Here is a 144,179-nt window from a genome sequence, read left to right on the forward strand (position 1 = left end):
GTTCCAAAAAACTGGATTGCAAAGACATAGGAAATATCCACAGATGAAAGCTAAAAAATCTAAGTGCCCCCCCAAAAGAAAACAAACAAAAATACAAAAAAACAATTTGCAGTCCAATTATTATTATAATTATTATACATGACTGAATTTCCATATCCAAATATTTTAACTGTGCAAGGATTTATGTCTATAATATTTCAAATTATAAATATTGACACAATTAAAAAAGGAAAAAAGCTTGTTATGAAAGAAGTTGATGCTCAGCTTTTCCTTCTAGTCTATTTCATGCACATATTGTTTCCACTTGCACGTTTGGTGTAGTGGTTAGACAATCCACTGAAATGCAGTGGAAATGTTGTTTTTGGGAAAAAGTTAATTGTCATGACAAATTGTGACTTTGAAATTAATTGCAATTCCTCTGATCACTCTTCATGACATTCTGGAGTATATGCAAATTGGCATCATAAAAACTGAGGCAGCAGACTTTGTGAAAATTAATATTTGTGTCATTCTCAAAACTTTTGCCAAAAACTGCATTTTATAACTGTTGAAATGTTAATTTGAAGTTCAAAGTTTGCTGCTCACAGTTAAAATTAGAGATGGGCGGGCTCGGTTCCCCGAGAACCGAACCCACCCGAACTTTGGGTATCCGAGTACCGAGCTGAGTAGGTTCTGTACTCTCCCGCCCGCTCGGAATCCAAATCGAGGCCGAACATCATTGTGACGTCGTCGGATTTCGGGGCTCGTTTCTCGCGATACATGAAGATTATAAGTACACGCCTCCACAGCACTCCATCGCCATTTGACAGAGGGAGAGAGCAGGGTGTAGTCACAGGCTGATTAGAGCAGGGACAGAGAATACAATATTCTGATTCCAATTGTGCTAACAAAAATCGCTAGAGAAGAGAGGAGGATAGAGGGTTTTGTTTTTTATTTCAATATTTGGCACTCAAAGTGCTTTTTGGGTGTCCCCCATTATTTTGCCTAAATATTTCTGGCTGTCAAAATTACTATCTGTCAGCAGTATCTACCAAATAATTTTTAGCACTACAAGTGCTTTGGGCTCAGAATGGATTCAAAGCAGTCCACATATGAGCAGAATGAGCAACCAGGTTCTGTCACCAGTCCTGATGGTAGTATTCCCAGTACGTCATCTGAGCAAGGCGATGTCAAACTACACAGTGTTTCGAAATCAGTCCAAAAAAAACACACCCAAACATTTTTTACTGTGTTGAATCGAAAAAGAGGTGTAACTGAGGAAAAGTTGAGTGCCGATAAAAAAAAATTGCCAACATGCCATTCTACACACGCAGTGGCAAAGAGAGAATGAGGCCTTCACCTTTCTCTATTAGTGGCGGATCCAAAAAAGTTACCGAGCCTACAATTGGTGCACAACTACTGTTACGCATCAAAGCCGAGCTGCAAGATAACAGTAAGGCATTAGAGGATAATGTTTGCTCTGATTCACAAATGACACCAATCCCTGTGGAGAGTCCATCCACCAGTGGTATGTCTAATCGTGAGCATTCTGATAATGTACCCATAAAGAAGGGCCCTTTCAGCAGTTCTGCTGATGTGTGCCTGAACAGCCCGAGTGTAGTCGGTGATACACCAATTGAGGATGCCACTTTTGAATTAGAATAGGATGAGAGGGAGATTTGTGTAGGCGACGAGGGCACTAATGATGATGTTGATGATTATGATGCAGACCGATACCAAATTGCCTTTCTCAATTTCTATTTATATTCTAGACTCTATAACGGCTGAATAGTTTACTATTTTACTCCTAGTGGAGAGGGGGTATGATGCAGACAGATACCAAACTACCGTGGTCCATTTATCTTTACTTTCTAATTCCACAGTCTATGCAGGCTGCTTTTTTTCTATTCAACTACAAGTGGAGGGCAGGGGGGCATAGATAGCCACCAAACTACCGTGGTCCATTTATTTTTACTTTCTAATTCAACAGTCTATGCAGGCTGCTTTTTTTCTATTCAACTACAAGTGGAGGGCGGGGGGGCATAGATAGCCACCAAACTACCGTGGTCCATTTATTTTTACTTTCTAATTCCACAGTCTATGCAGGCTGCTTTTTTTCTATTGAACTACAAGTGGAAGGCGGGGGGGCATAGATAGCCACCAAACTACCGTGGTACATTTATTTTTACTTTCTAATTCCACAGTCTATGCAGGCTGCTTTTTTTCTATTCAACTACAAGTGGAGGGCGGGGGGGCATAGATAGCCACCAAACTACTGTGGTCCATTTATTTTTACTTTCTAATTCCATGGTCTGTGCAGGCTGCTTTTTTTCTATTGAACTACAAGTGGAGGGTGGGGGGGCATAGATAGCCACCAAACTACTGTGGTCCATTTATTTTTACTTTCTAATTCCACAGTCTATGCAGGCTGCTTTTTTTCTATTCAACTACAAGTGGAGGGTGTATTATACACCCAAAGACGATGTCTGCATTGCCAATAGGCAAAGATGAAGAGGAAGACAACCAGGTTTGTGTGGAGAATTAAGGACGGCCTTCCAGGGATTAAACTGTTTTCTTCCTAATTTATTAGCTTTAGAATTACCTTACTTATCCAAGAAGCAGGTGGAGCACTAAATTAGGTTATTTTTATGCACAAAAACATTGATTTTTAAACAAAATTGCAAAACCAAACAAAACCAAAACCAAAACATGCAAGGGCGGTTTTGCAAAACTAAAACCAAAACCAAAACACGAAGGTAATCCAGACCCAAAACTAAAACCAAAACCAAAACACGGGGGTCAGTGACCATCTCTAGTTAAAATAAACTAAATTTTCAGTTTAACTAAAGTTCAATTTATATTGTGAGTTTTTAACTTGGACAAAATGGTTGGAGAAACTCTTTAAAACAATTACGAGAATCTCTAGTAACCCTATAAAAATTTTGCAGTGGAATTCTGTGTGGCATGGCACATGGTCAATTGACTGGTGCATTATTTCTAGATCTTGCAAAAAAATTTGACACTGTGAATAACACTAACCGGTTATGGAATCCTTGGTTCTCTGTTGTTGGAAAATATATACTAAAATGGTTTCACTCCTAATTATCAGAAAGATCCCAGTTTGTATCATTGTCTGGTTTTAGCTATAATCACCTAGATGTTACTTGTGGGGTCCCTTAAGCTCTGTTCTGGGGCTATTACTGTTTTCCGTATTTATTAATGACTTATCAAGTGTGTGGCTTAGTGGTTAGTACGTTTGCCTTACAGCACTGGGGTCGTGAGTTTGATTCCTGATCAAGGACCTTATCTGTGTGGAGTTTGCATGGGTTTCCTCCGGGTGCTCCAGTTTCCTTCCACACTCCAAAAACATACTTGTAGGTTAATTGGCTGCTGACAAAATTAACACTAGTGTGTTTGTGAGTTAGGAAATTTAGACTGTAAGCTACAGTGGGGCAGGGACTGATGTGAATGACAAATTCTCTATACAGAGTTGCGGAATTGGTGGTGTTATATTGATAACGATGATGAACAGTCTGTAACTCAACTTCTATCCATATGAATGGAAATTATACTATGGGGTATGCACACAGCTCAAATTTCTCTGGCCTTAAACATGTTGTGCAATCTGAAGTCGCTCAGATGTAACATTGGATAATTCAAAACAAACCTTTTGAACACAGATAAAACAGTATCCATTTTATTTTGAACAATGGCTAAACTTGCAAAGTATACAACACACAATCTACATTAGAGCAAACTCTAACACGTACGTGATATCAGTATCGAAACATAAATAGTTGGGTGTATTATTTGTTCCTAACCTTTTATTTGGTTTGTATATTGTCAGCCTGACATCCAAAACGTATTCCAAACTGCTGTCTAAGGTCAATATCTAAAAAAAAAAAGTGTATTGCACATATGGTCCGGAGGTAGACTTCACTTGCTATAGAGTAGATGCAATACTTGCTGATGACAGTGACTTGTTGTAACCAGTCAGATATGCTGCTGATGTGGAGACAAGCTTATGTCAATATGTGTACAGCTCTACATATGGGTGGAAATATGCTATTTTGTCATTCATTTTTGCTATAATTTTACAACCAACTCTGCATCAGTCCCTTTAAGTGTATTTTAACGCAACTGCTTTCTCATCAGCAGCACCTTGATGTTGACAGGAAAGTAACATCTATAGAAAAGAAAATATGAAGAAATAAAAAATGGTGTAGCCAAGCACCAATGCTCATAGCATGGCCTAGTTACAGCTAATTTGTGGGTACCATAGCCAGATTAAGGGGGGGGCACAGGGGGCATATACCACCCGCCACTGCGCGCATAACCTCTACTGCTGATATTTTTTTTATGGCGGCGGGGGGTTGCGGGCGGGTTCGTGGCTCCCTTCGTTGGTGGGGGAGCAGGGTAGTAAAAAAAAAAAAAAAGATATACTACTCACCTGATCGCTGCGCCGGCGTCCCTCCTCCTCCCTCTCTGCACTGTCAACACTGAATGACAGGTGTGACGTCATCAAGTCACGCCTGTCATTCAGTGAGGAGCAGCACGGAGAGGTCCAAGAAAGAAACATGAAGACAGAAGAGAAGAGAAGAAAGAAGCTAATAGAAAGGTAAGTAAAAAAAAAAAAAAAAAGGGAATAACGCAGAAAGGTACACTATGAGGAAAAAGGAAAGAAGAGAGGCACAGTAAGGAAAAAGGGGGGAAAGAGAAGCACAAAAAAAAAAAGGTTGAAGAGAGGCACAGTAAGGAAAAAGGGGGAGAAGAGAGGCACAGTAAGAAAAAAGGGGGAGAAGAGAGGCACAGTAAAGAAAAAGGGGGGGAGAGAAGCACAAAAAAATGGTTGGAGAGAGGCACAGTAAGGAAGAAGGGGGGAAGAGAAGTACAAAAAAATGGAGAGGCACAGTAAGGAAAAAGGGGGAGAAGAGAGGCATAGTAAGAAAAAAGGGGGAGAAGAGAGGCACAGTAAGGAAAAGGGGGGAAGAGAAGTACAAAAAAATGGAGAGGCACAGTAAGGAAAAAGGGGGAGAAGAGAGGCATAGTAAGAAAAAAGGGGGCGAAGAAAGGCACAGTAAAAAAAAAAGGGGGAGAAGAGAGGCACAGTAAGAAAAAAGGGGGGAGAGAGGCACAGTAAGAAAAAAGGGGGGAGAGAGGCACAGTAAGAAAAGGGGAGGGAAGAGAAGCACACAAAAAAAATGGTTGGAGAGAAGCACAGTAAGGAAAAAGGGGGAGAAGAGAGGCACAGTAAGAAAAAAGGGGGAGAAGAGAGGCACAGTAAGAAAAAAGGGGGGGAGAAAGGCACAGTAAGGAAAAAAGGGTGAGAGACACACTATGAGGAAAAGGGGGGGAGGCACAATGGTGGGGACTATTAATTTAATATGTGGTGGTTTGGGAGCTACTGAATGTGGGGGGTGAGTTTGGGGAGAATGAGGTCCCTTTATTAAATGTGCCTATGAATTATTTAATGGCAGTGACGGTTGCGGGAAATAGGTATATTTCTGAAATGTAAATACTATTAATTTATTGCTGGGGCTCTTTGTAGGGAGGGAAATAGGTTTATTTATTAAATGTGAATACTATTATTTTAATGTTGGGGCTGGAGGAAGGTCTAATTATTAATCATGAGTGGTAGTGATTTAACGCCGGGGGTGGCTGTAATTTTTTAAATGTATCCATTTTTTTTCAATATAGGGCCCCTAATATTCCAGGATCCAGACAAGCCGCAACTAAAGAAACCTGCAGCACAGGTGGTGAAAGTGAGATGAACAGGTAGTAGAGAGCAGCAGAGTCTGTGAAATGTTGTGATTCTAGTGGGACAATTCCAATTTTTGATGACTGTTCAATGGTGTACACAACAATGCAGGTTTTTTGTCTGTAGGAGGGTGGCCTGGCCACGCCCAGTGATGCATTATCAATGGTATTTTTAATTTGCGGTATCATTGCTAGTTTTAATGTGTGGTGTCAATACCCATTTTAATGTGGTGTTTTGATGATTGTTTTAATGTACAGTATTTTAGTTTGTGGAAGCAATGATTTTTCTTATGCAGACAACCTAAGCGAGCCCTCTGGGAGAGCTGTAAGTGTCATACTGTGGGCTGTAGGTGATGTAATGCAGGATGTGTCACTATGCCCTTAAATTTAAATCTTAGGGGCCCCCCGAAGCCTTAATCCAGCTCTGGTGGGTACAAACAACATGAGGTCACCAACCACAAGCTGCAACCAGCGGAACAAAGCGGAATTCTGAGCTTGAAAGTTGAGTCCCAAAGTACATAATATTTGTGTATGTATATGTATATATATATATATATATATATATATATATATATATATATATATATATATACTGATATAAAGTACTTTAGTGGAGGGGTGTGGCCTAACTGCCATTTTGGAAGGACGTGCAGGCTTGGAGCTCTGTGTCCCGGGACCCTGAATATCACCTTTTGGGGCCTGTTATCTACCTATTTCTGTTCAGAGGGCTGCCTAAGTGCCGTGGGCACGGCTGAAACCTACAAGTGCCGCATTTGAAGCAGATCCGGTGGCTCCTTGCACAGGGAAGTGCTGCAGCCCGGCTTGTGTGTATGGTGTCACCCATCCTACCTTTCTGAGGATAGCTGCATGGTTCTTTGGCCTCCTGCCCTGCTCTTGGTGCCTCCCCGCCGGATGTGGGTATTTGCTGGAGCTTGAACCGAGTGAGAAGACCGAAAATTAGCCACTTCCGGTCCGCGGAGGTGCACTTCCGGTCCGCGGCTGGGCACTTCCGGTCCACGGAAAACGGAGGCCAGATCCCCGGCCTAAAGTTGGAGACTCCTCGGGCACCACCAGTGTGGGAGAGGACCTCCTCAAACACCCATTGCAGGCGAAAACCGGAGGTCTTGGACACCCGTACATCCGGTTCGCCACAGGGACGCTGTCTGTGGGCTCACATCATTGAAGTCTCGGTGTCTTCCTCATTAAGGCCCTCGGCACCTCTCCACACCTTGCCTCACTCGCAGTGCCTAAAGTAAGTGAGATCAAAGTATATAACTCCATTGCCCCAACCTGGAGTGGCAATCTGATTGGCCCGATTAGATTGTAGTATTGTGGAATAATACTGCCCTCTTGTGGTGGCTAAAAAAATAAATAAAAAAAAAATACTACATCTACTGTTTATTGCTGTTGCAACTATTTTTATCTAGCTAATGTCTATTTGAAGGAGCAGCGTCAAATCACGGTCTCTTTACACGCTGACACCCATCTGCTGGCCCTTATCCGGTCGCTGAATATGTGATCTTCTCCAATCAGGCTGGACCGGGACTGACCCCTATAATACTGACCAATGTAAAAGCGTGTCCCTTTTTCGCCTCCTTTCCTCATCCCAGCCTTCCTCTGCCCCCTTCATCCTTCTCAACTGGCCGACGGCTCCCAGCTTTTCCGTCATGTCCAACAAACCAAAGAAAGTGACCTCTGGGTCCTCTGCTAACTTTTTTGGTTCAAAGAATAAACCGTCTTCCCCGCCTTCGACTCGTACAGAAGCGCCTGGCTCCCAGCCGCCTGCTGAAGTTGAGCTGGACCCACAGATCCTAGCCATAATGACCAGTCTACTAGAAGGAGTCAAGCAAACATTCCACCAAGAACTCTCCAAAGTTGTTAATGACTATAAAACCGAACTAACCTCAGTGGGCAACAGATCTGACGCGCTGGAATCAAAAACAGATGACCTCTGCCGCTCACAAACTACGATGGACAACGAACTTACCCGTCTTCGTGACGAAGTTGAGACTCTGAAGGAACAGCAGGAGGACTCTGAGAACCGATCTCGTCGTAACAATATCCGTATCCGAAATGTCGCTGAAGAAATCTCTCCGGCGGATTTTCAAGCTTTTCTTAAAGACCTTTTTCAACATATCCTTCCGGAGCTTTCTGACACTGACTGTTTGATGGATCGTGCTCATAGGGCTCTTCGGGCCCGTCCTGCCAATGGCCTGCCTCCTCGAGACATTATTGTGCGCCTGCACTATTTCCGCACAAGGGACCGAATTCTCTTTGCGACTAGAGATCAATCTGCTCTCTCTTTCCAGAACATGGACATCCAGCTATTTCAGGATCTTGCTCCCTCCACAATTCAGAAACGGAAAAACTTGCAGCCTGTTACTAGGATTCTGCGGCAACATAATTTCCGGTATCGCTGGTGCTTCCCGTTTCAACTTCAGGTGTTTGCAGCCAACTCATCTTATTATATTAAAACGGTGGACCAAGGACAGGAACTATTGGCGAAATTGGACATCCTTCCCGTAACGATTGCTTCGCAGACCGGCTCTCTGAAGGCCCAACGATCAGCGCCTCCACAACCAGATTGGACCCGTTCCTCCCGCCGCAAAGTCCGAGATGCTACGCCGCCATGACGTGTCTTTTATTGTTACTGATCATTTCCTTTGCTAACGTTTCATCCCCACAGGTGGACTTCCTATACGGGTTGGAGCTCTGAGCTCCTTGTCTTCATCTATAGATATATAAGTTTTTCTATGTTGCCAGTTTGTTAGTATATTTATAGTGGTATTTGTTTGACATGGCGTTAAATTTGAAGTATCCTGTTGCTGCTATAATCTCTTGTGTTTTACTTTTGGTAAGGTGATCCCTGCTCCCTTTACTCCCCCTCCCTCCCTTATACTCTCCCCCCTCCCCCCCTCCCCTAAAGTTGAAGAATCTTAAAGTTCTAATACTAATATGTTGTTAATGCACACTTTTTTGCGGTTAGTTAATACTATTGCAGGGGAAAAGGAGAGAGGGAAGGAAGTTTTCTTTTTTCCCTTTTTTCTTTTTCTCTTCTTTTTGTTTGTCTTTTCTTAAGATTTTTTCATGGGTCTACGGTCCTGGTCTCATTCCACTTTATACACAGGACCACCCCCCCACGCACCCTTTGATATTGTTATTTGTATTTACTCTCACTATGTTTTTGAACCCCTTCTGGGTTCCTTTCACACAGAGTTTACGCCCAATTGGGCTCCTTCTTCCTCTTCTCTTTTCTTTCTTTTCTCTCTACTCTCCTTTTTCACCTTTTCCTTTGCCTTCTCTCTGTTCTCAAGGACGGTTTAATAACTTATTCCATTCTTCCCCATCACTAGTCAAGCTGCCGGGATTTATCACTTCTTCATTGCCATGGCCTTAAAAGTTTTTTCGATCAACGTCAACGGCCTCAACTCCCCTCGTAAACGTACGATGCTACTGGGAGCCTGTAGGAGAGAAAAAGCGGATATTGTCTTTCTACAGGAGACACACTTCACTGGAGTCCACTCTCAGCTGCAGGGTAAGCAGTTTTCTCAGACTTTCTTTGCCTCGGCGGACTGCAAGAAGCGGGGAGTGGCTATTTTGATCCACAGTAAGATTCCCTTCCTGCACTCCAACACTTATGCAGACCCGGAGGGTCGCTTCATACTAGTGGGGGGTACTCTTCGATCTATCCCTGTTACCCTGGTTTCGGTCTATGCCCCTAACCAGAAACAGAAGCCTTTTTTTACCAGACTCTTTAAATGCATTGAGCGGCTGGCGCGGGGTCATGTGATAGTGGGTGGCGATTTTAATGTGACTCTTGATCCTGTCCTGGACAGGTCCTCCCCTTCTTCTTCCCGGCGAGGCTCTTTCATTTCAGCAGAATCTACTTCACTTGCCACACTGCTCTCTCATCATCGCATGTATGACTCCTGGCGACTCTGTAATTCAGACGCTAGGGATTACACCCATTACTCTGCCCCCCACCAATTGTACTCCCGCATAGACATGATACATGTATCCCATGCACTCACTCCCTACGTGACTCAGGCGGGCATCACCCCACTCTCATGGACTGACCACTCAGGGGTGTTCATTATTCTAGACCTCCTCAAAACATCACCACCCCAGGGAAAGTGGCGCCTAGATGACACTCTCCTGCTCAGTCAGACGACCCTCTTAGACCTCAATAACTCAATCGCCAATTATTTCCAAGATAACTCTGCTATAGATGTCCCCCCAGGCATTATTTGGGAAGCACACAAAGCCACTATACGTGGTCATTTGATTAGCCTGTCTGCGGCTTCTAGGAAAAAAGCTGCAGAAGAGATATCTTGTTTAGAGCGCAGATTGGCCTCTCTTCTTTCCCAACACCAGTCTCTTCATGACCCTGCTCTGCTCACCCAGATCACCTCGTTGAAAGGTCAACTTAACACTCTTCTCTCCCGTAGGGCTGCTATTACTATGCAGAAATTACAGCAACGGTACTACGATAAATCTGACAAAGCAGATTCTGTGTTAGCCAGAAAGCTTCGTAAGAAGATGGCTCTAGGTCACATCGATAAAATTTACAACTCACAAGCGAGCAGAGTTACATATAACCCTAAGGAGATAGTCCAGACGTTTCAGGAATTTTATTCCTCCCTCTATAACTTAGCCCCACCACCCCCCCTTCTAAGAGCTCATACGGTGCCGTCTCTAGACGAATATCTAGCCGCCACCCCCCTCCCTAGGCTCACTCCACCTCACATAAAGTCCCTGAATGAAGACATTACCCTCACCGAGGTTTTGGTGGCTATTAAATCCCTGAAACCCTCTTCAGCTCCAGGCCCTGACGGTTTCACCCCACAATATTATAAGAATTTTGCTGCAGCTCTAGGCCCCCATCTGACATCTTTTTTTAACGAGATCTTGGATGGTGCCACGTTTGATGCAGCCACAACCAGAGCTAACATCATTGTCATTCCAAAGCCAGGGAAGGACCCAACTCTCTGCTCTAGCTATAGACCAATATCCCTCCTCAATGTGGACCTTAAAATTTATGCAAAAATTTTGGCCTCTAGATTGAATCCCCTCCTCCCTTCCCTCATCCATCCCGACCAGGTGGGATTTATCCCAGGGCGTCAAGCCCCGGACAACACTAGGAGAACAATCGACCTGATCCATACAATTCACAGGGGTAAGCTCCCCTCCCTCCTTATGTCATTAGATGCTGAGAAGGCGTTCGACCGCATCTCCTGGTCGTTTATGGTTGGGGTGCTGGGAACGATGGGTTTCTCTGGCAAATTTATGACTGCCATCTCAGCCTTGTACCGCTCCCCATCGGCCACAGTCTCTGCAAATGGTCTGACCTCGGTCCCCTTCACTATTTCCAATGGCACACGGCAGGGCTGCCCCCTCTCACCGCTTATTTTTGCGCTTATCATAGAGCCATTAGCAGCTAGAATCCGGGCTAACCAGCAGATACTAGGCATCCCGGTGGGTAGCTCTTTTCATAAGATAGCATTATATGCGGATGACGTCCTGTTAACTATTGCTCACCCAAATCTTTCCGTTCCTCCTCTTGTAGACGAATTAAATCTCTACGGCCACTTCTCAGGATATAAAGTTAACACTGACAAGACAGAAGTCTTAGACTTTTATGTTTCCTCAGCAGACAAGGTATCTTTAGAAAGTTCCTTCCCATTTAACTGGCGGCTTCAAAAACTCAAGTACCTTGGGGTATACTTGACTAAGCAACTTCACCAGCTTTTTCAGGCCAACTTCCCTCGCATCCTTGCTCAAATTAAGTCGGATCTTGTTTCGTGGTCGCAATTATACATCTCCTGGATAGGTCGTATTAATGCGGTCAAGATGAACATACTCCCTAGACTCCTCTACCTTTTTCAAACCCTCCCCATCCGGGTCCCCCCCTACGTTTTCAAGTTTCTCCATTTCCATGTATCTAAATTCATCTGGGCAGGTAAGCGCCCCCGAGTCCGTTTCAAGCTTTTACAGAGAGCCCCGCGGGGAGGGGGACTGGGAATCCCAGATTTTCGATGCTATTACCTCTCCGCTCAGCTTGCTCAATGCGTTCTGTGGTGTAGTTTAACTCCCTCCAGGGTCTGGGTCGAGATCGAGGCTGAGAGTCTGGGTATGCTTTCCCTATCTACTCTCCTATGGCTCCCACGGGCTCGTCGACCAAAACGTGTCTCCCTTTATCCGGTCATTACACATTCCCTGGCGGTCTGGGACTCATGCTCTCAGAAATCTGGCCTCTCCCCCCATCCCTCTCCCCTAATTCCTTTGTTTAACTCCTCAGACTTCGCTCCAGGCCTTACTCCTAAAGCATTCTCCTTGTGGACCTCACAAGGGGTCCGTTTCTTAACGATCTCACCTCTACGGCTGGGTCCCCCTCATTTTCTGACATCCAATCGCAATTAAATATTCCTACTAAATTATTCTACCAATTCCTCCAGCTCCGCCATTTTCACCATACTGCCAAAACTCGCCTCTCCTCCCGTCCCCTTACCACATTTGAACATCTTTGTCTCCGTCAGTCCTCCACGAAAGGCCTTATTTCAACATTATATTATGAACTCGTCCCACCTTCCTCAGACCTTAGAGTTTCACATGAACTGGCCTGGGAACGTGACCTTAGTGAAGTTCTTTTGAGCGAGGAATGGTCGGAGATATATGAGAATGCTGCCTCCAGCTCAATCTGCGTTAAAATAAAAGAGAATCTCTATAAGGTATTGTACCGATGGTACTACGTTCCCTCCCGGATCCATAAAATTCTTCCAGACTCTTCTGATCGCTGTTGGCGCGGGTGCTCCCATGAGGGTAACTTTATTCATATATGGTGGACTTGTCCTAAACTCTCAAACTTCTGGGCCGAGATTAAACACCTGATCCAATCGATTCTCCAGATAGCGATACCATTAGAGCCTAAATTTTTTCTTTTGCCCTTGGGAGCACCAGCGGCGACTCCACATGAGAATAAGTTAGCTAGGCATATCTTATCGGCAGCTACCTGCCAAATAGCAGCAGACTGGAGGCAGCAATCTCCACCTTCGCTTCAGGCCGTTATTAACAGAGTTTGGCAGGTTCAGCGCCTGGAATACATGACCAGCATTATCAATAGGACATCAAGATCGTTCACTAAGGTATGGAGCCCATGGCTCTCGTTTTTTCAGGCTTACTCCCCTTTCACTTGACTTTACACCTACATATATCCGTCCTCTTTTTGAGAACCCCTTTCTTCCTTTACTTTTCTGCTCTGTTCTAGTCTCTCTTCTCCTCTCTCCCTGCGTTATGCCCTCCTCTTTCGCGGCATTTCGCTCTCTCCCTTACATCTTTTAAAAAGAAAATTTTGGTCATTCTTTATACACGTAATTTGCCTCCTTGCACTGATTTTTTACGATATTCTGTTGATTTTATATCATGTTTTATGTGATGTGTTTTTTTTTTCTTGCTGACACTGCATATCGGTTTTGTTTGTTATTTGACCTTCCAAAAATAAAAATTTAAAAAAAAAAAAAAAAAAAAGTACTTTAGTGGAGTGAAGTGTCCCTAACTGGATAAGGGCAGATGCAATTTACAAAAATCTGAAAAACTTATGTGTTTGGGCAGAGTTCAGGTGCTCAAAATAAACATACTTCCTAGGATAGTTTTCTTATGTAAATCTTTCCTGTCCATTTATCTCTGGCATACTTCAAAGAGCTGAGTTTATTAGCATTATTATGTTTATTATAAACAGGGGGCAACAAACTGTCCAGATTGGGACATTAACTTTTAGCTGCTTCTAAATGCAGAGAATAAATTAAGTACACCTAACTTAAATGTGTACTGTTTGGCATGCCTCACAAGGACAAGGACTGGGACCAGTCTATACTGTAGTGTCTATACTTAATCATTTTACCTTTATCAGACCTTCTGTGACTTACAAACTCAGCACTCCCTCCTCAGATTATTGGCGACTCTAACTTTGGGCCACTTTAAAGGCATGGCATTCAACAAAGGGGCCTGTAATATTCCCTTATTGTTAAAATCGATTACTGGAATGGATTACCAGCATTTTTGTTAACTGAAATTCAGACGAGTAATTGCTGATGCTATAGATTAAAAAAGCAGGGTCTTCTTACCTTACACAGTAATGTTTTATTATTGTGTTTGTTCCCAATTGTAAAGCGCTATATAATTTGTTGATGCTATATAATTAACTGATGATGAAGGTATGTCATCCTGTGGATGATTGGAGATTTGACCAACTAAGATATTTTGGGGAAACTCTCAAACCTTTCTCATACCATTTTAGTGAACTGATCCCATTGGAAAGTATAGCTTCACGGCAGGTCCAAACCCACACAAGACTTCAGATTTATATTGAATGGAAATGGATGGAGATTTTCATCATCATTATCATCAACATTTATTTATATAACGTCAGCAAATTCCATAGCGCTTTACAATTGGGAACAAACATTAATAAAACAATACTGGGCAATACATACAGACAGAGAGGTAAGAGGGCCTTGCTTGCAAGCTTACAGTCTATGGGACAATGGGTGTCTGAAACACAAGGACTTTGTTTCTTGTCCCACGTTTATTGCCTACAGATTTTGGGCACAACAATAGGAACCAGGTTCACTCTGAGCTTTGCAAAAATCTATATGGGCCAACTTGAAGAGCAGCTCATTTGGGATGGTGATTTTTGGGTGAGCCTGGTCCTCTATGGGTGATATATAGAGGAATTATTGTTCATTTGGAACGGTGATATACACTCAATTAACAACTTTATTCATCATTTAAATCACAATTATTCTAAACTCACCTTCACCAGGACTTTTCTCTCTTCTTGAATCAACGTTGTGAATATCATCCTCAGTTGATGAGGTTATACACACTATACTAAAAGTACCAACTTCTTACATTATCGATGTAACCATCACACAAGCTAGCTTAAAAATATCATAAATGGACAACTTAGAAGTCTTTGAAGAAACCGTTAAACAAAAGATACATTTAATAAGAAACAGATCTACTAGTGATAAAAAAAAAGCAGGTACATTTTATTTCCCATGATCTAGATAAGAAATCATTATTGGGCAATATGCCTAAGGGCCTCAATAAGAATTCTAATACAGAAACATTTATGTTGTTAGTCTCTAGGTATATCAGCTCCTCTCATTTAGTGAGTCATAATGTTAATAAAAATGATCACATCTTTAATCTAATTCCAATATGAAGATCTACTTGAGAAATTCCTCTCCATTATTTAAAAAATTTACAAAATCCCCTTTTTTTTAAAAACAAGTTATCTAATCATTTCAGGAGGTAGATTCTAAGACCACTTGGCTGCCTAAAAGTAGAGGGCTGCTATAAATGCAATGTATTTAAAGCAGCCTGTCAATGCATTATATATTCTTTTGTGCAACATAGGTTGACACATTTTGAGTCCAGCATTAATAAACTTCAAAATAAAGAATTTTACCTGTAACACAAAGTATGTGTATCACGCGCCGGGTGTTCGGGCAACACACCCGACACCCGTCAGACTTACCTGTCATCGGCGCTCCGCTTCCCGCTGGGCGCCGCCATCTTGGAGCATGCGCAGACCCAGCGGCTGCATTAATTCTTCTGCCTTCAGTTGATTGGCCCTTCTCCTTGGCGGCAAGTTTAAAAGGCACCTCCTCTCTATCTTCAGTGCCTGTTCTTTGAGTCACCTCCTGGTGATAGAAGTGGCTTCCTGTTGTCTTCCAGCAGTTACCTTCCATTCTGGACTGCAGAGCTGACGCTTACTCTCCGGTACTTTTCATCTGTCACACAGTGACCTACAGAGCTGACGCTCATCTCCGGAAATCTCCTCTACATTGTCTGCAGAGCTAACGCTCACTCTCCTGTACCTTTCATCTGTCACACAGTGACCCGCAGAGCTGACGCTCATCTCCGGAAACCTCCTCTACATTATCTGCAGAGCTGACGCTCACTCTTCTGAACTTTCCACCACATAGTGGCCTGCAGAGCTAACGCTCACCTTCCTGTATCCATTTCATCTGCCACATAGTGGCCTGCAGAGCTGACACTCATCCCCTGAAATCAACTCTACGTTTGTCTGCAGAGCTGTCGCTCATTCTCCTGAACTTTACACCACATAGTGGTCTACAGAGCTGATGCTCACTCTCCTGTATCCACTTCATCTGCCACATAGTGGCCGGCAGAGTTATACCGATCTCCGACATCTTCACTGCCATAACTTATAGCATTGACCGCTCTTCCTACGGTATTATTGCCTGTAGTTTTCCCAGGGACTTCCGTACAGTGCCCTAGTAAGGACCGCGACCTGCGAGGTAGATGCAGCTAAGCCCATACCGCTTTGCGGCGGTTCCTGGTGAACACCGTCTCCTCGTTAGACTCCGCGCCCTGTTGGAGTAGTGCCAAACTGTTCGAAGCTCTAGGTTTCGCTACATCAACCGAGTCTCCTCGTAAGAACCGTGACAATGTGATATATCGGTTACAATGTACATATGGTCATCAATATTTTGGAAGCACTACTCTTCTCTCACAATTTGTTTTTTAGAACATACATGCAAAATTATAAAAACAAACAAAAATCATAGCATTTTTCCCCTTTTTTATATTTTAAGATACATTGCAGTAATCAACTCAATATTAATTTAACCGGTATTGAGGTTATTCCACCTACTCCTAGAGAAAGGGATTGATTCCCTGCATGAGGGAGACTTTCAGGATGCAAAGTCTCAGTATTCTGTACCTGGTGGGCCCAGGGGCGGGCTGGGCCGGACAGCAAGATTATATTTTGGGCCGCCTGGTGGTCCAATGGTAATGTGATGGAGACAGCCTTTGCAGTCTGTGCAAGGGCTGTCACATCGCATAGTACTCACTGCAGCCGCATCATTAATTCATAGAATATTGTACTACAAGCTGTAGTGCAATAATCTGTGAATGGATGAATGCCCCGCAGTGAGTACTATACGATGTGACAGCCCTTGCACAGACCGCAAAGGCTGTCTCCATCGCATCTCAGTAGCGGCTAAATCCCCTTCAGCTTCACATCACCGGATCATTTGCCCGCAGTGGTCACATGGTACACCGTGTAGGCGGGCTGATGGAGTTTTGTGGTAGTCAGTGTAGGAGCTGCAGTATTTCTTTCTGTTCCTGAAAGAATTACTGATGCTATATAAAAATGGTCGACAGGTTCCTGTACAACAGTTTATGTTTTTATGCAGATTCCCTCACCCTTCTTTTACTATGTGTACAATCATATTATTTTGTTATAGTTTCCAGTTATCTTTTTCTATTATCTCCTCCTTGCAATTATGTTTCCAAATTTGGTATTTTTTTTATACTTGCACCACATTTTATAGATAGATTACAGATAGATAGATAGATAGATAAATAGATAGATAGATCTGAGATATTTAATGATCTGCAGGAGGTAGAATTACAAATAACTTAACTATGTCATCAGGTATATATTAATTAATTATATTAATCCAGTTTTTTTCGTGGAGGAATCTTAGTACATTATCTAAATGACTTTTCCTACAGTGGTATAACCAACAGATTCACAAGCTCTGAGCTGAATGGATATTGTAAAAATGAAGTTTCTTAAAACATTCTAATAAATCTTTCTTTATATATAATAAACCTTTCTTCATATATATATATAGCTTAAATTCTAGGTTGATTTATTGACAGTTTCATTCATACTTAGTGACTGCGTATAAGCAAATCAAAATATAGTGGTTTGTCTTATAGTATTTTTCATCAGCGTGTGTGTGTATGTGTGTATATATATATATATATATATATATATATATATATTTATATATATATATTGTTATGTGCGTATTGTCGCTAACCAATAACGATTGTCGAACCTCGAGTTGTGTTTCCAAAGCACAGAGATTTATTCGCAATAAGTAGAATAATATGCTCAAGCGAAGTAATAGTAAATACAGCCGTTACTTAGGCGCTCTGGATCCAGTGCAGTCATTCAATCCTGAAGTCTGGGGACAAGATGTCTGCACTCTGGATCACAAGCTGCTGCTTATATACACAATCACATACAGTAATACAATGAAGATGGAATAGCTTGCATCTATTGGTCCAGGTCTCAGGAAGGTCCAAGGGGTTGTCATCATTGGCCACTTCATACAAAGGAATCCAAAGGAGGGGGTCATCTCAGCAGGGGGGTATGCTCTGCTCTTCCCGCCAAGATTCCTTAGTCTTAAGTAGTTCATAATTCCCTATCATTCATAACTTGTGTATGCACTCTGCGATTCCCTCGCAGAGTGAACCAAACAGTAGGATATGTAACGAGGTTCATTATGATACCACTCATGATGTTATTCCTTCAACCCGTTCCGTGTATTTCATTAATATGCATGTAACTCTGATATAACATATAAATACTACTATATTTCGACATAACTGACTATGTGTTGCAACTACCATTAATGTGTACTATTTTATAAGTATGTGTGTTTGTGCGAATGTATGGTAAAAGACCAATTACTGTTGCTGCCACGTGTAGTGGATGCGTACGCCCTTTCACGCCGTAGCGTGCCCTTGCACGTCGTAGCGTACCATACGCATCTTTTCAGACAAAGACAACCAAGTTTGCTAGACTTTAATTGAAATGACTTTATCCAATTTGCTGATTTCGACAGTTCCACCCTTTGATAGTGTAATAAACTATCACCCAATCACCGTTTCAAGTTCAGGATTATACAATACTTCTTCACAGACCATGATCTCGGTATCTGGTACCACCCTTTCAGTCTCTTTCTCAGTGTTACTCCTATGAGACCATTTTCCACACTTCAACACAGTAGGAACACATTTGACAACTAAACCAATTGCTAAGATGACACCCAGTATAAGGAGAAGGAGCTTACCTACACTCGCAATCATTTCCTGTACCCACTCCCCCAGACCGGAGAACCATTTTGCTGGGTTCAACCATGAGAACCAACCCACCACCTTTTCCCCGACCTCATATAACGAAGAATTATGGCTCTTTCGAAATTCCCATTTCAGCTGCAAAATTTCATCCATCTTCCGGTCTATAACCTCTTTAGGGTCATCCGTATTATTAGTCATGTACGTGCAACATTTGACACCGAACTGGGTGGCCAGTGTCACACAGTACCCACCAGTAATAGAGGTGAGATAATTTAGTACCAGTCTATGTTGCACCAACTCCTTCTTGTACGCTTGTAGCTCCCTTCCAGTATACCTGAAAGTGTCATCATACATCTCGGTGATATTATCTATTAATTTGGCTAGGTCTTGGATATATTTAAAGTTTAATGTTCCCCGAGCGGTCCTGGTGAGTTCTAGAGCAACCATAACTTGAAAACCAGCAGTTTCACTAATCAATTTTGTAGCTATGGGTTCCTCACCAGGAATCATATTTCTCTTGCCACAGTGTTCATACTGTGTGTGTATGTATGGTGGTGAGATAGTCTTGTGAATACCAACCATTTCTTCATGAGTAATAGTCATGATTTCAGGAACCAGTTTAGCTAGGAAACACAAGCCCTTGGAACTCGGAGTCACCCAGGAATAAGCTTTCCTCCCACAAACAACATACACATCATCAGGGAGAACATAAGGAGCAGTATGCCCATGAATTATATCACACAGAGTTTTGATAAAACTACCCATGCCCAGTGTCTCCATTTGTTCTAGACACGTGTCGGCATTAATGACATTTTTACATTTATCTGTAGAGACTTTTCCAATGGATACCTTCTTATGTTTGGTTATACGCCCTAATTTGTGACCTCCATCAACATTCCTGCTTAGTAGTGACCTTGTGAGTCTCCCTCTAAAATGAGTGTGGCGAGCCATTGTCTGATCTGATAGGTCAGCCTCCCAATTCTCCAGGCATTTTGCATGAGATATTTTTAGGCACAGCAAAGATCTGCCTATGGAGTATTGTCGAAGCGTCAGACTAGGGGACCTAGTGTTATTGTACAGACAAAGACAACCAAGTTTGCTAGACTTTAATTGAAATGACTTTATCCAATTTGCTGACTTCGACAATATATATATAAACAAAAACAGACATAGATCCTCTGCACTCACCATGTACACACTGGGGTGCAAGAGGGGGTTGCCCACATTTTATAGACAAGAAAACAGGGATACTCTGCACTCTCCAAACCCATAATTAATGCTATACCAAGTACTGTTCTATATTAAAAACAGGGAACTATATATAAGCAGGTAAGCCTTAAGCCCAGATAAAATAGCATAGCATTTGATCATGTTAGGACTGGCCAGAATGGGAAGACTTTGGCGTCAGTTGGTAAGCTTAACATATATTGCAATATGTGGAACTAACATTCCCTGTTTTTAATATAGAACAGTACTTGGTATAGCATTAATTATGTGTTTGGAGAGTGCAGAGTATCCCTGTTTTCATATATATATATATATATATATATAATCTTAAATATACCAATCAGACTCTGTCAATCCATCCTTCTGCTGTTTATGCAGAGAAAGGAATTACGTTCTACTTACTCAGACAGAATACACTCCAACCTGAGGTCCTCCGTGGCTTCGCATCTTGGGGGACTCAGATAATTAACCTATTTGGAGATACATGGAACCAGAATTGTTCTATTAAGGGTGGTGAAGTCTAACTACTGGTTTTCTTTGTGGTTTCAGAGCTAATTAATCAGAGCACTGTTCCACAGTAATATACCACACCTATATGTTATTGAGGATTAATTAGACTATTCTCCTAAGGTTCTTTATTATTTTGGGATTTTGTATTCCTGATGTATTATTATTTATTTAACCACCCACTTAATAGCTAGAGAATATATGATCTATCCCTGTTTGATTGTTTATTTTAGATATTAAATCATATGTAATATGTTTTATTCAAAATGCTTACAAGGGTTCTGCAATATACTGTATTCAGATTGATGTATTTATTACCACTCTCTATCCTTTCATTTCAGCTTCACTTATTCCTCTTAGACCGCACATTCTCTTTTGTACATCTACACAATGGCATTTTTTTTTTTTTAAATAAAACGGTTTCAGAAATAAGTAATTGAACCCAGGAGCGTAATACTAAATTGCTTACCAGATAATAAAAACTCCAGCCAGTCTGCATAAAATGTTCACAGGTAAACCTAATAGATTAATGTGCTATTTGCACATCATCACACATTTAGTGGTCATATTTCTTCAACTATATTGATGAAGCTGAGGATTTGATCAGGTTTCCTTGATTCTCCATGGCAGCACTCACCAATGGGTTAATCCCTTCTTCTCCATAGTCAGGACAGAAAAAGAAGATTTGCACCAGGATTGTATCTCCCCTCTTCCACGCCCTTTTTTTTTTCTCAAAGCTACAAAATATAACATGTTAATACAACGAAATGGATCTGCACACACCAATGGGTGAAATCCAAGCAGTTACTTAGCTCAGTGTGGGTGCCACCTACATTTTTGTAACTAAAGAGTACATTGTAAGAAAATGCCTTTTTTATTTTTTGACCAAAAATGTGGTTTTTTTTCTTGTTATCTCCGCACTAAGGACATTTCTGCCAAACATCACATCAGCTCAATATGAATGTGGTAATGGTTTGTAAAAGTATGCACGGATGACCAAACTGCTGCTGCTCTGTCCTTCAAAAGATGTGGTCATCACTCTTGTGAAGTGTGCTTTAATGCCTTCTGGTACAGGGAGAGTTAATTTTATAAGCCTCTTGTATGCAGGATTGAATCCATCTAGCAATAGTCGCCTTAGTGACTGACTGACCTTTACATCTACCTTCTAATGATTAAAACAAAGTAAAAGAAATCAAGCGGTAAAATAATGTATGAAAATATCTTATCAATAGTGCCTATACAATCTGCTATCAAATAAACAGGAGACGGAATCCTGTGTAAATCATATAAAGAAAATAATTGAAAAAATGACAGCACTGATATGCAACAAATTTTAATTAATTTAAAACACATTAAAAGTAATAATAACCCAGACCCTAATACATACTGACACCCTATAATGGATCAGTTAGTAGTCACAATGACAATAACAATTACCACTAGATATCCACTATCTGGAAACATTCAATATAATTATTAAAAAATTAACAATCATAAGGTGCACCCAAGAAAATAATTCAATATGAATAATATCCTTAGAAATCAAAAATACTGATAATGGGTTCCTTAACCAGAGAGAATATAATATAATTTCGCCTGATGAAACCTCCAATGACAAAATATGGCATGGAGAAACGCGTGAGAGGTTGTGAGATGTTGATATCCTAACAGACAGACACGTGGGCATGCTGATTTTGCTTTAATTACCTGTCTATCGGAGATACTTTTCATCCACATGACTATAGTCATCTGGTGGTTTTTACTTAAGTTTTAAACTGGCTTTCCAAATAACAATCTAAGGTTACGTTTTCCAATATTACTGAAAGGGAGACCAACTGTGGATTTATACTAGTGGTGTGTGCCTGTTCATACAGGTGAATGACCCCCTAAGGCAAAGTATATGTGATTGTTTTCACTTAAATCAAGATTGCGAAGCCTCTGAATATTTCTGGAGTTGTGTCCTTTCTTTCCTTACTGACTAATCAAGTTCCATAACATTTATTACTAAAATACATGTGTCACAAACAACACTCACCTGAGCCTGCGTGACGTGTGTTACAAAGGGTTAACCAAAAACAACCACCTGGTCTGTCTAAAATGATTAAATCCTTCCCTATCTATGCCACACACTAGCTTTGCCGTACCAACTATGCAACCACCAAGGTTTTTTTTTATGAAGAGCTGACAGTCTTATTTAGGAAGCCTTAGGTTCTCCCTTAGAATTAATCTAGCACAATTTACTTTAATCAGAGTTAACATAAACCACAATGTTCTCTTTTCAATTATGTAGCGTTTTGACCAAACTGTTGCGTGAATTTGTAAGAACACAGAGATTTGCACTTATTAAGTGTAATTTAATATGGAAACTACATCCACAATGCTTAAGTTAAAACAGTTAATAAAATGACATACAAATATAATGCAATTGTTTCTTATAAAATAAAAAGGATAAAACACAGAATTGATAACTGACATATAATCAAGTTTCTGGTGCTGGGAGAAGCAGGAAAATGGGACACTTTTCAATATCAGATTGACTCCCAAAAGTGAACAATTTCTTAGAGTCACAGTGCAGTTTTAAAACCAAGCTGCAGGGTCCACAGCCCCCCTTTCCTGTGATGTCATAACTTAGGTCTGCGTGAATGCAAATTAGGGTTTTATCCCTATGGACACAGCTCCTAAGTCAAGTTTTAAATACCATGTCCCGACTTATTACCAGTATGGCGTACAAACATGATTTTTCCTCCACACCCCAGGTCATAAGTTCCCCTTCATCTGCATACAACACATGCCCCTGGTAAGTATGATATTGGAGAAAATGATATGATATTTTCCTGTGACCCTATTCAGCTTGAATTTGTCATTCACATATAACCCTGTCTCTGCAGTCGGCATGTCTGAGGCTTCCCAGAGAGGTGTTAGATTTCACTGTCCTGAAAGAGATATTTTCAAAGGATTTTACTTTTGAGATCTGCCATAAATGATGCAAGGTGCTACAATAGATCGGGGCTCTTATCTACCAGCACCCTCGGGGTAGTTTAACATAAACAAACACATTGATTTACACAGCTCCTCTAAGCCATGTCACGCTATTTCTGGGAATTAATTCACAAACACATATTTGCAGATTTATATGAATAAAAATTAGCTTGCACACGACATGTTATACACATTTTTAGCTATAAAAGGAATATATGAAAATATTTATTATATATAAAAAATATGCTCTGTAATGCTTTTGATGTAGACATTTTTCTTGTTTTTGACCATGAGGAAATAAGCTCGTCAGAGAAGCCTTTTTATCTCAATAATTTTCGTTAAGCAGCCTTCAACCTCAGGAATTCCGGATCTGAATGGAATATCTGGCATTGTTTTAATAAATCTGATCGTTTTGTTAAATACCATGGTTTTTCCACTGTCAGATATAGAACTTGTGTGAACCATGCTCTGCATGGCCAGAAAGTAAGGGTTACTATTGCCTTCACCTTGCCATTTTTTATGTTTGTCAAGGCTTCAAGAATCCTAGATATCTGTAGGAAAATGTAAACCAGTCTGAATTTCCACACTGTTGACAAGGCATCCGCTGCTTCTGCTTTGTGGTCTGTATACCAGGAGAAGAACCTTTTTACATTGATGTTTTGATTTGTTGCCATTAGATTTATTTCTATCTATCTCTACTATGCTATGGTATACATAGTTGTTTAACTCCCAGTCCCCTGGATGTAGGATATGGTGGCTGAGGAAGTCTGCTGTAGTATTATTCCTGCTATGTTTACTGCTTCCAGACTTTCTAGATTGTTTTTTGCCCATGTAAGTATTATTATTATTATTATTAATTTTTATTTATAGGGCGCCACTAGGTATCCGTAGCACCGTACAGGGAGAGACAGAAACACAATACAGGGTGAGACAGCACGGTCAGGGCTGGATTAAGGGAATGGAGGCCATTGGCTAAGGGGGCCTCCATTCCCCCGTGAGGCCCCCAATGTCAGCCACCCCCCGCCCCCCCTAAGCACTTACCTGTCAGTGCAGTCCTCCTTCCGCGGCGCGCTGTAATCTGCTTACTGAGGAGATCTCGCGAGACCTCCTCAGTAAGCAGATTACTGAGCAGCGCCGGGAACGGATGACTGCACTGACAGTGCTCAGCAGCATTGATCGGGCTGGGGGCGCCCCCGCTCCCGGACCGATCACTAATGCTGCTGAGGACTTTGAAGGGCCCCCTGGATGCCCGAGGCCGCTGGGCATTAGCCCAGTTAGACCTCGGGTTAATCCTGCCCTGAGCACAGTACAGTTAACAAAAAGCAAAGTAACTCGGAAGCTCAACGTACAGCTAGATGAGAGGTGAGAGCCCCCAGCGGGGTAGAGAGAGGGGTAGAAGGGCAGGAGGACCTCACAGAAGAGACAAGGAGCTGGAGAGCAGAGTTAAGGTGGTGGAGAACAGGAGGAGAGGAGGCCCTGCTCGAAGGAGCGTACAATTTAAGGGAAGGGTAGGATGGACAGAGACGCAATGGTAGGAGAAGGAAAGGGGGAGAACCAAGGCAGAGACGGAGAGGGGGAGAGGGAGGTAGGTGGGGGACAGGAAGGGGAGGGGGTAGGGGGAGACTGGAAGGAAGTCAATTAAGTGGGGGACTGGAAGGCTTTAAGGAAGAGGTGGGATTTTAAGGCCCGTTTGAAGCTGGACAAGTTGGGGGATGTTCTGATGGAGCGGGGAACCTGGTTCCAGTGGAGGGGGGCAGCGCGGGAGAAGTCTTGGATGGGAGCTTGGGAGGAGGTAACCAGGGGGAAATGAGGCGGCGATCATTAGCCGAACGCAGAGGGCGGGATGGAGCGTAAATGGAGATTAGGTTGGAGATGTAGGGAGCAGTGGAGTTGGAGAGGGCCTTGAAAGTAAGAGTAAGGAGCTTGAACATGATTCTGTAAGGAAATGGGGAGCCAGTGGAGGGATTGGTAGAGTGGGGAGACAGAAGAGGAGCGGCGAGAAAGGAAAATGAGCCGAGCGGCAGCATTGAGTACAGAGCGAAGGGGAGCGAGATGAAAGCAGGGGAGGCCAGTAAGGAGGAGGTTACAGTAGTCTAAGCGGGAGATAATAAGAGAGTGGACAAGAGCTTTAGAGGCATCTTGGGAGAGGAAGGGCCGAATGCGTGCGATGTTGCGCAGCTGGAAGGGGCAGGATTTAGCGAGAGAGAGAATATGAGGGACAAAGGAGACGGAGGAGTCAAGGGTTACACCGAGACAGCGAAGTTGAGGAACATGGGAAATAGAGGAGTTGAGAATGGTGATAGAAAGGTCGGAAGGGGAGGGGGAATGAGGGGGGGAAAGACAATAAGTTCGGTTTTAGCGAGATTAAGTTTGAGGAATCTAGAGGACATCCAGGAGGAGATGGCGGAGAGGCAGGTGGACACCCTGGAGAGGAGGGAGGGAGAGAGATTGGGAGAGGAAAGGTAGAGTTGGGTGTCATCCGCATAAAGGTTGTACTTAAGACCAAAGGAGCTGATGAGTTCACCCAGGGAAGAGGAGTAAAGAGAGAACAATAGGGGTACGAGAACAGAGCCTTGGGGGACCCCTACTGGAAGGGAGGAGGGGGGGAGAGAGATCCAGAGGTGGAGACAGAGAAGGAACAGTCAGTAAGGTAAGAGTTGAACCAGGACAGGAGGGAGTCGGAGAGGCCAAAGGATTGAAGGGTGTGGAGCAGGAGCAGGTGGTCAACGGTGTCGAAGGCCGCTGAGAGATCCAAGAGAATGAGAAGGGAGAAGTGGCCCCTAGATTTAGCAGAGAAGAGATCATTGGTGACCATGGCCAGGGCAGTTTCAGTGGAGTGGAGGGGGCGGAAGCCAGATTGGAGAGGATCAAGGATGGAGTGATCAGAGAGGTAGGTGGAGAGGCGGCTGCAGACGAGCCTCTCAAGTATTTTGGAGGCAAAGGGGAGAAGAGAGATGGGCGATAGTTGGAGAGAGAGGTGGGGTCAAGATTAGGTTTCTTAAGAATGGGGGATACAAGAGCATGTTTGAAGGAGGAGGGGGAAGATGCCGGTGGAGAGGGAGAGGTTGAAGAGGTGGGCAAGGTGAGAGCAGGTGGCGGGGGAAAGGGAGCGAAGGAGGTGGGAGGGGATAGGGGACAGGAAGACGGAGGGGAGCATGAAATGAGAGTGGACTTCTTCGTCCGTAGTGGGGCGGAAGGAGAAGAGGGAGTGGTGGCTGGAGGGAGAGGGAGGGTGGGGGAGGCGGGCGGCAAAGGGGAGGAGGAGATTTCGAGTCGAATGGCCTCGATTTTAGAGGAGAAGAAGGAGGCAAAGTCAGCGGCGGTCAAGTAGGAGGGGCGGGGGGGACAGGAGAGTGTTGAAGGTGGCGAAGAGGCGGTGGGGGTTGGAGGACTGCGAGTAAGTAGGGGTCTTACTCCCAGTCCTTAAGAAGTAAGTAGGGGTCTTACTTCTTGCATCATTGCTCGACTCCTTGTACGGCCTTGGAGGTTGATGTATTAATCCACCAACTGGTTGTCTGATCTTATCACATTTTTTCCTATAATGACATCTCTGTAATGTATACAGACCTTTCTTTCTACTCTCATTTCTCCGATATTTGATGACAGATTGGCTAGTCCATCTTGCCACCTTCCTTGTGTTGTCTTGTGCCCACATAGAGCACCCCTTCAATGTTGGTTGGCCTCTGTAGTAAATATAACTTGTTCGGTCACTATGAACGACTTGCCTCTTCTCATTATTTTGCATTACCCAGTATTGTTTTATTACGGTTTGTTCCCAATTGTAAAGCGCTACGTAATCTGCTGGCGCAATATAAATGATGATGATGACCACCATAGTAAATCTTAACTGACTTCTAGGGATAAATGTATCAAGCTGAGAGTTTGTCACGTTAGAAAAGCGGAGATGTTGCTTATAGCAACCAATCAGATTCTAATTTATTTAGTACATTCTATAAAATGAAAGCTACAATCTGATTGGTTGGCAACATCTCCACTTTTTAAACCCGCCAGAAACATGCAGCTTGAAATATTTACTCCCTAGTGTTAACCCTTATTAATTGGTTTGGATTTACTCTTTTCCACGTTGTTAAGAAAATTTGCTGTAAATACCTCATGTGAAGTCTGGACCACAGAACTGCTTCTATTAATAATGCCATGAATCCCAACACTCTTTGGCAGTCTTCTGTCCTTGTCATGGAGTTGTTCTTATTTGCTGTACTTCCTGCTTTAACTTTAGCTCTCTTTCTTGAGTAAGAATAGTCTTTTCTATGGTTGTGTCCAGCCCCATTCCTAAAAAATTACTCAGATGGAATGTATTGACTTTATGACTTGTGTATTAACCATCTATGGTCTTTCAGTGTTTGTAGTAATTTTGCTGTAACTCATACATTCCTGTTTGGATGTTGCTGATATATGAATGTCATCTAGGTAAGGCTAGAGAAATATGCGTTCCCCTCTTAGTTTTGCCATGACTTGTCCTTGGGGATGTTGCTAGACAGCATTGCAGAATTTTTTATGCCCTTTGCTTATTTTTATGTGAAGAAAAACATATTTCAGGTCTACCGCTGTCAAGCATTTTTCTACTTCCAGACGCAGTGCTGGCTTTTAACTTTAGCCGAGTTTGCTCAGGGTCTTGCTAGGGCTTCTCCCTCATTGGAACATCTACTTAGCTCCCCACATAGAAAAACATGCAAACATCCGGTTCCTGAAATAATACAGCTTCTGGCTTCAGGGTAGTAGTTCCGGTTTTCATCTCTTCATAGAGGCTCGCAGTTCTACTCAAAACTCTCTGGTTTGAAAACCAGACGGATCTTTTTGTCCAAACTTGAATCTTTGGACTCTCAACAGGTTCAGGTTCTGAGACTCAGAAATAGAGTCCAAGAACCTGAACCCTAGATATAAAGGATACGTCCGTCCATGTTCAAATATTGGAAGGGCATCAGTGTCTACTCTGGTTTGCAGTGCATGAAGTACACTACTAGTTTTGGACTTTCCACTTTAGCCTACCTACAGCTCAAAGGGTTTTCACCAAAGTTATGGCCATTATGGTAAGTCTCCTCACATGGGGTAACTGTCATGTTATATTTGGACGACTCCACATTTGACCAAATCCAAGTCCTGGAGAATCATGGCTGGGTTTCAGTCTTCCCAAGTCTTCCTTGATTCCAGTTCAGTAGATGAAGTTTTTTGGCCTCAACTTCAACACAGTGTAACGATACTGGTGGTATTACCTGGAGCCCAATAGCCGCGTAGATATCCAGAGAGTAGTCAGACGTTTTGCCGGGTCGGTACACAAGAGGGTAGTCAGACGTTTGCCGGGTTGGTACACAAGAGGGTAGTCACAGATGCAAGGTAGAGGAGCAGGTAGCAGGAGCTGAGCAAGCAGAATACTCAATCATATGTCTGAACCTGGAAGTGCCATTTATAAGCCCAAACAGGAAACAGGATCCAAGATGCTTTCTATTGGATTCCAAACTGGCCATCTTGGATAAGGGCAAATCTAAGGTTGCAAATACAGAGACCTCTAGTGGTCGGAGGTGCAAATGTCAAAGTATTTCCTTACACGCAGTGTCTCAGGAGTTCCTCCCAGAGATCAAAATCCTTTTAATTCTGAACAAGACGAAGGCCTTATTGATCTCTTGTGCCTGAAATTGCTGGGGACCATAGGAATTGCATTCAAGGCAGTGCCTTCCGCACAGTTTAAGTTCAAGCCACTTCAGCGGGAGTTTGAGGAAATGGTCCAGGGTCCAGATCCACCATATAGATAAGACAGGCAACTGACTCTGTCCATAACCACACATCAGACCCTCAAGTGGTGGCCGTCCTACACAAATCTTGTGAGAGGTCAGTCCTTCCAGAACTAGGTGTAGACCTTGGTCAGCATGGACGCCAGTCTGTCCAGGTGGAGTGTGGTGATAGGCCCCCTTCAGTTACAGGGACTCTGGTCTCAAGAATCCTTCTTGCTCATTATTGTCCTGGAGATAAGAGCAGTACTACAGGGTTATGGGGTCCTGGCCAGAAATCCCCTGAAAATCCAATCTCACAATGCAACTGCAGTAGCTTACCTAAACCATCAAGGGGGTACCGGAATGCGCAGTGCCATGGCCATGCAAGAGACAGCACGGATAATGTCCTGTGTGGAACGTCATTTTATGGTTATATCAGCCACATTCATGCCAGGGGTGGAGAACTGGGAGTCAGATTACCTCAGTGGTCATTGGATCCTTCCAATAGAGTGGTTCCTTCACATAGAGGGTTTTTGCACTACTGCTACAGCATTGGGATCTGCCAGAGATCTCATGGCCTCAAGTATGAAATTCAGAGTCCCTCAATTCTGTGCAAAGTCCAGAGACTCCATGTCGAATAAACGGATGCCATGACGATACCATGAAATCTTTGTTTGGTGTACCTATTTCCATCAATTCCCAAGCTCCAGAGTGTTCAAGAAACTGAAAAGAAAGTGAGCGACCTCCATTGTTGTGGCTCCACATTGGGCATGCAGAACATGGTACACCAACATCCTAGGAATGACTGTAGGTCTGCCTTAGCGGTTGCCTCATCATCCAGATGGACTCAGAGTTCTCTTCAGTACCATCATAAGTCTTCTGGCTTTGATGACATGGCTGAGTGTGATAATTCGGGGCCAGAAGTTTTTTCGCACAAGGCTGTGCAGACCATGATTAAGACGAAAAATCCCTCATCTTCTGCAAATTACTACTAGGCATGAAAGGCTTAATTCAGTGGTGTGAGGGTCTCAGCTTTAACACTTCCAGGTTTAGTTTTTCCTGCTTGTTATCCTTGCTATGGGAGGGTTTTCACAAGCATCTCCATCTCTCTTCATTCCAGCGCAAGTTGGCATTGATGAAAGACATACAGATGTTGCTACAGGGGGTTCTACATGTGCAGCCTGACTTTGTACATCCAGTGGATCCTTAGAATCTTAATTTGGTCCTCAGTGCTCTTACTCGGGAGTCCTTTGAATCAATTGATCGCTACTATGTTACCAAAAGGTGATATTTTTGCTTGCTATTTCTTCGACTCGCCATGTGTCTGAGTTGGTCCGTGGGCTGTGCTGTAATCCTTTTATAGTTTTCAACTCTGACACAGCAGTGCTTTGCACCAAACTCTCCTTTGTACTGAAGATGGTCCCGCTTTCACTTGAGCCAGGAGAAGCAACTTTTGGATGTGGTCCGGGCCCTCAGATATTATGTAGACAATTTCATTATGTATGAGTTATAAATGTTTCATTTCTATATAATGTGCACAAATATGGTGTCCCGGCTTCTAAACAATCGAAGGATAACATCTACCATTCACTTGTCTTACGTTGAGGCGGCTAGACCTGCGTCGTTTGGCTTAAAGGTTCATTCTACTAGGGTTGTTGATGCTTTCTGGGCGGTATATTTTGGTGCTTCGCCTAAACATTTGTGCAGTGCCACTACATGGTTGTCTATCCACACCTTTCCCAAACTCTACAGGTTACAGAGCTTTGAATCTCAGGATGATAGCTTTGGGCACAAAATTTTACGTGCAGCTGCTTTGGTATGTCCCCATGGTTGCAGCATCCCCCACTGGCAGGAAAGAAAATGAGGATTTTTTTTTACTCACCGTAAACTCCATTCGTCTGAGTCCACTGTGGAACACTGTTCTCCCCTCCACTTGCTCTGGCTTTGTGTTTGCGGTTGATGTTTTAGGTATCTGGTTACACTTATTTAGGCCCTCTCTTCTGGGCTTAGTTATACAAAAAACTTGAAGGTTTCAAAAGGGAGGGACATAATAGGGGAGGAGCTTTGTGTGTGGGTGTACACAGAGCCGTAACTAGGGTGGTGCGGGCGGTGCCGTCGCCGCGGGCGCAAACCCAAGAGGGCGCAGCAGCCGTCCGCTACCATCCCCTCCCCGCCGGCATAGTAAAAAAAAAAATTACAGCAGTGTTAATAAAGATTTAAAAAAAATAAAAAAAGTCACCTGACCTCCCGGCGCCTCCCGGCAGTCTCCTCGCTCCCACTGTATGTCGGGCGTGACGTCATCACGCCCGACGTAATTTTCAGTGAGGATTCAGCGAGGAGCACTGCTGGGGCAAATAGGAGCAGCAGCAGCGCAATACAGGAGAAAGAAGAACAGAAGAGATAAAGGCGATGGAAAGGTAAGTGAAAATGTATTTATATTATGTGTGTGGACAGTCTATGTATTTGTAGTGTGTGTGGGCAAGCTATGTATTTGTAGTGTGTGGTTAAGCATTGTAAAGTACAAAAAAGAGCTTGTACTTTTGGGTGGAATGGTTTATGGTTCTCTCCTGTTCACTTTAGGAGTGTCTACTGTGTGCTGTTTCACAGATCCTGAAAAAAGTCACAATGCCCCATTGTAAGCTGCTGCTAGCAGCAAAAGGGGCACCATGGTCCTGCTATCCCTCTAATGGCTTCAGTTTCTTCATCTATGCTAGCCATCCTGCTAGATTTAAATCCTGGGCGTAACAAGCTGCATTTGATTTTGAGTGCCGACTGTGCTGAAAGGATGCTTTATATTTTGCTGCTATGTTCTGTAGTGGGATTGAAAAGTGAGGGAGGGTCTGCCTCTGGGTGTTGCTTTGGCTACTGCTCTCTGCATTAAGGTGTGTTCTGTTTTTGGGTGCAATATTTATATTTGGGAAGGGTTCTGCTTCAGGGTGCAAAGCTGTATAATTCGGGGTGATTTATAAAATGTATCTAATAATTTGTAATTATTTGAGTATTAAGTGCATAAAATATTACAATACCTATCACTATATATTTTTTGCATACATATCAGAATTCTTTCAGTACATTTCTAGCCACACCCACACATTAGGTTGGCCACACCCACTTGTCATATGCCACTCCCACTTAGATGGGGGGCGCCGGTGCCCTGTCTCGCCCAGGGCACTAAAATGTCTAGTTACGGCACTGGGTGTACATATATACACATACATACACACAAACACAGATCAGCCACAATATTATCACCTGCCTAATATTGTGTAGGCTCAGGCACGTTGAGGCATGTACTCAACAAGACCTCTGAAGTTGTAGCAGCAGATCCTTTAAGTACGTTAAGTTGCAAGGTGGGGTCTTGATGGTTCGTTTTTGGTTTTCCAGCACATCTCACAGATATTTAATCTGAGATCTCAACTGTCATGTTCCTCAAACCATTCTAGAACAAGTTTTGCAGTGTGGCAGGACGCATTATCCTTGTTAGGTAGCTGGCACGTGTCAAAGTAACATCCACTTAAGTGCCAGACCCAAGGCTTCCCAGCAGAACATTGCCCAGATCATCACTCTGCCTCCGCCAGCTTGCCTTTTCTTCCCATTGCGCATCCTGGAGCCATCTCTTCCCCAAGTATGCAATGCACACGCACCCGGCATTCCACATGATGTAAAAGAGAGGGATTCATCAGTGCAGGCTACCTTCTTCTATTTGCCCCATGGCCCAGATCGGACACTCACATGCCCATTGCAGGTGCTTTCGGCGGTGGTCAGCATGGGCACTCAGCTTGCTGCATAGTTGCAGACCAGTCAGAGATGCAGTGTGTGTTATGACACATATCATACCCAGCATTCATTTTTTAAGCAATTTGTAATACAGGAGCTCTTCTATGGGATTGGACCAGATGGGCTTGCCTTTGCTCTCCCCTGTCCATGAATGAGCCTTGGGCATCCATGAACCTGTCACTATTTCACCAGTTGTCCTTCCTTGGATCGCTTTTGGTAGGAACTAACCACTGCCTATCGGGAAAACCACAAGACAGACTGTTTCGGAGATGCTCTGACAAATTGTCTAGCCATCACAATTTGGCCCTTGTCAAAATCGCACAAATCCTTACGCTTGCCAATTTTTCCCACTTCCAGCTTCAAAAACTTACCGTTCACTTGTTGCCTAATATATCACACCCCATGAACGGTACCATTCTAATGAAATAATAAAGGTTTTTCACATCACTTGTCAGTAGTTTTAATATCATGGCTGATCAGTGTATAATGAGACAAATAAGTAGATTTTTTACTCACCATAAAATCAATTTCTCTGACTCCATTGGGGGACACTGCAAGACACTGAGTTATAGTAGTGGATGTTGGAGTTTAGGCACTTATCAACTTCTTTGATCTTCACTCTCCTCCCCTACTATGCCCCTCCTCTCCTATAGGTACCTCAGTTTTGACTAACCAAGCGTATGAGGAAAGGAAGAGACCCATAGGGTCCAAAATTATAACAATTAATTTTACACAACAGAACTATATACAGAGCAAGGGAGGGTGCGCAGTGTCCCCCAATGGAGTCAGAGAAATTGATTTTACAGTGAGTAAAAATCTACTTTTCTCTTTTCTACCACTGGGGGACACTGCGACACATTGGAGATATACCAAAGCTTCCTCTAAGGGAAGGATTGCTCTGGAAAGGCTGTGCATAGTATCCTGCGGCCAAAGCTTGCATCAGTCGATGCAAAGCCCTGTAATCTATAGAACTTTGCAAAGGTGTGGACGGATGACCATGTCGCTGCCTTGCACAACTGCTTTTCTGACGCCCCGTAACGTGCTGCCCAACAAGCGCCGACAGCCCTGGAAGAAGGCGCACTTCAATTCACCGGGACAGGCTGCGAGGCCCATACATAAACCCACCGAATGGTGGAGGTAATCCAGCGGGCAAGCGACTGTTTGGAAGCTGGCCACCCCTGCCTCATAAAGGACAAAGAGATCTGTTTTTTTGAACGGAGGACGTGCGATCAACGTAACACTGTAAGGCCCGGACTACATCTAGCAAATGAAAAAATTCCACTGGAGAGAACTGGGCGGATGGGGCGAAAGGCAGGTACCACAATCTCTTGATTTAAGTGAAACCTGGATACTACCTTTGAAGAGAAGGAAGGCTTGGTACGAAGTACTGCTCTGTCTCCATGGAAGATCAGAAATGGAGGGTCACAGCAAAGTGCTCCCAATTCCAAAACCCTATGAGCTGAAGCGATAGCTAACAGGAACGCTGTCTTCCAAGTAAGATGTCGTAAGTCCACTGAATCCAAAGGTTCAAACGGAGGCCTGGTAAGAACATTGAGCGCCAAATTGAGGTCCCAAGGCTCCACCGGATGACAGAAGAGAGGTTGCACATGGAGAACCCCCTGAAGGAAAGTTTGAACATCTCTACACGCCACCAGCTTTTGCTGAAAATAAACGGAAAGCACATTAACCTGGACCTTAAGGGACCATAGACGTAGCCCTTTAACTAGGCCGGCCTGCAGGAATGCTAACAGGTGGTGAAGTCTAAATCTAGATGTGTGGAATCTGTTGGACTCATACCACCCTATGTCTGCCCTCCAAATTTTATGATATAGTCACGAGCCGCGGCGGTACTCACAGCCGCCGCGGCTCGCTTCTGGCTCCCCTTGGCGTCCCGTCTGTCACCTTGATGACCGGGATGTCATTTCCGCTTCCTGCCCGTGTAGCGCTGCGTCCCGGCAGTGCTGCAAGCCGGGCGCATGCGCGCAAATAGGCAGCATGTGGGCTAATTAACTAAGGGGGCTTGGTCCATTGATTGGTGCCTCCTGTGGGTATTTGCAGAGCTAGGCTCTGATTGGTGGCTACAGTATTTAAGGCAGTGAGGTCTGCAGCCTCTTGCCTGTATCTTAGACCTCTGACCTTGGCTTGCCTATTGGATTCGCTGTCTGCTGCCGGCCCTCGCCCCTAGCCTGGACTTCACTCCGCTTTCCTGGGTTCTCCCCAGCCGCTACGCACTTCACGACCCTCTGTTAGTCTGCGGCCAAGTCTGTCCCCACCAGTAGGGGCTCCAGTGAACACCAGATTGGCAGAGCAGACTCCGGGTTGTGTTCTATCGGCTGGAGGGGTTCCTAACAGATATATAGCTGAGGATGATGTCTTTCTTGCCCTGATGAGGGTTCCAATAACCTGCCGCGAGAAACCCCTTGCCCTAAGGATTAGGGTCTCAAGAGCCATGCCGTCAAACCTAGACGATCTAAAGAGTGGCAGAGAAGCGGACCCTAAACTATCAGATCTGGTCGCATTGGTAGACCTAGGGGGGACGACTGCTGCCAGCCCCAGTTCGCCTGGGTGAAACGTCGTGATCCAAATCCAACTCCCCTTCCTCTGCCGAGGAGTGGTCTGAATCCTGATCTAGGTCTTGTACCGCATCAGAGATACTCCTCTTGCCCCTGTGAGTTATAGTCAGTAATCTATCTATCTGCTTTGTGAGCAGATTCGGCCTGTGAAGATGTGCCTGCAACAGCCTGACTGTATGAAAGGGTGTTTGAAACAGAATGTTCACATACCTCTGTGGACCTTAACATCACCTTAGTGAGTTCAGCCATTGCTGTTGTCAGGGATCTTGCCCAGAATGGTTCCTCCATAGCTGTAGATGCCCGAGTTGGGTTGTGTCGCTCCTGGGCACCAGCGTCAAAAGAAGCATCCTGGGTCTCTTTCCTACCATTGGGGGATACTGCGAGAAATTGGGGGTATAGTAGTGGGTCTTGGAGTTTAGGCACTTAACTTCTTTGATCTTCACTCTCCTCCCCTACTATCCCCCTCCTCTCCTGTAGGTACCTCAGGGGTTTTTTCTAAGTGCCTAGGAGATAGGTCACTTCGGTATAGGCTCCTGCCTATACTTCGCTTAGTTTTAGCATAATTTATGTTTTTATTTCTTGTTTAGGTCCAGCGCAGAACTCAAACTAAAGACCCAGGGGAGTGTATAGGATGCCAGCTCTGTACACTCTGGGTCCCAGCGCAGGTAAGCAGCAGCCAGGGCTCACTTGCCTAGCACGTCTGCCGGCAATCCTCTAGAAACGAGCTCAGGGGGGCCAATTCTATCAGAAGAGTCTGCCAGAGGCAGATATTGTTGGTGGGGCAGAGATTTACAGATATGATAGCCCACACATTTAGAACGGTTGGGAACGGCTGCGGCCATACCTCTGAGCACGGACGGGAGTGAAGCTCCTCCACATCCGTTATAAGCACTGGCAGGTCCTCCCTCTTGTGTCCCCTAGACAATGAGCAGCAGGGGGACGGAGCAGCATTCGCGCTGCCTAGTAGGAGAAACGGCTGGCAGCACAGCACACACGACCTGGGCAAAAGAAACAGTGTTGCAGTAATAAGCAGACAGCTATATTGCTACAGGAACTAATCGCCAGAGGCAGCCAGATTAAGGGAGGAGTTGAAGGAGGGACTTCCTCTCTACCTCCTATGCATTTCCTGGCGGACGGTGGCCATATTGGACATGGAGATCCTCCAGGGGAACGAGTGCACGCTGCTCCCCGACTCTGCCTCTCCTGGTAATTTTTTTTTAGAAATGGCAGCTTGGTGGTTGAGTGGTCAGCACTTCTGCCTCACAGCACTGGGGTCATGAGTTCAATTCCCAAACATGGCCTTATATGTGTGGAGTTTGTATGTTCTCATGTTTGTGTGGGTTTCCTCCAGGTGCGCCGATTTCCTCCCACACTCCAAACACATACTGGTAGGTTAATTGGTGTGTGTGTGTTTGTGTGTGTGTTAGGGGATTGTTAGGGGATTGTTAGATTGTAAGCTCCAATGGGGTAGGGACTGATGTGGATCGAGCTCTCTGTACAGTGCTGTGGAATTTGTGACGCTATATAAATAGATAAAATTTATATTTTACACATGCATATACACACACACACACACACACACACACACAAATACGCTTCACAGACTTCTATGAAAATCAAACATTGATTAACTGGCAAAATGGGATTGTCTATGTTTTCACGTGATCATGTGGCCTTTTTCTTAGCAAGAAAATATGATTGGAAGAGATTGGATTGCCATTTACCATATATCATCCTGGCAACAGAAAATGGATAATACCGTGTGAAATACATTAAAAATGGCCAAACAAGCTTTACTCTAGACTACGTTTCCATATTTATACTTTAATAATGGTTTTGTGTATCAAATACACCTTTAAAAATAATGTACACTTCTATCAGAAAATAAAGGTCTGAGCACCATTTGGTCATCCTTTTAGATCTCCCGTTCATTCCTTCTGAAGTGGGTGGGGACAGAACAATCTGTAGCCAATCAGATCAGCAGTGTGTTTCAGGAAGTTATTGTGCGGATCTTGTGATGGGCAGTGACCTGTCTACTTGAGTGATTATATGCGCAAGGACAGGGCTTCATGTGAAGAGGCAAGCAGGAAGCCACAGAAAGAATAAGGTTATGGAAGAAGCAGTGTCCCCAATAGCAAAATTGTGTAGGGCTCATGTCAGTTTCCTAGAGGTTTGTACACCACAAATATCCTGTATCAGAGTCCACTCATCCAACTTCTTGTATTGAGCATCTGTTAGTACTAGAATTTTGGGGGGGTGTGGGCAACGAAGACTTTTACCAGTATCCCATTGAAATCTTACTGTAAAATAAACTTTCAAAATACAGTGGGTAGAGGGAAAACATGCTAACTTGTGAAAACCAATTTGCATCTGAAACCTACAAATTCCACAATGAATAAAATAAACACATCTGTATAGAATGAATCATTCATTCTTGTTGACTTGGTGCATCCGGGGACATTAAGGGGGGTATTCAATTGTTTGTCCGGACCGCCAAAAAACTCACGCTCTAAAACTATTACCGTTAATATGGTAATTACTCGCTGAATTTTAGCTCGCAGCTCCCTGAGCTGCGAGCTGAAATTCAGCGAGTAAATTACCGTATGAACGTTTTTTACGCGCAATATTACCGTATTAACGGTAATAGTTTTATAGCGCGAGTTTTTCGGCGGTCCGGACGAACAATTGAATACCCCCCTAAAAATGGTTTAACTTCTTTGCAGCCTATATAATATGAACACTTATGAATGCTGACACTTGATAAGGCAGGTCTTATGTGGGGCCAAAAAATTAATATCTTCAATACCCATTGTGAATTATGTATTATTGTTATTTTCCCTTACTAATCAGGTATGACAATGTATATTGTATGTAACCTTAACATGTGCTTTGCAATTGTGTTCCCTCACACACCAAGTCTTAACTAGTAAGTAATGACTCTGGTTTTATTTTCCATTTTATTTTAAGAAAAACTTATTTGTGCAAATTTATTTTATGTCTTGTTATTAACTTTTTTTGTAATTAAGCCTCGGAAACATTTTTCAGATTAAATAAATTTAATCTAGCGTGTTCTCTGTGAACTTATGAAGTCCAGGGAGGCTCATGCTACATGTGTATATGATTTAAGTGTGAAACATTAATAAGTGGTTTTGGTGAACGTAAGGCCACCATAATAAATCCTTTGTGGTGTCAGAAAAGGTGTATTCAGTGCTAAGTGACTAAAGTGATGCCAGTCACAACCAGATGTTCAGATTGCTGTATCTGGGACAGGCTGGGCGATCATGATACTCATCTTTTCATCTTTTTAGACCAGGTTTTACTACAAGTGTCTGTCAAAACAAAGCAGTGATTTAAACTTCAATCCGCAGGTTCCCCCTCCCCCAAACATGACATATGCTTCAGGAGTTACTACTGGGGAGATAGTAAATATTGCATAATTCGGAAGATGACTAACATTGTTTCATAGGACCAGATGTGTTTACCCACTTATACATCAGAATATAAATAAATATACATATATCCATTTCCTTCCATTTCAATAACATTTAACCCTAACAATTTAGCACTTTAATATATTTGAATGTAATAATACACATACAAGTTTCATAGTTAACCCAGTGCTCATTTTAATATAAAATAAACCAGCGTACATCTTCACAGTAAATATAGGCTATATACAGATGCATGTAGAAAGCTCCATTCTAAGCTGGCTACATACAGAACTATGGTTGCCTGAACCATTTTTATTATTTTCAGTGCATTTCATAACGAAAACGCATATAATTTTACCTTTAGTAATAGGAATAAATACAATAGAACATGAATATTCTTCAAAACAGTTAAAAAAATACCTAAATCAGTCCTGAAATTGGTTTGTGCTAACAAAAAAAAATATATATATTTTAAAAATAAAAATACTAAAAACACAAAAGGAAAGGAAAATAAAAAGGCAAAATATACCATATTGTCAGTCGTAGAAAGAATAAAAAGAAATGAAGGAAAAAGAAAAAAGTAGGGAGTGTGCCTGCCACAGGCAGGGAATGAGAAGCAGCACACAGCCGCACAAAGTGGGGTCAGCTGAGATGCTCAATATTTAGCCCTTCACGGTAACCTTGTTTTCCGCTGCAGCAAACATGGAGTAGAACCGAGTGTTCTCATTGGACAGCAAGGCAGATGGGGTATCAAACTCCATTACCTGTAACAATCCGTTTCATAACATGAGAAACAAACAATAGACATTCATATTTCAATGTAAAACTACTTACATTAACTAAAAGACAAAACAAAAAAAAAAAAAAAAAAAAAAAAGGTCCATAACAGCAGTGGTCTTTTGAAATTGTGCCTTTTTTATTATAGTATGAATTGTTTAGAACCAGGAAAGTGTAGTTTGCTTTACTTCATTTGTAATTCACGGTGTACCATCTTACGAATTTGTAATAAGAATGGGGATGTCTGCATCAACAGACAAATAACTGCACTACAGTCTGATTTATTATAGGATGACTACACAAATTAACATAGGTTTAGAGTCTCTTCACTCACCTGCCCCTGCGTTAGCACCATAATACGGTCAGATCCAAGCACAGTGTGGAGTCTGTGAGCTATGGTTAACATTGTGCAATCTGCAAAAGCCTCTCTAACAGTTTCCTGGATCAAAAGGTCAGTCTCTGGGTCCATGGCTGCTGTGGCTTCGTCAAGAATTAGAATCTGTGATACAGCAAGACAAATAGGTAAAATAGATGCAATTCCTAGACAAGACACAGCCACAGATAAAATATTCTTTAGTGAAACACATACAAGCGAGAAAGCAACCAAGGGAAGAAAAATATAAAGCAACTTAGAGAACCATGCATATTTTTAGTGAAAGAATCCCAACAATTGAGTGAAAACCATGTACGGACCAAGCCAAATATAGCCAGTTAAAAATGGAGATTAGTGATCCATTTCTAAACTTGTGAGAACCCAATTCATGCTCATTGCCTAAGTGGAGCAAACAGCAACAGAAAATGAAGGTGGATATGCCAAAAGAGGCACCCCTTCAATCCACCCGACCTGAACAAGCCCAAAATGTATATGTGGATCTACCCTATGTATGGAAGAAACATGACAACCCAGAACTGAAAATTCCCTTTCAAATCAAACTAATACCCCAACAATGAGTTACAGAACACTGAGTTTATAAACAGCATTAGTTACAAGAAAATATACAATTTTGCCTCATCAGTAGACCCAGATCTATTGGTTAAAATCCCAAAACTATCATGCGGGGAGTTGATGCAGATGGCCACGTAAAAGACTTCCAAAAACAGTTCAGGTCTTTCCACATAGGACAAGTATTGCTTTGTGTTACTGGCTCACCTTACAGCGACGTAATAAAGCACGTGCTATGCACATTAACTGACGTTCTCCTACAGAAAAGTTCTCCCCGTTCTCCATAACTTCGGTTTCTAGTTTGAATGGTAGCTGGGCGATCTGAAATTGAACAGTAGTAAAATTATGTGATCGACAAGTAGGACAACTGCACTTGAAAAGCAGTTGCCAATAGATCACTAAAAGCTTATTGTCAATAGGAAACTTACACATTCCTTCATGTGTGTCCTCTCCAGGGAATCCCAGATTTGTTCCTCCGTGTACTGGTTAAAGGGATCCAAGTTTGAGCTAGAGATTTAAAAAATGCAAATATATCAGAATGTTGGTGGAAATTTACCTCTTGCACAAGGGCAATTTTTTTTTTTTTAAAGAAATTGAATAATAAAAAAAAAAAAAAAAAAGGCTTGCCTGCCATAGGCATTTAAGGTCTTTTTCGAATTCATGTTAAGCTCATGTAAACGGATGTGAAAATGAAAACTCTTGTCCCAATGAAGACTGTACATGTTTTAGTACAGTGACCACTTATTCTACCCACAAAGTAAATATGGATACATTTCTCAGGGTAGAGTCACGTATGCAGCTTAGCTTTAACACTGACACCTTAGAGATGCCAGCTAAAATAGGATATGGGACATCCTGATGGAGGAAAACAAAAATGAAGTTGGGTTCAAAAATGGCCAGAAGTAAAGCTATGTATTAATCATCACCCTATGGCTGGGTTTTCCAATGACTGGACGTGTGCGTATGCCATTCCTATAGAAGATAACTGAATTAAACTGTATGCTCTGTTTGTGTGCAAGGAGACTAGCATGAGTAACCATCATGTCCACCCCAATATGCCTCTGTGTCCGACTGGAATCACATTAGTTCACCATCTATTTTTACCCGGGACTCAGAAAATCCTCTTCATGTGTAGATTAATACTCAAACAGGAGACTATTAAAGATGCAAAATGAAAACAGGGCAGTTCCATACAGACACAGAAATGTTTACATACAGAATTGCCAACATTAAAATAAATCATGGATAATTTGCATTTTTTCATATTCAAATTTGAAGAGATCTATTTGGCACATTTAGAAACACTTGTCAAACTGTCCAAATTACTGTACTTACCGGACAGTCCCACTGAACAAGACCGGTTCCTGAGGCATGATTGACAACTTGCTGCGCAGATCTGCCAGGCCAATGTCATTGATTTTTACACCATCTATTTTTATACAGCCTCCAGAAAGCTCTACCAGTCGGAAGAGAGCCATACCGAGAGAGCTCTTGCCTGCCGGAGCACATAAGAGAAACTTTACCAAAAACATTCACTTACAAAAGGAATAACTACACAATAAGTTCTGCTGACAAAACAACATTATTCACCAATTTCATTCCCCTCACCTGATCCAGTCCTTCCCACAATTCCAATCTTCTCCTTTGGTTTGATTGTAAATGAAACTCTCTTCAATACTAAGGGCAGGTTTTCTCTATACCTCATTTCTGCATTTTCAAAAGTGATCTCTCCCTCATGGGGCCAATCAACTGGGGGGGCCTTGTTTTTAATGCGGGCAGGAGCCTCAAGAGGTAGAGTCTGAAATAAAAAACACAAGTATTGTACATTAATGTTGAATTATTGTAAACGATAACTACAGATAAAGTGGAAATAAATGTAAGCAACCAAAAACATACAAAACGTAAACAAATACCTTGATCAGAGTAGAAGATAACCAACCATTAAAGTGCAAATTAATACTAAATAGTAATTGCCTCAAGATTTAATTCTCCAGTGAATAGTGTGCAATATTAAAACACACTATATACACTGAGCTACTGGACATACACACCGCGATATTGTGGTCAATTTCAGACAAATGGCCAGATCAGCCTGATGCCGAACAACAAACCTGAAGTTTATATTGATCATGTCTAACGAGCCCCATTGACACCAGAAGAAACCCATCTACTCTGTCTAGGTCTCTTCCAATTTGGACACCTATTTTTGTCATCAATAGAACATCAATTAGGTCACCTGGAGCTTGCTCCAAATGGCAGGTTTGGTCAGTGTCTTGGAAGTATAACACTAGCAGAATCTTCAATTGCTTAAAAAAAAAAAAAAGGAGGATTTATGTACTTACATTAAATCCGTTTCTCTGATTCCGTCTGGGGGACACTGCTTACCATGGGTTGTGGAGGGAGCTTGGGGAGTTGGCACCTAACTAGTTAAGTTTTAGTACTGCCGACAGACCCCTCCCCTCTACAATCCCCCTGGACTCTTCAGTTTATTAAAAAGCCCTAGGAGTAAGGCCAGTCAAACAAGAGCACACAGAAGAACAGAGGGATCGCAGTGTCCCCCAGACGGAATCTGAGAAACGGATTTAACGTAAGTACATAAATCATCTTTTCTCTTTCATCCAGTCTGGGGGACACTGCTTACCATGGGGACGTTCTAAAGCAGCCCCTTAAGGGTGGGACTACTCTGAAAATCCCGCTCGCAAAGCATTACGAGCGAAATCTGCATCCGTAGATGCAAATACATTAAATTGGTAAAACTTTGTAAACGTGTGGACAGAGGACCAGGTGGCTGCTCTGCAAAGCTGGTCCGCAGAAGCCCCATTTCTCGCTGCCCACGACGCCCCTACCGATCTGGTGGAATGGGCCGAAAGTCTCTCTGGCACAGGACGGTTAGCCTTTATGTAAGCATGTCTAATGGTTGCCGTAATCCATCTAGCGATGGACTGTTTTGAGGCTGGCCAGCCTCTCTTATTAGCATCATAGAGAACAAACAAACAATCTGTACGTCTAATTTGAGAAGTTTTTTTTACATAGATGCGCAGAGCCCTAACCACATCTAACTTTTCCATAGTCTGGTGATCAGATTGGGAAGAGGATGAAAAAGCCGGAACTACAATTTCTTGGTTAAGGTGAAAAGCCGAAACTACCTTCGGAACGAAGGAAGGAAGGGTTCTTAAGACCGCTCTGTCCTCGTGGAAAACCAAATATGGTTCCCGACAGGACAAGGCTCCTAATTCCGAAACTCTTCGAGCAGAAGCGATAGCTAAAAGAAAGAGGACCTTCCAGGTCAACCACTTTAATTCTGACACACGCAAGGGCTCAAAAGGAGGCGCTTTAAGCATTTCAAGTACCAGGTTGAGATCCCATGGTGCTGTCGGCGGAACATTGGAAGGTTGAATATGCAGTACTCCCTGGAGAAAAGTCCTGATATCCGGTAAATCGGCTAATTTCATATGGAAAAAAACCGAAAGTGCCGATACCTGGACCTTTAGGGAACCTAACCTGAGACCTGCCTCCAGGCCATCCTGAAGGAAAGCTAACAAGCGAGTGAGGCGAAAGGAGGATGAGTGGCAAGTCCTACCTTCGCACCATCTAATGTAAGCTCTCCAAATCCTGTGATAGATGCGAGCTGAAACTGGTTTTCTAGCTCGCATGAGGGTGTTTACCACGTTTGGGGAGACACCTCTAGCCCTCCAGAGGCTGGCTTCAACAGCCATGCCGTTAAACTGAGCTGAGGTAAATTCTGGTGTAGGAATGGACCCTGAAGGAGAAGGTCGTCTCGAGATGGTAGACGAAACCCTGGTCCTTCTGCCATGGAGATTATGTCCGCGTACCAGACTCGGCGCGGCCATGAGGGAGCTACCAGAATTACTAGCAGACCCCCCTGCCTGACCAGTCTGAGAACGTGAGGAAGCATGGAGATAGGAGGAAATAGGTATCCCATCCTGAACTCCCATGGCATGGTCATGACGTCTACTGCCACGGCTAAGGGGTCTCTTGACCTTGCGCAAAACCTGGAAACCTTCCTGTTGTGTCTGGAGGCCATGAGATCTATGTCCGGAAGGCCCCACCTCTGAACCAGGGACTGAAACACTTCCGGATGCAGAGACCACTCCCCCGGCATCATCTGGTTGCGACTGAGATAGTCTGCTTCCCAATTGCGTATTCCTGGGATGAATACAGCCGATATTGCCGGAACATGAAGTTCTGCCCAAGACAAAATCTGGGCTGCAATTTTCATTGCCGCTGCACTCTTGGTTCCTCCCTGTCTGTTGACATATGCCACAGCCGTGGCATTGTCGGACTGAATTCTGACAGGGTGGCCCTGGAGGAGGGATTGTCCTCCTTTGAGGGCTAAGAAAATAGCCTTCAGTTCCAACACATTTATGGATAGGGATGATTCCTGAACCGACAAAAGGCCCTGAAGCCGGAGGTGAAGGATTACCGCCACCCAACCTTTCAGGCTGGCGTCTGTCGTTGCTAAGACCCACGCCCCCGGAGAGAAGGATCTGCCCACTGTCAAGTGATCCTGAATCAGCCACCACTGGAGAGATTCTCTGGACCTCGGGGATAGAGATCTTCTGTAGGTCCAGGCGTAGATGGGATCCTGACCACTTTGTTAACAGATCTCACTGAAAACAGCGAGAGTGGGCTCGAGCAAAGGGAATGGTCTCGAAGGAGGCCACCATCTTTCCCAGCAACCGCATGCACAAGTGGATTGAGGGTCTGGGAGAGGACAAGACCTGGGAAGTTATACTCTGAATTGAGGTGGCCTTTTCGACAGGCAGGAACACCTTTTGCTGGCTGGTGTCCATGTTGAGGCCCAAGAAGACCATGCGCTGACACGGAACCATCTGTGATTTCTTCAAGTTGATGAGCCATCCGTGGCTCCTGAGAACCGGCAAGGCAACGGATAAGTGATAATGCAAACAACTCTCTGAGAAGGATTTGAAGAGCAGGTCGTCCAGATAAGGCACGACCTGGATGCCCAGAAGGTGAAGACGAGCTGCCATAACCGACATGACTTTTGTGAAAACCCTCGGCGCTGTGGAGAGGCCGAAGGGGAGGGCCCAAAACTGATAATGGGAGGGTCCTACAGTGAATATGAGGAGGGACTGATGGCCCTTCCAAATGGGAATGTGGAGGTATGCATCTTTTATGTCTATGGAAGCCATAAATTGATCTTTCTCCAAACCGTTTATGACCGACCTCAGAGATACCATCCGAAAACTGTCGACTCTTAGGTGCACATTGAGGCTCCAAGTTTAAAATGGGTCGGAGGGAGCCGTCCGGCTTCTTCACAAGGAACAGGTTTGAATAAAAACCCTGTTCCTTTTGGAATTCTGGAACCCTGCAGATAGCTTTCTGAGAGAGAAGAGAGGCGACACAATCCTGTATTGCCTGTCTTCTGAATGGATCTCAGGGTAGGGAGGGGGGTTACGAAGAACCGATGGGGTCTGGGACCCAGCAGGTCTATCCTGCATCCCCTTGATATGATGCCCCGAATCCAGGAGTCCTGGGAGGACTCTGTCCACTGTTGAAGAAAAAGAGACAGACGACCTCCCACTGGGGTTTCCCCCCGGGGAAACGAGTGGTCGTCAGGACGCAGGCTTCTCCTGAGTCTTGGAGGCCTGGCTGAAAAAGAGGATCTTCCTCTAGAGGAGGAGCCTCGGGCATTGGGCTGTTTACCCCTAAAAGACTGTCCCCTGGACAAGGAGAATCCTCGAAAGGGCTGACGGAAGGAGCTGAACCTGGGTTTCCTGCTTCTACCTGGGAAAACCGGCAAGGAAGTACTCTTGCCCCCAGTTGCCTGGGATATCAAGGTATCTAATTCCGGACCGAACAAACCTGCTGCTGAAAAAGGAATGATTTCAACAGCCTTTTTTGATTCCGCATCTCCTTCCCAGGATTTCAGCCATAGAGTTCTTCTAGCTGAAATGGATGCAGCCTGTATAGAGGAGGAGACAGCTGCTGAATTTTGTGCCGCCTCATAAATGTACCCCGGTGCCTCTTTTTAAATGTAAGGCCAGGGGGAGTAATTCAGAACCCTGTAAGGCCTCTGCCAGCTGGTCTGCCCATACTTCCATGGCTCTAGCAACCCAAGCTGAAGCGAATGTGGGTCTAAAGGACGAACCTGCAGCCGCAAAAATAGATTTCAGTTGGGATTCAACCTTCCGGTCACTGGCATCCGGAATGGACGCTGAACCAGGAGCTGGAAGTAAGGTGTGTTTATCCAAACGGGCTATGGGAACATCTACTTTTGGGATACTTTCCCAACGAATTACCTCCTCCTCCTGTAAGGGGTACAAGGAGGCAAATCTTCTGGGAACTGAGAACCTCTTCTCAGGTAGTTTCCATGCTCCTTCTGCAATGTCTACGAGTTCCCTAGACGGGGGAAAACGGCAAGCCTTTCTTTTGGCCTTTTTAAAAAGAATTCTGTCTCTAGGCGTAGGATCCTCCGGTTCTGGGAGGTCCAACTCCTGTCTAACTGCAAAAACCAAATCATTAACAAATTGGCTTTTAGAACTATGCTCCTGTTCCGAAGACTGAACTTGGTCAGAATTGGAATAAACTGCCCCCTCATCCTCAGAAGATTCCTCAGAATCTGAAAGGACCATGATAGGGTTATCCGATCTAGGTCTCTTTCTTTTAGCGGACGGGATGTTTGGGGACTCAAGCAACAAGTTAAGCTTATTTAAACCTTTAAGGAAAGCTGTAGACCATGCCGCTTCTGTGGGGATAGGGGTTTGGTCAGAAAAGGAAGAGGAAGGTCCTGGTAAAGACATTCCAATGGACCCTGTGGTAACAGGGAGGCCCAGCTGAGTGCTATTATTAGTAGCCACCGAAGTAGCCATATTAGATAACAATTGGTTAGATTGTAATACCATCTGAGCTAAGGAGGAAACCGACTGTGTCAGGGAGGCCAGCCAGGCCGGCTCCTCCGTCAGAGGGGCTGTGGACTGATGAGTCTGCACAGTGGAAGCCCCTGCATCACAGGCAGAACAGAGCGCCAATTTAGGGTCCCCCTACCCACACGGTAATTTAACTTGACATTTTGAACAAGTGAAATATTTTGCAATAGGGCCCTTTCCCTTACCTGTCATTCTTATAAAGGAAGGCACACCAATCACACAGATTAAAGGGTTAATCTAGTAAGCTAAAAACAGAGAGAATAGAGAGAGATATGTATGCAGGAAAACAGATTATATAACAAGAAACAACTAATCTATATAATAAAAGTTGTACTTGTAATAATTAAACACCAAATGTTTGTAGGCAAGTAGGAGACTATAATGTAAACCTTACAAGCCTACTTTTTTTTCACAGAAATAAACAATATGTGTGTTTAAAGGCAATACTTAGCCCAGGGCCATAAAGGAGAGAAGTCCACGGCAGTTTGTCCAGTGTCTGCTCCCTCAGCTCTGCTCTCTCTTCCCGGGCTTCCTTTGGCGCCAGAAGACTGGGATATACCATCTCTCTGTGGAAGGAGGGGGGAACTCTACGTATTAGCTCCCCCCCTTCAATAGCTCCAAAAACGTTTTTTTTTTAAAAAAAAAAAAGAAAAAAATGGAGTGTGGCAGATAGTGGAGACCTCTATACAGAGGTCTCCGCAGCGACATACCCGGCGCCCTCCTCCTATGCATGAGGGGGGAACCGTGGTATAGCCCCCTTCCTCCTCTCTCCGTAGCGCTGCTGGCCCGAAAATCCAAGATGGCCACCGCTACTGGTAATGCCGATAACCGGCACTCTCTGCCTGTAATGGCAGCGCCGGTTATCGGGGAGGCTGGAGGAGTGCAGCGGTCCATGAGACCGCTTGTCACTCCTCAGTTTAGGCACCCTTTTTTAAGTTTCCCTGTCAGTGAGAGCCTCTGGCTCCCATCTGACAGGAGAATGCCTGCGCTGCTGGCTGTGAGTGTGTTCTCTATTATAGAACACACTCCAGCACTGCCACCTGTAATAGTGAATAAAAAAGAAATAAAATCTTTTAAAATTATACTAGAATAAAAAACACTGCCCAACTCCAGGGCACCTGAAAAAAACTGAAGAGTCCAGGGGGATTGTAGAGGGGAGGGGTCTGTCGGTAGTACTAAAACTTAACTAGTTAGGTGCCAACTCCCCAAGCTCCCTCCACAACCCATGGTAAGCAGTGTCCCCCAGACTGGATGAAAGAGAAAATACATTAACAGTCCTTCTGGTTTCCTGTTCATTAAAAGTTTGGACAATTGCTTCCCATTTGGAGTGACCTACTCTGTAGATTATGTTACCTCATTACATTATATAGAAGCTGATATTTATAGCATAAACCACATAGCTAATAGCAGCATAAGGAAGAACTTACAAGTTACAAAGAAAAACGGGCAATAGTCAGCTCTCCTGCTGGTTCAGCCATGTAAAGCCGGCACTCATGAATTATGCAAGCTCTCTCGCTGAATTGCATGGTGCATACCTTCAGCTCTTACTATGTAGACATGCATTTGTAATATTTTAGTGCAGCCATGCAACATGCAGTTTTGTATGACTGACCTGCCAATCCTAGATGAGACAGTGATGAACTAGTCAGTCACATTGTAGCCATATGAACTTTTTTTTAATAAGAAGTCCGTAAAGCAATAGAAAACGCATCACATAAAATGAGTGAAGCAATGCTTCCTTGGTGTTCCGAGGGCAAGGGTACGAAAAAAAACCAGAACAAACTCCTGACTGGTGTGAAAACCAGAGACCACCTTTGGTTGCAAAGATTGAACCATATAAAAATAGCCCATTCTCCTAGTGCTTAGGAATTCACTTCACTGTGTTACGGTAATGAGAACTCTGCCTTTGGCAACTCCTAGCCTCCAAAGAGTGCAACCACCACCCAGGCCTCCATGCCAGGGACCAGACAGGAGAATGCACTAAGCAGTAGGTCAAGTGGACTCCCCTGCAGCAAAGGCCAGGGACAGGGAAGGGGAGTGGGCGGATTAAAGGTTGGAATGTGGTGCTTAAGCTGGGGTTAGAATGTATGACGGGAAGATGTTACATACTGCAAAGTATACAACTACAATTAAAATAATTTTAGACAACATATATAACAATTCTTTTATTGAAACTATAAGAAAGGTTACAGAGATAGCATTAGATGGGAAATGATATTAACAGAAGTGACTGCACTTGTAATGGAGTTTGGTGTATGCAACATAATTGTTGAAATCAGTTTTAAGTCATCATCACAACTAAATGTAGACAAAATTAAGAGTACTGAAGTTGCTCAAGTTTCCATGGATCCCTTTGCAGTTATAAAGTAAAAATGGGTTTGGCAAATATGTACATTAGATGATAATACCTTACTGTTCATGCAACAAGTTACATTGAGCTATAGTTGAACAATGATTCTTACCTTGATGTAATGGCTGATACGCTCTACTGATGTGAAACGAGCTTCTGTCTCTGATGCGAGCCTTACCGTGAACTGGAACAAGCCTGTCAACTGGAAGAACAGAATTTATTTTTAGTAACACTCAAAGTATAAAAATCGACATGGATGTTGCCATCACCGGACTCATCACATTAACCATATAGTAGCAGTTAAAGTATTAAACAGGGAAGTATTAAAATAAGTATTTCCACTCATTGTCATGTTTATTATTACTCAGTTATAAAGTGGTAACATTCTGCAGCATATTACAGATGCTGGTACCTAAAACAATGTTTTTTGTTTATCATGACAAACTGACAGTTGTTATCTAATTCTGCACTGTATAGCATCTCAAAAAACTCAGTTCCATCGTGTTTGCTCAGGTGCGGATACCTGAGCTACCAGTGTGAAACGATATGGGTCTCTTAGCAACAGTAAAAAATGTTAAATCTTGAAATTATTTCTGTTTAAAGATGGCGAAGCACTAAAGACATATCCATGTGTCATTGATACCACGGATGCCTTTTATTATTATCCAAATGTATTTTATAACAGCTCCTATTTTAGGCAGCAGTCTAACTGAAATAATGTTACTTTCTCCAAACACTTAGCAGTAACACCAGCTGGAACTGCACCATCTCAGGCAAAAAGAAAATGGCTCATGTGGCCCATAGTAACTACGGCACAAATGACATTTATTGGCCCTTGTTACAATGTATACATATGTCAAACACACTTACTACCAATTTAAAAACAAGACTAACACAGCATAGGCTATCATATTAGCAGCAGCCTGCACATTCTTAAACTACAATTAAGATGGTAATAAAACACAGATGAGTCATCACTGCCACATGCAAGGGAGAGTCTTCACAGTAAAACCCAAGCACTCCTTACAAGGAAAAACAACCTCACACCATCAGTCTGAAAAATTTCAGACCTCTCAGAGTAAAAGAAAAAACTGATCTGTGAAAATTTGTTTAAATCCACTCAATTAGCAGCCGGCTGTAAAAAAAAGCTTTACCCTTACCATGTATACAGTGACTCATTAAGTATTGGTCATTGCTTACAGTTATCCTATCGATCTGATGATTACAGTGTAACCAGTATTGGCCACAGTGCCTTTACTCACCTGCACTGCATAAGACATTGCAAGCCCAGCATATGCTGGAGAGATGTTTCCATGCATCAGGATAATCATAAGGCCTGTGGTAGTAATCAGGGAAACACTGATGATGTCCAGACGTATGGCCAGCCAACGCATGGCACAGTTGAACAGATAAAATGGGGCCTGATTATTATCCAACAGCTCTTGATACCTGAAAGAAAGGGAGAGAGAAGAAAAATAAAAATAAATAAAAAGACACAGAAAAGAACAAAAGTCAGATGCAGCAAGAAGTGACCTCGCAATCAATATCCACACAGTATAAAACAGTCAGCACCAAGTGAAAAATGTCAAAACACAGCCAAATGCTGGGTGCGTGCTGACCTGTGCAGAAACTCGTGCCCTTTGCCGTACGCATGGATAGTGGAAAGTCCTTGAATACTTGATGTTACGTGTGACAAAAAAGGACTTTGTGTGATGTTATCCAACCGCTTCAACTCACGGATGAAAACCCTGCAAAAGATAAAAGATCCAATTGCAACCTCCATCATTAACAATAAAGAGAAAATAAAATTAAAATGCTAAATTTGCTGACTCCTGACCCCAGATGAGGGCTCAATACCCAATACTTGCACTTTGTTTTTGCATTTGTGTTTTCTGATTGGCACTGCCTAGCCATTGACTACTAGGTCCCATAGTACACAAATATAGGCTCAGGGCAATCTGCAGATGTGTGTGTGTGTGTGTGTGTGTGTGTGTGTGTGTGTGTGTTTTTCTACTGTTGCTGTATGGGTTCCAATGATTCTAGATCCAACAAAAGCTAACAGAGAAAAAAAAAAAGTGAAAAAAATTATGCACTAGAACTTTTACTCATAAACCCTTTCAGTATGTTGTGGGGGAAATAATGTAAAACTACAATGCACACCACAGTTTGGGGTCCTATATGCCAATCCTTATATAAAAGCGCACAATAATTAGTTTCCCTACTGTCAGGAGAGTTAGTGGATTTTATTTTCAGGTAAATATATAGTGTTGCTCTAAATATCTTAAACTAACTGGAAAGAATCATAAAAAAGAGGATTTATATACTTACGTTAAATAAGTTTCTCCGATTCCGTCTAGGGGACACTGCTTACCATGGGTTGTGGAGAAGAGCACGGGAGTTGACCCCTAGTTAGTTAATCTTTAGCACTGCTGACAGACCCCTCCCCTCTACAATCCCCCCGCCTCTTCCTCCTCAGTAAATTCAAAAAGCCCCAAAAGGAGAAAGGTCAATCAACCAAGAGCATACAGAGGAAAGGCAGAAGGGAGGGATCGCAGTGTCCCCCAGACGGAATCTGAGAAACGGATTTAACGCAAGTACATAAATCCTCTTTTCTCTTTCATGCAGTTTGGGGGACACTGCTTACCATGGGGACGTTCTAAAGCAGCCCCTAAGGGTGGGACCACTCTGAAAACCCCGCTCGTAGAGCAGTACGAGCAAAATTTGCATCCGCGGATGCAAATACATTAAATTGCTAGAATTTGGTAAATGTGTGGACAGGAGACCAGGTGGCTGCCCTGTAAAGCTGGTCAGCAGAAGCCCCATTTCTTGCTGCCCACGACGCCCCTTCCGATCTGATGGAATGGGCCGTAAGTCTCTCCGGCAAAGGAAGGTTAGCCTTTATGTAAGCTTTCTTAATAATTGCCGTAATCCATCTCGCAATGGACTGTTTAGAGGCTGGCCAGCCTCTTTTGTTAGAATCATAGAGAACAGAGAATCGGTTCGTCTAATTTGAGAAGTTCTTTTGACATAAATACGGAGAGCCCTAACCACATCTAACTTTTCCATAGACTGCAAATCAGAATGAGAAGTAGATGAAAAAACCGGAACTACAATTTCCTGGTTCAGATGGAAGGATGACACCACTTTTGGAACAAAAGAGGGGAGTGTTCTCAAAACAGCTCTGTCCTCGTGAAAAACCAGATATGGTTCCCGGCAAGACAGAGCTCCCAATTCAGACACCCTACGTGCCGATGCAATTGCCAAAAGAAAAACAATCTTCCAGGTCAAACACCTAAAATCTGCCTCAAGTAAAGGCTCAAAAGGAGGCCCTTTAAGCATGTCCAGTACCAGGTTAAGATCCCATGGTGCTGTAGGCGGAACATAAGGAGGTTGAATATGTAAGACTCCCTGAAGAAAAGTCTTGATATCTGGCAAATCCGCTAATTTCAGGTGAAAAAAGACTGAAAGTGCCAATACCTGAACTTTTAGGGAACCTAAACGAAGCCCTGCTTCCAGCCCATCCTGAAGAAAAGCCAATAAGCGAGGAAGATGAAAGGAAGACGTGTGACATGCCCTATTTTTGCACCATCTGATATAGGCTCGCCAAATCCGGTGATAGATGCGAGCTGAAACTGGCTTTCGAGCTCGCATCATAGTGTTCACTACACTGGAGGAAAAACCCCTAGTCCTCCAGAGGCTGGCTTCAACAGCCATGCCGTTAAACTGAGCCGAGGTCAATTCTGGTGACGAAAGGGACCTTGAAGAAGAAGGTCGTCTGGAGACGGAAGACGAAATCACTGTCCTTTCGCCATTGGAGATTATGTCCGCGTACCACACTGGACGCGGCCATGAGGGAGCTATTAGAATTACCGGCAGACCGCCTTGCCTTACTCGTCTGAGCACGCGAGGAAGCATCGGAATCGGAGAAAACAGGTATCCCAACCTGAATTCCCATGACATCGTCATTACGTCCACTGCTACCGCTAAGGGGTCTCTTGCCCTTGCGCAAAATCTGTGAACTTTCTTGTTGTGTCTGGAGGCCATAAGATCTATATCAGGAAGACCCCATCTCTGAACTAGAGACTGATATACTTCCGGATGGAGGGACCACTCCCCCGGCATCATTTGATTTCGACTTAGGTAGTCGGCCTCCCAATTCTTTATTCCTGGAATGAACACTGTTGAGATTGCTGGAACATACTGTTCTGCCCAAGCAAAAATCCGAGCTGCAATTTTAATTGCGGCTGCACTCCTGGTTCCTCCCTGCCTGTTGACATATGCCTTTTCTGACATTATAAAAAGGAAAAGCACACCAAACACACTTAGATAAGAGATATTTTGTGAGAGAGAGTAGACAACAAGTAACAGACTAATGTGTAATAAAAGCTGTACTTGTATGTGTGTAACAGATTAAAAGGTATATGTGCAAGTAAGAATATTTTTACAATCCTACTAGCCTCCCTCCTGTAACCACATAAACAGTTTGTAAATGGTTAAAGAAAGGTTTTGGTACTTAGCCAAAAGGGCCACTCAGGGGAGAAGTCCAACAGCCGTGTCCTGGAACCTGCTCCCTTGGAGATAAGTTCCATCCCGGGCTTCTGTTTGGCGCCAGAGGACCGGACTGTACCATCTGTGCTGAAGAGCAGGGGAGCTCTAGTGATAGTTCCCCCTCTGCAGCTTTCTGTCTCTCTCTTTTTTTTTTTTTAAAAGAACTTATCGATGTATCTGGCAGAGTTATGGAGGCCTCTTGAAGAGGTCTCCTGCAGCGTTAATACCCCGATGCCCCCTCCTATTCACCTGAGGGGGGGATCTTGGTATGGCCCCCGACTCTCCTTCTTTCCGGTACCTCCGCGGTCCGCTGATGTAATCATGGCCGCCGACGAGGTAATACAATAAGCGGCGCTCTATGCCTAATGGCAGTGCCGGTTATCTTTGGAGCCTGCAAGAGTGACAGCGGTACTTGAGACCGCTTGTCACTCTGTACTGTGACCGCTAATGCTCTGCCATTGAGAGCAGTCTGCTCTCTCCGACAGAGTCCGGTCACCACTGCCCAGCTTCTGTGAGTGTGTTCTCTATATATAGAACACACTCCCAACTCTGCCCTAGACTAACTGTACTGTAAAAAATTAAAAGAGAAATTAAAGTTATATAAAAATAAATTAAATAAATTACTAGCTACTTCTAATAAGCCCAACTCCTTTGGGCACCTAGATAAAAACTAAGGAGGAAGAGGCGGGGGGATTGTAGAGGGGAGGGGTCTGTCAGCAGTGCTAAAGATTAACTAGCTAGGTGCCAACTCTTGTGCTCCCCTCCACAACCCATGGTAAGCAGTGTCCCTCAGACTGAATGAAAGAGAAAAATGCAATAGATACATTTTAGTCTGGGCATAAACCAAATGCAGCTGATAAAACTAAACTAGTTATGTTACGCAATAATAATTAATTTAGTTGCACAAACAAATGCATCTTGAATGGATGAAAAAAGTACCCTTGTATACAGGGCAGTATATAAACTCTGACACATCTACAGAATGCTACTTGCCTGGAAACCACATGTAATATGGTGAAGAGGACGACAAGTGGTCCAACAGCTACCAAGAACCAAGGGAAGACACCAGCAATAACCCCCAGACAGAAGAAGACTAGTATAACATTCTGAACAAACATTTCAGCTTGGAAAGGAAGTCGGATGTCAACTAGAAACAAGAACAAACAATTTACACATTTCAGAGATTTGGGATCAGGTCATCAAGTTACAGCATTACAGTTTATAAAGGAGGCACTAGATGGAAATTCCAGGAATGATTATTCAATGTACTGGGAAATGTTTTACCAGTAGAAAAACAACTCAAAGAACTCCTCACCCATCAGAAGCAACACATACAGCAATGCAATGTAGTAAGACCCCAACAGTTTCAACCCTGTCTTATGAGAAGCTTATAAATCATTCTAAACTATCTAGCACAGACTTTCAATACAGCCCAAAGATGTGAACAGGTTCAAATATAATTTCTTGCTCCATTTCCATATACATGCTTTTCATTCAAGCACTTACACTTGAAGCACATTGTGAAATGTGCATTAGAAATGACAAACTGTTTGGCAGCAGCTGTGCATTCCTCCTCGCCTGCACCCATGTCCAGACATGTACTTTTTTGCCCACTCATCGCAATATAGTCAAATAGTCCATAGTAGCCCGCTCATTATGTTTCTATGTGATGTGTCTTAATGATCTTTGCTCATTTTGCTTGCAGCTCACTGGGATGCAAGCAAAAATGAGCGATTTTATAATGAATCTGCACAGAAGCAAAACACGCAAGTCTACTTCAGAACATTGCGGTTAATTGAATTTCTGCCAAAATGTGAGAAATAAACGAGAGAAACATGTGCATTTTGGTGTATACATTAGAACGCAAGATTACAAATGTGAGCAAATCCTCAAGTCTATTTATTTCTACACTATAGAGGTTTACATTTCCTTGGGGAAAAAAAGTTAAATCAACAGCAGTCAAGTTGTCATTTAAAGGAACTAACCTACTCCCCCCCCCCCCTTTGCAGTAACTTGGCAGAATGTGCTTATCTATCAGGGAAGGAATAAAAAAAGGAAACTCACCTTCATCCATGTCTTTAGAGAACCTATTCAGAATACGCCCCGTGGGGGTGGTGTCGAAGAATTTCATGGGGCTCCGGAGGATGCGCCTGAAAAGTTCATCGTGGAGCTTAGAAGAAGCTCGTAGGACTCCCTGGAAGGCAGTAGCGGAATGGAGAATGACATTTGGCAGCTAAGCATAGCAATTCTAGCCAAAGCAAAAATATACGAACACTACTCATTACCTTAACAAAGACAACACCGCGCACTGCTTTCAGGATGAGCATAACCACCATAGACAGTGCATAGATACCAGTGTAGTACCGCACATTGGGATTGTCCTTCATGCTGTTGCTGACCACAGTTTCATTGAGCAATAGCACAGATGTGTTCTATAGGAAGATAAACTGGCATTCAGAAACACTTTCTACAGCACAGTCCTATTCAAGCAGTCATATGGCAACATGTTAATAAGTTAGTGAATATGTAGAAACTTGATGTTATTCTGTTAAGTGGAATATCTCAATTAAGACACATCTATCAATTTCCAATCTATCCTTCTGAAAAGTATTTAAAATAAATAACTTCGCCTGCAATACAGATTGTGGACACTTGTACAATAAGCATGAATCTTATGTGCAGGGACCCCGACAGAGTTAATACAGCATTTACAAGCCCCTCTGTACATTACAACACAAATGATCTATTTTCTTTTAGGAGCACTTACCCCACTGCCTTGTTTAATCCAATAGCCGAGCCACCAATTGCTGAATGTTGTGCTTCCAACATTAAGCACAAACAGGGCCATGATTATAAAAAAGGCAAAAGGACCTCCAGCTGCCTGGATGTAAACACCATAAACTGACCAAGGCACAGATCCTTTGCCCTTCTCCTCCATCTGCATAAGTTGGCCTGTGGATGGCATAAAAGAAAAAAAAAAAAAAAATTAAAACAAAACATCCTATACGCAAGTTACACAATAATACCACGGTATTATAAATATCCTCAAAGGTTAGTTATTCTGTCTACAAACAAGTACTTGACCTAGTGATACATTATCAGTTTATGTTCCTTTAAATGTTTTTCCACTTCCTTAAAACAGCAATTTTGGATGTACACTACCTATCTATTGCTACTGGCTCTCCATTTTCTAACCTATCATTTTCACCATCACATACCATTTAGGTCTCAATGCATTGGTATGAAATCTGTGCTAAAGTATGTAGTACTGAAAAGAACATGCTTCACTTTTTTGCTTACTATCCTCAAAGTAAATTAACGGTCAATTGTGAAGATTGGTGGGGACTGAAGGCATCCATTACCATTTTTATTTATACTGTGTTTAACATTTGAAGGGGTGGACTGAAAGACAAACCAGAGCTATGCTGCCTTGTGCTAAGAGGAATAGTGGCCATGGGGAAAAAATTATATCAAGTGGCTCTCCTATGTTGTAAGGCTGTAAGTTCTGGTGGATGTAAGTGACTGGGAGTGTCGTCACGGTCATCATAAAAGTTTCATGCCACTAACAGAGCTCTGCAAATATAGAACAAGGTGAGGCAGTGTGCCTTTCTATTATATCTATGAAGACATAGAAGATGATTAAGCGGTGTGTCCACGGAAACAGAAAGCTGTGTGTCCTCCTAGGTGAGCTGTAATAAAGTTCCATTGTCCAACAATATTCTTTTTGAGGACACTGTAGAATGGTGAACCATCCAGCAGTGCACGATTCAAATTGGGCCAGTTCCTTGCACTGTGTGGAACTGGAGGGTAATCCATCATACAACACAATTAGGGGCAGCGGAGGCTGTCCTCTAAGTTGTAACGAGTTAGCGCTTGAACTGTCCCTCTGGGTGCAGTTATAAAGCGTACAGTCACAAGTTAAAGTAGAAACTAAAATAAAAGTAAAGGAACGGTAACAAGTATAGTGCAAGACACTGTACACAATTCCTGTGCAGAGAAGGGTCTGTTTTACCCACAGTGCCTTTCCTTCTAGGAGAGGAACATAGCACAACTGCTGACATTGCACAAAGTATAAACAATCAAGCTAAGCCATGAAAATCTGATTAGTTCTGTATTTGTACTGTACATTCTAATCTTACACAGCTGCCAGGACATGGTGGTTTGGGGAACAACAAAACATGTATAGTCTATAAGCACACACTAACAACGATCTCTCTACGGTAATTTTGGGAGGGAGCAGCCCAGGTCTCCTTTTTTTAAGATTACAAAACACTTGAATCAGAAGACCATGTTTCCAATGCCTGTGTGCTAAATGAAGAAGAATGACGATTCATTTAAAAGAAAAGTTTCCTGTTAAAGATACAGGTAAAGTACTAAGCAGTCAAACTATAGAAGAGTGAACTGAAAACAACTGCACTAGGTTACAGCCACAAGTGGTTGCTAGAGAATTATATGAAGAGAAAGATAGTTGTACCTTCTTCCTTTTTTGCAACCTTTTCTTTCTTCACAGACCCTGACTTGGTGCATTTGTCTAAAGGTTTCTTCAATGAACTGCTCACATTCTTTTTTAAACTCACCTGTAAAAATAAAAACAAACTGTAAAAAGTACCAAATATTGTTATAATATAAAATATATGGTTTTCAACAAAACACAGTCAGATTATTTTGCAAAGGTGGCATTATTCCTCAACATATTTATCGTCATGGATTAATCATAAAGAAAAGCTGAATAGTTAAACCGGTTACAAATAATGCTTTTGTCATAGATAAATCTAATCACAAGGTGACAGTAGTACCAAATGAGAAAAAACTACTAGGTGTGTGTTGTCCCAGGGTTCCACTGACAGAACAATAGAACTAGCAATATACACAAGGTAAAATGAACAGAAAGTACTTAACTTACCTCAATATGAGGTGCGTCTCCCAGCTGAAAGTTGTTAAAAATCGTAGCATATTCTCTATTAAGTTTCATGAGTTCCTCATGCGTTCCTCTCTCTGTGATGCAACCTTCTTTCATGTAAATCACGTCATCACAGTCCACAAGATACTGGAGGTAAAAAGTATTAGAGAGGGCACAGAATGACAGGGGGTGTGTCAAATTTATCATGTGTCTAGACTATCTCACCCTGGTACCATTCTTAGCAACTCATGTGGCTCTGCCCATTACCTGAAGCTGGTGGGTGATAAACACAATAGTTTTAGACTTCAGGTGCTTTTTGATGGCACTGTTGAAGATGTGGTTGCCAACATGGGCATCTAAGGCACTGAGAGGATCATCCAGTATGTAAATGCTCCGGTCACTGTATAGAGCCCTCGCCAGACTGATTCTTTGTCTCTGACCACCACTCAAATTTGCTCCACGCTCTCCTATCTACAAAACAAAAAAAAAAACAAATGTACTGCCAATTATTACCTTTATAAAGTTATACAAATATCTAACAGAAATGTACTCTAAAAGGCTAAACTATAATATACATAGGCTGCTATAGCAGATCAAAAAAAACCTATAGGTCATAAGTAGTCGTATACAGATTCGAAAAACAAAACTATCATAAGACAGACATAGCAAGTGATGGCAAATAAATCTGAAAATAAAGTAGTAAGGAGATGGGGGCCGCAGATGAAGGCTCGGAGGGCCACATGCAGCCCTGTGTCTGCCTGCTGCCCATCACTTGTTTAGAGCGTACCTCAGTCAAGTCACTGTTGGGCAGTATGGCTAAATCTGGTCTCAGACAGCAAACACTTAGCACATTGTTGTACCTGGAACAAGAAATGCAAAATAAAATAACCTTTAAAAAATGCAACCAATTCAAATGATTTTGGCAGTATATGAAATGTGTTGTCAGCATTTAGAGTACTATTACATGACTAAATTCAACACATAGCTATTAATTGTAATTATTATTTTTAAACACTATAAAAGTTCTATTGACACTGCTTAATGATGATGGGTACTATAGAACTGTGTGAGCTGCTCCTCTCCTGTGTCTTCAGAAGTGCCTAAGGAAGGTGCAAAATCACAGCACTTGAAAAAACTAGGAGTGTATTTTTCTCCAATATTCTTTTGAGAGAGGTATGGTTGCAATGCTTTGAAATTTTCATATATTCTGAAGTTGTAGTATTAACAACTTAGATAAACAAACTGCAGCTTTTGCTTGCTATTCCAATTGTGTGGTCATACCTCTCTTCCTCATATTCCTGCCCAAACAGGATGTTGTCCCGGAGGGTTGAATTCAATATCCATGCTTGCTGAGCAACATAGGCAAATGAACCACTGATAGCAATACTGCCTTCAAGAAGAGTCATCTGCAAAGAAAAAGCAATATAACACCGGTGTACGAGGAAAACAATCAGTTGAAAAAAGTTGGACATAGTTTTGTTGACACACTAAATACATGCATTTGCATCAGAAACATGACATTTTTAAGCTGTCCACATTTTGTCAGAAAGTGACCATTTTACTAAGACCAGTAAATTCAAGCAATATGTCGAAGAAAATACAATTTAAATTTTTTGGGGCAGATTCTAAACATTGACCTGCCTGCATACTAACATCGGATATAAGACCTGTGGCTTTCAGAACCCAATAGCAACTGGATCAAATATCTTCATTGGCAGGAGAGAGATCTTATCTGCACCTTCCACTACAGGTACAATAGGTCTATTGCTGCGGGTCAGCTACTGGTCAACTACTTTATTTATTTAATTTTTTGAGTGTTGTTCACAGGCAAACACCACATTAATTTAGCCTAAGAAACTCACACTCTCTCTCTCTGTATCCAAACACAATTACCTGTCCCAGTATAGCAGAAACCAAAGAGGTTTTTCCACTTCCCACACTGCCACATATTCCTATTAGCTTCCCCTAGAAACAAACAATAAAAGAAAAAAAGTTAAAGAAAAAAAAAAAGGTGCAATTAAACATATTACTCACAATGCAACAAAGTGTGTGTGTGTGTGTGTGTGTGTGTGTGTATAAACACACACACACATATATATATATATATATATATATATATATATATATATATATATATATATATATATATATATATATATACACACACACATACACACACACACACACAATAGATTAACATTTCTACAAATAAAATATGGAAGTTAGCATGTGGGGACCATTTACAATTTATAATGGTATATGCTAAACTCCTTCACTGTGTCTAAGCTTGACAAGCAGTAGTACTTGTTAAGATATAATAAAGTAGCCTGCTCCTATGAGAAATAACCTTAATTGTATAGCATAAATAAATAGAACCTGACACGTCTGTGTTAACAAAGGCCGTATAATATAGTGCCTAATCAGCAGTTGGCTATGCCACATCTGCTCAGTTGAGAGCACAGAAAACGAGCATTCAATGTGCAAATGCTGGGACAGTCACATTTAGGCATTAGATGAGGCAGCAGCCATATATGATGTATTCTTTGAACCCTCACACAGTGCAGTAGGCACTATGTAAAACTTAACAGAAATGTAACCAGTTCTGTTAATAGTGAGATCTTATATACTACAATTAAGAAAACGGCTAAAGAATACATAGTATAGTTTACCAACCTTCTCTATCTCCAAATCAATGTTGTATAAGGTCCTCTGTAGCCTCAAATTTGATAGCTGGATATCTTTGCCCTCTTCATCAGGGCTAGCTTGTTCATCACTGTCTACTAGTAGATGCCCTTTTTGTTCTGCCAAAACGGCTTGTGGCCCCTCTTTCTGCAAGTTTGCCTTCTCTTTCTTGCCTTTAGCCCCCTTTTCTTTTTTCAGTTTGGGGGTAGCCTTTGGAGAACACTGGGTGCTGGCATGGGAAGTGTCCCATGCCAAAGTTGCATTTTGCAGCTGTATGGTGATGTTTGGGCAGGATGGCTTTTTCTTTATCATGTGAACCTCTTCCATTAGAAATAAACTCTGATAGGAGGTTGTGAGAGAGGTGCAAAGATGAGACAGCAGGTCAGGTCTAGGTCACGCAGGAAGCAAAAACATCAGGCTATACAGTGGAAGGAAGCTGCTGCGGAGCAAAAGGTAGCTCATTAGAGTCAACTAAACTCAGCCTTTCTGAGGGCTGGGAGCATTTGTAGAATAAATCTTCCCTCCCAAACAGATAACCTGGCCCATCCCAATTACATAGTAACAGTCATCGCATTTATAGTCTGGAGCTTTGCCGCCAATGTTAGAAACAAATGCTACCAGAACATTTTACTATACAACCAATGACATCTTTTATCTGGTAACCTTATGCTGCTCTGTGCACACTCATTGGGCATCATCTTATAAGACAGTACATTTTCCCAGTACTAAACAGCAGTACAATTCTAAACATACATCCACCTTAAAACCAGGTGTGCAATTAGATTATTTACCATTCTTCTCTTCCTTGTAATAAGATCACTGGTAACCCCTCTCTCTTAATTGTAAGACTAAGACAATTTACAAACTCAAAAAACATCTTTACATTCAAGCAACAAAACCATCACAAATCTCAACTAGCCTCCGCCTCAAACTTCACGTAACCTGTGCACCTAAACCTAGAAGACTTGACACTTGCAGACCTGGGAGATATGACCAGCAGAGACCAATCTGGCTTCAAATTTGCTAGAGCTGAAACAAATATCACTTGCTGTTAGTATTTTTTATTTGTATTTTCTCCTCCAGAGCTGGTATGCTCCAGTGGGCCTACATTACCTTCACAGCAGCCCATAGGTCCCTCTGCCTGCTCCAATGTTACTTTAACTGGCATGACATAACGCTAGGTACATACACCTAAAGACTGTTTGAGTACAAAAAAAACGAGTGTAAAAAGAAAAAAACAACTGCAGATGGGTTACTGAAGCCCGGGTGCATTATTTGGAGATAGGTGGCTCCAGGATTATGCAGCCATAAAATGTGCAATCTTAAAAATCAATTGTTATAGAAAGCATAGTATACTTTATTGCATGGACAGAAGGGACTGTTATTGGTGGAAGCCATGCAGATTAACCCACACATTAATCTTAAAACTCAGTTTGTAAATTATGATACAAATGCCCCAATAGTGAATACTTTCCATGAAGATAACAAGTCATGCAGACAACTCAAAGCAGAAAATCTGACCCATGAAATGCAGCTTACCTTAAACCGCTCCATAGATACAGAAGCCTCTGAAAGAGACTTGACTGAGAAGGGCGTCACCTTTAGTGCAAAGGTCATGGAGTTAAAGACCGTGACAACTGTGAAAGCCTAAACAGAAACACAGAAACAATTAGTTTTTAATTAGGCTTGATGGACAATAGTTTCACCATAAGATACCAAGATCGTTCTCAAATGAAAGGTGACGGAAATGTAAAACAATCTAAATGTTTTATTTTCCTTACAAATAATTGAGCCCGTTTACTCATGTAGGTGTTTTTGGTTTTCCAATGAAGCTCCATGTTTCCAGATTTAAGACGACAAACATCTGATGAAATAAGCAGTCGCTTGGTTTGGAGCTGGCCTGTCAGTTTGAGTGCACATATACGGGTATTCTAAACAGATTGAACATTTTGCTACTGTGCACTAGCAATTATGCAGTGACTGCAAAGAGTCCAGTTACACAACAGGAACCCGTGACTTGTTCACGACCAACAATATTATACTACCGCCTAATGTTCATTGCTTAAATGCTGGCTTAAATTGTTTTTAATTCGACCCTTATTAAATTGTTGTGGAAACTATATCTAGAGCTGCCAGGAAGAAACCTTTCCTAAACTTTTTTTTTTTTATATTCTTCATGTAACTGAACTTGCATTATTACCACACTGACTTAATTTAAAAATATTTTCTGTCGGTAGGTATATATTTATTGCAACCCTGGTCAGATCACTGTACATTCTGATGAGACTGCGTACCATCCGGAACATGTTATGTGGACCCAAGTGTGCAATACCCATACTACACCCAGAGTATGGAGGATACTAATTCCCTTGCAACATAAGCAATTAAGCCAAATGGAAGGTAGGACAATCTTAGGTTACACGAAGACCAGAGACCACCATGAGGATGGGGGTGTGGGGGGGGAAAGACCTGTAAAGCATGATTGTAGGCAACTATGAATCCTAGTCAGTAATAGGCATGAGAGCATGGATCATAGCTACCGAATTATTGACATGCTCAGATCTCTGGAAGATATTAAAGACCTTGATGTGAGATCTGCTTAAATTAACTAACTTTTACAAAACTCAAGTAACTAGCTCCTGAACACCGCATATGGCTGCAAAGATAATTATAAATAGGTAACAGTCTTAGACCAGAAGTGTGACTAGAAAGCACAGTCAGCTGTGGTAAAATAAAATACAGGACATAGTAAAAGCTTACTTATGGAAGACATGCTTGGGAGCAAAATGAAAGGAGGTGGTGGAAAAAAGCATGCAGAAGTGAAGAGAAAAATGGTGATGTAGTGGGACGGCCTGGATATAGAAGCAAGCAATTATCCCCAGCACGTAAAATTTAACAGCCCAGATACAAGGGAACTATAACGCTGGAAAAAAAAAACCCCCTTCCTCTCCTACACAGAGTGCATCCATAGGTTGACGATCCTGTAACACAGTCTACAATGAAGTTCAAATGGCAAAGCTAGATTATAAACTGTCCAGACCACTGTCTGGCAGCTGCCAGGAGAGGCAGAGACACAATATTTGGACTAACAACTACGAATGGCAGCAGCTAGGCCTATAAATTTAGTACCAAGTGCACTTAGACTGGCAAGTCCCAACATAGAGAAGAGTCATACAGGGTTAGGTGGAGCATCAACTTAGTTTGGGTTTTTGGGATATCTCGCTTTCCATTTTTTTTAAATTTTAATTTTTTTTTTTTTTTATTTTTTTTTTTAAATATGATCAGCCGGTATAGGTGGAACCCCATTATGAAACAGTTTTCACTATCACATTCATTGTCTAATCTAACCCACACTTTCCATGCAAGATGAAAAAATGTGTCCAACAGCCAAGCTCATTACTTATATGAAGAGTCTGGTGTTTAAGGGGGAATTCAATTAACCTAGTTGTTTGTGAGAACACAGCCCGCGCACTATTACCGTTACTACAGTAATTTCAACGCCAATTTTTGCTCGTGGCTCACAGACCACTTTACAATTACCGTACTAACAGTAATGCCGCGTTCTGCCGAACAACGCGGTCAATTGAATTCCCTCCAAGAATAATGTACTAAACATCAGAATGAAGGAGGGTTAACAAAAACAAAAAACTATTTTACTTTCACTAACAAAACAATTGAACTAAAATCAATGACAATAATCTTTCCTTTGAGAGTTAAAGAGCTATTTATTTTTTTAAAAGATTTCTTTAGACTAATAAGTTAGATCATAAGCATAAATCACTGATCTTATTTTGAAAACAAGTAGATTTCAGCAAGTCTTGCAGTCAGAACTTATTTGTTTCCAGACTACAAGTGTTGCTTAGCTTCTAACGTTACCTGGGCAGCAGTGAGGTCATATCCAAGCATCATATGCACAGAAAAAGTCAGCACACTGGCAATAACAACGACAATGGGAGCCACTCCAACAGTGATGCTCTGGAAATAACCAGCTCTCTCAAGTATTTTTCGCTCGGTTTCTCGAATTTCTAGAACAAAACAAATGTATTATCTATACAACACATGCAATATCATAAAAAAACTTATTGTAGCAGAAACAAACACCTCTCTGAAGTTGGTGTTCATTTTGTCACTAGGCAACATACATAAAATAATACACAATAGGGGGATTTTGCATTTACCATTATATCCTATCTTGGAATGGTAACTATTAATTTATATGGCGCTACAAAGTGTCCGTAGTGCCGTACAGAGACAAACAATTGTACAGCACAAGGTGAAACAGCACGGTACAGTTAACGATAAGCACTATAACTCAGGAAGCTAAAAGCACAGCTAAAGAGACAGGCTGAAAGGTTGAGGGTGAGGGATATTTAGCACAAGCTGGAAACCTGTACCCAAGAGGGTGGGCGTGGCCGACAGGTTAAGAGCCACTGAAAGGTGCAGAAAACAAAAAAAAAAAAGAGAGGAGACAGAGGGCAGAAGGTCCAAGAACGAGGTTTGCAGAGTAGCTGGAGATCAAAGTTATAAATGGTGGAAACAGGAGGAGAGAGGGCCCTGTTTAAAGGAGCTTACAATCTAAAGGGAGGTACAAACAAACTGAAGACGCAAGGGAGGTACAGAGAGAGTGACACGGGACGAGAAAGGAAGGGGGGGGGGGGGGGGGGGAGAGAAGGGATGAGAGGGAGAGGTAGCCAACAAGGTGTGTATTAAGCGGATGACCAAAGAGTTTTTAAGAAAAGGTGGGTTTTTAAATGCCATATTGAAACTGCACAGATTGGGGGATGTTCTGAAGGTGCAAGGGAGAGCGTTCCAATGGGGGGGCAGCATGGGAGAAGTCTTGAACGCGTGCGTGAGAGGAGAAAACAGAGGGGAAGGGAGACGACGATCATTGGTCGATCGCAGTGGGTGAGATGGAGTGTGAATAGAGAGGAGGTTGGAAATGTAGGGAGCAGTTGGATTGGCGAGGGCCTTATATGTGAGGATGAGGAGCTTGAAAACATTCTGTAGGGGAAGGGGAGCCAGTACAGGGCTTGGTAGATGGGGGGAGGGGGGGGAGGGGAGACAGAAGTGGAGAGGCAAGAAAGGAAGATAAGTCTAGCAGATGTGTTAAATACAGATCGTAGAAGAGCGAGATAATGGGGGAGGCCAATAAGGAGAAGGTTACAGTAGTCCAAACAGGAGATTATCAGAGAGTGGCTGAGAGAATGGAGGAGGAAATTTTAAGTCAGTGGCCATGAGGGAAGATGGGAGGGGAGACAGGAGTGTGTTGAAGGTGGCAAAGAGGTGGCATGGGTTAGAGGACTGTGAGACTAGGGATTTAAAGAAAGATTATTTAGCAGGTGAGAGGGCGGAACTGAATGATGAGAGAATAAACTTAAAGTGGAGGAAATCAGCCAGGGAACGAGATTTTCTCCAGTGGCGTTCAGAGGGACGAGAACATTTTTGAGGAAGCGGGTAAATTTGGAGTGCCATGGTTGGCGTTTGGAGCAGCGAAGGTGGACAGAATGGGCAGGGGCAACCACATCAAGAGCAGAGGTGAGGATGTGGTTGTAGAAGGACTGAACATTCCCTCTGATGAAGTTACAATCTGTAATGAAACGCATTAGGGGTACTATGACCTTGTCAAGTTGTTTCATTTTATATCTCATCTGCTAAATTGACTACTCGGACATTTCCGAACACCACCAACTCTAGATCCGTGAAATGATATATGAGCCGCTTTATTTGATTCAGCTCACGGTCTGAGCTGCGAGGATTTCGGACATACACGGCACATCTTTCCTCATTTTTATCTGATTGCTTACCACTCACCAGACCCGGAGCTTTGCAGAGCTGCACATTGGATCGGTCCTACACGCGGGTGTCAGCCGCAGAAACCGCCGGCTCTACAGACTCAATTCATCCAGTCATATACAGATAAGTCTGTCTCTGCTCTTTTGTGGAATACTCGGATATTGTTGTAGCTGCATCTATCAGCCATTAAGCACTGTGTTTCCATAATGGCTAATAACGAGATAGGAGTATATCTCTTTACACAACCGTAATAGACTACAGTGCATGAAATTGGTTTGTTTCTTTCTCTAATTCAACACTGTCAGAAACAGCGAATATATGCTACATCGTTGCGAATGCGAGAGCTGTGTAATACAGACTATTACAGTGGATTATATCAACATACACGTTGTTTGCTCACATGTATATGTACCGATAAACTAATTTGCATATTCATTATATATCATTTATCCGCGGACTGCAGAACCATAACAGCTTACTCAGATATCTGGATGTTATTGATTATCTGATCACTACTATCATTATCACGGATGATTGCGTTATTATATTTATCCCCCTCTCATATGACCATTTGTATGCTCACATGTACTTCGTTAATATAGTTACTATCGAGACAGTTGTCCCATTTAATCACGATACAGTAGCGTTACTTATTAACTGCATATGAGCTCTATGTATTATTCACATCACAGTGCACTGTGATATATCCATTGTGGGGTATGAGATGTTTATTATATATGTCATTTAACATTAGAGGTTTTTCACTTCATGATATTTTAGATATGATAAATTTTATTTTTAATTATTATTCGTGACCCAGACCACATTTTTCTATTGAGACAGTTAGGTCTATAGCGCTGCATTTTTTGTTTTGTACATTTCTTTGGTTGTAGAGGGAGGCCGTCTGATGGGGGCAGGCCTGGGTGGATAGGGAAAAGGGAAAGTCTCGAGAGAAGAGGACAATACCAGGATCAAGGGCATCGAGATTGCGTCTAGACTTGGTCGATTTGGGGCGAGGGGAGGGGTGCAGGAGTCGAGGAGTGTGAGAATGAGAGAAGATGGGGATCAGATAGTGGGAAGAGAGAGATGAAGAAGCCAGAGACCACATAGGTGGGAGAAGACAAGGTCAAGGGAGTGACCAAGGCTGTGGGTAGGGTAAGAAGTCCATTGAGAGAGGCCAAGGGAGGAAGAACGGCCGAGCAGCTTAACTATTCATATTGAGGCAGCAGGATTTGGTGAGGTTTTAGAGTTTAAATGGAGTTAAACATGAATGTAAGAAACCCTTTTTTTTTCCAGCGCACACACACATTAGCGTGCGGTTCAAATAGTTTCCGGTCATAAAATTGTTCCCTTAATGTAACCACAGAAGGGCAATTTCCCCAATAAAACAAGCACCACTTACTCTGCACACTTTGAGAGAAAGCTTTTACCCAGGCATACATCTTAATAAACTTGATGTAATTTAGAACTTCGTTCATCTTCTGAACACGTTCATCTGTGACTGATACACACTTCCTTCGGAAATATGCAGTCAGCCTGGACACAAACATCTGTTTAAAAAAACAAACAAAAAACCAACCATCAGAAATCATTTAACCAACAGAATCAATAGAAAATCCGGTTCCATGATCAAGTCATAGTTTTAAACAAAAGTATATTTATTCCAACATATAGGTGTGATTAGACATCAAACATGACCTGGTCCACACTTCCTTGCTTTCAACAATCACAAACAGTAAGGCATAGGTAGTAATTTTTTTTTAAATAAGAGTACAAAAAACACCACAACTTGGCACTTTGCCATTTTGTATAGCAACTTAACATGTAGATACTACTTCCTTCAGTGTGCTTTGAGTATGTCTGTAAATATTCTCTTCCCTATCGTGCTGAACATGCAATAGAGTCATCCTGTAACAGATTCCATAAACCATAGTCAGAGCTTTAATTAACGTAAGTTTACTATGGTGTATGCTTACAGCAGAAAGTACATTTAATCAGATGTGATACTGCTATGCAAAAACGACTCACCATAGCTGGATAAAATAGGATAAATACCGCAGAGCCAAGAAAACCAGTGGGACCCAATATATAGACATTGTAAACCATTCCAAGCACAGCAACAATGGGTCCCCCAGCCAGTAGACTACCAACAGCTGCAGCTTCAAACATCCGCAGGCCATCACTGGAGCAAACATTTATCAGCTGCAAATTAGAGAAGGATACTTAGTAAGCCACAGCTGTAATGCACCATGAAGTGTATACAAGAATAAATTAAGACACCACATTTACAGCTTTAGCTCTTACACAAAATACTTAAGCACTTAATCAGCAATAAATCATGTGTATGTTAACGCTAATGAAACTGCAGATGGAAACCAGATGAATCTTTGTTTCTAGTACAGAACCAATCAGTCCTCAAACAAGAATTACTAGGTATTTATTCCTAAAGGACCACAGTACATATTTGGTGGTGCTGAGGACAAGAGAGTGAACGAGATATTTTAAGCCTAGAATATAGGGAAGAATACGTATAGTGTTTGAATTCTGTGAGCCAAGATTGGGTTGCCAAGAACTCACAGCAACAGCTGGGGGGCCAGTGGTGGCACCGTTTAAAATTAGACTTTGCTGCTGATACCACACCTTATTTTTCCACCAAATCCTTAAGAAAATAGGTAAACTATGTTATGAAAGTTAATTACACAGTAAGTATGATAAAAGTGTCTATTAAAGGCTAAAATAAGGGTGTAGAATAAAAACAGAAAGACCACATTGTATGCCTATACCAACAAATTGATGCACATGTAAATAATAGAACCAAAACTGTACATTTTTAAATACATTTAAATCAGATTAAAAAAAACAAAAAACAAAGATTTATTGGTTTTACTAAAAGTGGCTCAGCATCAAGCAGTCTTCTAAAACAGCACGGTGGCTAAGTGGTTTGTATGTTCTCCCTGTGTTTGCGTGGGTTTCCTCCGGGTGCTCCGGTTTCCTCCCACACTCCAAAAAACATACTAGTAGGTTAATTGGCTGCTATCAAAATTGACCCTAGTCTCTGTCTCTCTGTGTGTATGTTAGGGAATTTAGACGGCAAGCTCCAATGGGGCAGGGACTGATGTGAATGAGTTCTCTTTACAGAGCTGCGGAATCAGTGGCACTATATAAATAAATGGTGATGATGATGAACATTGCCCATTAAGTATTTCATTGTGCTAATGGCACACCTCTCCCATGGACTTCTCCTTGATGTTCTTCAGCTTAAGGATTTTCTTGAAGGCCATAGTCAGTATCGCCCCTCGAAGCCGTGAACCTGTCCGATAATTCAAAGCCCAAGTAAACGCCAGGGACCAGGACCGCACGATCTCGGTCATCAGTAGCCCGAACACTAAAAGTATACTGTAGACGAGGTCCGTTTCAGTCTGCTGAGTATATTCCAAGAGGCTCTTCACTACAAAAGCCTACAGGGAGAAAGGCAAGGAGGCGTGAGGATTCTTTCCATATTTATTCAACACCTTTGACAAGCTTTATGTTAAGTTAGAAAGAACTTTTAGGTTGTTTGCCCATGACACAAAGGGAAATCAGAGTTGTTGGAAACAAGTGTGCAACATTCTGACTTTTGTTGTGTGTCAAAAGGAGGTGACAGGAGAAGGCAACACAAATCTGCTCAAGGTAAAAGCAGAGGGATTAGTTACTAAGACTCCTTCATGAAAGGAATGGCAGAGATGTGAATTTCAGGGCTCACAGCATTCCAACTTAACATAAATTTGCTTTATCAGTTACCCGAACAATGTAAAAATAAACTAGTTTTACACAGAAATAAGGCATTAAAAAATAAAAATAAATAAATAAAATCTTAATGCAAATACTTAATACATTTGTTTTCAACGTGCGCATTGGATAAGAAGGAACAATTGTACCTACAGTTGTACGGGGAAGAGAAGCACATTTTGGCAATAAATTCCTGAAAATAAATATCAGCAACTTATTACAGTGGAAAATATAACAAAAAAAAGACATTCAAAAAAGAAAACAAACAAACAAAAGGATAAGAGAAAAGAAAAAAAAAAAAAAAGAAAAGAAAAATGCAAGTTAAAACAATACAATTTTGTACTCTTAACACTTTAAGCTTACCCAGGTAACCTGTATTTTCTTCCATTATACCAAAGGTCTCACTGGTTCATATTCCAGCCGGCGCTTTCAAAATGCTCTTCCCTATTTCTGTAAGTTTCTTTACCTCTAAATAAATCCATTAATTTACACTATTTCAAAGCTACAGCATAACAGGCGAGTGTATAACTATGATTATGTATAAAAAACTATGAACTTAGGAAAAAAACAAAATTTTATTAAGGGAGTGGGGTGTATGTCACCACAAAGATTAACAATTGGATAAGCACTTCTATAACAACAGATTTTCATTGACAAACAATTCAAAAATAACAACTCGATAAGCAGATTATATACATCTCATGGCAGCATTGCTTATTATCATGATCATTCTACCAATCCATTGAAATCATTTCAAGAAATTATCATAAAATAAAAAAAAAAACTTAATGACCAGAAACCCCTATTTAAGACGATTTTTTTGTGTTGTGTTGCTGCCAATCTTTTATCCATCACCAAGGAGAAAAGACAAAGACTTTATCGAGATGGTTTACGAAGAATCAACAAAATATTAAAATGATAAACAGCCGAGTGCAATCTTTGAGTCTCTTCCAGTCCTTGAACATCAGTCTGTAGAGATGAGCCAAGCAATCAGTTGGCATGCAGTTGGCACAGATTAGGAGAAGCTTTGGGAGCGTATGCATCAGTAGGTACGGAAGAGGAATCTGAGGTTACGCATTACCCAGCCTGCCTTTCCTGTTATTACAGGATGAGTCCGATGAGTCCATGTCCTTAGATGTTTCCCAAATCACCCGGTGTTGGGATAACTTTTTCTGCTCATGATTATTTAAGGGAAAGGCAGCACTTGGAAACGCGGAGAATTTGCACACAAGGTTGCCCATTTGGAAAGGCAACACTGGGGAACCTGATTGTGTGGAATTTTGGCATTGGCAGATGAAGCAATCTACTAATAAGACACTGTTTATGTATAAAAGGAAAATAAAAACAAAATCACATAAAACAAACATAAAGTGGATATTGAAGACCTGCTTCTACAGAGCCTTGCACAGGGGCTGCGAGAGGTGTCTGCACTTGCTGGGCCTGGCACAGACTTGAGATAAAGCAACAGTTCCCTTAACCAATGACAACAAGGGCTAATAGAAGTGCTCAGCATTCACTCATTTTTTCTTTACCAGGTGAACAGAAACAAAATGTAAAATGGGAAGCAAATAATAAAAAGCACAGTTAAGAGTTAATGGGAAAATCTCTGCAGATTAATGTTACCATAGGCACAAGCTTCTTGTGGTTGTAAGCATTCCCGTGGAATAAATATGACCTTACCTTCAATCTTGTAATGCGCGGGTTTCTGCCCAGCTTGCCTGGCTCAATCTGGCCGCAGAACTGCCACCCTGGAAATTCTAAAGAATAGCTTCTGTCATTGGTTCCACTACATAGGTTACGTTAGTAATGACCCTTCTCCCACCCACCAAGAGTCCAGAGTCTCACTTGGAAAAGGAGAGGCTGGATCAACAATAAACATGGAAAAACCAAACCCATTTACCATTTTGGTATAACCCCATATTCTTCAAGCTCTTGTTAATCATAATACACTATGCTAAAGTAGGATCATGGAGATACAAAAAGTTTTATCCTTTCCAGAACGTTTACACTACTATATTTTACGGTACCTATCAAATATCCTTAATTTCAATTAACATGCCCTTTAAGATGACTGTATTAGGACTGAAAAGAGGACACTGGGAAGAGAGCTCACATGTGCCTAAATATTTCTTGGCTCAACAAGGACAAAGTACCCTTTGAACTAAGAACCAACAATTCTAAGAAAAAAAAACACTCCTGTAATGTGAAGATGTCAAACAATTAATTTTAAATTCCAGAATTAAAGACATTTTATAGAATAGAACATCAACACCATTCCACGAAGGAGCGAATAAGTCCTCTCAAAAACAATTTAGGAATTCTCAAGTGGGAAAAAAGTTTGCCAAGACACGAAATAAAAACATAATCAAGTACATTTCTAAAGGTGTGTGCTGTAAAAAATGTCCCATTTAGGTTTTTACTTTTCCATCCATCCACCTTAAGACAGAAACAGTATTGGTGATGGCAATGGGAGCCTGCCGTAGAAGCAGCGCTTCAAGTTCCAAAAATTAAATTACATGATTGGTTCTTTTTTTAAAAAAGGAACACGTTCATGAAATGTATGCCAGTGTATCGGCCTTCCACTCCTGTAGCTTCATATGATCACCTTTCACTTTAATGGCATATAAAAAACAATAAGCAGAAAAATAGTGTTCGTCATTACACATCAATCTACAGATGTATCCACTGAATGTGCTGTCCTGGACAAATCAAGGCACAGAACAGAACCAAACACAAGAAATGCAATAGAACTACCAAATGCATAACAGTAACCCAAACAAATTTCATCTAATGTTTCAATATATAGGTAATGCAGTTTTAAGGCTCCTAAAAACAAATAAAAAAATTGTATAGTGGTTTACTGTAGGCATATATTCCCAATTGGTTAGTCTGAAAAGCAGCATTATGTTTATCGCAAGAGAAATAATCTGCATGGTGTGTACATACATTTTATTAGTAGTCCACACACTGACAAAGTCAAGTCAAAAACACCAAATAAATGGTCCCAAAGCCAGCAGATATGATACATACAATATTTAGTCACATGTGAACTTGAGTTAAATCTCAAAGAAATAACGCCATCTTAGCTACTATATATCTGTTCTCACTCTTCTGGATTCCTAAAAACTAGCACTGCTAGAGAATTTGGACATTTGTGTAACTATTCTGGGAGCATCAGCTACCTGTGTAGTGTAACAATGACAGAAGCTCTTCTTAATGAAGTTTGTTTGGTTAAAGTCTTGAGTATTCCATGATCAGAATTACACCTAAACCATTGGATGGTTCACCAAACAGGTGTACCCTTATGACTCCTTGAGAATTATAAAAGGAGTACACGAAAATAGCAAGAGCCACTGAGTATAAGGAGAACCTATCAAATAAATTACACTAGAACAAATTTTACTTTATTTTAATTTAAACAGTGCCCCGTGTGTACTCACCCAATCATTGCACCTTCATCTTTAAACGGCACACTGAAAATTAGTACTAAAAGCAGTGAAATTGTTCTACACTTCAACACAAACTAACAGAAAATAACATTTCAGTAAATAGAATAATGCAGCTAACTAAGGTGGCGAGAGATTAATATGAATACATGCATATGGACTAATAATCATCATTATTGTACTAATGTGGTAGATTACTCTAATCTTCACTTATCTGTTTGATTAAATAGTCAGCTAGGAACACAAACGTATCCAAGACTAAGATGCCTATAATTGACACACGTTCACTTCCTGTAAATCTAATGGAAGTAACAAAGCAGCACACTAAATGCTTCTGGTGGTACGTTAATGAAAACAATATAAATGAAGTAAAGACAGTTCATTTGCAGCTTCCACCATGAGCTGCATTGTGGGATTTTCCTGCCTCTACAATAGAATTCAGCTACCACTAGTTACCTATGTTAAGATACCCTGTCTTTAAGGGAGATCCAATTCTCTCAACCCTAACCTATCCTATAAATAAGCCTTTTTGAGACAGTCCTTCTGGTGTAATCCTATATTCAATAGGCTAGAAGGACAAGCAGCCAGACAAATAGTAATATTAAGAAAGCGTTTAAAAGATAAAAGCTATGACTAACAAATTAAACCTTTCTTTAAAAATAAAAAAAGTGACATTGTACAGACCTAGAGCTTAAAATTTTTATTTATTTTTTCAAAACCCTTGACAAAGTAGTCTCTGGAAAAAAAACACCCAAAAAACCCCAAAAAGCAAACAAAATGTAAAAACAAAAACAAAAAACAAAACAAAAAAAATGCTATGGATTGTTTTACCTCTCGGCACATGGAACAGGGTGGAAAGTACTTACTGGACCAATGAAGCCAGCCAGTTGGGTGAGCATCAGGCACATGATGGAGATTATTAGCCTGGTGCGACAGAATCTCCACACAACACTGTGAAGAGAGGACTCTTCTGCTCCTCGCTCAACCACCTCCTCAAACCACAGTTTCTCCAACCTGTACAGAGCACGTTTATATTCTGTTCAGTTGGGTACAAACAGCAAGGACATTTTGCGGCATAGCAAATACCAAAGATCAGTATTTGTCCTTTTACTGTACTTGTGATATAGGGATGTTCATCTTCCACACTGCCCATAGTGGGGGAAAAAAGCTGGTAAAATCTAAGAATTATATTAAACCACAGTGATAAATTTTTGTTGTGTGTCATACACTATAGCCTGCATCTGCAAAACGGCCACATTTTAAATGAATGAGAACACCTAGCTGTCACGCAGTAAGGGTTACTTATCATCTCACCTTATCGCTGTGGCTTAAAGCAAACTGTATCTTCTACCGTTTCTTCACTTTGGGCAGTGTGTTTTGTTACCGTTAGCAGCATACTGTATGCATACTGTGTGCAGTAATTACTTTGTGATAACTACAATAATAAAGGAATTGGGATGTGACCAATGAATGATGATTTCTACATTAAGCTATTAGTTATTTTGCATTTGAACAAGAGAATCTAATAACATGTTAAACAGTAAAAAAAATGCATTCATCTATATAAAATAACTCCACTGCTCCATACAGCCATACAGGGTGTAATGTATGACACTTTAGAATCCTATTGCCGTGGCTTTAACCAAGCTGGTCATTTATTCTTTCACTATAAACAGCGTGTCTTGCACTGTGAAGCAATTGTTAAAACGTCTCGGTCATTCATTAACAATAAATAATAATCTCGAAGCACTGCTGTTCTACAGTCCATAGAAGCTTGTTTCCGATATTCAGAAACTCACTGAATTGTGGACAGCATGTGTTACTAAATACAAATGTGTGTGTGTGGGTGAAATAATTACTGGTTAATTGGTGTCAGTGCCCGCTTGTTTCTCATTGTGCACTTTTTTAGCCGACTTCACATAGACTTTTGGGACTAATTTCTTAAAGGAATTTGGAGCAAGAAAATATTACACTTTTAATTAGATAGGAGGTTCATTTTGTTCATTCATCTCAATTCTATCCAATACTCTGAGCACAGCAGTGCAGTCTCAGACCTTCAACGTGCACAATTGATAGTAAAATAAAGTATTGTTGTGAAAGAACTAAGACTTAATAGCAGCATTTCTATTTTTTTTTTTTTTTTTAAACAAACTAGACAACACAGATTTTGTTCATAGAAGACACAAAGAATGCATAGCCTCATCCTTTATTACATGAACCATATACTGAGCGCATGAACTCACTATAACATTCTTTATAACTGTTGTCTGCTTGATGGATGTTTGATCATTATAGGTGGGCTGTTTAATACTGTGTTTTTTCCCTACTATTATTGATGAACTATTTATTACCTAATACTAATATCACTGGACATTACAGATATATTATTATGCTGTTATTTGTATACTTATCAATTAATTTCTTTATAGCCACTTAAATATTTATGATTCATAGGGCGATAGATATAGATAGAGATATATATATATATATTTTTATTTTTTTTTATCGATCATTGATAGGGAAGTTATACAGTTAATAGTGTTTATGTGCCTGTGTGAAGGACAGTAAATGGTATAGGAAAATGATTAACATACCGTCTGCTGTTGACATCAGAACATTCATGTCGGGACAGAGGCCAGATATCTTCAAGAAAAAGTTCTCCTTTTTTGTAGGCCAGACGTGCCAGAGGTGTGAGCCAGGAGAAAGTCATAAAAGAGAACAGCCCAGCATTATCTACTGGGTGCTGGTGTCTGTAAAAGACCAGGATAGAAAATTAGACAATAGGATAGCATGAAAGATATCTGAGAAGTGCAAATAAAAGACATCTAGGGGCAAATGTATCAAGCGGAGAGTTTTCCGGCGGGTTTGAAAAGTGGAGATGTTTCCTTTAGCAACTAATCAGATTCTAGCTTTCATTTTGTAGAATGTACTAAATAAACGATAGCTAGAATCTGATTGGCTTTTCAAACCCGCCAGAAAACTCTCAGCTTGATACATTAACCCCCTAGTGTGGATGTCACAAATAATCTCTGGCAGTTACAACATTTGTATTAACTAATGAAGGATGGCCTATACCTACACGAAGGTTATAAAAGACCAATAAAACAGAGGCTTCATGAATTTTAAGAGTCTCTACGAATACTGAAACAATTAGAGGAAGTGCACATGGAAGGAAGAAAGAATAAAGGATTTGCTGCTAAGGGGAAACATAACTTACTTGGAAGTAATCCGAAAAGGCTTTAGCAGGTGAAGCCCATAGTGGTATTTGGAATCGGGGTGGTTCTCACTCAGGATCTGCAAGTGCGAGTGCATGGAGATGTCCAAGGGAAGACCTTCTGCTCGTGCAGCAGCCTCCAAAGCATCCTGGCAGTCCACATGCTTTAAAATGTAATAGTAAAGCATTAAAAACACAATTAAAACCAGCAGATCTAACAAGTTATCTTAGTAGCCCACACATAACAAAGCTTCATTTTATTTAAAAAAACCAAAATAGTGCCTCTGTGAATGATGAAATAAGAACAAGGTAATTGCATGTTACATAACTCTATTCTCAGGCCTCTAACACAGAGTTAATGTTACACATTTAATGTACATTCTCAAATGGACCTATAAACTTTCTGACAAGTGGTCACTTTGTATTAGAATCAAGGTTGTCCACAGGGGTGACGTGTTTCTCTTGGTTTGCACTTTTCAAACAGGTATTTTTCAACGCGTGTGTGTACAAGCCCTTAGCACCTGGAGAAGAATATTGAATAGATGTTTAGGAAAAAAAAAATCTTGTTATTACACTACACTCATGCAGAAGAATGGTAATCCCTGCAATGGCCAGGAAAGTTAGCAATAAAAGAAGCCAGGTTGCTTTCAAAACACATTTGCAAGCAATAATTGCAACATCATTATTATTATAGTAAACACCTCAGAATATTAGAACATGACAATAGGGATATTCAGAATTTGTACAATTTGTAGAATTTGTAAGTTTAGCTATAGGAAAAGGAAAGGGCAACAAACGAATACAAAGAAAAAGAAGTAGAGTTGATAATGAACAGGCTATGCCTCTACAATGACTTTAGTAATATGAACAGTTAGGAAGGGGTCCTGTTGCCTATAACACCCCATCTAACTTGACACATTGCATCCTGATAGCAGCAGCTATAACAGGACCACACAGCACAGTGAAGTGACTGGCTCTGCGAGTTAAGTTGACTGAAGTGGGCTGCAATCAGTGGGAAAGAGATGGCAGGTATTAAATTTCATCTCCATCAGAGGACGAAGGCACAGGGTGACAGAGCAGAGCCAATGAAACCACTGCACTTAATCCCTCACACCACGGATGGCAGGAAGCACACAGTGCATATTGGGCAAGGCAAATCATACATGCTGGGTATTGGGGAAAGAGACTCCTACCAATTATCGCATGGAACAGGTTTCTCCCAGCTGCTTGGCTTTTAACATAAATATGAAGGAGAGATTCAAGTCCTGCTGCATTGTCAGTTGGAAATTGGACATTGTAATGACTTCTAGGTTTGTAATGAGCCGAAGTGTATATTGAATTTTTCACCGATTTGCTTCAAGATCGTTGATCCAGTTTACTCAGTGCATCTTTATGTTTATTTGCGTTAAGTGCACAACTTTGCTATCATCAACATTTATATATCTCCGTAGCGCTTTACAATTGCTATAGCGAGATCAAGGAATTATCTAAAACTATAAAGCCATCTAGAGATTAGGATCACATTGTGACATCTAAGCCACCAAGGTACCTCACACAAAAAAAATAATCCACTAATTTAAGAAAAAAAACCCTGTGTATAACAAAACCACTTGACATGCATAAATAGAGCACTAAGCATATATCACAACAGAGAACAGTCTGTACCGGATGTCATATCCCTAAGATAAACAAAAACTAAATAGAAAAGGAGATGGGATGATGGACATTACCAAATGTAGTATTTAAAGGCTCTTTAATGGTACTTTACGGTGATCATATACTGCACAGAATAATGCTTCCATTGCAAAGCTAAAGCCACCTAATTACTGTAAAATCTGATCCCGGATTCTGAAAAGTAAAAATAGACAAGGATCCTTTCATCTCCAGTACATTCAGTATTAAAAGAAACTCAAACACCGCCAAACTACCAATACTGTAGACGTTAGATTGTTTATCAACCTTGTAGTTTGGGGGGGGGGGGGGGGGGATGTCAAAAAGGGTATTTAAAGAAAACACAGAGTATTTTGGGTGCAAAGCCTAAAACAAGCTAAAACTGCAGACCAGCTGTAAGTTCAACAAAATAGAATCAAGACAAATATAGCAGTAGGTCTTCCTATTATTGCACCACATTTCCAGATGAATAGAGAGGAATAGTACATTTCTGGGAGCACACTTCTATGTTCTGATTGTACACGTATAGCAAGCAACACAGAACCAAACAAAGCTTCAGGCTCAAAATAACCAAACCTCATGATAAAAGCCATTGTACAAAATAGTCTGCTCCTTGACATTACCAATTACTCATCTTAAAATTATCTGCATTCAATTAGCTTTCAAGAACCATATTGGTCACCTTCAATTCTGCAAGTAGGGCTGATAGGCACCCACAGCACAAGTGGATATGTTCTATGAATTGCTAAGAAACAAGAAATTAAAATTATACAGCAAATTTTTAACATATAGGCAGGGGCCATTTTATTAAAAGAGAAAAAAAAAAAAAAAAAGAAGAAGAAGGCGGGGAACGGATGATTGACCACATCCGACCACGTATACAGCCATGTGACCACGCTAAAGATGCCAAGTGTGTATAGTAACATAGTTGATGAGGTTGAAAAAAAAAAAAAAAAAGACACCAGTCCATCAAGTTCAACCTATTTTGGATCTCCTGCGATCCTGCACTTATATTTGAAATTGATCCAGAGTAAGCAACCGCCAATCTGTTTCAATTGTGAAAATCCCCCCAGACTCAATATTTCAGTCCTATTTTTACCCTATATCCACTACTATCCTTCATTTTAATTAAGGGACGTATCCCTGGATACATTTTTCCGCAAAAAATTTGTCTAACCCTTTCTTAAACATATCTATTGAATCTGCCATCACGACCTTCCCTGGCAATGAATTCCATATCTTGACCAGCTTAATAAGCGGATTCAGAACAGATCTGTACTCAACTGCAGTAAAACTATGAACACAGGCTACCATTCTTTAAACAGGGTGTACTGTACCATCAGAGCAGGGCCATCTTTTCCATTGGGCACGATGGGCAGCTGGCCAGAGGCCCCACGGGCAAGGGGGCCCCATATGCACGGCTCTTAATGAGAATAAATAATCATGCAAAAGAAAAAACCTGCAAAAAAACCTTCAAGGGTCCCTGAGCAGGTACATCTATCTACCTGTATCTCTATATATCTATATCTATATACATCTATATATCTATATATCTATATCTAGGGGTCCCGGTGCACTGTTTTGCCCGGGGGCCCATAATGTTGTTAAAATGGCCCTGCATCAAAGAATTTTAATCCAAAATATGCTGAGTAAGTTGGCCAAAATAGATCGAGCTGGCTGAAAAATCCCTGAGGGAGGGGCAACTGGCCACAGCCTGTATGCATGTTCATCGCTCTAAGTGGTATGCTGGGCTTCACTTTAGTCCTGGCATGTAGACCAAGCACCTAACAAGTAGGTCATATAGCAATGTGCGCAGATCACTTTTATTTCACATTGCAAAAGAAACAGGCCCACAGCATGAGACAATAAATACACAGCTTCCTATCAATGCCCATGACAATGTTGGTACAGCCCCTCCAGCCACATTTCAGTGTTCATATTAACCCTTTATTTGGCAAGCATTGAAATTATACACCATATTGCATTTATACATCATCTAGCGAACAATATTGGAAATTCTGAAACAACTGACTACTGTACAGACATTTAGATGTTGCTTGAGAGCACTGCTGCCAAGGAAAGGATACAAGTGTAATGCAAAATGTTGCTTAAGAGCAACATTGCAAATAAAGGGTTAACCACTTTGTTTTCAGATGAAGACATGATGACTCCTGTATCATGTTTCTGGAGAACCTAGAAACATCTTTGGTTGGAAGCGGAACCTTGTCTAACTGCAGTTTCACTTCTGTTCCGGTCACATAGTACATTAAGGGCTGAATGTGCCCATCACACGTAGATAAGCCCCGTATTGTTTTTTTTTTCAATTTGAAAGAGTTATGAAGGTAATAATGTAGCTTCAGTGTTCTCCACCCAGCTGTTTGTACTTGCCACCCGGCTCTTGGAGAAAAACAGATTCCTATGATAATAGAATAAAATATTGTTTCTCCTATTAGAACACGCACTATGATGCACTACAGCCAACAGTGTGCGTTACACCAGTGTGGGCAATAACGTTCAACCTTTTTCATTATTATTGCAAAGTATTATAACTGTACGTTTCATGTCATTCCCCCTGAACCCTCCCGCTCCTTCTCCTCCTTTGAAGCCCACTCCATCCGCCTCTTCTACCCCATCCACCTCCGCGTCACTGTCATCTACCGCCCCCCTGGCCCCACCTCCCTCTTCCTCGACAACTTTGCTGCCTGGCTTCCTCACCACCTCTCCTCCGACCTCCCCTCGATCATTCTCGGTGACTTTAACTTCCCCATCGACAACCCCACCGACCCTGCTTCCAGCAAACTGCTCACCCTCTCTTCCTCCCTTGGTCTCACCCAATGGACCTCCTCCTCTACCCACTGCCTTGGTCACTCCCTTGATCTTGTCTTCTCCTACCTATGTAGTCTCTCTGACTTCTCCATCTCTCCCTTTCCTCTTTCCGACCACCATCTCCTCTCCTTCTCTCTCTCCTCTTCTCTTCTCCTGCTCCCCTCCTCCTGCCCCTGCCCAAACCTACTCTGTCCATACGCAACCTCGACGCTCTTGACCCTGCCTCTCTGTCCTCCTCTCTCGATACCCTCCTTTCACCCCTTTCCTCCCTGACCTGCCCCAACCAGGCGGTCTCCCTCTACAATCACACCCTCACCTCCGCTCTGGATGCAGTCGCCCCTGCCCACTCCGTCCACCCCCGCTGCTCCAAACCTCAACCCTGGCACTCCAAATTTACCCGCTTCCTCCAAAAATGCTCACGTACCGCCGAACGTCACTGGAGAAAATCCCGCTCCCTGGCGGACTTCCTCCACTTTAAATTCATTCTTTCATCCTACAGCTCTGCCCTCTCACTCGCCAAACAATCTTTCTTTAAATCCCTCATCTCCTCCCAGTCCACTAACCCCCGCCGCCTCTTCGCCACCTTCAGCACTCTCCTGGCCCCCTCCCCTCCCCCCCCTCCTCCCTGACTGCCTCCGACTTCGTCTCATTCTTCTCCTCTAAAATCGAGGCCATCCGACTCGAAATCTCCTCCTCCACTCTCCCTTCCACCCCTCCCACTCTTCCATCCTCCCCCCCCCCCACTACCTGTCCCCTGGATCCTATCCCCTCCCACCTTCTTCGCTCCCTTTCCCCCCACCACCTGCTCCCACCTCGCTCACCTATTTAATCTCTCCCTCTCCACTGGCATCTTCTCCTCCTCCTTCAAACATGCTCTCGTATCCCCCATTCTTAAGAAACCTAATCTCGATCCCACTTCTCTCTCGAACTATCGCCCCATATCTCTTCTCCCTTTTGCCTCCAAAATTCTCGAAAGGCTTGTCTGCAGCCGTCTCACCTCCTACCTTTCTGAACACTCCCTCCTTGATCCTCTCCAGTCTGGCTTCCGCCCCCTTCACTCCACTGAAACTGCCCTGGCTAAAGTCACCAACGACCTCCTCTCTGCTAAAGCCAGCGGCCACTTCTCCCTTCTCATCCTCCTTGACCTCTCTGCAGCCTTCGACACTTTTGACCACCCCCTCCTCCTCCACACCCTCCAGTCTCTCGGCTTCTCCGGCCCAGTCCTGTCCTGGTTCACCTCTTACCTTGCTGACCGATCCTTCTCTGTCACCACCTCTGGGTCTCTCTCCCCCCCGTCCACCCTTCCTGTCGGGGTCCCTCAGGACTCTGTTCTCGGACCATTACTCTTCTCTCTATACACCTCTTCCCTGGGTCAACTCATCAGCTCCTTAGTTAGCAGTAAACATCCAGACAGAAAGTGTTCTCCTGGTATCAACCAAACCCAAATTTGCCCTTCTGACTGCCAGATGGTATAGAACCAGAAAATCTATGGAATGCGGTGGTACTCGTTATCACGCCACTGTCAACTCCCGACAAGGTTTTAAACACGACAGGGGAATAACGATGCCTATATAGGGTTGACAGTGGCGTTTTTATGTACCCCACCCATGAAATGAGTTTCTACTGCTCAAGAGTCCAATGACAGCGCTCTTTACCCCACTTTTAGAAAAACTTTGTATTGTGCATTGTAGTCTGAGGCTTGTGTACGGCTGCTAAACCACGGAAACTCAATTCATAATGCTACAAGGTACACATGAATTCCAAAAACTGTTTTTCACGGCATGGTCTGAGATATGCAGCATGAACGTGCAGTGAACAAATCTACAGCAACTGCGTATTGCTATCATGTCATAGACCATTATCTTTCCAGCACCTTTTTGAATAAATCCCAAGAATAATTCAGGCTTCTCTGAGGGAAAGAGGGGGGGGGTCCTACCCTTACTAGAAAGGTGTCCCTAATAAAGTGGCCACTGAATATGTGTGTATAAAATATATATGTTCCCCCTCACATTGTGAACGTTGAAATGTTGCAACTCTAGACATTAATCGGCATTCAGGCTTAAAAATTTCAGCTTCCCTTTCATGCTATGGGGAGCAGTTTTGCAACATCATATGATGTAGCTAGTCATACGATTTGTGCTGTAATCATAAAATCGTCTTTCAGCAACAAATCTGCAAGTCTGCAAGACTAAAACTCATTTAAATATGCAGAAGTTACTACATTTTCCTTAAAGGACCAGTGAACCCCAAAATTAATGTGGTTTATTTTATGAGGGTAAGACCACAACAAATCAGATTGCAAACAGAACAAAATCCCTTGTGGACAAAACAGTGCCTTAACATTGGACTTCTACTTCTGTCACCCATGTTTCTCCTCCCCCCTCCCCCCAAGAAGGATTAGAGGGAATCCACTTCAGGCTAGAATATTGTGACTTAACAAAACTAGCTCTTTCTTCAAATCACTACTGAATTCATGTGTAGATTTCCCTACTTTCCACCAAAGTGGAGCCTAGCAGAAAGAGTTAGATAGAAAAAACAATAGGGTCCCCAAACAGCATAATAGCGATGTGAGGATCCTGTCAAATAGATGCAAGAAAATTGGGACAATATAAAAGAAGAAAAAACAAAAACACAGATCATACAAACTGTTCTTATATTGGGTCAAGTGTTTTCATCCCTTATTTTGATATTATCCATTAGGCTGAGCCAGCCACAGGCTGAGGTTTGGTTGTTCTCTGTGACAAAATTACAAGATCTGTAGCCAATATAGCCACACAAGTAAAAGTGACTCAGCCATTTGGTGGACTGACAAAACAACCAGACTGCAAGAGGCACAATGACTGTAACATGGACCTTCAGTGAGCCACAATTACAGAGGGGCCTTCAGTGTGGAGATCTAAAAAGAGCATCATCCACCGACCACCATAATTCTCCTATTATTGAAACCAATGAGAAGGACAATGTGACCCCTTCCAAACACTGCTACACATACAAAGACTATATATGTCTGAATGCAATATTTTTCAATATATTTATATAACAGTATTATGCATGTCCATTTTTGCTCTTTAAAAAAATTTAATCCAGTTAAAACAGTGCCCTACCCACAAAACCAGCTCAAGCAGTTTGCCTGTTTTCAGGTGTTATATCTGGCTCAAAGATTCTGCTGAAGTGCAGGCGAGACACAAGTTCGTTTGAAATGTTTTTGACCTATTCTTTATTAACGTCGGGCTGGTTAAACATATCTAGTGTGTTTGGGATTGTTGCCCATTGGCAGTTATCAGTCCAATTTGATAAGATTTTCATCAATCAGAATTGGATGACAAAATAACCCTGAATAATTCTTTATAATGAAAATGTCAATGAAATGACTAGCAAAGAAGAAACACAAAAGCTAGCCTCCCTGACAAACAAGATCTTATAAAAAATATATTTAATCTTTATAAGCCAGTTTTAGCATGTATAAACTTATTAGTAGCAATTCTGCGTAAAATCCTTGATGCAAAGGACTGTAGGCCAAAATGAAGCAGAACTGGTTGGTCAGTAGTCTTACACAGGACTTCTGCAGTCATCTGAGTTCTGCTAAATGAACATTTTCAACGAGGAAGCGACACATGGTAAAGCCTGCAAATAAAACCGCACTTTGCTGCCAGGTTTTTTTTTCTGTCTGGAACAAAGGCAATAAGCCAATGAGAAAGCTGTTGTCACGGGAAATTCAGAGATCTGTGGCCATTTACTGAACAAACAGATCAAGGCAGACAGCCAATGAACTAAGCAGCTGAAACTGTGAGAGCGAGAATTAGAGTGCCCGACACTGTAAACAGCCGCAGCCTGTGACACATCATACAAGATCCCCAAGGGATGGAAGAATAAGAAATTGAGTAGGCGTCCATCAAAATGCTGAGTCACCATGACTAAAGCAACAGCTGACATAATGCAAATGTAAGATCTGAAGTGGTGCCTAAATATTAACCTTATCCTTGCCCTTTCCCCACTGCTTGCGATCTGTTAAAAAAACAGACATTAAATTTAGCAATGTTTTTATTTAGTTCCAGACTTACGACCTGCATCTGCACAATAGACACAAGAGGACACAGTACTGGAAGCAGAAAAAAAAAAATTAGGTTCCACCCATTAAAACTAGTAAAAAATGACCCCATACATTTGGTAGTAGATACACATTTCAAAATCGTAGCTATCCAGAGGCTTCAGTTAGCTCAGCTCTGACTTAAAAAGCCAGACTGCGACGATTATGTCATCAAACAGAAGAGTTGCAGAGGGTGCAGGCGGAGGTATACGACAAAGGGAAATAAAATACAAATAAACTGACAATAGAGGGAACATATACTTTACAGTAATACATCAAATTAAAGTAACCAGTATTTATTGCATAAATATCTTACCATATGGAAAGTTATTTTCTAGAGCTGGAAGAAAGCGATTTAAACACAGAAATAGAAAGAAACCACAAAAACCCCCACAAGCTCAGACCCCTACACACAGCTGTGTGTCCAAGCAGGGAGAGGGGGAGGTTTCCAGGGAATTACTCAGTCTGCCAGTGTAATTAATCAGTTCCAGCATTATTTCTGCAAACATTACAGAAAGGAAACAGAGGGGGGAAAAAAAAAAAACTTGCTACACACACGAGATCTGTTACGCGGAATGATTGTGTTTTCTGGATTAAGAGTTTTCCCATAAGCACTGTGTGTAAAATATACTACTATCTAAAATGTAGAAATACCCATTAAATTATTTAGCAAGATCTTCATAGTGAGTATCAAGATGGTAAATGGCAAGGAAGACAACACCTGGGGCTAAGTTTACTGAAGAGTGTTACAAAGAACCACTTTACAAATCACCATCGCGATTTTTTAACATAATCAAAATACAAATAGCCAGATTCACTAAGCTGCTGTCTGACAAACCACCAGAAAGAAAAAAAAAAAAAAGCTGTATGAGCTTATATTGCCATTCAGACCATAAGAGGAGGCTCCAATTTTAAAATTATGGTGGTAATCATTTTTAGATTAAGGGGCAAAATGTATAATTAACTTATGGGGTCAAATTTTATTTTTCATTATATTAAGATGATTGTATCATATTATGGGGGAAATATGAATATGTAACATTATCTGGACAATACTATTTGATAGCAAATGGGGGATATAATTATTTATGATGCACAACGCTGCATTACATAGTGTCCCCATTATATCGTAAGACAACAATAATGTAATTCAATGACACATTCTCTTTTGAATGGCAAGATAGCGTAAACAAGAGGAGATTCTGGCAGTTTTAATGACCTTTTGACTAAACTGCTCACAGTTTAGCCATTTTCAATCTGCCACACACACCGCCAAGCATTTTACAATGCAGCCTCAAAACGTCCTATAGTAAAACTAAACCGCCGACAATCTGTAGCAAACTAAAACCACAACCAAACACAATTTTTTAGTAAATCTACTCCCTGGTCTGCATGTAGGCCATCATGACCAAACAAATATTTACAGTTTTTCAGAACGGTCTGGAGAACGGTTTTAAGGATCTCAGAGACAACAATATAAAATGTATTACGCGACTAATAAAACCGAAGGTCAGTGAAAGAAAACGTATTGTATAAGTTACAAACAACCACCACCTGCAGGCAGTACATTAAGGAATAAGCCTGTAGAAACAGTACACATAGGAACATTTTGAAAACTTGAGCAACTTTAACTTTTACAATACAGAAATACTTTAGTTTTGTTATTACCCAACACATCAACAAAACCACAACATCAATGTGTGAAAAATATGGGTGAGAAGTCACAGCATCTCCAACTTCAGACAAAAACGCAAACTCTAGTGAACCCAAGTCTGCAGACAAAGCACACAAGATATGCATTATCTTATTGTGTGTCTGTTTGGTTAAGTAGAACTTCGGCGACTTATTTGTTTAAGACTACCACCCAAAAGTGAATTTTCATGTTTGGTTGGATTACCCAATAAATGACAGCATGGTCCTTATTCAGTGCAATAGTCAGTAAGAAGTCCAGCAGCACAGCAACAGGTGTGTACCCCACTATCATGTCTATTTCTGACCCCACTATTTGAATACAGGGGGGAAAAAGTGATATAATGCAAGGACTGTCAAATATATTCTTTAAGCACAATCATCAGACTCTGTTTTGAAAATATGCATTGTGTGTAAAAGTACAGCCACTGTCACATAATTAACTTTTATTAGCCTAGCGCCAGTTTTCTTTGGTTTTTGTATTTAAAGGTGTAACGATTACAAACCAAGTTAAACGGTATTTCACAATTAAGGAAATATCCAAACATGAACTGTTGGGGTACTTGAAGAACAAAGTTACAGAACAGTTATTACATATAGCTTTAATCCCAATAAACTAATTTACCATCACCACATAGTAGTGTATTGCTGACAGACAGTGCATTAACCTGTACCAGAAGTTAGGCAATTAGTAAGCAGTACACACACAGTGGCAGGGTACTGCTGGTGTTCATAGCTGCCATCCTCTAATGCAGGGGTGTCCAACCTTTTAGCCTCCCTGGGCCGCATTGGAAGACGACGAGTTGGTTTGGGCCGCACATAAGATACACTAACAATAACGATAGCTGATCATCCAAAAAACCATAGAAAACATAGTTAACATATATTTATATATGAGAAAAAAAGTGATATATATATATATATATATATATATATATATATATATATATATATATATATATCACTTTTTTTTCAAATCCCCCTATACTTACCTTTCAATCGCTCTGTTCAAAAAATCCTCTCTAGTTATTATACTATAATCACTTTTTGTATTGTTTCGATGCAATATCAATAAAGTGCAATTAAGCCAGGCATTGTATATCAGGGTGCCCTGACCAGGCCTGCGGTACCTGACATATACATCAATGTGACCCCAAATTGTGACCTGTTTTGCTAATTACACCACTATGTTAGTTAAGGGATAACAACTTATAATGGGCCAAAGAAAATAATATATAATGCCCCATTAGTATTACAAGTAGAAGTATGTAGCAGGGAGATAAGGTCCATGATGCTCCAGGACCAGGTGACTTTTATTCACTGGTCAGCGTCCCTTGAAATAATAAAAAAAATCCCCCTTAACTTACCTTTTAATCGGCTTGTTCTCTTGTCCTCTTCTCTTCTTTTCTTTTCTCCAATTCTCTGCTGCTGAATGTTCTTCTCGCGCGGGTGACTCCTCTGTGCTGCGCTCCGCAATGGATGTTGGGGGCATGATGACATCACGCCCGACATTCACTGCGAGCACCGCACGGAGGAGGAGACAAGGGAGGGAGCCGGAGTACCAGCTGACGTGACCGCAAGGTAAGTATTTTCTTTTCTATTTTTTTGCAGGATTTTTTTTTTCCATTAACAGTGCTGCCCCCTTGCCACAACCAAAACTCCTTCTGGGCCACATTTACAGGCGTGCTGGGCCGCATGCGGCCCGCGGGTTGGACAACCCTGCTCTAATGTATCCCCAAACACAGAGGGGAAACCCAATGCTAACACTGGCAGCAGTTACATATGTAATCTCTCTACAAGGTTGGCAAAAAGGGGAGAATGCATTTACATTTAAAAACATAGTTAGCAAGGACTATTTTTTTCCTTTTTTTTTTAAATTATTCAAATATATCAAGAACACCTCACTATCAGTTAGAGAGACCTGATGGATGGATGCTTATTTCAGGTATAAACAAGTTTAGGAAATATAACTCTGTTATGGACTGTTTATCACAATCCAATACAGTTTTTCTATGGCAAGAAACACATGGACCAATCCTGTTGTGCAGCAGGAGTGGCAAGTGATGGTCATCTGCTAACAATACATATGGAAACACTCAAAAGAGATCTAAATATAGATCTTTTGTGAATACTCACTGCATTTGCAAATAATATTTTGTGAAATTAAAGGATGTACTTAAACACACACTGGGATGTTTCATGAGAATTAGACCTTTCTTTTTTCAACAATACAAACATTCTCTAATGTTCTGTGTTCACAGCATATTCAAACCATTGAACCAACTGCAAAGACTGACACAATATACTATTGTGACAGTAGAACAAAGATCTCAGTGTAAAAGGATACCTGTGAGGGTTTATTGTGCAATAATGCTGAAACTTTACCACCTATTGGCTCATATTAACCATGTAAAAGAAAGAAATGCTGCCAAATGAATGGAAGATGGTTTGTTTTTAAATGAGAATCCTGTGCTTAACTTTTTTTTTTTTTTTTTTTAAATGTATCCCTAAACTTTACCAACACCCTTTTCTCTGCGACGTATTGGTCTACTCACAAGCTGGCTAAAATTTCAAGCCATTACCCTTTCTAATCCAGTACACAAACATCATCACCATAGATTACTGGCAGAGGTCCCAATTAAGATGCAGTAAATCAAATAGTGGAGGACCAAATGGTGCAGCCCCCATGAAAATACTAGTCTAGTTATAGACTGTGTGGTGGTTTGAACATGAAAATCCCTTTAATCAAGATAAGTCATTCAGAATCTGGCAGTGCCACTTACACAAAGAAAATTGCACATACAACAGGTGTCGGACGTAAGGGTTCATGCAGAAGATAACTGCACAGTGTACAGACTATATAGCCTGTATGTATTCCTGTGTGTTTGCCGCTAGCCAGAATTAGCTCATCATGAAAAGACACCAAATATTGAGCCCTGAAGTCTTAAACACTAAACATGCGAATCTAAGACTTCACATGCTATTTTCATTATCTTACTATAGATGGAGTCACCTGAGCCATACAGTTTTCTATAGTGGTACTGAGTAATACTGTGTAGTAAATACTCAGCCTAATGAAGTCACCACTTATATGCATTTCCAACAATAGTATCAAATGAAGAGAAAAATCACAGCAAACCCAAACAATATTGCTAGAATTAAACTGATACTGGTGAGATTGAGACTATTTCAAGTGGTTGCAATTCTGTATATTAGATTGTAAAAATATACTTTAAAACTCACAATCAATGCCACATACATAACTATACTTGTTTGTCCTAAATACTGAACAGTCACTGCTATTGTCCAACACACACTTAAAAAACCCAAAACCAAACTTGTTACAATATTGCATTACATGTTTTTTTTTAGTTTGTAGGAATGTTTAAAAGGAAATGCCTATATAAAACATAAGCAACTGTAAAGCAGCACGGTTGGCTAAGTGGTTAGTACTTCTGCCTCAGAGTGCTGGGATCATGAGATCAATTCCCAACCATGGTTTTATCGGTGTGGAGTTTATATGTTCTCCCTGTGTTTGCGTGGGTTTCCTCTGGGTGCTCCGATTTCCTCCTAACACTCCAAAAACATACTAGTAGGTTAATTGGCTGCTATCAAATTGATCCTAGTCTCTCTCTCTGTCTGTCTGTCTGTCTGTGTGTGTGTGTATGTATGTCAGGAAATTTAGACTGTAAGCTCCAATGGGGCAGGGACTGATGTGAGCGAGTTCTCTGTACAGCACTGCAAAATTAGTGGCACTATATAAATAAGTGGTGGTGGTTAGGCAGCCTGTAATTATCCTGATAGCAGCATTTAACACTATTCCCCCACCCAGACTCCCTTCCCACCATGACCTCTCTATCGTTGTTAACAACTCCACTATCTCCTCTGTCACCCAACTCCGCTGCCTGGGAGTCACTCTTGACTACTCTCTCTCTCTTTTGCCCCCCACATTCAATCCCTTGCCCAAGCCTGTCGCTTCCAACTCCGTAACATTGCCCGCATCCGTCCCTTCCTCTCTCAAGATGCCACCAAAACTATCATCCATGCTCTCATCATCTCCCGCCTCGACTACTGCAACCTCCTCCTCCCCGGCTCCCACCTCGCCCCCCTCCGCTCCATACTCAATGCGGCTGCGAGACTCATCTTCCTCTCACGCCGCTCCTCCTCTGCCTCCCCTCTCTGTCTTGCCTTACACTGGCTCCCCTTCCCCTACAGAATCCTTTTCAAACTCCTTACCACCACTTACAAGGCTCTCTCCCACTCTACTGCCCCTTATATCTCTAACCTCCTCTCCATTCACACTCCCGCCCGCTCCCTGCGCTCGGCCAATGATCGCCGCCTCTCCTCCACTCTGATCACCTCTTCCCACTCTAGGATCCAAGACTTCTCCCGCGCTGCCCCCCTTTACTGGAACGACCTCCCTCGCTCCATCCGTCTCTCACCCAATCTGTGCTCCTTCAAGCGGGCACTTAAAACTCACCTGTTCCTTAAGGCCTACCAACCATCCACTTAACCTCTCATCTCTTCTGTTTCTCCCCTGGCCCCTTTTTTCTGTCTCCTTTGCTTCACTGGCTCCCTTCTGTGCCTGATTTGTTTACCCTCCCTTAGGATGTAAGCTCGTATGAGCAGGGCCCCTCTTCCCTCCTGTCTCCTAACCTGTTCTTCCGCTCCGTCTCTACTGTATATGCCTGCCCGGAATCCCTGAAGTACTGGTACTTTTTGTTTATTGTTCTGTACTGTTTTACCCTGTATAGTCCACTGTCCGTACCGTGTACGGCGCTGCGGAAACCTTGTGGCGCCTTACAAATAAAAGATAATACCGGTAATAATATTCACCATTTGGGAAATCAATGGTTAAACACTGCATGTTTAGCAACTCCTCTGTCTTAAGAAAAATGTTGATATGTATCTTCCATTTAGATCCATTGATCACTAATTCAAACAGGACATTATTTTAAGGCATTTACCTGCATTCTCAAAGCATATTAAAATGCTGACAATCCAAAAAATAATGTTGCATGATTGAGCATGTACACACGTACTGACAAGTATTCGCTATGCATAAATTCCAATTTTGTCAGCAGTGTTCAGAAGTGTTAAATGGAGCCTAAGCAGAACTAAACTTTATGCATTCATATACCCTTATTTCATAAGCCTAATTTATATATAGGACTATTAATCTGATTTTTAGTTATATAATGCTTCTGCCAACTAAATACACTACAAATGTAATTATTTAACATTCTAACTTAAATTTAGTATGTTGACCCTATGTTTAAGGCTTACAGTATTTCAAAAGAAAAACTAGTCAACATTATCAACCCTTCAAAGATATATATTCCTAAATTCCTTAAAGAAAGCTAACCTGTGATTTTGTCTTCTGATATTTAAAGTCCTCTTGCTCCTTTTTCTCATCTTGGCTGCTTTGCTCCAGAACAGTTCTGTACCCCAGGCTGGGTATGACATATTCGACTCCTAAGTCTAGATCTTTCATCTTCTCTTAGCATTGAGTGCCTCTAATGATGCAGCGTTCACAAAAACTATAGAACAAAACATAAAAAGGAAGGAAAAACCTAACTCAATGTATGAACTTAGTGTAATTTGTATGAACAGCATAATAACAAACATACATAATATACCTTAAATACAAACTGCTAGATTACATTTTATTCCCCCCTGGTTTTAAATTGTCTAATGTATTACATTAGAATACATTAGATGTTATAATACATTATAATGTTGTATAGCAACAACATTACCAGAACTGGAGGGGAAAAAAAAACCTGTCTAAGAAAACACCAAAAGCGTACATGCCTAGACTAGCCTACACAATGAGTCGCTTGAATCCCCTGACTCATTCTTCTAAGGAGAAGATTAATTTGATTTATGTCTGCATTTGCTTTTTGAGAAATGACGACATCACTGCTTAGTTGAACAGAAATTGGCAACCCAGATAGATGTTTAAAAGGAGTTAAAAAAAAAAAAGTACAGAATAAAATCATGTCTACATAACCAGAAAACACTCTTTAGTTTGAATATTTAACCTAAATTCAGACAGGGAATGAGCATATATTATTTTGCATTTCTAACAAGGATTTCATTACCATTTAGCTTTTAACATGCAGGATATAAAATAGTATGATATGGAATAATATATGGAGTTGTTCCCCTGTGTAACATCATATTTTATAATGCAACATCATCAGTGTCTCAGTGAAATACTAAACACTTTTATAGATGCTGTATACAGAGCTCAGCTCCTCATAAAGGCCTTGAGCACTTAGCTTAGGTCACCTTGCACTATCCAGATTAGCGCTGTAGCAAGGCCACAACCTATCAAGCACCCAATACAATCGTAAAGCAACCACACAGGATTCGGAGAGGATTACACTAGTTCACACCGTGCTCTGCAACCTACATACACAGCAATGTGCGTTCTTGCTAATGGGTTAAGTGATCTTGAAATGTCCCCATACTCCTGTATATAGTCTTACTTAGTCTATTACTGATGAGCAAGACAGAGCGGTGCTCGGCAACCTAGACTTCAGCAACTCTCTACACTACAGTAACCCACCCCCACCTCCTCTGTACCAGGAGACAGACATGGAGGAGACAACGCGCACACCAAGTGCGCCCCCTACTGTCAGGTGACCGAAAAGAAAGATAAAAAAACAAAAAACAAAAAGGGAAGCAGCACAGCCAACAATCCCTGCAGCTACATCTGACGGGCGATGTCAGCAACCGGGTGTCAGTGGCCAATACCGGTCCTCTCACCCGAAAGCAGAGAACACTTTGCTCCATTGGATCAAGTAAATGGGAAGAACAAAGATTTGGGGGGGGGGGGTGTTACATATATGAATGAATATGTAGACTATAGGGAGTCATACAGCCCGGATAAGAAGAAAGCTAGTCACCGCGTATTGTCACCATAATAGCGGCTGGGAAACACCACACTAAGGGGCGACACATTGAGGAGCGCTCTTTGTATCGAGTCCCAACCGTCCCCGGTGTCAAATGACAATGGGTTCAGCTTCTGAAACACTCTGTGACATCGACACTGTTATCTCGTTGTGATAAGTGACATGGATGAGCCCCCGTTACCTGATAGGGTGTGAGCACAGGGAGCTGGGGATCGGTGCTATCACAAGCTCCGGTCCTGTCTCTTCCACTGCGGCTCTTCAACTCAGGAAAACAAGCAGCCGGGCTGCGGGGGAGTTCAAGGAGGGATGCACTGCGCCTGCTCAGTGTTCCTGGAGGCTGACTTCAGTCCGGGGTATGACGGGAATTGTAGTCCCGCTGCAGTGCCGCGGCTTTGGAAAGAATGCAAGGAGGAACTTCACCTCCCAGTATTCCACCGGGCTGAGAGAGGCGTGACTGTACTATCAAAGAGGAAAGAGGCGTGTACCGATGATGTGGCCACGCCCTTACGCTCGTGCTGCGGCAGCATCCTCTGGAACGTTCTGCAGTGACATCAGGCCGGGGCCATTTTAGGCCTGGGTGTGACTGTACATTGTCATTGTGTCACTACTTAGAGATGTTTGATAACTGGCAGTTGGCAGCCTTTAGTATGGTTCCCCAATGTATGATATGGTTGCTTGAAACATAATTAAAATAAACACCTGTCGCTTAGAAAATTGTTTCATTTGCTTCTAACATTTAAATAGGGGTATTTAACATACACAGTTGTCGAAATATTAAATAAACCTAGTGTGCAGTTCAGAGGAAAGTGCCTATGTTATTCCAACAGTTGGCATAACTGACAGCAGAGGTGGGTACAGTGCCCACATGATTATATTACAATGAAGGAGAGTACATATACAAGCAGTGTCAATTATGCCAGCAGAGGTGGAAGACTGGGTGCCCCTATTATAGGAGCAGTACCACCCCATCCCTTTGTCAAAGGGCCCCCATATTAAAGCACAAATATGTTTACAATACTGTAATTCTGGATGCTGCCCGTTGGCTTTCTGTGCCTGTTTATGGTCCATTACTGCCTAATTGTTATTTATGGGGTTGTAGCCTGCCTGCAAAACTGGAACAGAAACAAGCGTAAATATATCTCAGCACCTCAGTATACAATACCTTGCAAGCGCACTTATCCTGCAGTTTTTTTTAAAAACTTCTGTTTAAACATGTACTTTATTTTATTAGAAAATCATAATTGTGGTGTGTTGCGCAATCTTTATCAGGTTACAAAAGGTATTCTGAATATTGTGTGCAACTGTAGCTTTCCACGTTTCGGCTCACCTGTTAATGGATGAACAGTGGCGATTAAACATAAGTGATTTCATATTCACTACCATGTGACTTTTGTGTAGGGAGAAAGAGGCCTCTAGCCTCACTCCTACTTCTATTGTGCTAGTAGGACAGGAATAACAACTAGGAATGCCTGTATTATCTTCCAGGACAGGGGGCAAGCCTAGTCATTTACACTCACAATTGCCAATATGTTAAAGCATATTATACTGTATAACTACTTTAAAATAAACAGTATTTTAAACAGTTAATGCTAGTGTCATATATTGCAGTGCATGTTAAATAGTCTAACTTATGCCAAAGTGTTTCCTATCTGGTTAGTGTCTACACTCAACTAAATAGGAGCTAAATAAGAATTTCAACACAATTATTGCTATGTTTTTACCTATTGTACAGACCAGTGCTCGAAGTAAGGCGGTATGTGTCTGCAGGATATACCTGCACTTCTCTGACCCACTTCCTCACAAGCAGCAAAGGCCTACGGTAAGTGGGGTAGGCAAGGTGGGGGAGTGCCATGCCTGAAAGGTGCTCCACTCCGCCTACCTTCCCCGATTGTCCACCAATGCTGCATTCAGTGGCAGCTCCCTGCTCCTCTTTGCTCTCTGCTCCATTCTAATTGACTGTTGGAACATGATGATGTCACGCACGACAGTCAGTGAGAATGGAGGGAGCAGAAAGGAGCAAGAACACAGAAGAAAGAAGGTCATAGAAAGGTAAGTATACAGTCATGGCCAAAAGTTTTGAGAATGACACAAATATTATTTTTCACAAAGTCTGCTGCCTTTTATGTGTCAGGCGCCGCTCGGCGGCCGCCCGCCCGTCCACACAGAACGTCTGGTTGCCTAGCAACCAGACGCATCACTTCCCCTTCCGGCCGGCCAGCTCAGACCCAGAAGCGTCCCCGTTGCTAGGCAACGGGACGCTGCTTGAAGAGAGCGCTACGGCGCTACAGGATGACTAGCGCTACGGCGCTACAGCTATGACAGCACTACTAGTGCTGAGGGCATTGGCTAGCAGCACTATTTAAGCCCCTCTGACCTCACCTCCTGTGCCAGAGTTTCAGGTCCTTTCCTGTCCTCCAGCGTTCCAGTGTTCCTGTGTTTATCTGTTTCCTGACCCTTGCTTTCCTCCAGTTTATTGCCGTTTGCCTGTGACCATTGTGACCCGGATTGCCTTGACTACCCCTTTTGGATCTCCCTTTTGTACCTCGCTGTCAGAACGTTATCGACCCGGCTTGATTCACACCCTGTTCGGATTCTCCTTGTGTACCTGCATTGCCCGCACCGTTGCCGAACCTGCCTGTCTGACATTCCTCTCGTGCTTCGCTATCTGACTCGTGGAAGGACCGCGACCTGCGTGTTTCCTGCAGCTAAGCCCATACCTCCTTGCGGGGGTCCCTGGTGAACACCAGGGGCACGTTAGACTCCGCGCCTTCCTCCGAGTAGTGCCAACGATAGCAGGTACGCTATACTAGTCGTGACATTATGATGGCAATTTGCATATACTCCAGAATGTCATGAGTGTGATCAGATGAATTGCAATTAGTTTCAAAGTCCCTCTTTGCCATGACAATTAACTTTTTCCCAAAAACAACATTTCCACTACATTTCACCCCTGCCAAAAAAGGATCAGCTGACATCAGGTCAGTGATTGTCTCGTAAACACAGGTGAGAGTGTTGAGGAGGACAAGGCTGGGGATCACTCTGTCATGCTGAATGAGTTAGACTAACAGACTGGAAGCTTTAAAAGGAGGGTGCTGCTTGAAATCATTGTTCTTCTGTTAATCATATTTAACTGCAAGGAAACACATGCAGTCATCTTTGCTTTGCACAAAAAGGGCTTCACAGGCAAGGATATTGCTGCTAGTAAGATTGCACCTAAATCAACCATTTATCGAGTCATGAAGAACTTCAAAGAGAGAGGTTCAATAGCTGTGAAGAAGGCTTCAGGGCACCCAAGAATGTGCAGCAAGCGCCAGGACCATCTCCTAAAGTTTCTTCAGTGCGGGATTAGGGCACCACCAGTGCAGAGCTTGCTAATGAAGACTTTTTGAAAGATGGCCTGGTGTCAAGAAGGCCAGCAAAGGAGCCACTTCTCTCCAGGGGAAACATCAGGGACAGACTGATATTCTACAAAAGGTAAAATGATTGGACTGCTGAGGACTGGGGTAAAGTCATTTTCTCTGATAAATCCCCTTTCAGATTTTTTGGGGCATCTGGAAAAACACTTGTCCGGAGAAGGAAAGGTGAGCGCTACCATCAGTCCTGTGTCACTCACAATTTTGCCTAAGAACACAGCCATGAATAAAGAATGGTACCAAAACATCCTCCAAGCACATCTAAAACATCCAAGAACAGTTTGGTGATGAACAATGCCTTTTCCAGCATGATGGAGCACCTTGCCATAAAGCATAAGTGATAACTAAGTGGCTCGGGAAACAAAACATCTAAATTTTGGGTCCATGGCTAGGAAACTCCCCAGACCTTAAGCCCATTGAGTACTTGTGGTCAATCCTCAAGAGGCAGGTGGATAAACAAAAACCCACAAATTCTGACAAACTCCAAGCATTGATTAGGCAAGAATGGGCGGCCATCAGTCAGTATGTGGCCCAGAAGTTAATTGACAGCATGTCAGGGCGAATTGCAGAGGTCTTCAAAAATAAGGGTCAGCACTGTAAATATTGATGCTTTGCATAAACTTAATGTAATTGTCAATAAATGGCAATTTGACACTTATGAAATGCTGCTATGGTATACTGAAGTAAAATTGCAAGCATCTGACAAAAAGGTCTAAAAATCTTGAAGCTGCAAACTTTGTGAAAACTACAAAAGAGACATAAGGGAGAGGTGGAGGGACACAGAGGAAAGGCAATTGGGCACAGGAGAGAAGGGGGACACAGGGTGGAAAGTCTTGCATGATTTAATATGTTTTATATTATACTATACAGTGTTAAAATGCATCTAAAATTAATTTCACGCTATCACAATCCTTAAACCTTCAGTGGGCCTAGAAGACCCCCAGCCGTTCATTTCAAAGTGGAAGTTCCATACCAGCACCTCTAAATTTGCACTTCGGCTACTGGTACAGGCTATATTGGAGGTAAGGCTAGTAATAGTTTTGGTAACATTTTGCATGTAGTTATTTAGTCACCAATCTCGCAAAATATTGATTTCAATGGTTAAGGCTTAGGTTCCCAAACTGTGCACCGCGGCTCTCAGGGGTGCTGCGGCGCTGTCAAAGGGGTGCCGTGCCAGGAAGAAGAAAAAACGTACCAATACGGCAGCGCCCGAGACCCAGCATCCTCTCTCCTGCCTCTTCTCACTGAACTGAATGCCGGGCGTGACGTCATCACGCCCAACATGCAGTCCAGTGAGAAGCGAGGAGGGAGGAGGTTGCTAGGTCCTGGGCGCCGCCGGATTGGTAAGTTTTTCTTTTTCTTCCTGTCCACGGTGGGATACAGAGGGGGCACAGCGTGGATGCAGAGGGGGCAGAAAGGATGCAGAGGGGCAGAGCGAGGGGGCACAACGCAGATGCAGAGGGGGCAGAAAGGATGCAGAGGGGCAGAGCATGGATGCAGAAAGGATGCAGAGGGGGCAGAGGCAGAGGGGCCACAAAGGATGCAGAGGGGCACAGAGTGTGTGGATGCAGGGAGGCACAGAGTGTGTGGATGCAGAGGGGCACAGACTGTGTGGATGCAGGGGGGCACAGAGCGTGTGGATGCAGGGGGGCACAGAGCACAGAGTGTGTGGATGCAGGGGGGCACAGAGTGTGTGGATGCAGAGGGGCACAGAGTGTGTGGATGCAGAGGGGCACAGAGTGTGTGGATTCAGAGGGGCACAGAGTGTGTGGATGCAGAAGGGCACAGAGTGTGTGGATGCAGAAGGGCACAGAGTGTGTGGATGCAGAAGGGCACAGAGTGTGTGGATGCAGAGGGGCACAGAGTGTGTTAGCTGTAAATTATTCTTTGACAGAAATACAATTGAAAAAAAATATATATAAAAATATTCTTTTCCCTCGGATTTATGTGTATTATTTTTGCATACAACTAAATAAGTATCTATGTCCTGACCTAAATACTTATTCAATTTTTATGACTACTTATAAAACGGGACTGCTCGATAATTATTTTGGAGGGATGCCTTGAAAAAATTATGGAGACTCTAAGGGTGCCGCGAACTGCAAAAGTTTGGGAACCACTGGGTTAAGGAAATTAATTACTTTGTACATGTGGGAGAATTAGAAAAGGAAGTATCTTGCTTAACTTCTTTTGTTTTTTTGCTATTCATTGTAAGAGGAACACTGGGTAAAATGTTGAAGGTGTTTATATATCTGCCAAATAGCTTTCTCATTGTTCGTATAGGTCAAGAATAAATGGTTTGTGCAAAAACAGAACAATGTTTCAGCTATCATAATTGTTGAATTGTGTGTGTGGTATGCTGGAATAAACCGGCTTTATACTAAAACTCCTCACCAAGCTACAGCTAAGACACAGCCAGCCATGGACTGGTCAGCACTGGAAGGAACAGGAAATTAAAGTACATAGGAATATAGCTGTTTCAAAACCAACCAGTGGCACAATTATAATAAGAAAACAAAACAGCTTACGCAAGCAGCAAAACCAAGCAGAGCCACCTGCTGGATACACTACATCTGGGTTCAATAATATTGTTAAATTTCTGGCCTGTTATCTTGAGCTGAATAATGTCGAAACTGATCAATGTGGCAGTGCCAATCATGCCCATCACTGGTTTGCATTGTGTTGAAAACAGGCCCTTTAACCTCACTCACTTTAGCAGGAGCACACTTTGGACCTTCCCCAAAGTTCCTTGCAAAATTTAACCTCCAGAAAGAGCTGCAAGCAACGGATTTACAGCAGGTACTGAGAATACATGTTGTGCAAGAGCCTTATATACTGTACATTTGTGATCACCACATATTCTTATACTGTATTGCCATTCTGATTGTGCTTCTGCTTAATCACCGGTATAAACAAAGATTCACCAAAGGTGTTATATAAAGTCAGTGCTATCTACCATAGATAGAGACTGTCATTGTCCAAAATAGTCCAGTAACAGGTTCCCTTAATAGGTAATCGCAATTTCAGCTGCCCTGTAAATAATAGAAACGAGCATCTATTGCACAGAGGTGAATAGTTTGTAGTATCAAAATGGAGGGATAGTCGCTAGTGAAAATATGACAGAAAGTTATAATAGATCAAATGAAAGAAGGTTTTATATCCACAAAACCATAAAATATATGCACTTATAATTGAACTAAATGAAAAAGTCTTTTGGCAGTGTCCTCACCTCTTTAGGTAACTTGTCCCCTTCCCTGGGTACAGAATAGAATTGTACAAAATCAAGCAGAATCTGGGTACTTTGGTAGTCCCGTCATCTCTTAGTAACTTGTCCCCCTGTCCTGGATGCTGGATAGCTGAAAGGAATCATCAATAGATCAAGTGTGAAAACACTTTATTATGATAAAACTACAAATCTATGTCCTTACTTGTTTTACAGATGTAAAGCATTTTGGGGCTTATTCCTGAACCATATAGAAAACAGTTAACCTGTATTGAAATATGCGCCAATAATTCTTTGTGATTTTCGAGTAGTATTGTCCCTCAAGGCTCTGTTCTTGTCCCTCAGCATTTGGCTTTTTATACCTCTTCAACTGGTGAATTAATTCAGTAATTCAGCCTCGAGTACGTCCTCTACGGTGACCAAACCAATCTACATGTCAGGATTCCCAATATAAAGGCACTGAGAGAGTGTAGTGGAACAAAGTGGTTTTTATTTATTACCGAGTACACAGATTTCAGGATGCAATGAATGGAAAAGCAATAAGTGCAAGTCAGCAGGGTATGTGTCACACATTGCACCAGCTACCTTTCATTTTGGTGACTGTTCTTACCTGTTTCCCTTGGTTCTCACTCCCTGCATTCACTTGCTGGTCTGAACTGAGCATGAGCACAACTGGGGGTAAATGTATCAAGCTGAGAGTTTTCCGGCGGGTTTGAAAAACCGATCAGATTCTAGCTATCATTTATTTAGTACATTCTACAAAATGATAGCTAGAATCTGATTGGTGGCTATAGGCAACATCTCCACTTTTCAAACCCGCTGGAAAACTCTTAGCTTGATACATTTACCCCCTGGTCTTTTCAAAACTTCCTACATTTCCTTGATTGGCTAATTGCCTGTTAGCTCTGTCTATTTAAAGCACCTGCTGCTCTACTAAGGTGCCATATCTTACCTGTTAGGACACTGTTCTCTTTGGCTCCCATCTGCACATCGGTATCCTGTGTTACCTGTTCTACGATCAAGTACTGCGGTATTGTTGCAGGAACCCCGAGCCTCATGATATTTCCTTTTCTCAGCTATTCGCTTTCTAAAGACCTCAGCTCTTCGGTTCACTGCCGTTCACCTGAACCTTTGCATTTATCGTTCAGCAGTCCTGCTCCACTCCACATTTCCATCTCACCCTGCTCTACTCCCCCTTAGAAGACCGCGACCTGTGGCTAGAGAGCAGCAAAGTCCATATTTCCTTGCGGGGATCACTGGTGAATACCTCTCTACCGTTAGACTCCGCACCTCTCTGTGCGTAAGTCTGTCTAGAGCAGGGCTTTGAGGTCTACTCCAAGCTCAGGCCCTGTGACAGTATGGTAGTAATAACAAAGATAACTCAGTAAGCCACAGATGCAGATAATTGACAATAATATAGTTCAAAAGTCAGGGCTGAGAGACCGAAAGGCAAGTCTAATTCTGTGGCCGGAGAAGCAGGTAAGATCACGATTATCAGGATACCTGGAAAATGAAAGAGGCACGAGGCATAGGAGAAATCGCGAATGTCTGGACTCAGGAGACTCAAGACACCAGAGGAGTCACGCGTATCAAGACTTAGGATACTCTGGAGAGACGAGGCACCAGAGGAGTCATGGGTGTCAGGACTCAGAAGACTCGAGGCACCGGAGGAGTCACAGGTATCAAGACTCAGGATACACAGGAGACATGAGGCATCAGAGTAGTCACGGATGTCTGGACTCAGGAGACACGAGGCACCGGAGGAGTCACGGATATCAAGATTCCAGATGCTCTGGAGACACAGTGGTGCAACTACTGCAGACATAGGAGCTGAATAGCTGCTACAGACTGTAGAAGCTGGACTGCTAGGAGAGCAATACACTGCAGAAACAATAACACAAAAGAGTCAAACAAGCCAGGGATCAAAAGCCAGACGATCCACCACAGTATCAGGGAGAAGCAAGTGCAGAGTCACAACAAAGCCGAGTCAGGGGTCACAGAAAGAGGTGCAAAAATGGAGGGACGAGCAGGGTGAAAACCAGGAAATAAAACAGGGATAACACACAGTAGGAACAGCAGAGGTCAAGCCAACAGATGAACTGGCAAAGGCTGCTAGGACAGGCAGGTTTATATAGGCCAGGGACAGGTGCTAAGCATCCTAGAGTAATGAGCCTAGTTCTGGCATGGTAGGAGAGATGTCCAAATACCACAGTGGCCCCTTTGGTGGAACAGTGGAATTGCAAGTTAGATACCTATAAATGCAAAAGTCCAACATAGCTCTTGGCAGATAGGAGCTGCATGAGGCAGATCGTGACACTAACTTTCCTTTCTTGACCTCTCCCCTTCTCTTCTATCTGTTGTGATCAGCTGTCTCTCTTGTGGAAGTCAAATAATTGGATGAAGTAAACCAAACTGATTAATATTGTTTTACCGTGCGATTGCGATTAATACACCAGGGGGTAAATGTATTATGTTCCAGTTTTTGCAACTCGCCGGGAATCGTCGACTTTGCAGCTAAAATTTAAAGCGGCGATGGCTTGTGAAGGCAAGTTTTTAAATATATATAATAAAAGTCAAGTTTTATATTTATATATGGAATTAACTGATAAGGGACTGGAGTGCCTCTTATGTTTTTTTCTTTTCTCTCTCTATACGGATTCATAACACACACATTTACATTCGCACTTACACTTGTAAATAATATACATTTATTAAGGTTCCAATACATATTTATTAGTAAAATGTATTAGATTGTTTATGCATAGATAATACTATAGTAAAGGTATTTATGGTTCAGATCTTGTAAAAGGTAAAGAGTTTGGTCTCATATTAAAGCTTATTTCACCAACATTAACCCGGTTTGGACAGAGTAGCGATCACATCTAGCGGTCGCAAGTTATAAGCAATATGAGCTTAATACTCAAAAGTATTTTGTGTGCGGGTTAATTTGAACTGGTTATTCAGAGGCAGGACACGTAGACAACAATTGGGGGAAGTTGCCCCTCACACTTTGAAAGGATCAAAGGTACTGGCCTATGACCAGCAGGGAACTGGAATATCATTAGCCCTGGACCAATGAAGACCTCACTAAGTGTTATCTGTATACATAGTGACATTTTCAGTAGTTTTTATACTGAAGCTGCATATAAGCATGCAGGCCCATTGTTCTCCCTCTCTCTTTGGCTGACTACACAGTAGACATGATTACATTATCCTGGGCCTGGATGAAGCGTTAGAGGAGATGTAATGTATTCAGTGTTTTTATACTTTCCTGCTTTATTGTAATATCTTTTATGCGTAATAATGGCTTGCTGTAAATCCTGCTATATTTTGCAATTAAATATCTTTGTGCTTTGGAACCACAACAATCGCATTGGACAGTGTTTTATTGGTAAGCAATAAAATTACTTTAATACTCTGCTATTTCACCATGGATGTCACAATGCTACCTAAATTTCAACATGTCAAAAACAAAGCTTATGATCTTCCCTCCTTCCTAAGTCACCACATGCTCTCAAATCTCCCTCATCGTCAACAACACCACAGTTTCCTCAGTCTTCCAAACAATTATTACTTGTAGGTGCTATTGATTTAACAACAGGGCTGGTTGTAATTTTCTAAATGTACCCATTTTTTTTCCAAATAGGGCCCTTAACATTCCAGGATCCAGACAAGCTACAACTAAAGAAAGCAACAGCCACAGGTGGTGAAAGTGAGAAGAACAGGTAGGACAATCTGTGAAATGTTGTGATTTTAGTGGGATAATCCTGATTTTTGGTGACTGTTCTGCCCAATCTAAGGGGCAGGCCAAGATTGTGAACTCTTTATGTACACACTGCATTCTTTCTATTCTACACTATGGTGCAGGATGTCCTGAAAGTCAGGCGTGGTGGGACATATGTCACGCTACGGCAAGCGGGCACTGCACCCTTGTGTCAATGGTGTACACAACAGTGCAGATTTTTTTTTGTGTAGGAGGGTGGCCTAGCACTTTTCACCTGATAGCCACACCACAATGATGCATAGCCACGCTCCAAATAGTATGACCACACCCACATCAACATTTTTTTTACATGCTCAATTATAAGGGGGGCCCCATGAAGTTGCTGTACCGGGGCACTGAATTTCTCTTTGCAGCCCTGCCTCTATGCTGCTTAGAGCCCTTTACTAGTTGAACAGAAGCTGCCCCAAAGCACAATGCTGTTATCAGAATGTTTCACAGTATGTATCGTGTTCTTTGGGTGATGAGCCGTATTGTCTTTGTGCCAAACATGTCTTTTAAAATTAAAGCTAACTAAAAAAAGTCTCATCAGATCATAAGACATTCCACAATTAGGTGCATTTGAACGCACAAAAATGCATTTTCCCCTTGCAAAGTCTGTATTACAAAATTCATAGAAAGTGGCTTCATCTTGCTCATAACCACATACTCCCCAGAACTTGAACTGGACTATAAATGGACATTGTTCTGACAAATCTGAAGCTCAGTGGTTCCATCTCTCTGTTGGGCTGATTCTGGGCAGAGGCTCGGGCCTAGTGCCAGTTGTAAAAAAGGGGATAGATGAAAGTCCCGGAAGAAGGGGAGCCCAGCAGGGCCTGATTCCCAGCCTCTGCCACCGTCCTCTTGACCCGCCGCGGAGGTGTTCACCCTGCCAGGCTTTTTTCCGCTTGTGTCTGACGTCTTCTTGGTAGGATAGCTCTCGGCCCTTACAAGGGCTCCCTGCCGCTGCTCTTCTTTCTCCTGCACTTGATCATGGCTATCTCTTCTGTCTGACGGAGCTTCTTTCCCGATGTCTTCTCTCTTCTTTTGCTCTCGAAGAACTGACATGGCGCCGCCCATGGCGTCTTAAATAGATGCCGACGCCATGTGATGTCACCACGCCAGATTGCCTCAACGCAGTGCCAAAATAGAAAATGGCTGAGCAGGGAGCACTGATTGGCTCTCCGTCCTGCCCAGTACAATTGGTGCCACTTGAGAGAACAGACACACACCAAGGGACCCCCCAGACAGGGACGTCCAGGCAAGTCTCCCACAGATCCACGAGAACACCAAGTCCCGATCACTAAGGGCCTAATTCATCAAAGAACACAAAGTGAGCACAATTTGTTTTAGTTTTTTTAATTAAGTGGAAATTGCACGCACCTACCCCTGTATTCAAGTACAAATTGATCTCAACAAACGTTTCTATTTGAATATGGGTATAAGTACACTTGCCGCATGCAGACAGACGCGACACACTACAAAATATACGCATAATGCATAAGTGCAATATAAAGTCCTATCAAAACGAACAGAAAAAATATTAAATATATTAGCACCATTTAATAATATAATTAATAAAAATACGGTTTGTTTTGTTTTCCATATTTTTTTACAAGAAGTACATTTATCAGGATGTTATTAATGCCTGCTGTACATAAAATACATTTTTACAGTTGCTCCTAATTGCAAACACATGTTCTGATATGCATACACGACTGTCATCACGATCAATCGGCACTTACACCTGCTGGTGTGAGTGATATGGCTACAAATCACACACCTGAGATATGCTGCTGCGTGCGCTTTACCTTGGCACGCCCTTACTGTACTTTGCCAATGTACATATGACTCTTCCCTCTCCCATTTCACCCTTCAAATCGTAGCTAGTCTGAAGTGTCTTTTGCATTTGAAGATGAATTGCATGCACTTTCATTCACTGGCATGTGTTCTGTTTCTGAGCATGCGCAGAGCAACTAATGCAACATACAGCACATAACGTGACTTATGATCATTTATGAATCAGAATCAAAGTGTCTAATACCCCATTCATACTGCAACAAAAACCCAGGTTTTTGCCGGGGCAAGCCCAGACGACCCGGGTCAAGGTGCAGTATGAATGGTCCCAGGTCTAATTCTAATTAGACGTGGGTCTTTTGGTGGGGTAATTCCTGGATCTGCCCCAGGAAGCCTGCACTATGAATGGTGCGACCCGGGTTTTTCAACCTGGGTCTCACCAGACACAATGTTAAAGTAAAGAAAAAAACATCACAAGAGGAGCCAATCAGAGCTCCTCTTGTGATGTTGTCATGGAGACCCCGGGCAGACCCGTGTTCAGTATGAACGCGGTGTACCCAGGATTTTGACTCCTGGAGAGCCTCTGTCCCCCGGCAATATCCCGGGTTCTTATACCCGGGATATTGCCTGGGAGGCAGTATGAAAGCGGTATGAGTGTCTTTTCTTCTCCGTCTCCTGCTGGAGGGGTAGGATAAGAGTTCCGACAAACTCTCCCTGCAAATACTCATTGCTGCCAGGTGTCTGATTACAACCCAGTTGAACCACCCTCACAGCAACAACTCCTCAGTAAAATCTGGTACCTGAAAACCATGGAGAAGATCTCTGTATATTTAAATTATCCCACAAATATAAATATATAATTTGATGCAACTGATGCATTCTAACTTCTTGCTTATCGAAAAATATTTCTCTTGTTGCCCAAACCAACACTATCAGATGATCATTAGCTTGAACCAAATATTCATAGGTACAGGTCCCAGTTTGGGTCTCACCTTCCACCTGAGAGAGAGGTCCTCTCTCTCTACCCTCCACATTTTCTTTTGCTTCTCTTATGAATGGAAGTTACACATTCACGTCCTAGTAGCACTGCTTCCCTCTCCATTGAAATCTACCACTTGCCTCCTAATCGCTATTTATGTTACCTGTCTATTGGCCGGAGCCACAATCTGCCCCTATTATCCCACAGGAATTTCCAAAAGCAGTAATGTGAGTGTGCACATGTATGATGTAAAAAGTGGTTACACTGACTTACGGTAAAATGTCATGAGGTAAGTGTTTGAAAAGGACTCATAATATCACACACACTTTGTTGTGTATAGTGCCCATATCAATCTGTTGTTGATCTCTATTTCAGTACATTTTATAATTAACCATTCCCCATCATGTTGTGTTTAAGTCTGCAAAGTTGTTAATTTTAATATTTCTGTGTCAGCATGGGTCAACAATTCTTCTTAACAGACATAGACATAAAGTTTTTAGACATAAACTACAAAGCATCATAAGTTTATTAACGACTACTAGCAGTACATTATTACATTCGAATGGTTCTGTGGCGTTGTCTGTAAAGTTTTATCTCATTAATAATATGTACTTATATACTACACTAATAAATGTGATTGGTGCTGATTGGTGCTGTGTGTTGGTAAAGACAGACTGATAAGTCCCTTCTAAGGCTCATTCTGCACACTGACTGGATTATTATCATTTACCTTGCTTCCTTAGAAGTCAAATAATGGAATATTGGATTCCTCTGAAAGTTATAAGGGATATAGGTCAACCAACCGGCATCCCACGCAGTGAGCTAATAAAGAGAGACTCTGAGACAAATATTTGGCAAAATTATTTTTGTAACAACTTTATTAAACACTTCCAAACTTGGCAGACAAGCGGCGTGCAAGGCTAATAAAATTTACCACCTTTCCCAGTTCCATCTGGCAAAATAGGGTGTGTTCTGCCTACTACCATGTAGGCACCGCAATAACGTGACAGTGACTCTGCCAATAACATTTATTAAAAAAACTTCCTTACTCTTGGCAAGACAATACATGGTGGTGCCGGTAGAGGCTAGCTGTTGCAACAAAATGGACAACTTATATGTATAACACATGAAGTTTTTCTGTTTCCTGTTTTTCTTGGATAGTTCTATGTAAAATGATATAAAAGAAAGGTCTAGAGGGGGAGGGATTTTTAACACCATTCCCTAGTAGATTATTTCCAAACCCTGAATACCTGTAGCTCAAGAGCTAATTAGATGAGTCCCCCTTGTATCAAGGGAAATCATTCAGAAACATGCAGTTATAACAGGCTGGATATTGTTCTGGGAACCCCAGTTACAGGTAAAGAAAAAAGAGGAAGTTGATACACAGCTGCTGACAGCTATAGACCAGTTTTTAATGCTAACAAAATGCATGAAAATACAGTGCAAAGAGCAAAGGTATAAAGAAAACATACAAAGCTCCTGGTCAGAGCAGATAAAACTGGAAAGAAGGGGATTCAAAGGGTTAAAGTGAGATCTGAGTAATGACTGGGATCCCAAGAAACCAACAAGAGTTGAGACAGATGTTGAGACACATGGCTCAAATGAGGAAAGAGATGTTAGAAATATTTGATGATAAGGGTTATGCAAATTCAAATGTGGATAAGCAAAGAGCCAGGTTTGTCATCACTAAACATAGGGAAAAAAATAATATTATCTTTTATTTATATGGCACCACAACAAGTCAGCAGTGCCGTACAAGACAGTTACAGTAGTATACAATAAACAGACAGCAACGATCACATTACATAATACATGAAAAACAAAAGAATACAAAGACTAGACATACTTATTAAACAAATTAAAAACAGATAACTTGGTAACCCAGATCAAGTTATGTAACAGTGAGTGAGAATGATGGTAATCTCCTATATGAAGTAGGCTGGGGCTAAAGAAGACAGGGCTAGAGAAGCAGACCGAGAGGTACAGAGGGTGAGGGAATTGTAGAAGAAGAACACGAGGAAAGAGGTCCCTGCTCGTATGAGCTTACATCCTAAAAGGAAGGTGAAGACACTAGTACTGATTGAGGAAGTTAAGGTGATAGCCAAGGCAAAGGATCTAGGAGAGGGGAGGCTAACCTGATAGGACGTGGGAGATCATTCCAGAGCTGGGAAGCAGCTCAAGCAAAGTCCGGGCTGTACCCCAGCTGTGAGGATGATGCTGAAAGTGATATTTGATATTATAATGACATGAATAGAGAAGTAAAAAATTATGCCCCAAAACTGGTGGGAGAGATCCCAGCTGGCTTAACTTTAATTAGAGATGCCCAGGACACTGTCCTGCTGCAATTATCACCATCAGCAAGGACAATGCTAGATGTATAATTAACACTTATATTGTTTAGAATGCCATCTGAATTGTCAGGTTTTGCAATTTTCTCCCAGAGGAGACTCTGGTGCATTTTCATATGTTGGATGCGGGATGAGGTTTTGAACTTTGTTCCCTGGCGTCCTTGTCCGACTCCATGTGCACATACTACACAAATGGTTATTATTATATTTTACATGGCACTCTAAAAAAAAAATCCAAACCAATGATTTTAAGCTTCCATTAGTGGCTGGGCTGCTAGATGTATGGCTTGCATTTCATGGACTGGAAGCTCTCTTGGCACATGTGTGTAAGGTTGTAGGTGATGGAAAATTGATTTCCCTTACAGTACAGTTCATTTCTGGGGTGTAGTGTGATTGCTTACTTACAATGTTGATTGATAAAAAAAAAAAGCACGACCTAATGAAGCTTAATTGGTATTCACAAGTAAAATTTTATATTTCTCTCATTTCAGATAAAAGATTGAATAATGCTAATAATCTAAATTCTTTATGAAATTCCAAAGAGCAGTGAATCTAGGTAATAAAATACAGCTTTAATTCTTTATTAAAGTCACAAGTCACGATATAGAATGGTGCTTCTCTGAAAATATCCATGGAAGGCAGATATATTCCTGAAGTGTATGCCACCATCTATAATCAATTTGCCAGAGCTGGAAGAAACTAGTCTGCCCCATACACTGAATAACAATCTATGTAGAGATGGTGGAGTCAGCTGGGTGAGATCTCAAGCTCCTCACTCTGACTTACAAGGCCCTCGCCAACTCCACTGCTCCCTACATCTCTAACCTTATCTCTATTCACACTCCCTCCCGCTCACCGCGATCGTCCAACGATCGTCGCCTCTCTTCCCCTCTGATTACCTCCTCTCACGCACGTATCCAAGACTTCTCCCGCGCCGCTCCCCTCCATTGGAACAAGCTCCCCCGCTCCATCAGAACTTCCCTTAATCTGTCCTCTTTCAAACGAACATTAAAAACCCACCTTTTCCTTAAAGCCTTCCAGTCTCATGCCTAAACTCCCACCGATCGTCTACCTCTCTTTCTCATCCCTTCTTCCCTTCTCCCCCTTCCTTGACTCCGTCTCCGTTTCTCCCGTCTCTCCGTCTTATCCATGTGTCTGTCTGTCTTCCCCTCCCTTTAGATTGTTCGCTCCTTTGAGCAGGGCTCTCCTACCTTATTTTTCCATCACTTTTAACTGCGCTCTCCAGCTACTCAGCTCACCTCCTCTCAGTCCCTCTGCCCTCTGTCTCCTCTCGCTTCTCTCCGCTCCCCTCAGTGACTCTCAACCTGTCATCCGTGCCCACCCTCTTGGGCCATAGTTACCTGCCTGTACTCACTTTTCCCCTCCCTCCCTCTCTTTCATGCTGTGCCTGAGCCCCCAGAGTTATAGTGCTTACTGTTACTTGTACTGTGCTGTTTCACCTTGTACTGTGCCATTGTTTGTCCTTGTACGGCGCTACGGTTACTTTGTGGCGCCCTATAAATAAAAATTAATAATAATAATAATAGGAGCAGCTGTCTTCAATCCACCATGCCAAACATCAGAGACAGCATTACTTGAGTGTGATGTTACAAGAACAGATCAGATCAGCCACACACAGCGTGTTTCTTACCCTAGAAAGCTTTAGCTGTTTATGTACAAAGGTGGTACTTTAGTCGGTGATGATTGATAGCGACTACTCCTTGTCTCTTCCTGAAAGAGAATATCTAGACATTTTTACAATATTGGTTTTTATTGACAGTTCTCAAGGGAAAAGAGAAGATACATGAAGATTCAGCGGGTTTTCTGGGCTAATGTAAATACCACTGAGGTGGTACCAAAATAGACCCCTAAGAAAGAACATAACTTGCACTTAGGTAGAGCATAAAAGTTATTCCCAGCGAAGCAGACTTGGCATGAAAAAGCCATAAAATGTTGTAGCCTTTTGAGGTACAATATTACCACCGAGTCTGGGCAGAAAGGATCAAAGATTGTCATAATAATGACCCTGACAGACTGACATTCATGTGCTTTGTCTGACACAATGCTCTGCTGCAAAGGGATCTAAGCAGGATTGTAAAACTCAATGCTTTCCGCCTGTGTGACTTCAGCCAGCGTGATTTACGGGGCTTTGTCAATGTCTGATTACTGCTATGTTTCTGCTGTTGGAAAATAGCCAGTGAGTAAAGTTGTATAAGCCGCTTACTGTGAAATATTTTACACTAAGAGCTGGATAAAATGCTTTTAAACTTTTTGGAAGGTAAAGAGAGGTTTTTGATACTATTTGGTACTTTGTTGTTGAAATGTTTTTGCTTTTGATGTTTTACACATCTATGCTAAGTTGTTACTGTATTTCACGAGCAGTTGCTAAAAGCACTGTGCCAAACAATCTCCATCTGTTTTCTGAAGAATTAGGTGTGCCTTATGAAATAAAGAAAAATGCTGTCCGAAAATTAACTGCTTTCTGGCGCGAGGTCAAGTCCCTCATAGAATCAATAATTCAAATTACTCTTCCTTTCGAACCCAAATTCTTTCTTCTACCCCTTGGATTCCCTTCAGCCACTAAACATCAAAACAAACTAGCTCGTCACATCCTCTCTGCCGCCACTTGCTAAATTGCCTCTGACTGGAAGCATGTCTCTTCTCCCCCTATCTCCACCGTGATCGCCAGGACTTGGCAGGTTCACGGAATAGAATTTATGACCAGTATTATACGCAAGTCCTCTAAAACCTTCAACAAGGTTTGGGAACCCTGGATGTCCTGTTTTCAATACCACTCCCACTTCACCTAGGCTGCACAACCCTTTTCCCTCCCTCACCTCTCCTTTCCCATAACGCTCCAATGGTGGTTTCTGCCACATCGCCCTTCAACCTTCTCCTTTCCCTGTCTTCCATCTTCTTCTCCTTCACTTTTTTCTTCTCCTTTCCATTCACTTTCCACTCTTCTCTCCCTCTTCTCTTGTTTCACAACTTTTGCTCTCTTCTTTTCCTTTTCCTCTTTTTTTTCTCTTCACTATCTCTGATACTTTCTTAATACACGAAATCCTACTGGTCGCTCTATTCTCTTTGTTACATGGACTCAGAGTATTGTTCTTTCCATTGATTGAAGTAATCCGTTAATTGTTTATGTAATATTGTTTGCCAACGTCTCTGATTTCTGTTACTTTACGATGAGATTGACCGTTAATAAAAACTTGTTTAAAAAAAAAGAAAAGAAAAATGCTTAATATGTGTTAACTATGTTAACACTATATGTGGTAAGCTTACAGTGACAGAAGTATTCCTGCTCATTTCAAATTGCCTTAACAATACTTTATTCTATGTTAAGTACAAATCCCCCTGACTTTTAATTAGTTAGTTAGGTGTTATCTTTATTGTTGCTTTGTATGACCTCACTAATTTGCTTTTAATTCCTTAGTGCCTGTATTGGGCAGTCAAGTTCATAGTGTGATTTTCCTACTTTATAATTTATATTCTCTTAGGATTCAATCTTTGAGTAGGAATGAGGCAGATAAGATCATTATTATTTATTTTGATTAACATATAGTAAAAGGTGATACCATCATCTGAAACATCAGTTGTGTAGTAAATAATTGCTACTGCAAAAAAGATAGAATAGATGCATTAATCTTTAGAAAATCACACTAACTTTCTGTGCTGGCTACCAATGCCCAGACATATGTCAATGACCCTGTTGGTTATGATACCATTAAAATAATAGTGCTGCCCAATGATAACCAATGTGATAGCAGCAGGGCCTGATCAACCACTAGGCTGACCAGGCTGCAGCCTGGGGCGCTGGGTCCCGGGGGGCGCTGCCCTGTGGGTATTTTTTTTTTTCCTTCATTCATTTTTTTTTATAGGGAGGGAGAGAGGTTGATATGTATGAAGGAGGGCAGAGGAGGGGGCTGATATATGTGACTGGGGGAGTTTTGATGTGACGGGGGGGGGGGGATAGCTAGCTAGCAGAGTGGAGGTAAGGAAAATAGCTGCAAGGGGGATGGATGCAGGGTGGGAGGTAAAGAAAATGGCTGCAGCAGGGGTTAAAGAAAATGGCTGTGGGGGGGTTGTGGTTAAGGAAAATGGCTGCAGGGGGTATTTAAAAAATAGAGCAGCTTTGGGGGGCAGAATCTCATGATTGTGTGGTGGTCACATGGGTGGTCTCAGCAATCACTAGAATACTAAATATTAGTGAGATGGGGCTGGTAGAGGTTTGTATTTGATTGACAACAAATATTCAGATATTGCTTATATATGCCTGTCCAATGGGGTACTTTTAGCTGGCCATAATGGAGTGTTTTGTTTTAACTAAAGGGCCTAATCATTCAGGGTTTGCATTATAATACATTTTTGCATTTTCAAAACAGGACGCCAACTTTCCAGAAGCCAGCGAGAGGATAACAAAGTTGCAAGAGAGAAGAGCAAGAACAGGTAAGAGACAATGGCACAATCTGTCTAAATTTGAATGCTGGAGAATACAACTGAACATTCATATTCAGGAGTGTTCCTATACACCTATATATTCGGAGGAGGGGGGGGGGGGGGCGCTGCGGCCATATTAGCCTAGGGCGGCCAGAACCCTTAATCAGGCCCTGGATAGCAGACACATCAGAATGGAAGACATGCAGAATTCCAGGGGAAACAGAATAGCTGGAACTTTCATACTATAATACCCCATTTATACTGCACCAAAATCCCGGGTTTTTGCCGGGGCGAGCTCAAACGACCCGGGTCTTGGTGCAGTATGAATGGTACAAGTCAAAAATCCCGGGTCTAAAAACCCGGGTCTTCAACCCAGGATTTGTCGAGGGGTAATTCCCGGATCGGACCCGGGTTGCCTGCACTATGAATGGTGCAACCCGGGTTTCTCAACCCGGGTTGCACAGAAAACAAGCTGATTGGCTGTCTGCCTGTCTCTGGAGGATGATGTCATCGGTGGCAGCCCATGGAAGATTGGAAAAGGAGTTTAGGAGTGCAGATCAAGCTGAAGCAGAATCTGATTTTTTGGGAGAAAATTGCTTTTATTTCACTGAAAATGTGTGTATTACCAGCAATTATGACACACTGGATGGAGGAAGAGGTGCGTGAGCTGCTGAATGTCAGAGGGGAGGAAGAAATTCGAAAGCAAGTGACTGGGACTGTGAAGGATGCCACAGTGTACTACAACATTGCCAAAATACTCACACAACAAGGCATAAAGAGGACACAGCAACAAGTCCTGAACAAATTGAAGACCCTGAGGAAGCAGTACACTAAAGTCCATGATCACAACAGGCGCAAAAGTGGCGCTGCAAGCATGGACTGGCCCTTTTATGACCAGTGCAATATGGTCTTTGGACATTCTCCTCTGACAAATCCAATTGCACTGTCATCTTCTAGCAATGTGGATGCGGCTATACCAACACCACCAGAGAGCACACAGACAAGCAAGGCCGCAACGGTAATAATAGAAGATTCTATAGAAGACACTCCAGAACTGGAGTGCTCTGCCACAACAGATGACACCAACATTTCTTTGGACGAACTGAACGATTCACAGCCATTCCCTGCTGCGCAAGTCGTTACAGATACTTCGCAAGAAATGCAGCCAGAACCAGTGCCGGTGTCAAAGTCTACGCCAGGTCCCAGTTTACGCTCCAACAGTAAGTATCTTTAATAATCTCACATAATAACCAACTATATATACATACCAATATATCTACATAATTGGCAAAAAAAATAATTAACTGTATGAACATAACTGCCAAAAACAGAGAACATATATCAACAGAAATGCAAGCCAAATACAAATAAATATATCTACATAACTTTAAAAAAAAAAAAAAGTTTGAACATAGCTGGCAAAAAATGAGAAGTATATCAACATAAATGCAAACTAAATACCAATATATCTACATAACTTAAAAAAGAGAACTATATCAACAAAAAGCCCAAAAGACAAATATAATACACTCCAAAGTATTAAAACATTAACACGCATATGTTGCAGTGCAAAACTACTGGGCAAAAGGGAGGAGGCCTCAAGCACATATCAGCTTACAAAACTGCTTTTTTGTTCTGCCACATTATATATTTTAATGTATGTTTTACTGTGTTTTTTTCTGCGTACAGTTTACAACGTTCCTAAAAAACGCAAAAGGCCCAGCAAAATGGAGCAAGCAACTAAAACAATGACAACTGTCATGATGGATCAACTGCGGGAGATGGAGAGCAATATGAGGGAACACGAGAATACACAACTACAGCGTTTCATGGACAATGAGCGGGAACTCCAGGACTCTTTTCTCATGCAAATCATGAACATGCAGGAACGCGTGTTACGCGAAAATTGTGAGTGTATGATGGGATTCATGGACAGACTCCTCTCACAGGTGCAGGCACCTCCTCCAAGTCCTTACTATTATGACGGACATTATCCTATGTACCAGCGGGGCCAAAACATGTTAGGCAACAATAACCCTCCAAACCCGGTACAGAATACACAACATGCTCAACCTATGGGTAACCCCAACATAGAATACCCACCTGGTAACCAAACCACTCCACAACCAGAAAGGCCACAATATTGGCAATTGTAATAATCATGTTTTATGGACAAATGTTTAACAGTTAATTGTTATCATGTATGTTACATGTGATCTGGAATCACGCCGTTAGCTTCACATATTACGTGAAAAGCAAATTTGCACTTACTGTTTGGGCACATTTGTGTCTTCTGTTTACTATTTGTGTATATATATTTTTTTTTTCTACATGCAAGTAAGCATATGTATAAAACAAAATACAATATGTGAAATAAACATTTTTTTTTTATTTTTACATTTGTGTGGTACATTCAAACAAGTGAGGTCAAATTGGCAGTGAGGGTGGTCCTAATAAGTTCAGCAGAGGTATTGGTGTGCTCTCCTTCAAAAGTACTGGAGTCCACTGACAGCACTGGCATTTCAGATTCCTGCACATTCCACTCAGGTAGAAATTGCTCTTTTTGTATTTCGCAAATGTCATGTAAAATACAGCAAGCAGCAACCACGTGGAGCACAAGCTTGGTGTCAATGTCAATGCGCTTCAATAGACAGCGCCAACGTCCTTTCAAGCGCCACCATCCGAGCCAAGCTGAGGGTATGTGTAAACCGGATCTGTTCCTGAGACAGGTGATGTTGCTGAGTGAACCCCTTCATCAGCCAGCGCCTCAAAGGGTAAGCAGCATCCCCAATGATGTGTACCGGTATCTCCACACCATCAACAAACGTAGATTTCTGTAAATAAAAACATGCAGTTTCACGTCACCATGTTAAAAATATTGGTCACATAACGCAGTACACTTGGTACTATATGGTGAAAATGCATTTTGCAAGTGGTACATCTATATATAAAAAGGGGCAGTAAATACATACAATATTGATAGCAAACAATAGTATATAAGCTTCAATTACAAAAACATCATACAACATTACACCTATATTTACCTCTCTAGGGAACAGCCAGCCATCTTGTCTTTCCTCAGCAATTTGGTAAAGGTCTGAATTTGCTAGAACTCTGGCATCATGGGAACGTCCAGGCCAACCGATGAAAACATCTGTGAAACTGACATAAAAAAATACATATAGCAATGTTTTACAATACGCATTACACATGGCACAGTCACATAAAAAAAAACATTACAAATGCTTACCAATAGTTGTGGTCAACCACAGCCTGCAGAATGATGGAATGCCAGCCTTTGCGGTTGTAGTAATCCGCATGGTTGTCTGTGGGGGCAATGATGGGGATGTGTGTCCCGTCTATGGCTCCAGCACACTGTGGAAACCCACGCTTCAGGAATCCTGCAATTGTATCATCCAGGCGCTGACCTTGCGGTAAGGAGATGAAGCGATGATACAGGTCTTCCAGTAATGCCGTGGTGACTTCATGCACTAGAGTGAACACCGTGGATATCCCCACTCCAAACAAGCAGGAGATTGTCCGGTATTCTCCAGGGGTAGCATACCACCACAACACAATAGAAAGGCGCCTACATGGTGGAATAGGTTTCCCAAAGTTAGTGGCCTTCCTGGAAAGTGCTGGGGTAATAAGGTCCAGCACATAGTTAAATGTCCCACGTGACATTCTGAAGTGTTGCATCCACTGCTGTTCCTCAAACGCTTCCACAGTAGACCAGAAAGCTTCTCCGTGGCTACGCTCTCTGGCACGCATGGTTCGGTTACTGGCAGCACTGAATCTCAAAATTGAGGCAATGCTGGCCCTGAGAAAAGCTCTCCTCCTGCGCATATACAGACACCGAGTTTTCTTCTGTTGTGCCATAAACTTCGCCTTCCTCCTCCTGAACTGGGACTGTGCAAGAGTGCACAGTGTCAGCAGCTGCAGCAAACTCTCATTTGCTGCAAAAAACAGCAAAAACACACTAGTAAACATGAACTCTGGGCTACACAAAAGTGAGTCGTCGGCCATGATGAAAAGTAATGTGGTAAACAATCACCACCCACTTCAGCCAATGAAAACTGCTCTGGTGATGACTCCCACAAATTGCCAGGGCACAGACTTGTGCAGTATGAATGGTGTTAACCCGGGAAATTCCCGGGTCCGAGGTGCAGTATGAATGGTGTTTCTGAGCTGGGACGCTCAGAGCCACGGCAAAAACCCAGCTTGAAAAACCCGGGATATTGCCGGGGCGGCAGTATGAAAGTGGTATTAGTTTTGGCGCTTCTGTCACAAGGTGAGATTTTTACAGATCTAGATCTAAACCTGCAGATTGCCTGCAAAGCCAACAGATGGGATCATAGTAGTTGCTTTCTTCAGTCTCCCTCATTGTGAATGTGTTTTTTAAATAAAATGGGTTGGTTCATTAGAATAAAGCTCACGTAAAATATATTAAATATTGAAAATACTAGGAAGTTATATGATTTTAACTGTTATAAGGGAATATATATATATATATATATATATATATATATATATATATATATATATATATATATATATATATATAAATAATTTGTATTATATATTTAATGGAGTATAAATATTGGTATACTATAAATTATGGAGAGAGAAAGAGATTTCTTGTTTAATCTTACGTTAGCTATATAAATTCCCATAGGTATCTAAATTAGCTGTCTGTAGTGTTTTCTTAGTACTAGGGTTTTTTTTACCCTGAATGTTTTAACACCTTAAATTGCAGGAAGACTTATTGGAGTTCTTCTGTATGACCAAAATGTTACCATCAATAGAGGTTTTATTTTCATAACTGAAGAATATTTCTATGTATTGCTAGTACCTTTTTGGTCTGCAAGTGTTGTTTGATTATATTATAAATCTGAAGTATGTCATACTGGTTTGTGTCTCCTTGGTGAATGAGAGCTGATAGTGATAGAGGTCTTTTCAACTATCTTGAAAGTTAATATTAAGAGAAGTATTGATGGAGGAAGAAAATATAGATTTATTAAAATCATGTTGCTAATGGGGCCAATAATTATTTTTAATTGAGGCACTATTTACACTGCACACATGCGCCATTACAGGTGCCACATGGGCACAAGTGCATGCGGATTCTTGTACCATATGTGTGCCCCCAATTATTGCTCCAGTAAGTAATCAAATATTATTGTCCACTTAGTTTAATTATATATTCATTTTGCACCCCATAATGTAATAATACAATAATCTTGCCTTTTTATTATAATACAAAATATATTTTGCTCCTATAAATTAGTTATAAATTTTATTCCTCATAATCAATAAATAATGATTGCCCCCATAATTCAAAAGTCAATGGTGCCTCGTTGTATGTTCTGAATGGCAAGATAGCTTAAACAGCATGCGGTTTGAGCAATCTCGTATCTCAAAAGCACCTTTTTTTTTATTCTGGCTGTTTTGCTGGCGGTTCTCCCAATAGTTTGTCAAACTGCAGCTTAGTAAATCTGGCGACTTGTTTTTTTGCTAAAAATCGGGATAGTGATTTGTAACTGCAGGTTTTAAAAAGTGGAAATGTTGCCTATAGCAGCCAATCAGATTCTATTTATCATTTATTTAGTATATTATACAAAATGACAGCTAGAATCTGATTGATTTCTATAGGCAACATCTCCACTTTTTCAAACCAGAAGTTTACTAAATATATCCCTTAGTGTCCAGTCATGGTGGGATATTGAATCAAAACTACTATATCAGACTAATAATAATAATAATAATAATAATAATAATAATAATTATTACTATTATTTTATTTACATAGCACTTTTCTCCCAATAGAACTCAAAGCAAATATTTGCAGAATAAAAACACTCGCTTCCTGCTCCCGTCACCTTGACGACTGGGACGTCACTTCCGCCCAGCACCCGACCGCAACGGTCGGACGCTTCTTCAACGCTGCGTCCCGGCAGTATAGAGAGCCGGGCTAGCGCGCGCGCTCAGTAGGATTAATTAGTTTCAGCCTGTGGGCTGAATTAGCGTGCATTAGCCTGCGTGTGTGCATAGTCCAGGGACAAGCCCTTATTGGTCTCTCTGGGTATTTAAGGCAGTGAGGTATACAGCCTCACTGCCTGTTATAGCGTCTGTGTTACAATCTTGCTGACCTGCTCCTGCTTCCTAGTCCTTGTCCTGAGGATACTCCGTTTGATTCCCTGTGTATGACCCCCTGCTTGGATTATTGGACTCTGCCTGTTTTCTCGTGACCCTGACCTTTCTTGCCTGTACCTTGGACCTTGCTACCGTGCCTGTGACCCCGACCTTTGGCGTGTTTATCGACTATTCCTGCTTGCAAGTGACCCCTGACCTTGGCTTGTTCTCTGGATAGACTGTCTGCCATAACTCTCTGTTCCTGGGTTCTCCACAGCCGGTACACATTTCACGACCCTCCGTTTGTCTGCAGCCAAATCTGTCCCCACCACTAGGGGCGACAGTGAACACCAGGCTTGCGGAGCAGACTCCGGGAATTGTTGTACCGGCTGGAGGGGTTCCTAACAGATACAAATAAACATATAAAAGAATACAGAAAAACTATGCAAATAGAAAATGGCTAAGCATTGGGCATCATGAAAGTAGAGGTTCATTAATGAAATGCTTGAGTAAACTGTTTAGTCTTGAGCCTGTTTTTAAAGATTTCTAGAGATGAGACAGCAAGTTAGAAAGATTAATAGACCCAAAGCTTAAAGTTAGATTTCCTTAAGAAGTATAGAGGATTCTAGGCATACTAGGCTAGTAGTCCTTCATCTCAGGATGGAAGTGAGTAAGTGGGAGTACAAGGAATCAGAAGCTGCTTCAAGCAGTTAGGACCCTTTTTATGTAGGACTGATGGGCTGATTCAATCCTGTGTGATATGTGGAACTTTTAGTTCACGCAATAATAGCGCTCCTTTTCCTGGCCAAAGTTTCATTTACCGTGCCTCAAGTTTCACCCAATTCAATGGAAGTCCCTGCTTGCTGGACCTTGCACTAAATTGTGGAACTATATGTTCCAGCATGCAGAGCTGCTAAGAGGAATATTGGGTCCTGGTACAGCAATTTTTTGGGGCCCCTTCCATAGATGCTTAGTATAAAGTTGGGGTATGGCCACACCACTTTGGCCATGGTTGAGGCAGACAGCCCTCATAGTACCCTATAATAATACATAGCGCCTCCATGATTCTGACTCCCAGGCATTATCACCAGTACCAGACATGAGTGAACACACCACCTGTGTCACTATATGGATAATGCTCATGGCTCTGCTACCCTCTCTCCCTTCGCTGCCTCCAACTGCAGTAGGTGCATTATTTCAGGCGCATTATTTCAGTATTTCAGCGCATGCAGAGTGCTGCAAATCTGTAACTGTCACACTACACCTTGGGGCAGGACAATGCACATCGGGTTATAGTCCACACAGGTCCGCTCTGATGCTGGCGATTGTGGAGGAACGGGATCAAGATGATCTTTATACACCGAGAATCTTAGTGCCTGATATACAACAACAAACATCTAAATAATCTATGTACAACAACATTCTAGTGATCTCTATATAATACAGAGAGCTTTTCAGTGATTTGTGCACAACACATAGATAATTCTAATGACAGCTGTACAATACAGAGAGCATTCTAGTGAACACTGTACAATATAGAGAACATATTAACAATACATAATACACAGAGTATTCTGGTGACTGCTATAGAATACATAAATAAATTTAGTGACAATTACACACAATGTATAATAATGCCTACTATTCAATGCCAACCATGTATTGAGGCTACAATAAAATGCAGACCTCCAAATCTTTGGCTTTACAATGCTGGCCCCTAAAATCACTTGTGGCTTTTTAATGTAGACCACCACAGATCTCTGGTGGCTTTACTATACAGAGATCTGATCCTGATCCTCCTTATACAATGGGCTGACTAGGCTGCAGCCTAGGTCGCTAGGCTTTTTTGGGAGTGCAAAACTGACAGGAGGAGGTATAAACTGAAATTAATTTTAAAATATAAGGGAATAGTTGTTCTCCTTAGTGAAAAGAAAACATGAAAGAAAAATGTATAAAGGTTTTTCCTTGACCTATTCCCATGGTGCAGGCTGAAGACAATGAGTCATCCTCAGACAGATGGTTCAAGTAGGAGTGACAAGGACGGTGACAGGTGCAAATGTGACAGCCCCCTCCCAGTTCACATTCTCACCCTTAGTATCGCTTGTTTATTAGCCTAGGGTGGTCTGAACCATTGATCAAGCCCTGCTCTAATCTATGGTGGCTTTACTATATAGACCCCAGATCTCTGATGGCTATTCAATACAGCCCTCTTCCAATTTATGTTAGCTTTACTGTACAGGCCCCAGATCTTTGATGGCAACTAAAAGTAATTACTTATACCACACTTTCCCTATGGAGAAGATGTTTTCATTCCCAGTGGAACACTCTGAGCACTCTGACTGTTGGGTAGTACCAGCCATTCACCAAATAAGCATGTGGGTACCCCCCAACACTCTTATTGGTGAATAGCCAGCGCGATCCACTAATTGACTTTCTAGGCACTGTCTACCCAGAAACTGTGCGACACATACGTCATAGCTGCCGAGGGAAAGTTGCAGCAATGAATTGAGTAACTTCAGGTGGAGCAGCTCAAAGTTTTAATTGTACCAACACGCCCCTGACTGTGCCATTATACATTGGGCAATATCCATGGTAAAGAATCCACAAAATCTCACCCTGTGACAGATCATGCCACTGGATTTGAGCCGGGTAGGTAACTTGTAGAATAAGTGATGACATATTATTCTTCATAGTTGTCTTAGCGAGTGGGGGATTCCCAGAAGAGCAGGCAAGTAGGTCATGGTCGGGAATTGAACTCATGACCCCAGTGCTGTAAGGCAGAAGTGCTAACCACTTAGCCACTATTATATTAATAAACTAGGATTGTTCTATTATTTAAACTGTACTGTAGGATTGGGAATGTGGGAAAAACAAAAGCAGTGAGAAAAGTAGGGGAAGGATGGATAGGAACCTGTGTATGTTAAACGAGGATATTGATATAATATTGGGACGATGTCTTTTGGAAACAGGTTTCAATTATTCCAGAGGGTATATATAGGTGTTTCTTTGAATTCTAGCCCTTTGAACAATAGTAAATAATATTCTTGGAACTTGTCTTTTGATGACTAGATCAGATTGCACATTGACATGTAGAAATCTAATTGCTTAAACCAGCGATTCGCAAAGTGTGCGCCGTGGCTCCCAGGGGTGCTGCGGCTCTGTCACAGGGGTGCCATGGCCAGGAAAGAAAACAACTTACCAATCCAGCTGTGCCCGGGACCCAGCATTCTCCTCCATCTTCGCTTCTCACTGAATGTCGGGCGTGACGTTATTACGCCCGACATTCAGTGAGAAGCGGCAGGAGAGAGGAGGATGCTGGGTCCTGGGCGCTGCCGAATTGGTAAGAAAAAAAATAAGAAATAGAAGAAAGAAGGTCAATTATGGCAAGTAAAGAAATGGAGGGGAAATAGTAAAAGGAATCAGCAATGGAGGAAATGGAGGAGGGGATAGAGTGAGGAAGAAGAGGGTCAGAGTGGGGATGAAAAGGGGCAAAGTGAGGATAAAGAGGCGCAGAGTCAAGATGAAGAAGGGCACAGAGTGTGGATGAAAGAGGGCACAGAGTATGGATGAAGGAGGGCACAGAGTGTGTGGATGAAGGAGGGCACAGAGTGTGTGGATGAAGGGGGCACAGAGTGGGTGCATTAAGGGGCACACAGTGTGAAGATGAAGGGGCACAGTGTGAGAATGAAGGCACAGTGTGATGTTTTTTGTACATGTTGTTTTATTTTGTTTGATGTTATTCCTCTTAATAGCTGTAAATTATTCTTTCGCAAAGATAAGTAGAGGGTAGAAAACGTGTATATTAGGGGCACTCTATGATTGTTTATTTATATAAAACATACATTTTAATGATTCATTTAAAACGATAGTAGAGTCCCAAATTAGTACCTTAGTACCACTAGTAGCGAAATAAAACCAAAATAATAACCAAAATAAATTTATTAAAAAGGCAGAACCAACTGCCTAGCCTCGCTGTGTAATTTGTATTACAATTTCCCTAATTATATTATATCTGGGTAATATCGATCATCATGCTGTCCAGGTGTCTGGCATAATAAGCAGATTAACCAAGTCAGTGTAGACACTATTTAGAAGTGCAAGAGAGATAAGCTATACCGTTACAAACAGTTCCTATTTGCATACATATCATGTCATAAATCTAATGCAAATAGATAATATCCTCTCAATACTTTATTGATAGGGAGAGAGACAATTTAATAAAATTGAATACATAATGTTTAGGACAGAATCAAAACCATAATATTTTTTTCACCCGTTTGTAAGATAGTTAGGTCTAGATTGTCTAATATGATAGGAGTTGGTAGCGTAATTATATTATGTCCCGTTTTACACAACTGTAATCTCCTTTCTTGCAGAGAGTACCAAAATAGCTACTATCTAGTACCACTCCCTAAATATTGAATTGGGAATCGGCCTTGCAGCCCCTGCAATTCTGCTACCCTGAGCCTGGTCTTATATAGCATTTCCACAAATCTCAGCCTGCATTGTTACCTACTCTCCCAGCAATCCAGGAGTCTCCTGGATTGTTGGAAGACCTCCTGGTCTCACTGGAGAGCAGACTAACCTCCAGTAACAGCAGTCACTGTCAAGTGGGTGGTGACATACCCTGATAACATTTATCAACCTTGTCCTGTTTACTTGATTATGCAACATGCCATGAAGAGGTATGGGAACATTATGAAGTCATTCCCACCTTGGAAAGCAAATATTCATCATCATCATTTATTTATATAGCGCCACTAATTCCGCAGCGCTGTACAGAGAACTCATTCACATCAGTCCCTGCCCCATTGGAGCTTACAGTCTAAATTACCTAACATACACACACAGACAGACAGAGAGGGAGAGACTAGGGTCAATTTTGATAGCAACCAATTAACCTAACAGTATGTTTTTGGAGTGTGGGAGGAAACCGGAGCGCCCGGAGGAAACCCACGCAAACACAGGGAGAACATACAAACTCCACACAGATAAGGCCATGGTCGGGAATCAAACTCATGACCCCAGTGCTGTGAGGTAGAAGTGCTAACCACTAGGCCACTGTGCTGCCCTATTAAAAATTATATTAAACTATATTAAAAATTATGACAAGAGAGGCCATTATCATCAAAATTTATTTATATAGCGCCAGCAGACTTCATAGCGCTTTATGATTGGGAACAAACGGTAATAAAACAATACTGGGTAATACATAGAGAGGTAAGAAGGCCCTGCTTACAATGTATGGGACAATGGTTTGATACACAAGGGTAAGTGCTGTATCATATTGCATATTTGCGCACCTCGAATGCCAAGGTCAAAAAGCATTTAGTGGGTTGTATGTTCAGTCAGACAAATATGTTGGTCAGAGGGGTTGTTGTCTTGTGTTAGCTGTGTAGTGGGTGGTAATAGGGTAACAGGGGGATTAAGAGGGTGGTTGAGGAATATTATACATTTGGCTGAAAAGATGGGTTTTCAGAGAACACTTGGAGGTTTGAAGACTAGAGGAAAGTCTTACTGTGCAAGTGAGTGAATTCCACAAAGTGGGTGCAGCCCGAACAAGTCCTGCAACCGAGAATGGGAGGATGTGATGAGAGTGGAAGAGAGACGCATATCTTGAGCAGAATGGAGTTGGGAGATATTTTGAGACAAGTGCGGAGTTGTATGTTTTTGCAATGTTTTTGATGGCCTTGTATGTTAGTAGACAAGTTTTATATTGAATTTGTTGAAAAACAGGCAACCAATGTAGAGACTGACAGAGTGGCTCAGCAGAGGATGAACGGTTTGCAAGGAAACTCAATCTAGCCGCTGCATGCAAAATAGATTGTAGGGGCTCAGGTCTGATTTTAGGAAGACCAGTAAGGAGGAAATTGTAGTAGTCGATGCGGGAGATGATGAGCTCATGAATAAAGTTTTTGCAGTGTCCTGTGTGAGATGTGTACGCATTCTGGAAATGTTTTTTAGATGTATGCAGAATAATGTAAATATAGAGTTGATGTCAGGTGCCATCCCTGAACTTCTCCTAGGTGTTGGGGACGGAGGCCTGTCTGCTCTCACTGACAGCGCCTCGTTGCCTAGCAACGGGATTCTCTTTCTAATTCCAGGTAGCTATGCTGCGTGCACATGCGCAATGATGTCTGCGTCCCGTTGCTAGGCAATAGGACGCGCTTCTCCTGTTCGCCGGCGGTTCAGCTGTAGCTGATTGCCTAATCAGTTCTGCCTATCAGGGAACACTTCCCTCTATTTAAACCTCCTTCTGGCTGTATCTGACGCCCGAATAATGGTTCACCAGCTCTAGCCTTTTGTTACTGTTTCAGCATTGTGTTCTGGCACTGACCTTTGGCTTGCTCTCCGGACTACTCTCTCGTGTTATCCCTGGTACAGTTCTAGTCTGTTTGGTTTAGACCTCTGGCGTCCCTCTGACTATTCTCTGCAGTATCCTTGAGTACTTTGTTCCTGTTTGGCTATTGACCCGGACCATTCGACTATTTCTGTTCCCCACTACCTTACTTGTGACTAACCTGGAGAACCACGACCTGCACACCTCACGCAGCCATGTTCATACCTCCTTGTGGGAGTCCCTGGTGAATACCGGGGTTGTGGTAGACTCTGCGCCTCCTTGCTTAGTTGTATCGATGCCAGTCGGTAGCAACTCCTGCAGCCCTATTGTGACAGAATACTCTGGCCATTGGTGGACAGGACGAACCGTCTGCCCACGATTTATTACTTTACCAAGCCCAAAGAGTGGCCCAACAAAAATCCAACCAGACCCAACTCCTGCAATGCATCCAGGGAGTGGTATCCCATCTAGATTGTTTGCAAAATGCTCTGCCAAGTTTTTCAGTGGTGCCAAATGTGTCTGTTGCTAATTCCGTGGCCACCACTACAACCAGTACTTCTAGTAGCAGAGGGTTACGTATCCCATCACCTGCGAAGTATGACGGCAATCCCAAAATGTGTTGAGGCTTCATTAAACAATGTGCCATACAATTCGTGTTATCACCTGAGAATTTTGTTTCCGAGAGGATTAGGGTGACATATATAATCTCCCTTCTCTCTGGCCAGGCTCTCGTCTGGGCATCACCACTGTGGGAGAGAGATGACCCCATGCTTCAGAACGTTTCCGTTTTTATAGAGAAAGTATTTGAAGAACCAGGTTGCATATCTTCTGCAACCACTGGTCTTCTGAATTTGCACCAAGATTCTTTCTGCTGGCCAGTATTCGGTGCAATTTCGAACTTTAGCATCCAAACTCTGCTGGAACAATGACGCCCTGGTCGGGATTAAACGATCTCATTAAAGATGATCTGGCCTCCTGAGATTTACCTGCCAGTTTGGACGATCTGGTATCTTTGTGCATCAAGGTGGACATTCGCCACAGGGAGCACACCCAGGAATAAGATCGGACTCGCTGTTCTTTTCCCCACTTGGCACCCCATTTGCAGTTTACAGTACCTACCACTGAGGAGCCTATGCAAACTGTTCAGTCACGAATATCCCCTGAGGAACGTGAGAGATGTATGAGAAAGCGTTTGTGCCTTTACTGCGGGGATGCTGGACATCTCCCCTCTTCCTGCTCTAAGAAGCCGGGAATCACTCCCTCCTAGGTGATTATAGGGAAGTCAACCTAGAATCCCATTCCGCTACTCCCTACAAGCAGCATGAATTCGAATTTCTGATGTCTGTCGCTTCAATAACAGCCCCTGCAGCCTTGCTTAACCAAAAGAATTTCCAAAACTCCAAACAAGGTCCAATATTTATACAACAAGGTTCAGCAAATGGTGCTAAATTGTGTCAAATCAGAGTAATAGATTATTATAGTCACCACAGTTCTGTCCAGATAACTTTAGCAATCTTCTATCTTCACTGTTTCACAGGTGTATAAATTCACTCCATATAAAGAGAGATATCGTACATAGTGAAGTACATTCTGCACTAGAGCACAATACCTCGTGAGAGGATGGATCCTTTAAAACAAAGACACCCAATATTTGTGATAAAATACTGAGATATCTCCTCGGACCCCAATGGTAATATGATTACATCAAAATAGATGAAAATCAGCTTTAAATGTATGTAGATGAATCCTTCACAACACAATAATCGTGAAAGAATAGTGATGAGTCTCCTTAATCCCCAATGGTAATATACATGCATACAAATAGTTGGGAATCAGCTTCAAACATGAGATCTTTCCTCAATCCTCCTCCTGCCTCCAAATGAAATCACTCAGAGGTAAGATCAATCCATAATCGAGCGCATATCAGACAATGGGATTAAAGATGGTTCCAAGTCCCCAACATGTCCAAATGGGTCCTCCACAGAATAGTCAGTAGTAGATAGTTCAATGAATGCTCCTTCAATTCCCAAAGTGTTTCGGTCTTCCAAGTGAGATCTTTATCAAGGTACCTTGTGTCACGGCTATGAATAATTATGAATCCCCAGCCTCTACTTAGATGGTGCTAGTAGAGGGTGGTGGAGACAGAACACGATGGAATTTGAAGTTCTTAACTTGAGAGCATCACAGGAAACAATAACACAAACGATGATGGTAGTGCTGCAACTTGGTATATTAATAGATGGTACAACAGCAGTAGTAATAAAAGGTATGTACAACTCAGCAGAGCTGAGCACATGGCAGTTCTTAGAATACAGTAATAATCACAGAAGTTACTTCAGTTGGTAACCAATGGCAACAGCATGAGAAATAAGCAATATAACAGTTCAACGCTGAGATGGTAATTAGAACACTTGGATCCTACACGAAACACACATCAGATGAAGGTGAACCACTGATACAACTAAAAGTCCAATGAGAGTAGTATGCGACTTGGCTGATCCAAACAGAATTATATGATTCACTTTAGCAGGTAGTTATAGGTATCACAATAGTTCATATTAGCGGAACAGAAAACGTTATATGCTGTCCAAGAACTTGGATATAACTGGTAACATGCAATAAGGTGTTGCCTAGAAGTAGCAGCGTGATAAACGAAATCCAAACTGAGCGTGGAACTACAGGTCACAGATGATCCGTTAACAGGTAAGCGTGAGTTCATCACCAATAAACAACAGCTGATAATGCACACAACTTGAGTTGAGGAAATGGCTCCCGGCTTGGCAATATATTCATATTAACAGTCCAGCAATAATAATCAGCAGAGTAATAATAGCCGTGCCAGACGTAAAACCACAGATGACAAGAAAACTTGTTGTAGTTCAATATAGAATATCGCAACATAGACAGCCGAGTAGAGTAGTACTTGAGCCAATCAATATGAGCGCAGGTGTAGCAGACAACTCACGAATAGTTCTGTGTGCAGATGAACAACGGCAAGAGCAGCGGAGCCGATGGAGAGCAATGATGACAGGTAACTTCGGCACCCGATAGCATCCAGGAGATAAACAGAAAGTCAGATATGCAGCCAGAACCCACAGCAGTGTGAGTAACACGAAGATCAGGCAATGAGTCCCTGATCACGGGAGATTGAAATAGCCCTCTGAGACCAATAGGCTTCGGAAGGAGGTCCTAATCAACATAACAAGGAACACCTATGGAAACGTAGCAAGAGCAAGCACCAACATAGTTCTTAAAGGGCAAGTCACAACGCCAGCACCTAGCTATGGGACCGGCGTGTGACACCTTGATAAAGATCTCACTTGGAAGATCGAAACGCGTTGGTACTTTTTGGCACTTTCACAATCGGTCAATCCGATTATTTTGGGGCTTCCTTGGCTGCGACTCGATTCACCACAATTTGATTGGCTTTGTGCCAGGGGCGGATCTAGAAAACTACTGTACCCGGGGCGATTTAGGGGGGGCGATTTAGGCCCCGCCCCTTTCTAACAGTTTAGGCTGCCAACGGCTGCACAGTATGTGCAGGTCCGTCCAGCCGTGACAGGCAAGGACAGTGTGCTGCCCGGCTGCTCTGATTGTGTTTTAAACACAATCAGAGCAGACAAGACTATAAATATCAACTTTAAATTTCAGTGTACAAATAAGCTATCAAGTATTTGTGTGCTACATGAAAAAACAGTCAGTATTTAACTTATGTGCAAAACAGAATATTAATTTGCACTCCTTGCATTGTAACATGGTTTTGTCCAGGAGACTGAAATAAGATACCTCTTTATTTAAGATCCTCAATGAATCAGGCCCCTAGTTATTGTAGCATTTGTATGAGGAGAGAGTGGTCAACAGTGTCAAATTCAGCAGAGAGATCCAGGAGAATTAGAAGAGTTATGGCCTTTTGTTATGCTTGTGGATATGTTCTTCAGTTAGTATTGGCACTGGCTTAGCAAGGCACGGAATCTAACGGCCTTCCTGGTCTTCACCAAGGTGGAAATGACTTAGCGGCTGGGAGTCTGCAGGTTGTGGACCTTGGTTCAGCCCACTGACGTGTAAGACAGAAAGAAGGGGGGGGGGGGCAGCCGGCGACCAGTAATAGTAGGGCTTGTACCTGTAAGAAGTACAGGAAGATGAGCTGAAATCCAAAACTAGCCAAGGTATGGTACACGTATCATGTAAGGCAGTACACAGGGAGATTCCGGGAGCAAGGTCAGAGGCTAAGCTGAAGTCTGGTACACTTATGTAGTATACAGTACACAAGGATAATCCGGATGCAAGGTCAAACTGGCTGGGTCAGAACACAGGAGAATGTAAGTAGGCAAGGAATAAACCACAGACAAAATAGGCACAAAAGGGTAAGGACACAAGAGTTTGTTGCTCTGACACTATGCAAGTGTCAGAGCGAGTGAGTCTTATAGGAAGAGGAAGTTTAAATTTCCTGCTGGAGGTCACATGACTGTAAGAACAGGGAGAGCCGCGCTCCCGGCAAGCTGTCAGTGCGGGAGCAGGAGTGTGGATCAAGTAAGTTTTCTTACACCTTCAGTTTTAGCTATGATTAAATGATTGACAACCTTGGTCAGCGCAGTCTCTGTAGTGTTGAGAGCGAAAGCCTGACTGAAGAAGATCCAAACGGTTCTTTGCAGAAAGGAAGCATGTGAGGTCAGTGTAGACAAATCTTTCGATAAGTTTGAAGGGGCATGGGAGCTGAGAGATGGGGTGGTAATTTGAGAGAGAGTTTGGGTCAGAATTTTGTTTTTTTCAGAACGCGAGTAATCACTGTGCTTGAATAGTGATGGAAAGATTCCAGTAGAGAGAGAGAGATTACAGATTTTAGTTAGGAGGTGGAAAGAGCACAGGAGACATGGACCTACCAATTTCTGAGGGTATGGGATCGAGAGGACAGGAGGTAGAGTAGGCAGATAAGAGAGTAGAAACTTCTTTTTATTTGTGGGATCAAAAGAGGAGAGGATGTCAGAGGGTGCTGGGAAGGAATTTAGCTGACTGCTTGTGATAACATTTCAAGTTGGATCTTGTCCTTGAAATAGGAAGGAAGATCCTGGGCACCGATGTTAGTTGGAGAGTTTGGGGTAGGAGGGTTTAGAAGAGATTTAAATGTGTTAAAATTTAGCCTGAGCATAGATGAGATATGTATGTTTAGCAGTGTCCAGAGCATTTCAATAGGAGTGGTAGATAACAGTATATGCGCTGAAATCATTAGAGGTTCAAGATTTATGCCAGTGACTTTCTGCTTTACGAGAGTTTTGTAGATTTCGTGTTACTTTAGTGTGCCACGGTTGACAATGAAGTCTACAGGGAGTATGAAGAGTCGCTGGAACCACTTGATCAAGGGCAGTTGCTAGGGTATGGTGAAATTTGGGAGAGTAGGTGTTGGGGAGAGGTGAAAAAATTTTGAAAATCAAAAGTTAATATTCCTGTGGGTATGAGGAGGCTTGGAAGATTTTGGCAGCAGGGAGGTTAAAGAATTGGGAGTGAGCAAGTAACTAATAAGGTGATGATCCGAGAGGAGGAAAGGAGTGTCAAGGAAATTAGAAACTGAGCATAGTCCATACTTACCTACTTTTTAAATCTGTTCTTCAGGAGATCCCGGAGTACAGGTCATGTGACAGAGGATTGGAGGGGGCGTGATGATGTCGTTGCATCAGTCTAGAGAAAACAAGATCAAGACAGTGGCCATCCTGATGAGAAGCAGATTCCATCCACTGGGAGAGGTCAAGTGAGGTTAGAGTGAGTAGTTTTGAAGTAGCATTGGAGCATGGATTAGCAATAGGGATGTTGAAATCACCCATGATGAAGGAAATGTCAGAAGATAAGAAGTGAGGGAGCCATACAGAGAAATATTCAAGAAATTGTTGGTGTGGTGCAGGGGGAGATAGATCACAGCAACACACATAGAGAATGCGTTACATATCCTAACAATATGTACTTCAAAAGATGTAAACATGAATGATGGGACATTTGATAGAACTGTGCACTGCGGGGAGAGAAGTAGCCCAACCCCACCTCCTTGTCTGGAGGTGTGGTTTAAATGGATGCCACCATGTGAAAGGGCTGCAGATGAGTGTTTGGTAGAACCTTAAAGCCGAAAGCAGTTACACTCATATGTTAGTGCATTTGTTATTGCCCTTACCTATTGGGGGTTAAAGTTTTGAATGTTGGTTTCAGCCAATGGTATCCACAGGAAGGGCCCTGGTTTCCTCTATATATTTTCTCCCCGGAGGCAGGGCCGGATTTCCCACTAGGCAACCTAGGCAATTGCCTAGGGCCCAGCGGTCCCCAGAGGGCCCTCCCAGGGCCGGCGGTGAAACCACCCCTTAAAAATGGACCGCTACTTATGGGCTAGTGCTATGTGCTTGCCCCCCCAGGCTAAAGTCTGCCAGCCCCTGAATAGTGGTATATGTTATGCTAAAAAACTATAGTGCTATGGATTTTTTCAGGGAGGGGGCCCCAAACCAGTATCTTGCCTAGGGCCCCATGAGGTCTAAATCCAGCTCTGCCCGGAGGTAGCTAGGCCTCTTCTTGCTGCACAAAATCCCTCCCTTCCTTTTATTATTGCTTTGATCTTTTTCATTTACCTGTTTTCATAACTAACTTTTCTCTCCTTCCTTACAGACAAGGCACAGTTGGCAAGAAAGCATTGCAGTCAGCAACTAATACATACAGTGCTTCCTTCCACTGATTGGCCACAGATCACTGCCCCTTTCGGAGTACCGTGGCTCTCTGTCCTTTTGTGTGGGGTACCCCTTGACCTGCTTTGTGTGAGCATGTCATTGTGAGTCGAGAAGGGATGTAATCATTTTAATGCCAGATTTAGCACTGGCCAATCGTTAAAGGATTATATGCTGGGATCAGTGGATTTCAGGGCCGCTGGGCCTTCTACTGTTTGATCTTGGTATTAATTTGTTTCGGATGATCTTGCAATTCCTTTCTCTGCCACCATATTGTTTTAAATAAACTATGACCTTATATTGCCAAATTTATATCAGTGTCCGTGTTTTTATCTATCACTTACAGTAATCAGTTTTAACTTGTGCAAGAGGTTTAGTGTGCAATGAAAAGAGGCATTAACAGTATGCAGTTTAACAAGTATGTATGAACAGTGCTTGCTGTATGTTGGAATGAAAGTTCTAACTTTATTATTTCCTCAATTTCTGAGTAACAGGTTCAAATGCATTTAATTTTTTCAGGTCAGCCATTGCTACTGAACTTAAATGTAATACTGATTAATAGTATTTTTGTATTTTGTAGAGGTATCTTATTTACTTATTGTTAGCCATATCTAAATAACAGTAATATACTTCCTTGCATTTGTAAAGAGTTACAGGTTGCTGCTTTAGATTTCAGAAGCAGAGTCTTCTCTACTGTAATACTGCTTTGAGTTTGCAAGTGACAGTTCATGTAATGCTTTTCTATGACTGTAGTACACAATGTACTGGGAGAACATCTGCTCTAGCTTACTCTGAGCATGTGCTTACCTGTGGTGTAATAATCAAATCTGTGTTTCTCTTCATATATTGCCCTGCTGTATACATTTGTGTACTGGTTTTTTTGGAAGTAAGAGAGTTTGGAGACACTTTTTTTTTTATTTAAGTCAAATTGAGCTAGGTTTTATTTTGCGTTTTGTTTTTTTGTCCAACCCAAATAACTATTGCTCTTCCCTTGCATCTATCACACATTTTCCTTCTCAGTCAGGCCAGTTGTGGGTTTGTTCCATTGCTCTGAAAGCAAAACAGAAGACTTCCAAGATTTATTCAATAAAGTTTCTAAAAAAGCTTTCCGTCCATCAGGGGATCCTAACCATCCAACTTCTGTTACCATCCCTGATAGCATACAGTGTAATTGAGATGTTATGTATTACACCTACAAACATTAGTTATGGTCCACGTGCATGGGAAATCTTTTAATGTTTACACTGACACTTGGAGAGCCTGTTAGTGTCCAGGTGCTAAAATGTAGGATGAACTTGAAAATATACATTAGATATTAAACAATCTTAAAGGTAATACAAATGTGTATTAATGATTAGACTTAATTATTACTAAGAAAGGAGAAATAAAAAGCCTTCTCTATATAGCTAAATACCATATGTTGATGTTCTTAATATACAAAAAAAAACAGGCAATCAGCAATCCATATAATATGCATTATCCTTTATATAAGGCCAACATTTTATGCAGTGATTTACAATCAGAGAATGTTTATTCATATTAGAGATGGGCGGGTCCGGTTCTCCGAGAACCGAACCCACCCGAACTTTGGGTATCCGAGTACCGAGCTGAGCAGCTCGGTACTCTCCCGCCCATTCCGAATCCAAATCGAGGCCGAACGTCATTGTGACGTCGTCGGATCTCGGGACTCGGTTCTCGCGATACTTCAACTTTATAAATACACGCCTCCACAGCAATCCATCGCCATTTGACAGAGGGAGAGAGCAGGGTGTAGTCATAGGCTAATTAGAGCAGGGACAGAGAATACCATATTGTTCTTGCAATTGCTCTAACCAAAATCGCTAGTGCAGAGAGGAGGATAGAGGTTTATTATTTTTTCTTCATATTTGGCACTCCCCAGCGCTTTTGGGGTGTCCCCCATAATTGTGCATTAATATTTCTGGCTGTCAAAAGTCATATCTGTCAGCAGTATCTACTCAATAATTTGTAGCACACCTCAGTGTTTTTGGGGTGTCCCCCATAATTGTGCATTAATATTTCTGGCTGTCAAAAGTCATATCTGTCAGCAGTATCTACTCAATAATTTTTAGCACTCCTCAGTGTTTTTGGGGTGTCCTCCCTAATTGTGCATTAATATTTCTGGCTGTCAAAAGTCATATCTGTCAGCAGTATCTACTCAATAATTTGTAGCACACCTCAGTGTTTTTGGGGTGTCCCCCATAATTGTGCATTAATATTTCTGGCTGTCAAAAGTCATATCTGTCAGCACAGTATCTACTCAATAATTTGTAGCACTCCTCAGTGTTTTTGGGGTGTCCTCCCTAATTGTGCATTAATATTTCTGGCTGTCAAAAGTCATATCTGTCAGCAGTATCTACTCAATAATTTGTAGCACACCTCAGTGTTTTTGGGGTGTCCCCCATAATTGTGCATTAATATTTCTGGCTGTCAAAAGTCATATCTGTCAGCAGTATCTACTCAATAATTTGTAGCACTCCTCAGTGTTTTTGGGGTGTCCTCCCTAATTGTGCATTAATATTTCTGGCTGTCAAAAGTCATATCTGTCAGCAGTATCTACTCAATAATTTGTAGCACACCTCAGTGTTTTTGGGGTGTCCCCCATAATTGTGCATTAATATTTCTGGCTGTCAAAAGTCATATCTGTCAGCAGTATCTACTCAATAATTTGTAGCACACCTCAGTGTTTTTGGGGTGTCCCCCATAATTGTGCATTAATATTTCTGGCTGTCAAAAGTCATATCTGTCAGCAGTATCTACTCAATAATTTGTAGCACTCCTCAGTGTTTTTGGGGTGTCCTCCCTAATTGTGCATTAATATTTCTGGCTGTCAAAAGTCATATCTGTCAGCAGTATCTACTCAATAATTTGTAGCACACCTCAGTGTTTTTGGGGTGTCCCCCATAATTGTGCATTAATATTTCTGGCTGTCAAAAGTCATATCTGTCAGCAGTATCTACTCAATAATTTGTAGCACACCTCAGTGTTTTTGGGGTGTCCCCCATAATTGTGCATTAATATTTCTGGCTGTCAAAAGTCATATCTGTCAGCAGTATCTACTCAATAATTTTTAGCACTCCTCAGTGTTTTTGGGGTGTCCTCCCTAATTGTGCATTAATATTTCTGGCTGTCAAAAGTCATATCTGTCAGCAGTATCTACTCAATAATTTGTAGCACACCTCAGTGTTTTTGGGGTGTCCCCCATAATTGTGCATTAATATTTCTGGCTGTCAAAAGTCATATCTGTCAGCAGTATCTACTCAATAATTTTTAGCACTCCTCAGTGTTTTTGGGGTGTCCTCCCTAATTGTGCATTAATATTTCTGGCTGTCAAAAGTCATATCTGTCAGCAGTATCTACTCAATAATTTGTAGCACACCTCAGTGTTTTTGGGGTGTCCCCCATAATTGTGCATTAATATTTCTGGCTGTCAAAAGTCATATCTGTCAGCAGTATCTACTCAATAATTTGTAGCACTCCTCAGTGTTTTTGGGGTGTCCTCCCTAATTGTGCATTAATATTTTTGGCTGTCAAAAGTCATATCTGTCAGCAGTATCTACTCAATAATTTTTAGCACTCCCCAGTGGTTTGCGCTCAGAATGGATTCAAAGCAGTCCACATATGATCTAAATGAGCAACCAGGTTCTGTCACCAGTCCTGATGTTAGTGTTCCCAGTACGTCATCTGGCCAAGGCGATGTCAAACAACAGAGTGTTTTCAAATTAGTGCAAAAAACAAAAACCCAAAAAAATTTTACTGTATTGAAGCGAAAAAGAAGTGTAACTGAGCAAAAGTTAAGTGACGATAAAAAAAAAATTGCAAGCATGCCATTCTACACACGCAGTGGCAAAGAGAGAATGAGGCCTTCACCTTTGGCTATTAGTGGCAGATCCCAAAAAGTTACCCAGCCTACAATTGGTGCACAACTACTGTTACGCGTCAAAGCCGAGCTGCAAGATAACAGTGAGGCATTACAGGAGAATATTTGCTCTGATTCACAAATGACAACAATCCCTGTGGAGAGTCCATCCAACAGTGGGATGTCTAATCGTGACCATTCTGTTAGTCTACCCATAAAGAAGGGCCCTTTCAGCAGTTCTGCTGATGTGTGCCTGAACAGCCCGAGTGTAGCCGGTGATACACCAAGTGAGGATGACACTTTGTCTTTAGAAGAGGATGTGGGGGAGATTTGGGTATCCGACGATGAGGATGCGGTTGATTGTGTAAGTCCTGCAGCAGTGTGGCACCAGTGGGAGCAGTTCTGGCATGTGAGGTTCTGGCACCAATATGCACTTTCCAAACACAAGCAGGGATGACGCAGGGGGCAGACCACAACAGTTTGACATCTGGGCTGGTTTGAAGGATTTGTCAAAAAAATGTGTGACCTTGACCATAATTCCAACCAATCCTACTATTAACATGCAAAGGATGGTGGAGGGCCTATCAGGGATTAAACTGTATTTTTCATAATTTTCACTAATAATGTTTGGGTGTAATATACACCCAAAGACGAGTGCTCAATTGCTAAGAGTCATTGATGGAGAGGAAGACAAGCAGGCTTGTCTGTAGAATTTGCAGGCAAATTGTGCTGCGTTATATAGGTAACACCCAAAGAGAAGAGCTCCATTGCTCCATTGCTAATTGTAATTGCTGAAATAGAAATAATAGGGCTGACAGTCTTGGTCTAAATCTGCAGTTACATTTTATTGTACCATAGCTCATTGCGAAACTGGAGAGGTGGCAGGGTTTAGTGATAATCTTCCTCCAACAATACTAATTCATCCCAATATCCCAATATCATAGAAGTCTGTGTAGTATGATGTAATTGCTGATAATGGCCTTCCAAAGGGAATGACTAGTTGATTTTAGGGCAGAGCTGTCACGGTTTTTGGGCAATTCTTTTACAGCACAGCAAATATCAAAATGTTTAGCGGACTCATCTGCATCATCACTGGGTGTCTTGGGAAAGCAATTTCTTTTATTACAAGCAGTTGCCAGAGAAACTGAAGGAGAAGACGTCCCAACAAGATGTTGATAAGTCTGGGATCCTTGCAAAGAAAATTAAGTATTTCATCTACAATTAAAATATAGTTAGCACATTTACTTTGTTTTATTGCACACTATAATTTTATGTAGCACCTTTTCAAAATCTATTATTAAGGCAATCACTTGACTCAAGCTAACTGTGTCTGCACTTTCTTCACAGGTAACTACTTCGCTGGACTAAAGTATATTCCCCTCAAATGCTAGTCTTCTTGCAGCTGCTGTATTCTCCTACATGCTGTTGCAGAAACCACAAATTGACCCTAAATGTTTATGGACACAAACAGCATCTCCTGCATGTCATTTTTCAAAAGTTCTGTAACACCAAGTTGATAGTGTGTGCAAAACAGGAAATGTGATGGAATTCAGCCCCGCTGTAATGCTGGACCAATATTGGGGTCGTAATCAGAAATGACATATCCTCAGGAGACTCCAAGCAGGATTAGCCATCTTTCAATGACATCCCTTAGTTTTTGGAACAGTTTGTCAGCTGTATGCCTCTTAGTGAAGCTGCTGATACACAGAGTAGCCTACTTCTCAAAAATGTGATGCACCTGGGTACATGCTGCTGCTGTCCATGCTGGGGAAGCCGAAAGACCAACCCAGTGGGCTTTCACAGTCATATAATCTTTTGTTTGCCCAGTTCCGCTTGTACACATATCTGTGGTTAAGTGTACAGTGGGTAGAATACCATTTTGTCACCCAATAATGACATTTTTAGGAACTTTCCGGTACAGGAGAGAATAAGCTTTTCTAGTAAAATGGTATAGTGATGACATTTGCTAACAGGGACATAACACCTCAATTAAATGTCTTAAACCAACTGTATTAATAGTGGACATTGGACACAGATCTAACGCTAGCATAGTACCCAGGGCGTCTGTGATCCGCTTTGCGACTGGGTGACAGGTTTCATTCTTGCTTCCTCTTGCAGAGGATTGTTTACTTGCCAATTGTTGGGGGGGAAGATTGCAGGTGCTGGGATGTAGATGAGAGAAGGGAGGTAGATTATGCTGGAATGCTTGTTGTTAATTTTTTTTTAACCAAAGTTTCTGATTTTCCCAACAGTTTGCCAATAACTCGCTGAAAAATGACGAAACATGGATGAGGATCCCAGATGGTTAAGGTCCCTACCTCTACTGAGTGTGGCTTTCAAAATGTTACAAATGGATCGACAACTCTTGCCAGGATTCGTGTAAAAATAATTCCACACTTAAGAGGTGGATTTTTGGTCTTATGCCCAGGCATGACAATGGCCTTTTTGTTATCACTGGCAAGAACTGCAGCAATTTTTCTTTTCAAGTGTATGAAAATCATATTGTGACATAGGAGGTGTTCAAAATTGAATAAAAAATGACTGGAAATTAGTGTTACTGAGGTTAATAATAATGTAGCTACAAAATAATACCTAAATTATGTTATTTTAGCACCAATAAATGTAATTTTTATAACAAATTGCAAAACAAAACCAAACAAAACCAAAACCAAAACCAAAACACGCAATGGCGGTTTTGCAAAACCAAAACCAAAACCAAAACACGACGGTAATCCAGATCCAAAACCGAATCCAAAACCAAAACACGGGGGTCAGTGACCATCTCTAATTCATATCAGTCCTTGTCCCAGTGGAGCTTACAATCTAATTCCCTACTATTGTCACACAGACACACACACATACTAAGGCCAGTTTAGTGAGAAGCTAGTTAACGTTGCAATATTTCATCTCTCCTACTAAGTTTGAAGTTTTGAAATTCTTTAATAATTGTTAATATCAACTGTTTTATTCAGTAACTTATCTTATCTGACATAAATATTCAATATATTTGTGTTTGTTAGTTTTTTTTTAGTATGGGGTAAATGGAAATAATTGATTTAAACCTAATTGCACAAAAATTGTTCCCTAACTATTGAACAGTCTGTTCAACTTGCTCTCCATCTACCTTGTTATGGTCCCAGGATGAAGAGGGTATGCAATTGAAATGACTAGGAATTTCCCTGGGTGACTGTGTATATTTGATGTAATCCTTTTGCAGCCTCAAAGTTCAACCTTTCTGTACCAGTGATTACTAGAAAAAAACATGTACGCTGCAAACTCTCCAGTGCTGGATGATAACTATATTGGAGGGTATTACTGGAAACTTTTCGGAGATAATGTAATCCATGGAATTATTTGGCGGGCTAAATTGCAGTAGACTCTTGTAAACGAGACTGGAATCAATATATATCTTTTTCTCTTATTATTAAATTTTACATATACGTATTCAAATATATATACATATATCTATGTCTATATATATATATATATATATCCTATATGTATCATATAGATATCTGCAAATATATCATATCAGACTTGCAATTGGTTGGCTCATAAAAATGGCGAAACTACTTCTAATCCAATCACATATATTATAATCACATTTATCACGTATGTGCATATGACTGGCTCATGTATTTCTAACGGAATGTCTATATTGCTACAGTCCAAGAAATATATCTATGCGATAATAAATATACTATATACACAGATATATTAACTTGGCTCATCTGACTATGCGGAAAGTCCAACCTTGTCAAGCTGACATAAACATATATTTACATGCAGTTTTGATATATTAGTGATTCCAAATAAATAAGTTCAACGTGAAAACTCAGCTCTATTTCAACAATTATTTAATATTCAAATGATACAAGTTATAAGATGACAATACACCATGGGATAAGATTTCTAATTATATACGCTTCCTTATCTAACTATACAGTAAACAAACATAAAAACATGACATACTTTTACAAACATTAACAATTCATATGCATATTGTATTCTTGCAAGATAATCATAAGTATACTACCTGTGAGTTGTTTTCTTAAAATAGGATCCTTCTCTCTTGTTCAACTTCTTTTTCTTTTTCTCTTTCTCTCCTGCTACTACTGAACGCTCATATTTATATATCCATAGAACCCCCACTCCAAACCTGGCATTGCATGATTGCAATCTATGTAAAACTTACACAATACATGACTGCTTTTCAAGTGTCATAAAACCAATTGAGGTCCTTTTGTTCCCCAAGGTAACAAGCTAAGTCTTTGATGTGAATAAGTTTCAGTATAATAATTATTGTCCTAAGGATTTCACATGAAGTGAACAAACAGGGATAACCATGAGATGTCTGTATTGGTTCAATATAATTTGGCCTACATATTGTCTGAAGTTATTTAATCTCCGGCTTAAGTGAAGAGGCCGTAAATCAGGGGTCCTCAAACTACGGCCCGCGGAGGCCATTTATGTGGCCCGCCGGGCAGGGGCGGATTGGTCATTGCGCTGACCGGAATTTTCCAACGAGGGGGGGGGGGGACAGAACGAGGCCGGCGCCGCGGCGAGGAGTAAAAAAAAAAACTTGTAAAAATAAGAATCAGAGGGCTCCCCTCCTCCCATACTTGGCCTCCTCCAGTCCCGTTCAAGCAGAATGCCACATGGGACAAGCACCACGTGACAGGTGCTGTCCCATGTGTGCGCGGCGATGCAGCAGAGAAGACTTCAATAGAGCATGACTCCAACAAGGTAAGTGTAAGTGTGAGGGGGGGGCTGTTACACTATTATTTTGCTATGTGGGGGACTGTTACACTATTATTTTGCTATGTGGGGGCTGTTACACTATTATTTTGTTATGTGGGGGCTGTTACACTATTATTTTACTATGTGGGGGCTGTTACACTATTATTTTGTTATGTGGGGGCTGTTACACTATTCTTTTGCTGTGTGGGGGCTGTTACACTATTATTTTGTTATGTGGGGGCTGTTATACTATTATTTTGTTTTGTGGGGCTGTTACACTATTCTTTTGCTGTGTGGGGGCTGTTACACTATTATTTTGTTATGTGGGGACTGTTACACTATTATTTTACTATGTGGGGAGCTGTTATACTATTATTTTACTATGTGGGGGCTGTTATACTATTATTTTGCTATGTGGGGGGCTGTTATACTATTATTTTGCTATGTGGGAGGCTGTTATACTATTATTTTGCTATGTGGGGGCTGTTACACTATTATTTTGCTATGTGGGGGCTGTTACACTATTATTTTGCTATGTGGGGGCTGTTACACTATTATTTTGTTATGTGGGGGCTGTTACACTATTATTTTGTTATGTGGGGGCTGTTATACTATTATTTTGCTATGTGAGGGGCTGTTATACTATTATTTTGCTATGTGGGAGGCTGTTATACTATTTTACTATGTGGGGGGCTGCGATGCTATTTTACTATGTGGGGTGCTCTTATACTATGGGGGGGCTTCTCTACTATTATACTATGTGAGAGAAGGGGCTTATATACTATTATACTATGTGACAGAAAGGGGGGCTGCTATTTTACTATAATGTGTGAGGGAAGTGAGTGGGGGGGGGGTCTTAATATAATGTGGGTGTGAGGTAGACAATTATTTTAATGAGGGAGTGTAGGTTGGGGCTAATTATTTAGTAAGTGTTATTTTATTTTTGTGGGTGATGGTGGGGCAATTTAATTTAATAGTGGGGATGTTAATTTAGGATGGGGTGATGGGACCTTTAACTTAATCCTTGGGTGGTATGGGGGTATGGTAT

At 41.9% G+C, this 144,179-nt stretch overlaps 1 protein-coding gene across 4 annotated transcripts; it reads right to left on the minus strand.

Annotated features, from left to right (window-relative positions):
- Positions 1-39,032: 39,032 nt before the first annotated feature.
- On the minus strand, positions 39,033-95,701 carry ABCC5 (ATP binding cassette subfamily C member 5). Of its 4 annotated transcripts, XM_075202409.1 has the most exons (30): positions 95,569-95,701; positions 93,833-94,007; positions 78,198-78,358; positions 77,575-77,730; positions 75,847-75,994; positions 70,991-71,224; positions 69,795-69,968; positions 69,169-69,316; positions 65,850-65,998; positions 63,513-63,620; positions 61,965-62,312; positions 61,185-61,256; positions 60,573-60,697; positions 60,079-60,151; positions 59,559-59,762; positions 59,295-59,438; positions 58,866-58,968; positions 57,159-57,343; positions 56,677-56,823; positions 56,456-56,585; positions 55,385-55,538; positions 51,463-51,591; positions 51,106-51,292; positions 49,956-50,045; positions 42,191-42,380; positions 41,918-42,077; positions 41,011-41,089; positions 40,790-40,903; positions 39,974-40,138; positions 39,033-39,626 (listed from the first exon to the last, which is right to left on the minus strand). In XM_075202409.1, exons 2-30 carry the CDS (start codon positions 93,959-93,961, stop codon positions 39,525-39,527), a joined length of 4,308 nt encoding a protein of 1,435 aa, XP_075058510.1. In that variant the 5' UTR covers positions 93,962-94,007; positions 95,569-95,701; the 3' UTR covers positions 39,033-39,524. The 4 variants fall into 4 exon arrangements, with proteins under 4 accessions (XP_075058510.1, XP_075058511.1, XP_075058513.1 ...); XM_075202410.1 differs by lacking the exons at positions 75,847-75,994; positions 77,575-77,730; positions 78,198-78,358; positions 93,833-94,007; positions 95,569-95,701 and adding an exon at positions 71,688-71,844; XM_075202412.1 differs by lacking the exons at positions 39,033-39,626; positions 39,974-40,138; positions 40,790-40,903; ... (14 more) ...; positions 60,573-60,697; positions 61,185-61,256 and having other exon boundaries at positions 62,284-62,409.
- Between the last annotated feature and the right edge of the window lie 48,478 nt (positions 95,702-144,179).

The sequence above is a fragment of the Mixophyes fleayi genome, chromosome 3 (genome assembly GCF_038048845.1).
Source record: "Mixophyes fleayi isolate aMixFle1 chromosome 3, aMixFle1.hap1, whole genome shotgun sequence".
Taxonomy (NCBI): Eukaryota; Metazoa; Chordata; class Amphibia; order Anura; family Limnodynastidae; genus Mixophyes; species Mixophyes fleayi.

Excerpts from the sequence above, each read along its gene's own strand:
- ABCC5 (XM_075202409.1), bottom strand. The coding sequence starts at position 93,961 with ATGAAAGATCTAGACTTAGGAGTCGAATATGTCATACCCAGCCTGGGG. Across the intron at positions 75,995-77,574 it reads TCTGATGTCAACAGCAGACG|GTTGGAGAAACTGTGGTTTG; the intron begins GTATGTTAATCA and ends TGCTCTGTACAG. Across the intron at positions 40,904-41,010 it reads GGACACACATGAAGGAATGT|ATCGCCCAGCTACCATTCAA; the intron begins GTAAGTTTCCTA and ends GTTCAATTTCAG.